The sequence below is a fragment of the Oncorhynchus masou genome, chromosome 2 (assembly GCF_036934945.1).
Source record: "Oncorhynchus masou masou isolate Uvic2021 chromosome 2, UVic_Omas_1.1, whole genome shotgun sequence".
Lineage (NCBI taxonomy): Eukaryota > Metazoa > Chordata > Actinopteri > Salmoniformes > Salmonidae > Oncorhynchus > Oncorhynchus masou.
The window spans coordinates 48,600,743-48,744,921 of record NC_088213.1 but is presented as its reverse complement, the minus strand read 5'-3'; the positions used below and the strand labels follow the sequence as shown (position 1 = coordinate 48,744,921).

The 144,179-nt window shown below is 43.1% G+C and overlaps 2 protein-coding genes across 2 annotated transcripts in view; one reads left to right on the top strand and one right to left on the bottom strand.

The window, feature by feature from the left end:
* Window positions 1-19,332, bottom strand: part of daam2 (dishevelled associated activator of morphogenesis 2) — a 223,168-nt gene extending 203,836 nt beyond the window's left edge. The window contains 1 exon segment of the mRNA XM_064925631.1: window positions 19,141-19,332. The gene's annotated coding sequence lies outside the window, so the exon portion shown is untranslated.
* Window positions 19,333-49,068: 29,736 nt separating this feature from the next.
* LOC135553159 (kinesin-like protein KIF6) lies at window positions 49,069-138,081 on the top strand. Its single transcript, XM_064985322.1, has 12 exons — window positions 49,069-49,239; window positions 55,350-55,459; window positions 59,500-59,574; window positions 77,084-77,231; window positions 78,231-78,340; window positions 84,151-84,280; window positions 101,245-101,451; window positions 101,825-101,968; window positions 104,812-104,898; window positions 133,868-133,971; window positions 137,737-137,842; window positions 138,055-138,081. The coding sequence occupies exons 1-12, from the start codon at window positions 49,141-49,143 to the stop codon at window positions 138,079-138,081; spliced, it is 1,347 nt and encodes a 448-aa protein (XP_064841394.1). The 5' UTR covers window positions 49,069-49,140.
* The last annotated feature ends 6,098 nt before the right edge of the window (window positions 138,082-144,179 follow it).

Sequence of the window (144,179 nt, the reverse complement as noted above, 5' to 3'; positions counted from 1 at the left end):
GAAGAGGTGGGGGGGGGTTAAGAATAAGAAATCTTCTTCCACTTTTGTTTAATAGATCCCATTAGGCAAGGAGACTTCCTCCTCGTAGGAACTTATACAGACCATAGTCTAAATGGGTGGCTTTAGGGCTTAGTAGGACAGACAGGGATGTAAGTCGCTCTGGATAAGAGTGTCTGCTCAATGACTAAAATGTAAAATGGAGTAGATTCATTACAAGTTGCTTAACTGCATATGATATATCATGCAACAGTTCCCATGCTATGTAAGTACAGATATTTTAAGATATGGACCTCAAGTTAAAGAAATGCATAAGAAATTAAGATGAAGTAGAAAGGGGTAGAGAGAGACCAAGAGGCAACAATGGAGCAACAGAGAGACAGACACACGCTGTGGAAAGTAAGTGTGGGCGCCAGCCCACATGCATTCAGTGCCTGTTAATATCGTAGCGTCGCTCCATGGTTGGACAAGCCCCGTCCCCTTCTGATGCCAGTTGTGGTTGGCACAAGGGGGCATTCCTGCCACGCTGCCGTTCCTATCCGACTCAGGTGTTTCACAGCCCCACTACTGTGTGAGGGAAACAGACCAGACTATTCAAACCCTAGCACCACCGCCCACCAACCCACCGTGAACACTAGGCCCCCAAAGCTAGACACAAATACTGTATATTAGGCCAGACAACTGCCTGAAGTAAAAAGACATTAAACTCTCCCAACACAATCCTCCACTGACAAACTAGACAGGAAACCAAGACGTATAGAGAGAGTTAGTCCAACATGAAACATGGACTTTACATTTTTTTTTAAAGGGACCACTGGTCAATTTCTCTACCTCAGGAGTAACACCCAACCCATGACAAAGTAATAGTCTCTTACTCATTTCATCTAACAAGAGTCAAGTTGCAAATGCAATGACTTAAATATATTAATTGGTGGTGTTACATTTACTGAGGCTCACATACAATGCCTTCGGAAAGTATTCAGACCCCTTGAATTTTTCCACATTGTTACGTTAGAGCATTATTTAAAATTGATTACACACAATACCACAATGACAATGTGAAAACAAGTTCAGATTTTTGCAAATGTAAAAACAAAAAAACAGAAATACCTTAAGTACTCAGACCATTTGCTATGAGACTCGAAATTGAGCTAAAGTGCATCCTGTTTCCATTGATCAACCTTCAGATGTTCGACAACTTTGAATCCACCAGTGTTAAATTCAATTGATTGGACATGATTTGGAAAGGCACACAGTTGACAGTGCATGTCAGATCAAAAACCAAGCCATGAGTTTGAAGGAATTGTCCATAGAGCTCAGAGAGAGGATTGTGTCGAGGCACAGATTTCTGCAGCATTGAAGATCCAAGAACAGTGGCCTCCATCATTCTTAAATGGAACTGGTTTGGAACTACCAAGACTCTTCCTAGAGCTGGCCGCCCAGCCAAACTGAGCAATCAAGGGAGAAGGGCCTTGGTCAGGGATGTGACCATGAACCTGATGGTCACTCTTTTCAGCAGCAGGGACTGGGAGACTAGTCAGAATCGAAGCAAAGATGAACAGTGAAAAGTAGAGCGAGATCTTTGATAAAAGCCTGCTCCAGAGCACTCAGACTGGGGTGAAGGTTCACCTTCCAAAAAGGACAACGACCCTAAGCACACAGTCAAGACAATGCAGGAGTGGCTTCGGTACAAGTCTGACAGTCCTCGAGTGGCCCAGCCAGAGCCCGGACTTGAACCTGATCGAACATCTCTGAAGAGACCTAAAAATAGCTGTGCAGCAATGCTCCCCATCCAACCGGACAGAGCTTGAGAGGATCTGCAGAGAGGAATGCGAGAAAATCCCCAAATACTGGTGTGCCAGTCTTGTTGCGTCATACCCAAGAAGAAGAGGCTGTAAATAGCTGCCAAAGGTGCTTCAACAAAGTACTGAGTATAGGGTCTCAATACTTATGTAAATGTGATTTCAGTTAATACATTTGCAAAAATTTCTAAAAAACAGTTTTTGCTTTGTCATTATGGGGTATTGTGTATAGATTGATGATACATTTTAGAATAAGGCTGTAACATAACAAAATGTGGAAATTGTATGAATACTTCCCGAAGGCAAAATAGGTATTTTTCAAACCCAAAACTAGTGTGCGTTTACCATGCTTGCTTTATCCCCACTGGAATGTCAATCTCTGAGATTCAAGCAGATCAGCCTGAGTCCTCAAATACACCCGCTGTAACACTGAGTTAGTGTGTCCTCTCAAAACCTCGGACTCTTCCGGGGCCCTGATGGGTAGAGATGGATGATTAAAATTGAAATGAGGAGGGGAGACAGTGTATGTCCAATACCCTAGCATACAGCAAAGTATAAAGTCATGTTTCAGCCAAGCAAAACATTTGTAGGCCTATTTTAAAACAATGAAAAAGCTTTGTTTAAGATGCAATTTACATTATCTTTGTGACATTGTTACCTCTGAATTTCTTTTTTACATTTGAATATAGTTTATATATAAAAATATTTTTAAAAAGGTGCATTCAGCAACTGCTGCACATTTCTCTTCATTCTGCCCCGACATCGGTATGCTATTTTCCCCACTTCATTTCTATTTGGAGTTTCTACAAGATCTGACACAGATCAATGCAATACTCACCAGAAAACCTTTGTATCAGAATCAGTTCTATCCTGGCAAAAATCTGACTTCTCTTCCACGGTTAGACAAAACTCCAATGTTATTTGTCACATGCTTCATAAAACAACAGTTGGAGACTAGCAGTGAAACGCTTACGAGCCCTTCCCAACAATGCAGGGAGACATTTTTGAAAATTGAGTAGCATTAACTTTCAATGTGCAGAGGTACATTATATATACACACACAAATTATGTGGATTCGGCTATGTCAGCCACACCTTTGCTGACGTGTATAAAAATCGAGAACACAGCTATGCAATCTCCATTGGCCTTACTGAAAAGCTCACCAACTTTCAATGTGGCACCATCATAGGATGCCACCTTTCCAACAAGTCAGTTTGTCAAATTTCTGGAAACGTCTAGCAGCAACAACGGCTCAGCTGCGAAGTGGTAGGCAACAAACTCACAGAATGGGTCCTCGGTTGCAACACTAATTAGAGTTCCAAACTGCCTCTGGAAACAACCTCAGCACAAGAACTGTTCGTCGGGAGCTTCATGACATGGCTCCAATAGCCTCGTGTGTGGCTGCTCGGCCAAGATCACCATGTGCAATGCCAAGGGTTGGCTGGAGTGGTGTAAAGCTCACCGCCATTGGACTCTGGAGCAATCGAAACACGCTCTCTGGATTGATGAATCACGTGTCACCGTATGGTAGTCCGATGGACGAATCTGGGATTGGCAGATGCCAGGAAAATGCTTCCTGCCCCAATGCAAAGTAAAAATTGTCAAGTTTGGTGGAGGCGGAATAATGGTCTGGGAGTCATTCATGGCTCGGCAAGGGAAAATGTTTACACTACAGCATACAATAACACTCAAGATGATTCTGTGCTTCCAACATTGTGACAATAGTTTGGGGAAGGCCCTTTCCTGTTTTAGCATGACAATGCCCCCGTGCACAAAGCGAGGCCCATACAGAAATGGTTTTTCGAGAATGGTGTGGACGAACTTGACTGACCTGCACAGAGCCCTGACCTCAACCCCATACGAACACCTTTGAGATTAATTGGAACTCCAACTATCAGTCAGTCCTAATCGCCCAACCTCACTAATGCTCATAGGCTGAATGAAAGCAAGCTAGCCCCGCAGCAATGTTCCAACATCTAGTGGAAAGACTTCAGAAGCGTGGAGGCTGTTATAGCTGCAAAGGCGGGGACCAACTCCATTATAAAATGTCCATGATTTTGGAATGAAAAACGAGCAGGTGCCCACATACATTTGGTAATGTAGTGTAGATATGTACATATAGGTACGGGTAAAGTCTCGGCAACAGAATAGATAATAAAACAGCAGCAGCATATGTGATGAGACGAGTTAGTGCAAAAATAGTCAACGCAATTCAGGATCCTGTTGGTAGCAGAGAGAACAGTCTGACTTGAGTGGCTAGAGCCTGACAATTATTAGGGCCTTTCTCTGACACTGCCTGGTATAGATGTCTTCTATGGCAGTGAGCTCGGCCCCAGTGATGTACTGGCTGTATACACCACCTTCTGTGGCGCAGCCAGTCAAGGTGCTCTCAATGGCGCAGCTGGAGTACATTGAGTATCTGAATGCCCATGCCAAATCTTTTCAGCCTCCTGATGGAGAAGATATATTGTCATGCCCTATTCACAACAGTGTTGGTGTGTGTGGACCATGTTAATTCCTTACTGGACACAGAAACTTGAAGCTCTTGACCCACACCACCATAGACCCATCAATGTGGATGGGTGCAGGTTCAGCCCTCTGTTTCCTGAAGTCCATGATCAGCGCCACTTCCGTATTGAGCTCTTCACTGGTACTTCCTGTATGAATTTTTGCTTGTAAGCAGAAAATCGGGAGGATAGCTCTGGTCAACTCCCGGAGAAGACTCTTGACCAATCAAAACAGGAAACAGTCATTTTTTGCATTTCGACTAAAGGGACATACAAAAAAAAACCTCATTATTCAAAGAGTAAAATCATTTAAAATGCCCGACCCCCCCCCCAAAAAAAGTGCCCCTGAACAACTAAGTTTCACACAGTAGTGAGTTGAGCTAAGGGGTCAGGGACGGTTGAGCTAACGCAGGCTAATGTGATTAGCATGAGTCAAGTAAAAAAAAGAAGAAAAAAATCCCAGAACATAGACATATGATATGGGCAGAAAGCTTAAATTCTTGTTAATATAACTGCACTGTCTAATTTACAGTAGCTATTAGTGAAATAATACCATGCTATTGTTTGAGGAGAGTTCAGTTATGAACTTGAAAATGTATTAATAAACCAATTTGGCACATTTGGGCAATCTTGATAACATTTTGAACAGATCTGCAATGGTTCATTGGATCAGTCTAAAACGTTGCACATACACTGCTGCCATCTAGTGGCCAAAATCTAAATTGTGCATGGGCTGGACTAATACATTATGGCCTGTCTCTTGCATTTTAAAGATGGCACAAAACATTTTTTTTTTCACTTTTTATTATCTTTTACTAGATCTAATGTGTTCTATTTTCCTACATTAATTTCACATCTCTACAAACTTCAAAGTGTTTCCCTTCAAATGGTATCAAGAATATGCATATCCTTGCTTCAGGTCCTGAGCTACATGCAGTTAGATTTGGGTATGTCATTTTAGGTGAAAATTGAAAAGGGTCAGATCCTTAAGAGGTTTTAAGAGGCCCAAAGAACATAAGCATAAGGGAAAGTGAAAGTTTGACTTAAAACATCTGGTAGTAATGCTAGCCAGCTAGGTACGAGGGTACTATATACAGTAAAGTACTGTACCACAGCTAATTAATCCCAAACTCCTAGGTTGTCCCAAATGTCACCCTATTAGCGACATCGGGGCTCTCCAACCCTGTTCCTCGAGAGCTACCCTCCTGTAGGTTTTCAATCCAACCCCAGTTCTCACTAAACTGATTCAGCTTATCAACCAGCTAATTATGTCAGGTACGCTAGATTAGCATTGGAGCAAAAACCTACAGGGCAGTAGCTCTCCAGGAACAGGGTTCAAGAGCCTTGCCCTATATAGTGCACTACTAACGGGCCCTGGTCAAAAGTAGTGCACTTCATTAGGGAATAATGTGCCACTTGGGATGCAACCCTTCGCTCCATGCAAGACAGAGGCTGCTGCTGCTTTCCATACAGTAACCCAGCATGCTGCCTGCCTGCTGCACAATGAAAGAGTTGGTTGGAAAAACCCACACTAACAGAGACTGGTGAGAGGTCTTGTGTATGCTGTGTGCTAGCGGAGAATAAATAAGGAAACCCAGCTGCTGCGAACTTGTGCTTCATTTCATTACCGTAACTGATATAAGAATCTTCACTGACATTTTCAACCTCTCCCTGATCCATGTTTCAAGCAGACCATAGTAGTCCCTGTGTCCAAGAATGCCCAGGTATCCTGTCTAAATTACAAACGCACCACAGCACTCACATCTGTAGCCATGAAATGCTTTGAAAAGCTGGTCACAGATCACATCAACACCATTGTGTCCTCAAAGCTCATCACTAAGCTAAGAACCCTGGGATTGAGCACCTCTGCAACTGGATCCTGGACTTCCTAACGGGCCATCCCCAGGTGGTGAGGATAGACAACATCTGCCACGCTGACCCTCAACACTGGTGTCCCTCAGGGGTGCGTGCTTAGTCCCCTGCTGAACTCTGTTTACCCACAACTGTGGACATGCAGAGCCAGGACACCCATTTAACATCCCATCTGACAGATGGCACCCTACAAAATAGCAATATCACCAATCACTGCCCTAGGTCATTGGGATATTTTGTTGACCAGAGGAAAGAGTGCCTCCTACAGAACCTCCAACAACTCTTCCAGCAGAACCTGCTTAGCTTCAGAGGCAAGCCATCAGTGGGATGCAGGGTTGTATACTGCTGGGTAGGCAACACCACATCTGCCATGCAGATCCTCCAGTACTCCATGTTCACCCATGACAGTGTGGGCGTGCACGACTCCAACACCATCATTAAGTTTGCTGACGATACAACGGTGGTAGGCCTGATCACCGACGATGAGATCGCCTATAGGGAGGTCTTCAGACACCTGGCAGTGTGGTGCCAGGACAACATCCTCTCCCTCAAAGTCAGCAAGACAAAAGGAGATGATCGTGGACAATAGGAAATGGAGGGCCGAGCGAGCCCCTATTCACATCGACGGGAGAGTAGTGGAGCGGATCGAGAGCTTCAAGTTCCTCAGTATCCAACATCACTAAGGATCTATCATGGTCCACACACACCAACAGCAATGAAGAAGGCATGACAATGCCTCTACCCCCTCAGGAGGCTGAAAGGTTTTGGCATGGGCCCTCAGATCCTTAAAAAGTTCTACAGCTACACCAATGAGAGCATCTTGACTGGCTGCATCACCGCTTGGTATGGCAATTGCTTGGCATCTGACTGCAAGGCATTACAGAGGGTAGCACGTACAGCTCAGCACTTCCCTTGGGGCAAGCTCCCTACCATCCAGGTCTGCTATTCCAGGCGCTTTCCAAGAAAGCTCAAAAAAAAGGGTCAGGCTCCAGCCACCCAAGTCATAGACTATACTCTCCGCTACCACACGGCAAGTGGTACCGATGCACCAAGTCTGAAACCAATAGGAGGCTGAAAAAAAAAACTTAGACCCCCAAGCTATAAGACTGCCAAATAGTTCAACTGTAGTTACCCTGTAGCTATTTGGTTAAGTCGGAAGAGTCAATGTATTTGGCTAAGGTGTATGTAAACTCATTTTCACAATTCCTGACATTTAATAAGAGTAAAAATTCCTCTTCTTTGGTCAGTTAGGATCACCACTTTAATTTAAAAGGAAGTGAACTGTCAAGAGAAAAAATAATTTCAGCTTTAATTTATTTCATCACATTCCCAGTGGGTCAGAAGTTTACATACACTATATTAATACTTGGTAACATTGACCCATGTTTAAATTGTTTAAGACAAACGTTTCAGGTAGCCTTCCACAAGCTTCCCACAATAAGTTGGGTAAATTTTGACCCATTCCTTCAAACATAGCTGGTGTAACTGAGTCAGTCTGTAGGGCTCCTTGCTCACACGCTTTCTCTGTTCTCCCCACAAATTTTCTATAGGATGGAGGTCAGGGCTTTGTGGTGGCCACTCCATTACATTGACATTGTTGTCTTTAAGCCATTTTGCCACAACTTTGGAAGTATACTTGGGGTCATTGTCCATTTGGAAGACCCATTTGCGACCAAGCTTTAACTTCCTGACTGATGTCTTGAGATGTTGCTTCAATATATCCACAATATATCCACATACTTTTCCTACCTCATGAGGTCATCTATTTTGTGAAGGGCACCAGTCCCTCCTGCAGCAAAGCACCCCCACCACATGATGCTGCCATCCCTGTGAATCACGGTTGGAATGGAGTTCTTTGGCTTGCAAGACTCCCACTTTTTCCTTCAAACATAAACAATGGTCATTATGCCCAAACAGTTCTATTTTTGTTTCATCAGACAAGAGGACACTTCTCCAAAAAGTACAATCTTTGTCTCCATGTGCAATTGCAATCCATAGTCTGTCTTTTTAATGCTGGTGTTGGAGCAGTGGCTTCTTTCTTGCTGAGCGGCCTTTCAGGTTGTGTCGTTTAAGGACTCGTTTTACTGTGTATATAGATACTTTTGTACCCGTTTCCGCCAGCATCTTCACAAGGTCCTTTGCTGTTGTTTCCACTTCCCACAAAAGTAAGTTGCTCTCTAGGAGACAGAACTCATCTCCTTCCTGAGCGGTATGAAGGCTGCGTGGTCCCATGGTGTTTATACTTGCGTACTATTGTTTGTACAGATGAACGTGGTACCTTCAGGCATTTGGAAATTGCTCCCAAGGATGAACCAGACTTGGAGGTCTACAATTTTTTCTGAGGTCTTGGCTGATTGATTTTGATTTCCCCATGAGTTTCAATGTAGGCCTTGAAATACATCCACAGGTACACCTCCAATTGACTCAAGTTATGTAAATTAGCCTATGAGAAGCTTCTAAAGCCATGACATAATTGTCTGGAATTTTCCAAGCTGTTTAAAGGCACAGTCAACTTAGTGAATGTAAACTTCTGACCCACTGGAATTGTGATACAGTGGATAAAAGTGAAATAATCTGTCTGTAAACAATTGTTGGAAAAACTTGTGTCATGCAAAGTCGATGTCTTAACCGACTTGCCAAAACTATAGCTTGTTAACAAGAAACGTGTGGAGTGGTTGAAAAACAAGTTTTAATGACTCCAACCTAAGTGTATGTAAACCTCCGACTTCAACTGTAACTGCATTGACCCTTTTAGCACTAACTCTTGTCTCACATACTCTACTGCTACCATTTATCTATCCTGTTGCCAAGTCACTTTATTCATAGTTATATGTACATCAATTACCTCATACCCCTGCACATCACTCTGTAATTGTACCTAGTGTATATAGCCAAGTTATTGTTACTTATTATGCATTTATTACTTTACGATTATTTAAATTCTCTCTCTGCATTTTTGTGAAGGGTAAGCATTTCAATGGTAGTCTACACCTGTTGTTTACAAAGCATGTGACAAATATACAATTTGATTTGTAAGACCATGTGTTTTCACAGTAGGAATGCAAGGACTGAGTGATAATGCTAACAAATGCTAACAATGTGTCAGTGTTGTTTTGATAAGCCTTCCTTGTGTGGGTGCACATTTGAGGTGTATCCCTTTGGCCCATTCTAGAGCACATGTGTAGTTGTGATCATGCGTGTACTGTATTGATAGCAGTGGGTGTGTGCATAGGAGTCTACACAGCAGCTGCTAGAACTCACTCCTCTAAGTACCCTCTGCTTGTCCGCCCATACAGCTAGCCCAGCTTCTCACCTTACCCCGCGACTGGCAGGAGCCCTTGTCAACCACAACATCTGGCCCGGTAGAGCAAGCAAACCCCACGCCATCCAGGGAACAATGAAGTGGTTTCTGCACACAGCCCTTGATTTCCATTCATCACGCACACACACCTCTGCCCCATTGCCAAAAAGCCCCTTGCAGTCTGCACTACTCTGGGACATGGCCAAGATGAGAAGACCTTAGCCCAGCCAGTCATATCCTGCTATTCTTGGATGCCAGACATGTTTTTCATCCACTCTATCCAACACATACAGTTAGCCGAACGAGCATGTGTCATCAAAAGAGGACACAAATATTAAACACACAAATGTGCTTGAAGAGGCTTGAATTCAACTCAAAAACAAATCAAGAGTGACTTTGTGCTAAACGTAACTCACTGAAAAGCTGTAATTGAAGAAATTTTCTGTGTATTAAAATCTTGCCGAATTTGACCATAAATACAGTCCTTCAAATGCACACACTGTTGCATTCAGGCCTGTGACTTTCCTACTAATTCATTCATTGTTGACTCAAACATGGTGAGCTCTGGTTTCAATGCTGGCCTCTTGATGCTTGTAAAAGTATGTGCATTTCACATTTACACAAATTCCTTCAACAGCATTACATTTCCAAATCTCTCAAAACACCTACACCCAAAGGGTTAGTCTGATTAAAAATGTGATAACCCGCACCAATCCTTTCATCCATAAGGCCCCAACTACTAGCAAAGAAATCCCAGCGAACAGGTGAGGTAAGATTACATTGCCAGATATTGAGTTTGATTAAATAGTTTATCACGTCTATCAAGCACTAACGACCTGGAATGGATAAAGGTATGCCAAGTACCCAATCAAATTGGTCTATTAAACTGTAATAAAAAAATTGTCATGTTTGAAATATTAGCATTCTCCAATTGGCACTTGAAATTACCTCATTTTCAACAGTGACACTCCAATCACAGAGAAAGATTAGAAACACTTCCTTCCGTTTGAATATTCAAGAAAGGTGTTGATGTAACTCAAAACAATATTTTACAACTAATTCGATACATGGGGGCCAACAGGCTAATATATCATTTTTGTTGTAGAAAACGAAAAAGACGGCCAAAATTAAGATGACAAACTATAGTCTCAGTCAAAGTGAGAAATACAGCATGTCCTCATATCAGCCAATATGCTGTAAGTAATTTGAAGAAAGCAGAGTTGGACAGACTTGCACTCTTGAGCCATTTTTTTATAGCCTACCTTTTAGGAGTCAGATTTTTCAACTGGAGAAATATGGGTGATCAATATTTATTTCTAGGCAATGTAGTAAACTATAGTCTAATCTATTTAAGAAGTACATTTCCTTGGAAAGATATCCGCCCCGTGCTTCTCCGCCCAGTCGTAGGCTATAGCCTACTCTATTTAATTGAGACCACAAGTGCACCCGATCTCGCAGGTATGGCTACTGAACTTAAAGCAGAAAAAAAACAGCGAGACTTGCATAGGCCTATAGGATATAGCCTAACTTTTAGGAGGACGACTTGCAGGCAGAGACTAAATGGGTCATCTAAACACTTGCTCACCATAGCCTAACCTGTGCGCGTTGTGCCTTTTCAATCATATTTACATTTTTTAATTGCACTTCGGCTCACGTTGGTTGAGCGCCCTCCACTTCTTTCCATTATCAACATATATTTACAGACACTGTAGTAAAACTACAGTCTAATCATATTAAAAGTTAATGTCATTCAAATGAACTGCCACGTGATTCTCCACCCATGGAGGCAGCCTACTCTATTTCAATGAAACTACACATACAGGATCATTTGAACTATGAACTAGAGACTGAAAAACAGCTTCCATCAACACCATCAGACTGCTTGACAGCAGTCACTAACTCAGAGGCTGCTGCCTACATTGAGAGCCAATCACTGGCCACTTTAATAAATAGATCACTAGTCACTTTACACAATGCACTCTAAATAATGGCACTTTAATAATGTTTACATATCTTACATTACTCATATGAAAAAAAAAATTGATGCCACTGAAGTTGAAGCATCTAATTCTGTGTGAATAATGCGAAAAATGTGCTTTCAAAACAATAGGTAGGCTAACGCATACAAAAGCAGAAAGAGGATGAACTGTGGGACAACAAAAATATTTTAATCTTAAAGACGTCTGCCTGAACACCTGCTCCTGCCCCCACATAATGAAAAATGCTGACTGCGCAGTAATGATCTCCGTTGGGACCTGTAGTTCCCGGAGGCATCTTGCGGGAATGCAGCCCTCTTGTGTACTGACTGTGCACTACACTACACTCATGTCTTAGCAATATCAGATGGTGACAGGGGTCCCAGTAGATTCAGACAGCCAGGGAAGACCATTCTACAGAGCTCAGGTGAATTTATAAGTATATGAACAATATCAGTGAACGATACAAAGTTCCATCTTGAAATGGGTTGAACAACAGTAGCTACAGGACAGCATGTTAAGCATAAAGTTAGTCTGGGAATAATGGGCATTTCAATTATTGAACCATATATTATACAAGAATAAAATCAAAAATGTATAAATTAACATCATTCCAGAGGTGAGACCAAGTCATTGTTTTACAACTACCTAGCCAGTTGTAGCTCAATCTTGACTGCAATAATCACGTTCCCACACTGACTGTGGAGGCTCATTTATTTAATGTTACGTTAGCCTACATGCTACACTAGTAACGTTATAAATTATATATAGCTGTCGGCTACATTAGCTATGACTTACCGTTCTTTGTGCAGCCTTCTAATTTTCGCCCCGCATCGGTATTTTTGGGCGCAGATTTTTTATACCTATATTTAACTCGGCAAGTCAGTTAAGAACACATTCCTATTTTCAATGACGGCCTAGGAACGGTGGGTTAACTGCCTTGTCCAGGGGCAGAACGACAAATGTTCACCTTGTCAGCTCTGGGGATTCAATCTTGCAACCTTACAGTTAACTAGTTCAACGCTATAATCACCTGCCTCTCGTTGTACTCCACAAGAAGACTGCCTGTTACGCGAATGCAGTAGAAGCAAAAGGTAAGTTGCTAGCTAGAATTAAACTTCTTATAAAAAAACAATCATAATCACTAGTTATAACTACACATGGTTGATGATATTACTAGTTTAACTAGCGTGTCCTGCGTTGCCTATAATCGATGCAACGCTGGGGGATGATTTAACAAAAGCGCATTTGCGAAAAAAGCACAATCGTTGGACGACTGTACCTAACCATAAACACCAATGCCCTTCTTAAAATCAATACACAGAAGTATATATTTTTAAACCTGCATATTTAGCTTAAAGAAATCCAGGTTAGCAGGCAATATTAACCAGGTGAAATTGTGTCACTTTTCTTGCGTTCATTGCACGCAGAGTCAAGGTATATGCAACAGTTTGTCAGTCAGTTTGTCAGTCAGCCTTGCTCATTGCGAACTAACTTGCCATAATTATGACATAACATTGAAGGTTGTGCAATGTAACAAGAATATTTAGACTTTGGGATGCGACCCGTTAGATAAATACGGAACCGTTCGGTATTTTACTGAAATAAAACATTTTGTTTTCGAAATGATAGTTTCCGGATTCGACCATATTAATGACCAAAGGCTCATATTTCTGTGTGTTATTATGTTATAACTAAGTCTATGATTGATAGAGCAGTCTGACTGAGCGATGGTAGGCAGCAGCAGGCTCGTAAGCATTCATTCAAACAGCACTTTTGTGCGTTTTGCCAGCAGCTCTTCGCAAGCACAGCGCTGTTTATGACTTCAAGCCTATTAGCCTAATGGCTGGTGTAACCGATTTGAAATGGCTAGCTAGTTAGCGGGGTGTGCGCTAATAGCATTTCAAACATCACTCGCTCTGAGACTTGGAGTACCTTAAACCTCTTACCTTGGAATATTGAAGTCTCATGTTAAAAGGAACCACCAACTTTCATATGTTATCATGTACTGAGCAAGGAACTTAAACATTAGCTTTTTTACATGGCACATGATACACTTAGCTGAATTGATTTTTATTGATGTATTATATTAAGTTAAAATAAGTGTTCATTCAGTACTGTTGCAATTGTTCTTATTACAAATAAATGTATTTTCATTTATGTGTAAAAAAAATGTTTTTACAAATTATGAAAAAAATTGTTGATTAATCGGTATCGGCTTTTTTTGGTCCTCCAATAATCGGTATCGGCGTTGAAAAATCATAATCAGTCGACCTCTAGTGTGGATGCCTTATATGGAACACAGTACGGCTAAAGGAACCTGTATTAAAAACATGCCCATTTAGGCAATCCCTAGCTGCTGGGCTATTCAGTCCTGGGCCTGGGGGTTTGTCGTCCTGTGGGTTGTCACTCTGGCCTTGACCTAACACCCAAAACCAATAATCTTTAACTAAGATTCTAAAGCTGAGTGGGGTGTGTTGGGTTGAGGGGCAGGACGGGGCTACCCAAATATTGTGTGCAAGTAAAGAGCTCCACAGTACTATTAGGCCTCTGAGTTGAATTATATGGAGGATTTGCAGTTTGTGTGTTAATGTATATTTTCAGTGTAGGTGTATTGGTTCCCAAACCTTTCCCTTGTGAATACAACTGTTTTAAGGTGGAAACTGGGAAAGAAGTTGTGTTGGGAGAGAGTTGAGTTTTGAATGGACTGTTCGGGGGGGGGGGGGATGTCTTGATGAAGAAAAGAAATACAAAGACCTGATTGTCAAGAGTTGTTCATTTGTTAGGCTATTGGTTACAGGTGCAACACAATATTATTGAATTACCTTTGATCGAGATCTGTCTTACCACTTAAACATATTCAATAATGACATCTTACCTAGCTTGATGTCTGTAGGCATTTTTCCTTACTTTTTGTTCTAAATAGAGACAGCATATTAGATGGTGTAAAAACGCAGGAAATAAGCTTTAGATGGTAACGTAAACGTGTTTAAAGTAAGACATCACATTGCATCCATTTACACATTATGGGGAGGTTTTCTTGGACTAAAAAGCAAGAGGACTGGAAAATCTCCAGCCAAAATTAATTATAGTCCTTGAAACCATTCCTTAACCCTACTTTTGAAGCTATACATGGTTTATGTTCCTATTATAAACAATGGAGTAATGCAACCTTATATTTTAGGTTATGGCAGTGCAAGATAGGTGCGCTATACTCCAGACAATAAGTTACAGTATTTAAAAAGAGTCAATATAACAAGTCTCATGAGCTTAGTTCAATTGCCTTAATAATAAACGTGTATGCAGTCTAAATGTGAATACAATTGTGTGCCTTGTTGGTTAAGCCACAGAAAGACAGCGACCTTCCCACTAGCCATGATTGGCTGAGACGAGTGGGCTGGACATGCTGAGAGAGGAGTTCGGATTGGTCTGCCATAGAGGGCTTCTGTCCATTTGAGTTGGTCTGTCTGTTGGTAATCCTTTCGAACGTAGCTTTTTTTAAACGCATTGTGTAGTGGAGCTGCGTAAGTGTTGCTCTCCATTTTCTGGAGGATCAAGTTTTGAAATAAGTGGAATTAGAGTATGATAGCTAAAGAGAGGGACATGTCTCCGGATTACATCTTCAAATTAAGGGCAAGTATGCAATCAGTGACAGGGAGACGCATCCAACATGCATGATGATGTATACAGGTAAGATAATGTAGCTAGCTAATGCTAGACTTTCCGATATTACATGTTTCTAATTTTGACAAAGTGGTTTCATTTCAAGCTAAAGTGTACTTTTGCGAGCTAGCTAAAGTAAACTGGCTGGCTCCCGAGCTGATATTATTCGTATCCCAGAACCATTTGTTTTTCTAATTAGAGCCTAATGTTAGCTAGCTAACATTGAACCTGGTTAGTTAGCTTCCAGAATATGACTGCAGGGTAGTAATGACATGATTTGGCACTGTGTTCATTGTTGTTTAACTAGCTGGCTCGTTAGCTAACGGTACGTGTGTGATCTTACACGTTGTTTGCCTAGCTAGGTTCATTGTTTACCTAGCTAGCTACATGTCTTAAGCTAAAGTGTACAACACCCATTGAATATGGCCAGTGTCAGTAAACGCCTGCAAAAAAGCGTAATGAAATTGTTGCCAGCAGAGCTGGTTAGGCTGTTTTCCTGTTATCCATAGGTAACAAATCAGCCATAGAGGCAGAATTACTTTAACATTATTCCTAAGAAATGCAGTGCATGATATACCATTTTGTAGCTGAGCCTCTACTTTTATCCAATGTAAAAAAACACAATTCCACATTTTACTACATAAGGCCCGAATCCAGGTGGTGAGTCACATATATCAAGATTAGGAACATTGAACAGCTTCCCAGATTGCATGCGTCCTACCTGAAAACATGTTTTTACATTACCAAGTACTTAAACTTTTGATATAGGGGGCGCTCTTTTAATTTTTGGATAAAAAAAAAAACGTTCCCGTTTTAAACAAGATATTTTGTCACGAAACGATGCTCGACAATGCATATAAATTGACAGCTTTGGAAAGAAAACACTGATGTTTCCAAAACTGAAAAGATATTGTCTGTGAGTGCCACAGAACTAATGCTACAGGCGAAACCAAGATGAAATTTCATACAGGAAGTGCCCCAGATTTTGAATGCGCTGTGTTCCAATGTCTCCTTATACGGCTGTGAATGCGCCAGGAATGAGCCTACACTTTCTGTCGTTTCCCCAAGGTGTCTGCAGCATTGTGACGTATTTGTAGGCATATCATTGGAAGATTGACCATAAGAGACTACATTTACCAGGTGCCCGCTTGGTGTCCTCCGTCGAAATTATTGCGTAATCTCCAGCTGCGTGCATGTTTCCATTTTCTTCAGAGGAGAAACACAACTGCCACGAATGATTTATCATCGAATAGATATGTGAAAAACACCTTGAGGATTGATTCTAAACAACGTTGGCCATGTTTGTCGATATTATGGAGTTAATGTGGAAAAAAGTTTGGCGTTGTAATGACTGAATTTTCGGGGGGGGTTTCTTAGCCAAACGTGAACAAAACGGAGCGATTTCTCCTACACAAATAATCTTTTTTGAAAAACTGAACATTTGCTATCTAACAGAGTCTCCTCATTGAAAACATCTGAAGTTCTTCAAAGGTAAATGATTTTATTTGAATGCTTTTCTTGTTTTTGTGAAAATGTTGCCTGCTGAATGCTAAGCTTAATGCTATGCTAGCTATCAATACTCTTACACAAATGCTTGTGTAGCTATGGTTGAAAAGCATATTTTGAAAATCTGAGATGACAGTGTTGTTAACAAAAGGCTAAGCGTGTGAGCCAATATATTTATTTAATTTGCGATTTATTGAATAGTTAACGTTGCGTTATGCTAATGAGCTTGAGGCTATGATTACGCTCCCGGATACGGGATTGCTCGACGCAAGAAGTTAATGGGGTAAACCTACTCTAAGAGTATGTATTATGCTCTTAGAAGGTTTGGATCATAATAATCAACCCATCCAATGTGAGTACATCTGTTGTTGAAGTACAGTACATCAATAAAAGCTACAGTACTTAGTTTTTGGATTTATGGTATTTTTCAGCTTCAGACAAAAGCTAATCTTTAACTTAAAATGTATACTAAACCAAAATACAAAGCAACATGTCAAGTGTTGGTTTCATGAGCTGAAATAAAAGATCCCATAAATTTGCCATACGCACAAAGCTAATTTCTTTCAAATTGTTGCACAAATTTGTTTACATCTGTTACATGCTGACCAGACCGGACACATTGGTGCGCGAGCCTCACAAAATAAATGTAGAAATCCATGTTATTCAATTATTGCACCCACACTGCTTGCGAGCGTCTAGGACACCAAGGGCTAAAATAGAAGCCATTCCTATTTCTGACGCAGATCGCACTGAAAGTCCTGCCTCTCCCATCTCCTCATTGGTTTATAAAAGCAGGTACCCACGTGCCATCTCCTCATTGGTTAAACCCACGTGGGTGATTGAAAGACTAAAATGTTTTGCCGGTTGTCGTGGTAAGTGTAGATGCCAATCACCATATAAGTTCAAAGATGAAAAAGCCTGGAATGAGGAGAGATGACTAGAAATGATTTGGTTGGCCATTTTATGTGTGGATTAATTGTCCGAGTAGAAGACCTTGTGCATTTCAGGTAAAACAACTCAATGTTTATATCCCAGGACAAATTAGCTAGCAACAGCAAGCTAGCTAAATAGATCAAATTAGCTATCAAGTGCAAGCTAAGTAGCTAAATTGCCATACAAGTTTAATGCTTTTCGACCTCTCCCCAAATTAATGTCATTGGTTCAGAGTTTGTTTTGACATTTTAACCTGCGTGTCATGATCGCGTTTGGTGTGGGGGTGACAAAATAATGTATGCACGATAGCGCACGCGTGCAGCCGGTTTGGGTTCCGTGTTAGTAAGCATTTCTCCTTTGCCAAGACAATCTCCCTGCTAGGTGTGGCATATCAAGAAACTGATTAAACAGCATGATCATTACACAGGTGAACTGTGTGCTGGGGCCAATAAACTGTGCAGTCGTCACAACACAATGCAACAGATGTTTCAAGTTGAGGAAGTGTGTAATTGCCATGCTGACTGCAGGAATGTCCACCAGAGCAGTTGCCAGAGAATGTAATGTTAATTTCTCTATCATAAGCCGCTGCACGACAAAAGCATGCCTTTAGATTCGAAGCTGGAGCACAGTTTTATTCTTTACAAGGGAGACATTTTGACAAATTGGTTGTGTAAAACACACCCGAAATGTTTCACAAGCCTAATTGTACAGCAAGATTTAAGAAAAGGTATGGATAGACCGCTGACCAGATTATGATACTGTATTTTCCACAGAAATGTTGAGGTCAGACAGTGCCCTCCATCTGTAGCGACGGGAATGACAAAAGTCATCGCAGTTTAGCCCACTGAACATACACAGCAATATAATTGTAGTCAAAAAACAGAAAACATACGCCGATTAAATTAAACTGGCCTGCACAATCACAATGTATAGTAGCCCAACAATGGACATGGACAGATAAAGCCTGATGTCATTTTTAGCAAAAATTGTCTTCCAAAACCATTTGCTAAACCATCCCAGCTGAAGCACATAACGCCAGCTATGCATGTTCGTGAGCAAAACGACATTAAGCATTTAACGATTTACCTTCCAGCTGGTGTTCCCATACAGTATTTTGGTAGGTAATGGTGGTGCTTTTCGATTAGGCTAAATACATAGCCTACGAATTGCCCTTTGATGTGTGTTATCGTGAAACAAATGTTTTACACTGCAGATAAACTGCTCCACAGAAAGCAATGATCTCTCATAATATTTTTATTGGCCAAATTTGCATATCTAGGTTTCATAGTAGCCATCATGAGTGGAAGTATTTAATAGATTAGATACCTGAAACCGCATATACTATAGCCACATACAATTAAATTATGCAACTTACATTTGGATACACGCACAAAACATTGATCTACAAAGTATCAGTGCCATGACATGTCCAATAGACCTCCACTTCGCTATTTAGTAAAATTGTGGTAGATGTGCCAGATCTTCTCTGGCACTGGCCATTGAATCTATGAAAACCAAAAGGGGAGAGCGCTCCAAATTATCCTTACCATTATCAGCAAATAAAACATACATTTGTGACTTACCGACTGGTTTCATTTCAGGGAAACGTGTCGTTCGATAATAATCCCTTGAAGTTGTAACCATCAAAAGATACAAGCACACAGACAGGTTAAAGCCAATGAAGAACGATGCCTACTTGGTAGGTTTAAGTCGCCTCCCTCGCTCTCCCGCAGACCGTTCATCCGCACGCTACACTCACAGCGAATGTGACCGGTTTGTGTAAACGAGCAGAGAAGTAGAAATCAGTCCAAACATGACCATCATCCCTCCTACTCACACCCTCTTAAAGGTACCGCTCTTGTATACTATTATTACACAGCTGATGCCCTGTAAACAGTGTTACTGTTTGGGTGGGATACTACCACTGACCGCGTGTGTGTGTGGTAGTAGTCAAACGTAATTGGGTTGGGCTGCATATAACCGATAACAGTTTGTTGATAGTTGTTCAAATGTCCATCTATTATGTATTGATAAAGTGTAACATTTTGTCTATCCCTGTCTATATGTTGGTGTGACCTGCAGTTACAGTTACATTCAAATATCATCCTGTGGTCGTCTATAAGGCTATGATTAAATTATAGGCCTATGCGCATTCACCAAGCGTTCACCAATTATTGTCCGTTTTTGTTTGTCAACAGTTCAACTCAAGTCAACTATTTTCGAATTGGCTGCATACAGCACAAAGGCAGACATAGTGTGCGTTTTTTCATGCAGTCATCTCTGTTAAAAACCATGTGGCAAAATCTCTATCCGTTGCCACACTGAACATTACAGGGCATTGCAGAGTCACAGTGAATAAGGATTTGTTAAACACTATTAAGACAAGGTACCATGCCCAGGCTGCTGCTTAGCAACATCCTGAGAATATAATCCTCTGAAATATGAAGAAATGCTATGGCCACTGCGTTTTGATCTTCTTGCGGCCTCGTGGCTCATAATCCGTCATTAATTGTGAATTCTGTGCACATGTTGACCCAGCTCCCCTAACATAAATTTCATCTTGAAATTGAAATGATAATATTCTCTTCGATAGAGAGACTGGCTGGGTATGGGGTGAGGGTGGTGGTGGTGGGAGGGGTAAAGAAATGTGTGCAAAAGGTCTATTCATTAATGGGAAATGGAAGAATTTACAGTGGATAGCGATGAGTGGAATGGGAGGTATTGCAAACTCATGAGCTGAATGGCAAAAAAAATATGAATGGACACTTTTTTTTACATGATTCTGTGGTGAAAATATAGGTATGTTTTAACTATGATGTCATCTGGACAAGACAAATACCTAGGAGGTGACTCACGACTGACAGAGATACTGTAGCATATATATTGACAAGATGGTCTTGTCTCCACCATAACTATGGGAGTCCTCCCAAAGGTGAGGAGGCAGGCGGTCTGCTTATCGGTCTGCTTATTGTGGACACATTTTGATGGGCGTGGACCCTCTTGTTTATCCCCTTCTTCTCTGATACTGATAAAGATGGGAGAGAGCAAAGCTATACACAGAATATAGAGAGTTAGGGCAATAACAAGCGGCTGCCATGTTAGTGCCCATATAGAACTTTATTCTTGAAATGTTGTTGATGTAACAATACAAGACCGCCTCCAACAGTTTCCTATGAAAAGACCCACTGAAAACAAGCAAAATAGAGCGGCATATTTAACAAATGTTTTTATTGATTAGCGTTTGGGAAAACGTGGATCCAAGTCTTTACTGTGTTGTAGAGTCAACAAATTGCATATCTGCTTTCACTGGACATCTACATAGGTTTAGAAAACTATCAGAAATTAACAGCCGAACGCAGAAGTGTTAATTATCACATAGCAACGGCTATGGAGTAAAAAGGGTAGCTCTCGGAATGTTCAACTGCATTGGCTCTGGGAGAGACGATGGTGACTTTTCTGACCTGCATCCCATCGGCAACCTGACTTAAGCGACCTCGTCAAGATGTTCGGATCTCTTGGCATAACCGCTACAGCACTGAGTTGATCATCGCTGGACCTGGGTTTGAGTACGATAGCAAATTTCAAATTACAAAAAAAACCCAGACGTTTTCGTCTTTTGAGCTTCTAGTCATGAAATCTATGCGGCCTACCCAATCACTTCTTATAGCTACTGTTTACAGGCCTCCTGGGCCATATACAGCATTCCTCACTGAGTTCCCTGAATTCCTATTGGACCTTGTAGTCATAGCAGATAATATTCAAATTTTTGGTGACTTTAATATTCACATGGAAAAGTCCACAGACCCACTCCAAAAGGCTTTCGGAGCCATCATCAACTCTGTGGGTTTTGTCCAACATGTCTCTGGACCTACTCACTGCCACAGTCATACTCTGGACCTAGTTTTGTCCCATGGAATAAATGTTGTGGATCTTAATGTTTTTCCTCATAACCCTGGACTATCGGACCACCATTTTATTACGTTTGCAATCGCAACAAATAATCTGCTCAGACCCCAACCAAGGAGCATCAAAAGTTGTGCTATAACTTCTCAGACAACCCAAAGATTCCTTGATGCCCTTCCAGACTCCATCTGCCTACTCATGGACGTCAGAGGACAAAAATCAGTTTGATCACCTAACTGAGTAACTCAATTTAACCTTGCGCAATACCCTAGATGCAGTTGCACCCCTGAAAACTAAAAACATTTGTCATAAGAAACTAGCTCCATGGTATGCAGAAAATACCCGAGCTCTGAAGCAATCTTCCAGAAAATTGGAACGGAAATGGTGCCACACCAAAATAGCAGTCTTCCGACGAGCTTGGAAAGACAGTACCGTGCATTATCGAAGAGCCCTCACTGCTACTCGATTATCCTATTTTTCCAACTTAATTGAGGAAAATAAGAACAATCTGAAATGTATTTTTGATACTGTCGCAAAGCTAACTAAAAAGCAGCATTCCCCAAGAGAGGATGGCTTTCATGATCATTTGAAAGAAAATTACGGACTCCTCTTTAAATCTGCGTATTCCTCCAAAGTTCAGTTGTCCTGACTCTGCACAACTCTGCCAGGACCTAGGATCAAGGGAGGCACTCAAGTGTTTTAGTACTATATCTCTCAACACAATGATGAAAATAATCATGGCCGAAAACCTTCAAGCTGAATACTGGACCCTATTCCACCTAAACTACTGAAAGAGCTGCTTCCTGTGCTTGGCCCTCCTATGTTGAACATAATAAACGGCTCTCTATCCACCGGATGTCTACCAAACTCACTAAAAGTGGCAGTAATAAAGCCTCTCTTGAAAAAGCCAAACCTTGACCCAGAAAATATAAAAAACTATCGGCCAAAATCAAATCTTCCATTCCTCTCTAAAATTTTTGAAAAAACTGTTCCGCAGCAACTCACTGCCTTCCTGAAGACAAACAATGTATACTAAATGCTTCAGTCTGGTTTTAGACCACATCATAGCACTGAGACTGCACTTGTGAAGGTGGTAAAGGACCTTTTAATGGCGTCAGACTGAGGCTCTGCATCTGTCCTCGTCCTCCTAGACCTTAGTGCTGCTTTTGATACCATCGATCACCACATTCTTTTGGAGAGATTGGTATACACGGACAAGTTCTGGCCTGGTTTAGATCTTATCTGTCTGAAAGATAGCAATTTGTCTCTGTGAATGGTTTTTCCTCTGACAAGTCAACTGTAAATTCCGGTGTTCCTCAAGGTTCCATTTTAGGACCACTATTGTTTTCACTATATATTTTACCTCTTGGGGATGTCATTCGAAAACATAATGTTAACTTTCACTGCTATGCGGATGACACACAGCTGTACATTTCAATGAAACATCGTGAAGCCCCAGAACTGCCCTCGCTGGAAGCCTGTGTTTCAGACATAAGGAAGTGGATGGCTGCAAACATTTTACTTTTAAACTCGGACAAAAAAGAGATGCTTATTCTAGGTCCCAAGAAACAAAGAGATCTGTTGAATCTGACAATTAATATCTTGATGGTTGTACAGTCGTCTCAAATAAAACTGTGAAGGACCTCGGCATTACTCTGGACCCTGATCTCTCTTTTGACATCTACGTAACATTGCAAAAATCAGAAACTTTCTGTCCAAATATGATGCAGAAAAATTAATCCATGCTTTTGTTACTTCTAGGTTTGACTACTGCAATGCTCTACTTTCCTGCTACCCGGATAAAGCACTAAATAAACTTCAGTTAGTGCTAAATAAGGCTGCTAGAATCCTGACTAGAACAAAAAATTTGATCATATTACTCCAATGCTAGCCTCCCGACACAAGGGCTGATTTCAAGGTTTTACTGCTAACCTACAAGGCATTACATGGGCTTGCTCCTACCTATCTTTCCGATTTGGTCCTGCCGTACATACCTACACGTATGCTACAGTCACAAGACGCAGCCTCCTAATTGTCCCTAGAATTTCTAAGCAAACAGCTGGAGGCAGGACTTTCTCCTATAGAGCACCATTTTTATGGAATGGTCTGACTACTCATGTGAGAGACGCAGACTCTGTCTCAACCTTTAAGTCTATAATGGAGATCTCTTCAGTAGGTCATATGATTGAGTGTAGTCTAGTCCAGGAGTGTGAAGGTGAACGGAAAGGCTCTGGAGCAACGAACCGCCCGTGCTGTCTCTGCCTGGCCGGTTCCCCTCTCTCCACTGGGATTCTCTGCCTCTAACCCTATTACAGGGGCTGAGTCACTGGCTTACTGATGCTCTTGCATGCCGCCCCTAGGAGGGGTGCGTCACTTGAGTGGGTTGAGTCGCTGACGTGGTCTTCCTGTCTGGGTTGGTGCCCCCCCTTGGGTTGTATCGTGGCAGAGATCTTTGTGGGCTATACTCGGCCTTGTCTCAGGATGGTAAGTTGGTGGTTGAATATATCCCTCACGTGGTGTGGGAGCTGTGCTTTTGCAAAGTGGGTGGGGTTATATCCTGCCTGTTTGGCCCTGTCTGGGGGTATCATCAGATGAGGCCACAGTGTCTCCTGACACCTCCTGTCTCAGCCTCCGGTATTTATGCTGCAGTAGTTTATGTGTCGGGGGGCTAGGGTCAGTCTATTATATCTGGAGTGTTTCTCCTGTCTTATCCGGTGTCCTGTGTGAATTTAAGTATGCTCTCTCTAATTCTCTCTTTCTTTCTCTCTCTCTCGGAAGACCTGAGTCCTAGGACCATGCCTCAGGACTACCTGGCATGATGACTCCTTGCTGTCCCCATTCCACCTGGCCGTGCTGCTGCTCCAGTTTAAACTGTTCTGCTTGCGGCTATGGAACCCTGACCTGTTCACTGGACGTGCTACCTGTCCCAGACCTGCTGTTTTCAACTCTCTCGAGACAGCAGGAGTGGTAGAGATACTCTGAATGATCAGCTATGAAAAGCCAACTGACATTTACTCCTGAGGTGCTGACTTGTTGCACCCTAGACAACTACTTTGATTATTATTATTTGACCATGCTGGTCATTTATGAACATTTGAACATCTTGGCCATGTTCTGTTATAATCTCCACCCGGCACAGCCAGAAAAGGACTGGCCACCCTTCATAACCTGGTTCCTCTCTAGGTTTCTTCCTAGGTTTTGGTCTTTCTCGGGAGTTTTTCCTAGCCACCGTGCTTCTGCACCTGTGTTGCTTGCTGTTTGGGGTTTTAGGCTGGGTTTCTGTACAGCACTTTGACATATCAGTTGATGTAAGAAGGGCTATATAAATACATTTGATTTGAGTCACGTCCCCTGAATTTGTCCCGATAAAAACATTTCTACTCGGTCACTGTTTATTATCAACAACAACAAGTTTCTATTTTTATTATACTCCTTTTTCTCCCCAATTTCATGGTATCCAATTGGTAGTTACAGACTTGTCTCATCGATGCAACTCTCGTATGGACTCGGGAGAGGCAAAGGTCGAGAGCCTTGTGTCCTCCGAAACACAACCCAGCCAAGCTGCGTTGCCTCTTGACACAATGCCCACTTAACCCAGATGCCAGACGCACCAATGTGTCAGAGGAAACACCGTACACCTGTTGACCGTGTCAGCGTGCACTGCACCAGGCCCTACATAGGAGTCACTAGTGCACGATGTGACATGAACATCCCTGCCCACCAAACCCTCCCCTAACCTGGCCCGCTCAATGTGTCTCCCAGTTGCTGCCGGCTGCGACAGAGCCTGGACTCGAACCAGGATCTCTAGTGGCACAGCTAGCACTGTGATTCAGTGCCTTTACACCACTGCCCCACATGGGAGGCAATACCAAGTTTCTTGCCAAAAGATGATGACTGTGAGATACTATTTGTAATTGTAAAAGGGACATTGCTCTGTACCAAAACAAACTCTCTTTAGGAATTATATGGGCCTTTTTTCACCACTCTAATGGTTTTGCTGTAACAGAGGCAATGTGCCATCTTTGAGTTGTTGACACTAAATGATTACCCCTATCTGACTTGTTTTTTTGTTGTTGACAACTTTCAATACAAACCTCTCACCTCTCACATTTTGAGGATATGATTTTGTGCTGATGTTACCGAACAGCAATAGCATTAGAGTGGTGAAAAATCACACAGAGAGCTACAGTAGTGGCAACGGACATCTTAATAACACTAAAAAGGCTGGAAAGAATGAAGCGTAGAAAGAGTGAGGGACGGTCCAACATAGCTTGGCCTGTCAGAGCTCAGTTAACGTTATCCAGTGGAACCAAACGATTTCGCTCCAGGGAGAAACTCTTGTCTTAGAACTCTATAAATCTTCCCAATTTTCAAGACTGGGGGAGGTCAGATTTATAATCCAGAGGGCATACTATATCATCCAAGAATTAGGATGACATCAAAGACTGACACTTAGGCAATAACATTAGCCTCAGTCCTTCACCCTTACCCTGACACCCAGTCATTCACATACACACACACACCTACACACAAAAACATACGCACAGACACATGCCCACGCGCACACACAACATCCCAAGCCTATCCTGTGCACCACCAGTAGTCAACCCAGAATGTTTTTTTGGTGCTATTGTTTTGAGTAAAGTATACATGACATATAATTAACACCACCACAGCACAACGTGCAGGGGGAGAATTAAGTACTTTTCCAGCTTTTCCCAATAAGTTGGGATATCCATCCAAGGCGAAAGGGGGACCAGGCTTATTCCAGGTTTATGCAGTCCCAGGTGAGGGAATGCCAGGGTAAATCGTTTGAGTTACTCTGGCTATTTTCAGACACTCTTAGAAAAAGGGTTCCAAAATGGTTCTTTGGTAGAACCCTTTTTGGTTCCAGGTACAATTCTTTGGGTTCCTTGTAGAACCCTCTGTGTAATGTGGTTCTACATGGAACTCAAAACGGTTATTCCTGGAACCAAAAGGGTTCTCCTATGGGGACTGCCGAAGAACCCTTTTAGGTTTTAGATAGCACCTTCCTTTCGAAGACATTTACATTTGAGTCATTTAGCAGACACTCTTATCCAGAGCGACTTACAGGAGCAATTAGGGTTAAGTGCCTTGCTCAATGGCACATCAACAGATTTTTCACCTAGTCGGCTTGGTGATTCAAACCAGTGACCTTTCGGTTACTGGCCCAACTCTCCAAACCGCTAGGCTACCTGCCGCCCTAAGAGTGTTGGGTTCCTCCCTAAGGGGTTTTCTCTCTGGACGGAATAAATGGTGGTGGGGAAAGTGTATAGCACACACAAACAAATATATGCACACATATATGTGCATGCACACATACCACATACACACACCGGCCTGTATTTATCAAGTTACTAACATGTAGCCCAGTGCTGCATTCAATGGCCTGTTCATAAGGGAACCTAGATGGAACTAACTGCATACAGAGTTGTTGTGAACAGATATGGGCTAATTTGCTTGTAGTGGTTATCAAAAGCACCATTGCACTATTGTGTCACAACGATAAGCTTGTTTTCATTTGCAACAAACGTGCTTATGTGTTTCCAGATAATATTAGATACTGTAAGCAGGTTACTAAGCTTTGGGTCAGCTTCCTTAGTGTCTGATAAGCTGAAACCCAAGTAAGGGCTTTCAGGAACACAGCATTGACACACACACACATGCACACACACACAAACAATATGCGGCAGGTCACAAGTACACAATATAGTGCCACTAAAGGACCCTATTCAAGAACATTTAATTCAGGCATATTCACAGTGTACTGTAGCACTGTGATGCCCTGTAAGATAAACTAAAGATGTGTAAGGATGGCTGGTCTACGTTTTCTACTGGAAGGATAAAATTCTCCAATTCCCTTGACCAGGGCACTTATCTGAAATTGCCTGAGTATCAACCTCGCTGAATAAATGGCTGAAATGTTCAAACGTGAGCAGGAAAATTACTCCAGTAATGTGTGATCATGCTCTCCAAGACCTTTAAACAGGTCAACGTTCACAAGGCCGCAGGGCCAGATGGATTACGAGGACGTGTACTCAGAGCATGCGCTGACCAACTTGCAAGTGTCTTCACTGACATTTTCAATCTCTCCATGTCTGAGTCTGTAATACTAACATGTTTCAAGCAGACAACCACAGTCCATGTGCCCAATAACACTAAGGTAACCACCCTAAATGACTCATAGCACTCACGTCTGTAGCCATGCAGTGCCATGAAAGGCTGGTCATGGCTCACATTAACATCATTATCTCAGAAACGCTAGACCAATAGATGATGCACTCCCCACTGCCCTTTCACACCTGAACATAAGGAAGACCTATTTGAGAATGCTATTCATTGACTACAGCTCAGCATTCAACCCCATAGTGCCTTCAAAGCTCATCACTAAGCTAAGGACCCTGGGACTTAACACCTCCCTCTGCAACTGGATCCTGGACTTCCTGACGGGCCGCCCCCAGGTGGTAAGGGTAGGTGACAACACATCCGCCGTGCTGATCCTCAACACGGTGACACCTCAGGGGTGTGTGCTCAAGTCCCCTCCTGTACTCCCTGTTCACTCATGACTGCATGGCCAGGCAAGACTCCAAAACCATTATTAAGTTTGGCGACCACACAACAGTGGTAGGCCTGATCACCGACAACGATGAGACAGCCTAAAGGGAGCAGGTCAGAGACCTGGCCGTGTGGTGCCAGGACAACAACCTCTCCCTCAACGGGATCAAGACAAAGGAGATGATTGTCACAGGAAAAGGAGGACCGAGCACACCCCATTCTCATCCACGGGGCTGTAGTGGAGCAGGTTGAGAGCTTCAAGTTCCTTGGTGTCCACATCACCAACAAACTAACATGTTCCAAGCACACCAAGACAGCCGTGAAGAGGGCACGACAACACCTATTCAGGAGACTGAAAAGATTTGGTATGGGTCCTCAGATCCTCAAAAGGTTCTACAGCTGTATCTTTCGAGAGTATCCTGACTGGTTGCATCACTGCCTGGTATGGTAACTGCTTGGCCTCCAAACGCAAGGCACTACAGAGGGTAGAGCATACGGCCCAGTACATCACTCGGGCCAAGCATCCTGCCACCCCAAACCTCTAATACCAGGCAGTGTCAGAAGAAGGCCCTAAAAATTGTCAAAGACTCCAGCCACCCTAGTCATAGAATGTTCTCTCTGCTACCACACGGCAAGTGGTACTGCAGCACCAAGTCCAGGTTCAAGAGGCTTCTAAACAGCTTCTTACCCACAAGCCATAAGACTCCTGAACATCAAATCAAATGGCTACCCAGACTATTTGCATCCCCCCCCCTTTTACGCTGCTACTACTGTCTGTTTATTATCAATGCGTAGTCACTTTAATAACTCTGCCTACATATACATATTACCTCTACTAACTGGTGCCCCCACACATTGACTCTGTACCGGTACCCCTGTATTTAGCCTCGATATTGTTATTTTACTGCTGCTCTTTAATTATTTGTTACTTTTATTTATTTATTTTTTGTATTTTTCTGAAAACTGCATTGTTGGTTAAGGGCTTGTAATGTAAGCATTTCACTGTAAGTTTGTATTCGGCACATGTGACAAATAAAATGAGATTTGATTTGAATATTACTCCAGTAAGTGTGTCCATTCAGCAAATTGAGTGATGCTGAAAATTATTAGGATCTCTCTAAGAAGAGATCAGTATCCACAAGAGTTGGCGATAGGTTTACACTGTGATGCTTTATGGAGAGGGACACAATAATATAAAATTCAAAAACAAAGAATTCATTTGCTGTCTATTCTGTTGCTGAGCCCAGGACTCATAACAGTCCAGTACTGGGAGGAAACTTTCTTATAAACTAACTGTTGTCTCCAAAATATCAACTTCATATCAAACTTGCCCTTACGCAAGTGTAGGGGAGTTAAAATGGTTATTCCATCATACTTCAAATGATTAGAATAGTACACAACACAGAACAGAACAACCAGGTTAAGGGTCCGTGGCCCAAGCCCGCAAACAGGAATATTCCAAGTTCAGACAGAAGGGGGGAGTCAGATCGCTATGATCGCCAGGAACTTTACTTTTGGTGTCTATTTTTAGTTGTTGCACTACTACTGCTGCCTGTTGATGTTAAGTAGGCAGAAACAGTAGCTGAATGATATTAACATCTTTGGGTTTTATTTCATGAAAATTATTTTATTTTATCTGGGTGCTTACATCACCTACTAACACCCTGGTACTACCTGTAGCTCCGTTCTCCTCAGTCCGAGAAAACACAGAAAGAAAGAACTTTTCAGATGGTGCATTGGAGACTGATGTGTTCCTGTCCTGTCTTTTCATAATATTTTTGCAGATCGACATAAAAGCCAAAACGACAGCCGTGGTGTCGCTCTTCATTTCTTGGTTCTCCTGTGGGACATATAAAGACTGCTACACAAGCCTATACTCCGCCTCAGTAGCCTGGCATCCATCCCATGTTCGGTGCGTTGTTCGGCTAGTTTCCTCCAGACCGGGGTTCAAAGACTATTTCAAATCATTTCAAATACTGAGTGGCACACTGGAACCAATAGAATAGCAACAAAACAGAAACCCAACCCATCTGGCACTCCATACAGGCTAATATAGATAACCGCTAAAAGTATTTGAAATATTTCAAATAGTATTTGAACTCTCTGGTCAGGTTCCCTCAATTACCTAACATGTTCTCCAACCTATGACCTGGCCGTGTTGTGCCATTTGCTTTGATAGCCCTATACAAGTTGAACACAAGAGCCTACAGTTATCCTCCACCGCACCATGCTGGTCCTCGCTCTCTCCAACACTCAACTTTCTCTATTTCCTTCAGTCTTTCCCTGCCTCTCTATTCTTACAACAACTCTCCTATTGTTTCTCATTCTCTGTTACTCTTTCTCATTGTTTCCCTCGGTTGGTTCTCTCTCTGCTCGGTAGAGTGTCTGATGGCGTGGGGTGTGTTGGGGACAAGGGAGAATACAAAAGACGGTGCTGCTCATTTTCCCAAGGTAAAGTGCCTGCTCATGCCATTTTCTGCCACACTTCACTTCAAGGTCATTCTTGCTTTTCTTCTGTCTGCCCATCTCTCTCTCTCAACGCAATTCAAAAGAGGCTTTATTGGCATGGGAAACATATGTTTACATTGCCAAAGCAAGTGAAATGGATAATAAACAAAAGTAAAATAAATAATCAAAATGAACAGTAAACAATACACTCACAAAGGTTTCAGAGGTGTCACAATCTTTATAATGATTGGACCAATGCGCAGCATGCGTAGAGTTCCACATATTTTAATAAATGGAAACTCACCAAACAAAACAATAAAGCACAAATGAAAGTGAAGCTACAGGTGCACACAGGCAACTAACTAACTGTAGACAATATCCCACGAAGCACAATGAGGAAATGGCTACCTAAATATGATCTCCAATCAGTGACAACGATAAACAGCTGTCTCTGATTGGGAACCATCCCAGGCCAACATAAACCATTAATCACGAGTCACTATCATTCCCCAACCAACATAGAGAGTAAACAGCTCTCTATGGTCAGGGCGTGACAGTACCCCCCACCTCCCACCCCCACCCCCCAGAGGTACAGACTCCGACCGCAAAACCTGACTCAATAGGGGAGGATCCGGGTGGGCATCTACGATGGGTGACACAAAGGCGTCAGGGGAGGCTCCGGTGCGGGGCGAAGAACCCACTCCGCCTGCAGATACGTCATCCTCCATGGTGGCTCTGGTGCAAGGATCGTCGCCGGAAGGCTCTGGTGCGGGAATTGTCGCCGGAAGCTCCGGACCATGGGTCGTCGCTGGAGGCACTGGACCATGGATCGTCGCCGGAGGCTCTGGACTGAGAACCCCTGCTGAAGGCTCTGGACTGCCGACCGTCGCTGGAGGCTCCGGATTGCCGACCGTCGCTGGAGCCTCCGGATAGTGGACCGTCGTTGGAGGTTCCGGACCGTGGACCGTCGTTGGAAGCTCCGGAACTAGGGCCGTCGCCGGAGGCACTGGACCGTAGATTGTCACAGGAGGCTCTGGACTGAGAACCCCTGCTGAAGGCTCTGGATTGCCGACCGTCGCTGGAGGCTCCGGACCGTGGACCGTCGTTGGAGGTTCCGGACCGTGGACCATCGTTGGAGGTCCCGGACTGTGGACCGTCATTGGAGGTTCCGGACTGTGGACCGTCGTTGGAGGTTCCGGACTGTGAAACGTCGCCGGAAGCTCTGGATTGTGAACCGCCACCGGAAGCTCTGGACTGGGAACCGTCGCCGGAAGCTCTGGACTGGGAACCGTCGCCAGAAGCTCTGGACTGGGAACCGTCACCAGAAGCTCTGGACTGGGAACCGTCGCCGGAAGCTCTGGACTGGGAACCGTCGCCGGAAGCTCTGGACTGGGAAACGTCGCCGGAAGCTCTGGCTCTGTTATGTGGGACATGGAGGAACAGGGCATCTCCGCAGCTTTCAGGGGGGTTGCGGTTGGGATGTGAGTGGCTCAAGATTCGTGTGGTGTACTCTTAGAAAAAAAACATTTTTGGTTCCAGGTAGAACCATTTTTGATTCCATGTAGAACCCTCTGTTATACCTGGAACCAAAAAGGGTTCTTCAAAGGGATATCCTATGGGGATAGCCAAAGAACCCTTTTAGGTTCTCTATAGCCCCCTTTTGGTTTCTAAGAGTGTGTATCTGGGCTCAGAGGAGTGGGTTAGGAAGAACTTGGAAGGAGTGTCACAGGCATCATGCAGGGACGTTCAATTTCAAGAGGCATCAAGAGACTGACTGATGGGGGTGAGGGTTGGAAAATCCCCCAAGAGTTGGCACAGCAGAAGGACCTAGCGTCTCTTAAGCTGCTGGAGAGAGACATGGGGAAGGAGGTGTTACCTAAACCAATGACGAGGGTGCTTGAGCAGTCTAGGGAGGAGAGCCCACCACCGTTTCCATCACTGCAAGTGACAGCAGAGACTGGGGACTGGCAGGAGGTTCTGGAGAACATACTGACTTTTAACACTCTGGGAAGTTTGCGTAAGTGGGGGCTAAGGCACTGTCCTTATCAGCGCTGTCACGCCATCAATACATCAATCCCCAAACCCGTTGCTATAAGAACAGCCCACGTGGGACTACCTCTCCCTTTCATTAGGCGTAGTGATTCTTTGTCACAACAGAAACACATCGGTCAGCCTGACTGGATTGCTGTTTTTAGATGGAACATGAGGGGGTTACGACATAACACATGGACTACTGTGAGGAATGGCATGCGACAACAGTAGCTCCGCAGTGCATTCCCCAATAGGAGGTCAATGTTATGAAAGTGCAATAACGTGAGGTATTTCATTGTCGCATGGAGCGGAGGTATTTCACAGACACATTGATATCAATGCAGGATTTACGTGAAATTCTGAGGTACAAACCCAGATCTCGAGTTACAGTTTGGTCAAGAAGTGAACAGACCTCATTCCAATCTCAAAGTTAGCTTTTCTTTCTTATTTTCCTCCCCCCTCCTTTTTTCTTTATCTTCCATTCCTCCATCTGTTACATTTATTTCTCACCACTCTTTATATCGATGATTTCCTGTCTCTTTACACTAATTTCACTCTCAAACTTTTATTTTGCTCCCAATGGCCCGTGTTCATAAGCTTCTGAGAGTAGGAGTGCTTATGTAGGATCAGTGTTGCCTTTTAAATCAAAATGAAAGGCAGAGGTGACCTGATCCAAGATCAGCACTCCTACTCTGAGACACTTTATGAAAATGGGACAATCTTCCTCTAGTGCATCTGCCGGTCTCTCATTTTCGCTTCTGTCTTTGTTGCAGTTTTAGGATTTGGAGTCTTAGTGCTCTCTCTCCCTATCTCTTTCTAGAGAGAGTTGGGAGTCTTCTTGTGGCCTTCTATTTATACTTGTGCGCTTAGTTCTTGGTTTGCTCCATGCAGGCACAGGGATGTGGCCTGTGCTCCAAAGACTTCCCGCTGCCAAACACCATGGAGCAGGGACAGGCAGCCCAATCCCTGGCCTGGAGCTGCCCACCGTCACCTAACCACAGCAAACTGCAGCAGGGCAGAGTTGCATGGGTTGATCTAGAGAATGGGATATGAAATCCAAACCAATCCGATAAAATATCAGAATACGCAGGAAAAACACAAATGCATTCAAAACAATATGAAAGAAAACTTAAAGATTAAAAGATAAACTGTAAATCTGTACAAAAACGTTAAACTTCATAACAAAATGTTATAACACCTCATTGGTGTCTGCCCCTCTTACCTGACAGGGCAAGCTGTTCCATAACTGTGGAGCTGTGATGCTGCTTCACAGGCATGGCCTTGGTTCTAACCCTTGGTATTGGAGGAGATGGATGAAGTAGCAACTGTACCCTGCCTGCAGTGCCAGATTGGCGAGGTTTGCACTTTTGGGACTATGTCATGGACTCTCATAGGCTGTCTGAAAAGTATCTCTTTACTGGACACACCAAATTGACACATAGCAATTTGTATTGGAAATACAAATCACAGAGAAAATAAATCAGTAAGAGAGAGAGAGAGAGAGAGAGAGCTATTTACACAGATGGTTTAGATTGCATACCATGGAGGAAACATGAGAAAAAGACTGGGTGATCTCGTACATGAGAGAGCTTGATCTAATGTCCATTATGCAATGACAGACTCATATCTTCCCCAGTGCCAAAATGCTACACGTTAGCATTGCTATAAAAGGAAATGGTATGCATCTCAATTTCCTGGCAGAAGCTTTGTTGCACATGTCACAGAGAGTTTGGGCCGGATTTTGGTAGGCTGTTATGAAAATTGTATCGAACAGCTATCAAAAGGCCATCAACCAATTACGGCTACAGAAAGATGTGGCGAAACAATGTTCATTTACAATAAAAGGCAAATCGTAGTAATCACAGCATGGAGTGATTCGATCTGGTTGGTCTGGTTGCAATGCAAAACAAAACTTGTTGAAAATGAATGAAATTTGGCGCTGATTGCTGGATTAATCGATGTGCTTTCATGTAAGATTTTGAGAGTTTTTGGGGGGGATAGGGCTAATTGAGCATAGTATTTTATGATAACAACTGGAATGATTTAATGACTGGCCATGGAATTCTGTGCTGTAAAGTTTAATCAAATTCATGTTCTGATTTTACATACTGTTGTTATTATTTTACTTTGTCACACCCTGACCATAGTTTGCTTTGTATGTTTCTATGTTTTGTTTGGTCAGGGTGTGATATGAGTGGGCATTCTATGTTTCATGTCTAGTTTGTCTAGTTCTACGTTTGGCCTGATATGGTTCTCAATCAGAGGCAGGTGTGAGTCATTGTCTCTGATTGGGAACCATATTTAGGTAGCCTGTTTGGTGTTGGGTTTTGGTGGGTGATTGTTCCTGTTCCTGTCTTGTGTTAGTTTGCACCAGTTTAGGCTGTTTCGGTTTTCACGTTACGTTTATTGTTTTGTATTGATTCGTGTTTCCTTTGTTTTTCATTAAACATGAATCTCAATAAGCCACGCCGCATTTTGGTCCGACTCTCTTTCACATAAAGAAAACCGTTACAGGTGGTTTATATTTGCATGATGTATTCAGATATGCTTGTGCTAATACTGCATGCTACCTTTTGGGGCACTGACTGTCTGTTGCTCAAACAAATCAACCTATATGTTTTATTTCTCTTCCATCAATGTCCAAATCAATTCCATTACAGGGGCATATTTCCTAGTAACATCTACAATATCCATGTTTTAGTGACTGAGCGTAAAGCAAGCAAAGGGAGAAGGCAATAAGAGTTTATATTGTCTCTCTGTGACTGCTTGTTCATCCCGGAATATGCTTTCTGTCTCCGAGACACAGATACAGTATTTAAGGAATGCAGACTCCATTGTGCCTGAATAGCAGTTGTTTTGGCAACCTCACCCGGGCCATCTAGCATAACAGAGGGCAGAGCCGCCCTCAGAGCAAATCACGTAACCAAAGCCCCAAAGAATTCCCTTGGATTCAGCTTTGACCCAAAGCTGTGTGTTAAAAAAGAAAGGGAGCAAAGTTGCTGACACCCGGGATCATAAATAAATCCACTCTACCACTGGTGATTTCCTGAGATAAGCATTTTCTGTTTTTCCCTCTTACTTGACTGGGAGAGCAGAGGCCAGTGGAACGTAGTTGTCACGTGTGCTCCCTCTCCGGCCTATAATCGTTACGGGCATCAGCGCATTATGACACTCACCTGGACTCCATCACCTCCTTGATTGCCTGCCCTATATATGTCACTCCCTTTGGTTCCTTCCCGAGGCATCATTGTTTCTCTGCGTTGTTTGTGTGTCTTATTTTGTGTTATGTTGTTTATATATTAACCTGTTGAAACTCCCCATCCCGGATCCGGATCCACCTACAACGTCAAACTTTTTCCGAATTAACTCCATAATATCGACCGAAACATGGCAAACGTTGTTTGGAATCAATCCTCAAGGTGTTTTTTCACATATCTCTTCATTGATATATCATTCGTGGAAGCCTGCATTCTCCTCTGAATTCTGTGGAAAAATACCTGCAGCTGACTTTTGCGCACCAATTTCGGCGCAGGACACCAGGCGGACACCTGGTAAATGTGGTCTCTTATGGTCAATCTTCCAATGATATGCCTACAAATACGTCACAATGCTGCAGACACCTTGGGGAAACGACAGAAAGGGCAGACTTACTCCTCTTGCATTCACAGCCATATAAGGAGACAATGGAAAACAGAGCCTCAAAAATCCTGCTCATTTCCTGGATGCCGTCTCATCTTGGTTTTGCCTGAAGCTCACGTTCTAGGGCTCGCACAGAAAATATCTTTGCAGTTCTGGACACGTCAGAGTGTTTTCTTTCGAAAGCTATCAATTATATGCATAGTCGAGCATCTTTTTGTGACAAAATATCTTGTTTAAAACGGGAACGTTTTTCATCCAAAAATGAAATTGCGCCCCTAGAGTTTCAACACTCACTCCCTGAACTTGCTTCCCGACTCACAGTGCACATCGTTACAAAATGACGCCTCACCAAAGCGAAGCATCAGGGAGTGATTTTTTAAAACGTTTTTTTTTTTGTAGGATCCGGGTGTCAGAACCAGAGCTACCTGGGAGGCCTCAGCATGTTTGTCGGATTCCCATGCCTCAGCTGGCTCAATAGGTTTCTATACCTCAGTGGGATCGATAGGCTCCCATGCTTCAGCTGGCTCGACAGGCAGCCGTGCCTCAGTGGGTTCGATAGACTCCTATGCCTCAGCTGGGTGAACAGGTTCCTCAACCGAGGCAACCAGAGATCTCAGCCAGATCATCAGGTTCTCACGCCTCAGCCGGTTCGGCAGGTTTCTGCACCTCAGCAGAGGCGACCGGTCCGCTCCTGAGCCCCAGTGGTTGGCGTCCTGCACCTGGAGCCGTACGTGCCGGGGAGGGGGTACTGTCACGTATGCTCTCTCTCCGGCGCTCTAGGTCGCCATGCTCCCACGCCTCAGCTGGATTGACAGGTTCCCGCGCCTTAGCAGAGATGACCGGTCCGCTCCTGATCCCCAGGATCATCATCTTGGTCGGCATCCTGCGGCTGAAACCGCTTGTCCGGGAGGGGGTACAGTCACGTGTGCTCCTTCGCCGGCCTCTAGGTCTTCAGGCTGCTCATTATGACGCCTGTCACCATCGTTACACGCATCAGCGCATTGACACTCACCTGGACTCATCACTTCCTTGATTACCTGCCCTATACATGTCATTCCCTTTGGTTCCTTCCCGAGGCGTCATTGTCTGTGCGTTGATGTTTCTTATTTTGTATTGTTTTATTTAATAACACTCACTCCCTGAACTTGCTTCCCGACACTCAGCGCACATTGTTACAGTAGTGGAGCCATGTGATGTTAAAGTATACTAATTATGATAATTTATAATCATAGAAGTAATCATCTTCGTCATCAGTGTTATCATCATCATACTTGTTATCACCATCACAATCATCATTATTTACAGAATTTCTATTTTAGCTTTTTATGCATTTGCTTCACAAAACATGAGCCAATATTTGTATTAAGAAGGTAACTTTATAGTTTTTAAATGTACACTTGTGTGCAATTGAATTTGGCTGGGTTTAAACTGAAAATTCAGAGCTGGTGGCAGAGCTATGATTTTTTTTTAAACAAATTGCTAAATATTAATCTGTAGCCACACTCAGTTCTAAACCAAAATGGGACTTTCTAGACTCACTCACCAAGATAAAGTGAAATATTATTTTGTTCTCTTTAACACACTGAACCCGTAAACCACACTGTTCTTGCATGCAGATGCTCATACGACACAAATGACACTCAAGCAGAGTCTCCCAACAGTACAACTCAAGCCATACCGGGTTAGGGTAGTGGGGAATGTGCTGATGAGACAACCTTGTTAAAAACACAACATAAGCTTCTCATTTGAGCCAGTCCTTTTCATGTAACCACCCCACAATGACAAATCTGCCCTTACAACTTAAGTAACCACAAAAGTCTATGGGGCCTGTTTCCTGTTTCCTGGGTACAGATAAGTCTAGTCCAGGACTAAAGAACATGCTAGGCTTAATTTGTGTCTGGGAAACTGCCCAGACACAAATAGACTGAACTACAGTCTTTCTCTTACTGAATGTACTGGTCTTATTTTGCAGGAACTATACAATTCAAGGATATGTTGATTGTACATATTGTTCTGCCCTATGTATAATGAACAGAAATAAAAACGCAACTATTTCAAGGATTTTATGAGTTAAAGTTTACATAAGGAATTCAGTCAATTTAAATAAATTCATTAGGTCCTAATCTATGTACTTCACATGACTGGGTAGGGGTCAGCCATGGGTGGGCCTGGGAGGACATAGGCCCACCCACTTGGCAGCCAGGCCCACCCACTGGGGACAGGCCCAGCCAATCAGAATGAGTTTTCCCACAAAGGGGCTTTCTTACAGACAGAAATACACCTCGGCATTGTGTTGCGTGACAAAACTGCACATTTGAATGTCCTTTTATTGTCCCCAGTACCTGTGTAATGATCGTGCTTCTTGATATACCACACCTGTCAGGTGTATGAATTATCTTGGCAAAGAGAAATGCTCACTAACAGGGATATAAACAAATTTGTGCAAAAACATTTGGAGAAATAAGCTTTTTGTGCATATGGAAAATCTGGGATTTTTTTGTTTCAGCTCATGAAACATGGGGCCAACAATTGACATGTTGCTTTTACACTTTAGTTCAGTGTAGTTGCAGAGAGAGGGTGACCAAACTGGATGTGGCTGTGTGTGCACTCGTGCATGTTTGTATGTGACGTATGCCTCAAGAAGACAGCCTCTAATGGTCAACCATGAAGACAGATGCTCAGCCTGTCAGTGCATACTGTACATCTCTACATCCCTGTGGCCAACTCCTCATGAGTACCCACATCCGTACTCACCTTGCAAGTAAAACATTTTTAGCGTCCCCCCTCGTAAAAGTGATGAGAAACTTGTTCTGTTTTGCAGTTCATTTCCTGCATTTCTATACATTTTGTCATGGGACGGAGAGAACTCTGCAATTTTATAATGCAATTCTACTCATTTTTCCACGGGGTGGAGGAAAATGTTTGCAGTTTTTAATATTTTAACTGATGATCAATGGGCCTCACCCCAGTCGGTAATTTGCCATGCTTGCTACAAGTCTAGATAGCTGGTCGCTAGAATAACTTACCAATCAAAAAATGTTAAACTGACATGGACTAATTAAGTGACTGCTGATGCATAGCCATATTGCGAAATTGCACCTTGTGTATTCTATTATTCTAACTCTCAACAGTAAGTTGAGACCCCCCCCAAAAAAAAAAAAAAATTGGTCCGCGGGCCTACAAAAGGGGGGCAGTGAGCCGCATGAGCAAAATATAGAGAAACATGGAGAGTAGCATAGGAGTCAATTCACATTAAGAAACATCATGGATGATAATGATAAAGTAATAATCCTGACTGGCACCATGAACAAATATACTGTTCAAAGCAACATGGGACATATACTGTAAGTCAAATCAAGCTGTATTGAGCTGCCCTGGTCAATACACCATAGTTGCTGGAATCAAGCATTAGAACAAGGAAGGACAAAGTGAAATTAAAATATGCAAGCCAGCACAGTTTGGTTTCGTGTCAACACGACAGTGTGAAAAGGTTCAGAGTTGGTTGTAACAATATAACCTTATTCTTTGAAATCAGAAGAAAGCTCATAAGTATCATGATGAGGATCGCCGATGGCAAGGCCCGCAGTATGTTTGTGCGCATATGTATTTGTTTGTGCGTATTAAAAGCACCTTGATAATTACATGCGTCTGCTCAGTGGGTTCTTTTAATCAGAGCCAGAGCAGAGTGCCAGTCTCCATGTCACATGACTTATTTATGAACAAAAGTACCAATCATATGAAAATTGACACTGGGTCATGTTTGTACTGGGGAAAGTGTTGCCTAAAGTGTCAGTAATAACGAGTAGCGCACTTGCCAAGGGGAAGAATGCAGTCTGCAGTACAACTAGGCATGCAAACTTTACCTGCATCCCAAAAAGCACCCTATTCCCTATATAGTGCACTACATTTGACCAAGACCCATAGAGCTTTGGTCAAAAGTAGTACACTACAAAGGGGATAGGGTGCCATTTGGGTTGCACCCTTATGGTGCTCCAACAAAGAAAAGGCTGACAGACTGTTTACCATTCATTGTTCTGGATGAATGTTTCATCCTAGTTTGAAATCTACTGATCGTTTCATTGACGGTTGATGTTGCCTGCCTGCCTCCTTTGGTTGAAACCACAGCTATGTCAATGCTTAGCTAAAGACAACATTGAGGCCAGAAAAGGATATAAAAAATGTTAGGGCTTCAAAACAAGCCTTGCGAAGCTGGAATGAAGTTAACCGGTCTTGGGTGAGTTTCACAAAAACATAAAGATCAACTTTAGCACTAAGATCATCTTAAGTGAATGGTGCCGGAGGGAATGTTGGCGGTTTTTCGGGCTCCTGAACAATAGATCTTAACATAATGTTTCCGCCATCATTTCCTATGACTGAAAAGAGCTTCTGGACATCTGAACAGCTATCACTAACTTCGATTTGTAGGATTTCTACTTTAATGTGTAGGAAGCGAAAGACATATTGATTATCCTGGACCAGGTCCTAATCCCAGACATTCGTAGAAGCTGAAGACTGCGTGGGAACCCTGGTGAGACTACGGTGGCAAATTAATAGCTCGCCTCTTCCTTCTGTTCTATTGGCGAATGTGCAATCGCTAGAGAATAAACTGGATGAGCTCCGTTCAAGACTATCCTATCAACGGGACATTAAGAACTGTAATATACGTACTATGCTTCTTGGAGTCATGGCTGAACAAGGACATGAATAATATCAATCTAGTTCGTTTTTCTATACATTGGCAGGACAGAACAGCAGACTCTGGTAAGATCAGGGGTGGTGGTGTGTGTGCCTTTATTAACAACAGCTGGTGCGCAATCTTTAATATTCATAAGGAAGTCTCAAGGTTCTGCACGCCTGTGTTATAATACCTCATGATAAGATGCAGACCATACTATTTACCATACTATACCAGACCATACTATTTATTTTTCGTAGCTGTCTATTTACCACCACAAACCAATGCTGGCACTAAGACCGCACTCAATGAGCTGTCTAGGGCCATAAGCAAACAAGGAAATGCTAATCCATAGGCTGCACTCCTAGTGGTCAGTGATTTTAATGCATGATAACAAATCCGTTTTACCTCATTTCTACCAGGATGTTACCTGTGCCACTAGAGCAAGAGGGGGGGAAAGTACCGCCTGCCGCGCACTTCAATCCGCCCCGCGAGACATTTACAAAAAATCCCTTTTTCTCCCCAATATCATGGTATCCAATTGGTAGTTATAGTCTTGTCCCATCGCTGCAACTCCGTACGGACTCGAGAGAGGCGAAGGTCGAGAGCCGTGCGTCCTCCAAAACACGACCCAGCCAAGCAGCACTGCTTCTTGACATAATGCCCTCTTAACCCGAAAGCCAGCCGCACCAATGTGTCGGAAGAAACACTGTACACCTGTGTCAGCGTTCATGAGCCTAACCCGCCACAGGAGTTGCTAGAGCTCGATGGGACAAGGAAATCTTGGCCTGTCAAACCCTCTCCTAACCCGATGCTGGGCCAATTGTGCGCCACCTCATGAGTCTCCCAGTCACTGCCAGCTGTGACACAGCCTGGGATCTAACCCGGGTCTGTAGTGACGCCTCAAGCACTGCGATGCAGTGCCTTAGACTGCTGAACCACTCGGGAGGCCCCTGCAAATGGATTTTAACAAACCATTGGTCACCCCAAAAATACGGACCCTCCGTTGAATTTAAAAATTCCGATGTTGCCCTCAAGTTTGCCCACTCCTGCACTAGAGGGATAAAAACTATAGTTCACCTTTACTCCACATACAGAGATGCATACAAAGCTCTCACCCATCCTCCATTTGGCAAATCCAACCAAACCTCTATCCTCCTGAATCCTGCTTACAATCAAAACTCAAACAGGAAGTTCAAATTACGCACTCAAAACGGAAGTGGTCCGATGAAGTGGATGTTAAGCTACAGGAGTGTTTCGCTGGCTCAGACTGGAATATATTCCAGGATTCATCCGATGGCTTTGAGGAGTTTACCACATCAGTCACCAGCTTCATTAATAAGTGCATCGACAATGTTGTCCCCACAGTGACCATATGTAAATATCCCGACCAGAGGCCATGGATTACAAGCAACATTCGCACTGAGCTAAAGGCTAGAGTTGCTCTGATGCTCATCGGATGTGGCAGGGCTTGCAAACTATCATGGATTATAAAGGGAAATCCAGCTGAGAGCTGCCCAGTGACACAAGTCATCCAGATGAGCTAAATGCCTTCTATACTCAATTCGAGGCAAGCAACACTTAACCATGCGTGAGATCAACAGCTGTTCCAAGTGACTGTATGATCACACTCTCCATAGTCGATGTGAGTAAGACCTTTAAACAAGTTAACATTCACAAGGCCGCAGGGCCAGACGGATTACCAGGACACATACAAAGAGCATGCGCTGACATTTTCAACTTGTCTTTGACCCAGTCTGTAATACCTACATGTTTCAAGCAAACCACCCTAGTCCATGTGTGTTTTAGGGCTCCCGAGTGGCGTAGCGGTCTAAGACTCTGCATCTTAGTGCTAGAGTTGTTAATACAGACCCTGGTTCGATCCTGCGCTGTATCACAACCGGCAGTGATTGGGAGTCCCATAGGGTGGCGCACAATTGGCCCAGTGTCGTCCGGGAGGGTTTGGCCGAGGTATACCGTCAAAAAATATGCCAAGTTAACCTATCTAGATGACTCCTGCCCCATTGCACTCACATCTTTAGCCATGAAATGGTTATGGCTCACATCAAAACTATCATCCCAGAAACACTTGGCCCACTCAAATTTCGCATACCGCTCCAACAGATCCACAAATGACACAATCTCTGTTGCGCTCCACACTGCCCTCTCCCACCTGGACCAAAGGAACACCTACATGAGAATGCTGTTCATTGACTTACAGCTCAGCGTTCAACACCATAGTGCCCTCCAAGCTCATCACTAAGCTAAGGACATTGGGATTGAACACCTCCCTATGCAACTGGATCCTGGACTTCCTGACAGGCCGCCCCCAGGTGGTGAGGGTAGGCAACAACACATCCGCTAAGATGACCCTCAACACGGGGGCCTCTCAGCAGTGTGTGCTCAGTCCCCTCACCCATGACTGTGTGGCCACACACAACTCCAACACCATCATTATGTTTGCTGGCAACACAATGGTGGTAGGCCTGATCACCAATGATGACGAGACAGCCTATAGGGACGAGGTTCAGAGACCTGTGGTGCCAGGACAACAACCTTTCCCTCAACCTGCGCAAGACAAAGAAGCTTATCGTGGACTACAGTAAACAGAGGGCCGAACACCCCCCCCCCCCCATTCACATCGACGGGGCTGTAGTAGAGCAGGAAGTTCCACATCACTAAGGACCATTTCATGGTCCAATCACATCAACACAGGCGTGAAGAGGGCACAACAATGCTTTTTCCAGCTCAGGAGGCTGAAAATATTTGGCATGGGACCTCAGATACTCAAAAAGTTACACAGCTGCACCATTGAGTGCATCTTTACTGGCTGCATCACCTGCTTCTGCTGTTCAGGAACAGCTTCTGCTGTAAGTCTGCTGAACAGTTAATCAAATGACTTCCCGGATAATTTACATTGACCCCCTTTATTATTAATTTCTTTATCATAATTGTTTTGCATTGAATTTCTTGCACTGGCTCTATGCACATTCTGTAGATGCTGCCCACACACTCTCACATACAACACTGACACTCCATCACACACATGCTCACACACGCTCACACACACATACATGCATATTGACGCCACACACACACACAGACACACTTTCCATAAACAGCCGCTATTATATACTGTATCCTGAATGCCAAGAATGTGCAAAGTTGTCATCAAGGCAAAGGGTAGCTACTTTGAAGAATGTCAAATATAAAATATATTTGAATTTGTTTAACACTTTTTTTGGTTACAACATGATTCCATATCTGGTATTTCGTAGTGTTGATGTCTTCACTATTATTCAACAATGTAGAAAATAGTAAAAATATAGAAAAACCCTGGAATGAGTAGGTGTGTCCAAACTTTTGACTGGTACTGTAGGTGTGTGGTTCTAAGGAAAGGCAAACAATGGATTAGGATCCATTATAAGATTTTAATACATACGAATTGTCACACCCTGACCATAGTTTGCTTTGCATGTTTCTATGTTTTAGTTGGTCAGGGTGTGATCTGAGTGGGCATTCTATGTTGGATGTCTTGTTTGTCTATTTCTATGTCTGGCCTGATATGGTTCTCAATCAGAGGCAGGTGTTAGTCATTGTCTCTGATTGGGAACCATATTTAGGTAGCCTGGGTTTCACTGTGTGTTTGTGGGTGATTGTTCCTGTCTCTACACCAGATAGGACTGTTTAGGTTTTCGTTCATTCATTATTTCGTTTCCAAAACTGCAAAGATATTATCTGTGAGTGCCACAGAACTTATGCTACAGGCAAAACCAAGATTAAATTTCAAACAGGAAATGGCCCAGATTCTGAAGGCGCTGTGTTCCAATGTCTCCTTATATGGCTGTGAATGCGCCAGGAATGAGCCTACACTTTCTGTCGTTTCCCCAAGGTGTCTGAAGCATTGTGACGTATTTGTAGGCATATCATTGGAAGATTGACCATAAGAGACTACATTTACCAGGTGCCCGCTTGGTGTCCTCCGTCGAAATTATTGCGTAATCTCCAGCTGCGTGCATGTTTCCATTTTCTTCAGAGGAGAAACACAACTGCCACGAATGATTTATCATCAAATAGATATGTGAAAAACACCTTGAGGATTGATTCTAAACAACATTTGCCATGTTTCTGTCGATATTATGGAGTTAATTTGGAAAAAAGTTTGGCGTTGTAATGACTGAATTGTCGTCTTTTTTTTCTTAGCCAAACGTGATGAACAAAACGGAGCGATTTCTCCTACACAAATAATCTTTTTGGAAAAACTGAACATTTGCTATCTAACTGAGAGTCTCCTCATTAAAAATATCCGAAGTTCTTCAAAGGTAAATGATTTTATTTGAATGCTTTTCTTGTTTTTGTGAAAATGTTGCCTGCTGAATGCTAGGCTAATGCTATGCTAGCTATCAATACCTCTTACACAAATGCTTGTGTAGCTATGGTTGAAAAGCATATTTTGAAAATCTGAGATGACAGTGTTGTTAACAAAAGGCTAAGCTTGTGAGTGAATATCTTTATTTCATTTCATTTGCGATTTTCATGAATAGTTAACGTTGCGTTATGCTAATGAGCTTGAGGCTATGATTACGCTCCCGGATACGGGAATGTTCGACGCTAGAGGTTAATGTCTAAACCGCTGGCCACAAAAGTGAGTACACCCCGAAGTGAAAATGTCTAAATTGGGCCCAATTAGCAATTTTCCCTTCCCGGTGTCATGTGACTCGTTAGTCTACAAGGTCTCAGGTGTGAATGGGGAGCAGGTGTGTTAAATTTGGTTTCATTGCTCTCACACGCCCTCATACTGACTGGTCACTGGTAGTTCAACATGGCACCTCATGGCAAAGAACTCTCTGAGGATCTGAAAAAAATAATTGTTGCACTACATAAAGATGGCCTGGGCTATAAGAAGATTGCCAAGACCCTGAAACTGAGCTGCAGCACGGTGGCCAAGATCATACAGCGGTTTAACTGGACAGGTTCCACTCAGAACAAGCCTCGCCATGGTCGACCAAAGAAGCTGAGTGCACGTGTTCAGCATCATATCCAGAGGTTGTCTTTGGGAAATAGACGTATGAGTGCTGCCAGCATTGCTGCAGAGGTTGAAGGGGTGGGGGGTCAGCCTGTCAGTGCTCAGACCATACGCCATACACTGCATCAAATTGGTCTGCATGTCTGTCGTTCCAGAAGGAAGCCTCTTCTAAAGATGATGCACAAGAAAGCCCGCAAACAGTTTGCTGAAGACAAGCAGACAAAGGACATGGATTACTGGAACCATGTCCTGTGGTCTGATGAGACCAAGATAAACTTATTAGGTTCAGATGGTGTCAAGCGTGTGTGGCGGCAACCAGGTGAGGAGTACAAAGACAAGTGTGTCTTGCCTACAGTCAAGCATGGTGGTGGGAGTGTCATGGTCTGGCGCTGCATGAGTGCTGCCGGCACTGGGGAGCTGCAGTTCATTGAGGGAACCATGAATGCCAACATGTACTGTGACATACTGAAGCAGAGCATGATCCCCTCCCTTCGGAGACTGGGCCGCAGGGCAGTATTCCAACATGATAATGACCTCAAACACACCTCCAAGACAACCACTGCCTTGCTAAAGAAGCTGAGGGTAAAGATGATGGACTGGCCAAGCATGTCTCCAGAACTAAACCCTATGGAGCATCTGTGGGGCATCCTCAAACGAAAGGTGGAGGAGTGCAAGGTCTCTAACATCCACTAGCTCCGTGATGTCGTCATGGAGGAGTGGAAGAGGACTCCAGTGGCAACCTGTGAAGCTCTGGTGAACTCCATGCCCAAGAGGGTTAAGGCAGTGCTGGAAAATGATGGTGGCCACACAAAATATTGACAATTTGAGCCAAATTCCAGATCCGCTAGTCAGCCAGGATCTGCCAGAACCGCCAGTCAGCCAGACTCTTCCAGATCCGCCAGCCAGCCAGGATCTGCCAGAGCCTTCCTCCTCTCCTGTGCTGCCTGAGTCTGAAGAGCCCCTCTGTCCCGAGCTGCCCCTCTGTCCCGAGCTGCCCCTTTGTCCCGAGCTGCCCCTCTGTCCCGAGCTGCCCCTCTGTCCCGAGCTGCCCCTCTGTCCCGAGCTGCCCCTCTGTCCCGAGCTGCCCCTCTGTCCCGAGCTGCCCCTCAGTCCAGTGTCATTAAGTAGGGTCGCCGTGGCTAGGAGGTCACGGAAGAGGACAAGGTGGGGGACTAAGACTACGGTGAAGTGGGGGCCACGTCCAGCACCAGAGCCGCCACCGTGGACAGATGCCCACCCAGACCCTCCCCGATAGGTTCAGGTTTTGCGGCCGGAGTCCGCACCTGGGGGGGGGGGGGGGGTACTGTCACACCCTGACCATAGTTTGCTTTGTATGTTTCTATGTTTCAGTTGGTCAGGGTGTGATCTGACTGGGCATTCTATGTTGGATGTCTTGTTTGTCTATTTCTATGGCTGGCCTGATATGGTTCTCAATCAGAGGCAGGTGTTAGTCATTGTCTCTCATTGGGAACCATATTTAGGTAGCCTGGGTTTCACTGTGTGTTTGTGGGTGATTGTTCCTGTCTCTGTGTCTACACCAGATAGGACTGTTTAGGTTTTTGTTCATTCAGTATTTTGTTAGTTATTTCATGTCTAGTTCCTTTTTATTAAAGAACATGAATAACCACCATGCCGCATTTTGGTCCGCTTCTCCTTCACCAGACGAATGCCGTTACACTAATACATCAACTATAGTAAAGAGATTACAAGCAACATGTGGCATGCTGTTCTTACAATGGATGCTATAGTATAACATGCAAACACTCAGATATTCACACAGCAGGAATATGTTTACAAAACATTAGGAACTGCTTTTTCCATGACATACAGTATACTGACCAGGTGAATCCAGGTGCAAGCTTTGATTCCTTATGAATGTCACTTTTTTAAGCCTTGAGACAATTGAGACATGGATTGTGCATGTGTACCATTCAGAGGGTGAATGGGAAAGACAAAATATTTAAGTACCTTTGAACGGGGTACGATAGTACGTGCCAGATGCACCAGTTTGTGTCAAGATCTGCAACGCTGCTGTTTTTTTTACACTCAACATTTTCCTGTGTGTATCAAGAATGGTCCACCACCCAAAGGACATCCAGCCAACTTAACACAACTATGGAGAGCATTGGAGTCAACAGGGTCCAGCATCCCATTCAACAGTAGAGTTCCAAAGGCTGGGCCTAATATAGTGTGTAAGAGGTCATACAATAAGTTTATTGAATAATTTTGCACGCCCAATTTTTCAGTTTTTGATTTGTTAAAAAAGTTTGAAATATCCAATAAATGTCATCCACTTCATGATTGTGTCCCACTTGTTGTTGATTCTTCACAAAAAAATACAGTTTTATATCTTTATGTTTGAAGCTTGAAATGTGGCAAAAGGTCGCAAAGTTCAAGGGGGCCAAATACTTTCGCAAGGCACTGTATAAAAGTTAGGTTTGATGAGATATCCTGTAAGAGCTTTTGTGCACAAGCCCCTTCAGTGTCATAAATGTAAAATATTTGGTCATGTGTCAAGTGTGTGCAGAAGGGAAGAGTATTTTATGGCAGATTAAGTGAAATGCTGCAATTGTGGAGGTGAAGATGTGCCTGAATTCCTGGAGTGCCATGTTAGGGTGAAAGAGACAGAGTTGGCAAGGGGTGGGGTGTCCAGCATGTCTCCTATCTGGAGGTGTGAGAAGATTGGATGTAAGGAGTGGCGGGGAATTAACGGTAGAAGAGCCACCACGACTAGTGAAGGTTTCTCATCAACCAGGGGAAAGTGAAACGCTACATGTTAAAAAGGTGGACTTTGTATTATTTATTGCAATTGTCATAAACTGTACAGTACAAGCGGAGAAGTATAAGAAAATTGTAATTATTGTGAACACAGCTGGACATTTTTTGGCGTCTTCGTGATTTCAGTCGAATGTTCTGCCATCACAGGAGCCTGAGGCTGTATAGGGATCTATTTTGGAATGGACTGTATTGAAGATGTGGGATGTTTTTTGTTAGTTGATTTGTCTAATTTCGTATGATGTCGTTTTCCCCAATACAATGGTTTTTATTTTCACATTTAATACCCCGTCCAGCTGAAGGCGGTAATGCACCATTAACGTTTGATACCATCCGCCGTTAAACCCGATTGAAGAAGATACAGATGACCAATCACATTCCCTGTGTATTGCCACTCGACATCACGTGACTCCTCACCTGGCAACTACCGCTACAACAAATGTGGAGCATTGGAGCAGTCATCATAAAAGTTTGTTTACTCAGACGTTATCCAAATGTGAATGCGTTTGCATGAAAACATATGATTCCCAGATCCCAGTTGAAGAGAAAATGGTAAAACAGAGCATCCAGATCTTTGCCCGCGTAAAACCCACAAAGAAACCGGCCTCGGTAAGTGCATTTTATTTTGTGCAAGGTTAATTTGGGTCACAGCATAGGCTCATTTGTGAAGTAACGCGTTACATCGTGGAGTTGAGTTTAACAGTAATTGACTATGCATAGGTCAGTTTGCTTTATCCCTCTGCGGTATTCACATGGTTACTTAGCCAAGCCAGCTACTTAGCTCGCAAACAGGTTTACCAGTCAGTCAGAATTGCCTGTTTCTGCTCAACTTCGACTAACATGGATAAAGGCAGGCTAACGTTATAGTTAGTTAGCTCATTAATTTGCTAGCTATCATACAGTAGGGGTATGTTGATAATGATATATTTAATATAAGTAGACATGCACTCATAATTGACTGAGGAGCGCAAATAAAGAAACCACAAGCTACCGGGGGCTGAAAACACAATCATCGTGGGATGAACAAGTCACGAATTTCCGGCCACAAGGGTGGTCCATTTAAAAATCATTCCTCGCCCCTTGCCCTGCACGTGTTTATTTTTATTTTTTAATATTAACACCAATCAATACAGGAAGTACATGTGGGAACAGGAGTGTGTATACTCGCCAGACATGAAATGTCATCAGAAGTGTTCACTTAATTTGAGGGGATTGGGTGTTGGGATGGGCATTCCGGCTCTTTTCAGTGAACCGGTTCGTTCAACTCAGCTCACCAAAACTCGGCTCTTTTGGCTCCCAAACGGCTCTTTAAAAAAATAGGTTTTGTATTTTTTCAAGTCAAACAGTTTGCGATAGGTTGACTATGATTGGTGTTAAAACAATTCTCATTAAAATATTACATTAAATCATACTCTACCTTAACCACAATGTATTTAAAAATGCATTGGTTTGTTATGAAAAATAATGCTATTAAACCTTTGCATTTAAAGTATAACTTTTTAATGTTTTTAAACAAAATGCATATAAATCCAACCATTCAAAGCGATTACAATCTGAACAGCATAATAGAATATTGCACCATATCAAAGAAAAATAAATAACAATGTGCAAAACTGCAGCATCCCACTTAAAACATTAAACTGGCCCCTCTTTTCTCTCTTCTTTATTGCCATGTTATAACCAGCAGCACACAGCAATGCTGACCATATTTTGCTTTTATGAGAGATTTTACAAGCTGCCTCACTTTCGAGGGGATGTTGCAGTTTATTCTCTCAGTGATTATTTGTCCTCTCAGAGGGAATGGATGTGGACACTGCAGTCTCCCTTTCATGACTTTAGTAAGCCGTGAGTAGACAGAGGCCTTGTTCTTCCACCAGCTCAGAGGATTTGCAGATCTTTGGAGGAGGGGCTCCTCCAAATAGGATCAGACCTCCATTATGGCATCTGCTGAGGGATTCCTTTGTGCTGCATCCCCAGTTGCTCTCTCGTCAATCAGCATCCAAACAGCAGACATTTGTGGCACTACTGCTGGTGCTTCTGCTCCATCTGCTCCCTCTTCTTCCTGTTGCCCTAGTGCCTGAGCCAGCTGACTGCTGGGGCTGTCCTTCCCTGCTGCTGAGGTTATTCTTTGAAGAGCCTCATCAATCGCTCTGGTATCACTGAAGGCTCACTTCTTAAACCTGTGGTGAAGTGCAGCAGTTTCTGATAGCATGTGATTATATTCCATTCTGTGAAACTTTCTGTCCATTGATGAACGTAGGGTGTCCGTCAACACTGTCACATGTCCTGTGGTTACATCTGCTTCTCTCTGGTGGCTGGCTGTGATTCGCTGCAGACCCTTACACAGGAGTATCATTTTTGAGGCTGTCACATAGCTGAAAAGAGAGAACAGTAACTTATTAGTTCAAGTTCATGTTTTGTCTACTGATACTACATTCTCATCTACTGCTCATATACATATATAATACTGGATTAAATAATGATGTAGTAATAACTGCTTACTACTCTCCACTGATCTCCACAGTGACCTGCTCAAAGGGTTCCAGGACTCTGTACACCTCCTCCACCACCTCCCATTCCTCTTGGGTCAGAGCATCAACAGGTGCATTGACAATGGCCAGGGTAGATATGATGGCATCCTTTGACTCAAGAAACAGCTTCAACATATAAAATGTTGAATTCCACCTCGTAGTGCAGTCTTGTTTAGTCCTCAGCTCAGGCATCCCCATCTGGCGTTGTGTACACTTTAGTTTTTCAGCACCTACTGTGCTGTGGAAGTATTCCACAGCTGCTTTCACTTTGTCCACAGTGGGCTTCATCACCTTCAGACCATCTCTTACAATCAAGTTGATTGTGTGGGGAAGACATGGATGATGGGTCCAGTTGAACATTTTCATGGCTTTGGTTATGTTAGCTGCATTGTCGCTAACACAACAGACCACTTTTTAACCTACTTACCATTCTCTGGCCATTCTCAGTAGTTCCTCTGCCAAGTTCTCTGAGGTGTGTCTGTCGCTGAACTCAAAGCAGTCCAGAAGACAGCTAGACATCGAAAAATCTTCAATGAAGTGACATGTAACTGACATGTAAGAAGAAGTTACCCTTGATGTCCAGCAGTCAGTGGTTAGGCAATCTGCAGTAGCTTTTTGGACTCCCGCACTGAAGCCTGTGCGCTCTCGTACAGTTGTGGAATAAGTGCAGTTGTGGAATAAGTGAAAACCCCAGGGAAGGATACCTTCCTTCCTCACTCGGCCTTAGCCCTGCAAGTGTAAACTCATCAGATGTCATGATAGGTCATCAGAAGTGTCCACTTAGTTTGAGGGGAGAGGGTGTGTTTGTTAAGTTTTTGGAATGCAGCCCTTGTCTCATACAACAATTCTGCCCCCTTTTTAGCTATGACCACACTATCCTGTTCTATAGTATAGTACGGTATGGGTGTAGCCTAAAAGGTAGGCATTCAGCTCAGGGTTAGGCTAATCTCTCTAAAAGTCTAGAGACTGTAGACCTAGGCCTGTAGCTAATACCATTTAGCCTATTATTGCAACTACGGTATTGTGTGCTGCTCGTTGAGTAGGTCATCAAACCTCAACCACACAACAAACCTTGCCCTGGATTTGAGTATTCAATGGTCTTCCCCATCAGTGTTCTCCCCTAATCACAAGAGTGCCTTTTATGTCCTTTAGACGTTGTGTGTGTGTGTATATTTTGATAAAAATACTTCAAATAGAAGTGTGTTTTCATTCCAATAAGTTAGCTAGGCCTATTCGTTTTCTCTTTACATCCCAACTCTGGCATGTCCCATGTTTGTGTCTAATTTCTAGGAAGATTTTAACTCAATTAACCCTACATTTTCACCATCATTGTAATGGACTAGTTAGCTAGCCCATTTAGTTGATTAGTGATTCATTTACATTTGTCTCTCAGAGAAAAAGGGCAAGCCTGTAATGAGAACTGACATCTGGTTTTAATTTGGTAATCTATACAATTATTTTCAAAATAATCATTGAACATCTGTCGTCAAATCATAAAAGCAGGTGAGCTGGTTCTACTCTGGCTATTTTCTGGTGTTTTTGTGGTGGAAAACTGAGCGCGTCAAGCATTACACGCCAACCCTGTTACCCATAGATAGGCTAGAAATGGATAACAAGTTCAATTTTGGTATTTTGTTAAGCTTGCATTCAATTATCTTTCCATGTTCCACACAACAAGCTTCCATTCATCCTGTCACAAGAGGAGTTATGGCTGATTTAAAGAATAAGTCGTCAACCCTTTCACTTTAATTGTCCCCTTTTAACCTCTTGAGATGGGAAAACATGTTTATGACAGAAGGTGACATACAGTGTCTTCGGAAAGTATTCAGACCCCTTGAGTTTTTCCATATTTGTTGCATTACAGCCTTATTCTAAAATTGATTAAATAAAACAATCTACACACAAAACAGGTTTTTAGAAATGTTACCAAATTTATAAAAAAATAGAAGACCGATATACCTTATTTACATAAGTATTCAGACCATTGCTATGAGACTCGAAATTGAGCTCCGGTGTATCCTGTTTCCATTGATCATCCTTGAGATGTTTCTACCTGTGGTAAATTAATTTGATTGGACATGATTTAGAAAGGCACACAACTGTCTGTAAAAGGTCCCACAGTTGACAGTGCATGTCATAGCAAAAACCATACCATGAGGTCAAAGGAATTGTCTGTAGAGCTCAGAGACAGGATTGTGTCAAGGCACAGATCTGGGGAAGGCTACTAATACATTTTGCAGCATTGAAGGTCCCCAAGAACACAGTGCCCTCCATCATTCTTAAATGGAAGAAGTTTGGAACCACCAAGACTTCTTAGAGTTGGCCTCCCGGCTAAACTGAACAATCGGGGGAAAAAGGCCTTGGTGAGGGAGGTGACCAAGAACCCAATGGTCACTCTGACGGAGCTCCAGAGTTTCTCTGTGTTGATGGTTGTCCTTCTGGAAAGTTCCCCCATCTCTGCGGCACTCCACCTATCAGGCCTTTATGGTAGATTGGCCAGGTGTAAGACACTCCTCAGTAAAAGGCACATGACAGCCGGTTTGGAGTTTGACAAAAGTTACCTGAAGACTCTCAGACCATGAGAAACAAGACTCTCTGGTCTGATGAAACCAATATTGAACTCTTTGGCCTGAATGCCAAGAGTCACATCTGGAGGAAACCTGGCACCATCCCTACGGTGAAACGTGGTGGTGGCAGCATCATGCTGTCGGGATGTTTTTCAGCAGCATGAACTGGGAGAATAGTCAAGCTCAAGGGAAAGATGAATGGAGCAAAGTACAGAGAGATCCTTGAAGAAAACCTGCTCAAGGCCTCAGACTGGGGCGAAGGTTCACCTTCCAACAGGACAATGACCCAAAGCACGCAGCCAAGACAACGCAGTAGTGGGTTCGGTACAAGTCTCTGGTGAGCAAAAAGTTAATTATTTTGCCAGATTTTTTACAGTATTACTTTAGTGCCTTGTTGCAATCAGAATGCATGCTTTGGAATATTTTCATTCTATACTCGCTTTCTTATTTTCACACTGTCAATTAGGTTAGTGTTGTGGAGTAACTATAACAGAGATGACATAGTCATAAAAAAACAATATTAAACGCTATTATTGTACAGAGAGTGAGTCAATGCAACTTATGTGAATTGTTAAGCACATTTTTACTCCTGTACTTATTTAGTCTTGCCATAAGGGGGTTGAATAATTATTGACTCAAGACATTTCAGGTTTTCATTTTTTATTAATTTGTAAACATATTGAAAAACATAATTCCACTTTGACATTATGGGGTATTAGGTGTAGGCCAATTAAAAAAAAATCTATATTTAATCCATTTCAAATTCTGTCTCTAACTCAACAAAATGTGGAAAAATACAAGAAGTGTGAATACTTTCTGAAGGCGCTGTATATGATTTAGGCCTAGGCAGTCTCAATAATAAATCTTTCCTGACCCAGCAGTCTCAATAAATGTGATTATATTTCCGATTGTTGGATATCTTCACTCTGGCTGGATTCCAATATGAATTACATATGCTACCAAAATGTGATTTGCAGGCTTGATGTGGCCTGTAAACCAGGAGTTTCAGACCATTGCATTAGGGTGTAACTAAGCCTTAAAATAATTGCCTAATGGTAATGTAGAGACTCACTTGGTGAAGGCTACAGGACTGAAAAGCCAATGAATACAACAACCACGTCTCTGTTGCTAACAATACAGTTATGGATGGTAATAATTCACTCGAAAGGCAAGGCACACTGGGAAATATACAAACAAGGTCCAAGAAATTCTCAAATTGAATTGTATGTTCACTCAACCTAAAATTCAAAGTTGAGTGAACATATAATTTAACTTAAGAATGAGGCCTGTGTTGGTTCAGCTATATAAACTCACTATATAAACTCACAATAGACTCACAATTGTACATTGAATCAACCCACCCACGTAATGTATAAATGCCTCATGAGTTTAGTACAACCGCTTTAACCTAAACTTTTCCATTGTTTGTTTTTGTCATCATTTGAGTCTACACTGCATGTGGGGCCAAGCACTGTGTGACCACAATGCATTTCTATTCTCTGAAATAGCCCTATGTCTATTGTTAACAAGCTAGCCTTGCAACAACTGTTTAGGCCTCGCTACAATACGTAATGATGTCTGACAACGCAAGAATAACAAGCTAACACTGTTCTTCCTTCAGGTATACTGTGTGGACAATGGGGAGCCGGCGGGTTCCATACTGGAGTTCCTGGTACCCAAGGACCTGGCTGACGGCTTCATAAACAACAAGAAGGAGACCTACAAGTTCAGGTGAGCATCGGGCAAACACACATCACATGCATCATGGATCATGGTTTTTCTATTGTCATTAGGCTTAGAACCTAAAGGCTCAGGTGTAGGGGCTTAGGTTATGACTTTCAACACGTTTTCTACCACAGCGACATGCTCTTAAGTTGAATGAAAATGAATTTTAGCCGACACTGGTATATGGTTGTCACTCTATGGTAATGCTGGGAAGGATTTAACCACTAGCTCTAACCCTACCCCTGCGTTTAAGCCTCACTCTAAATAGTTGCTCATCAATTCCTTCTGGTTGTTAGCGGGATATCCACAGAGCTACATAAGGGCAGAGTGTCTGTGCAAAAGCATTTGCCCGGCTACCAAGACTCCTTGGTCTAGCCAAATGCTACGCCACGAACACGGATGTTAGTTTCTTCTTCGTAATGAGTCTGGATCTGAGTACCTCCCACGACCCTTCACCGAATGCAAAAATATATATACTATATATATATATATATATATATATATATAGTCCGTCAGATTGGTCCAGAAAACAATGGTTTGGCTTTGATACTCTGATTGGGTCGTCTTTACCAATTGCAAATTACTCTGTTTTGTAAAACGCCCCTCGTCACCACAAACAACTTCAATGATGACAGTCTCAGACTAAAGTATGTAGTGAACGACGGAGCAGTGGAATAATTTAGTGTGTGTAACAGGCAACAAAAGCATAGACATACTTCTCTTTTCACATAGGCCTACCTAATGGCAAAGATGTCTGATTCACTGTGGCGGTGAAGCCTGCTGTCCTTATAATACAGGGCAGAGCCCTTCATGCCACGCTTCCAAGCCCTCAATTCACATTTCTGTAGTCAGCCGTGGCTATTGAGAGGCCTCTTAACCACAACAGCCTTTTAATAGATTGCGGAAGTTCCCTTGCGCCTGTTGGAATAAAATCCCTCATGGAAGAGCATTAGGGGCGGACTGCTCCCGATAGATCTTTCCCATCTTCCCAGGGACATTATTTGGGGTGTGGCTGGCTTTGAAGATGACTTAGCCTAACTATGCCCACAGTTTGGAAAGTAATTTAAAGGGGTAAATGAGATTGCTACAATGATTTTGTGACTTTTATATAAGTAATATGTTTATTCTTGAATAATATAACTTAGAAATACACTGTATAAAGAAAAGTATGCGGACACCCCTTCAAATTAGTGGATTCGGCTATTTCAGCCAGACCTGTTGCTGACAGGTGTATACAATTTTGCACACAGCCATGCAATCTCCATAGACAAACATTGGCAAGTAGAATGGCCTTACAGTGACTTTCAATGTGGCACAGTCATAGGATGCCACCTTTCCAACAAGTCAGTTGGTCAAATTTCGGACCTGCTAGAGCTGCTCTGCTAAACTGTAAGTGCTGTTTTTGTGAAGTGGAAACATCTAGGAACAACAACAGCTCAGTTGTGAAGTGGTAGCCCCACACAAGTTCACAGAACGCTACTTGCACACTCATCTTCTACACATCTATCACCCCAGTGTTGACTTTGCCATACTGTAAAATTTTTGCCACTATGGCCTATTTATTGCCTCACCCCCCCTTATCCTACCTCATTTGCACACACTGTATATAGACTTTTCTATTGTATTTATTGACTGTATGTTTGTTTATTCCATGTGTCGTTGTATGTGTTGAACTGCTTTGCTTTATCTTGGCCAGGTCGCAGTTGTAAGTGAGAACTTGTTCTCAACTAGCCTACCTGGTTAAATTAAGGTGAAATAAAATAAAAAATAAAATGGGACCGCCGAGTGTTGAAGCGTAGTGTGTAAAAATTGTTGTACTTAGTTGTAACACTCACTACCGAGTTCCAAACTGCCTCTGGAAGCAACATGAGCACAAGAACTGTTTGTCGGGAGCTTCATGAAATGGGTTTCCAAGTCCGAGGAGACCCTCACAAGCCTAAGATCACCATGCTCAATGCCAAGCGTCGGCTGGAGTGGTGTAAAGCTTGCCGCCATTGGACTCTGGAGCAGTGGAAATGCGTTCTCTGGAGTGATGAATCACACTTCACAGTCTGACAGAGGAATCTGGGTATGGCAGATGCCAGGAAAACGCTACCTGCCCGACTGCATAGTGCCAGCTGTAAAGTTTGGTGGATGAGGAACAATGGTCTGGGGTTGTTTTTCATGGTTCGGGCTAGGCTCCTTAGTTCCAGTGAAGGGAAATCTTAATGCTTCAGCATACAATGATATTCTGTGCTTCCAACTTTGTGGTAACAGTTTGGGGAAGGCCCTTTCCTGTATCAGCATGACAATGCCCCCATGCACAAAGCGAGGTCCATACAGAAATTGTTTGTTGAGATCTGTGTGGAAGAACTTGACTGGCCTGCACAGAGCCCTGACCTTAACCCCATCGAACACCTTTGGGATGAATTGGAACACCGACTGCGAGCCAGGTCTAACATCAGTGCCTGACCTCACTAATGCTCTTGTGGTTGAATGGAAGCAAGTCCCAACAGAAATTTTCCAACATCTCATGGACAGCCTTCCCGGACAAGTAGAGGCTGTTATAGCAGCAACAGGGGCATAGCTCTGTCTATGAATTTTAGAGTGGTTACATTTCTCTATCCCCATCCCTCAGCTGTTTACCAAATCAGCGGCTGGTGACCGATTGCCCCTTTTAAGGAGTACGTTCTTCAGTTTACGTTTTTGGTTTATTTAATAAGATATTTGTCTCAAATATTCGTCTCAAAATCCTTTTTTTGCTTGTCCTTTGTATTGGCCTACTGGAGATCATGGGCTGGTTTCCTGGACTTCGATTGAGCCTACATTTGGACTAAAAAGCATGCTTAGAGGAGAATCTTACCGAACAGTATTTTCAGTCCAGGCTGTAACCCCGGTCCAAAGTGTTAATTTACTGCTCTGCATAGAAGTAATGATTTACATTACATTTACATTTAAGTCATTTAGCAGACGCTCTTATCCAGAGCGACTTACAAATTGGTGAATTCACCTTCTGACATCCAGTGGAACAGCCACTTTACAATAGTGCATCTAAATCATTAAGGGGGGGGGTGGTGAGAAGGATTACTTTATCCTATCCTAGGTATTCCTTGAAGAGGTGGGGTTTCAGGTGTCTCCGGAAGGTGGTGATTGACTCCGCTGTCCTGGCGTCGTGAGGGAGTTTGTTCCACCATTGGGGGCCAGAGCAGCGAACAGTTTTGACTGGGCTGAGCGGGAACTGTACTTCCTCAATGGTAGGGAGGCGAGCAGGCCAGAGGTGGATGAACGCAGTGCCCTTGCTTGGGTGTAGGGCCTGATCAGAGCCTGGAGGTACTGCGGTGCCGTTCCCCTCACAGCTCCGTAGGCAAGCACCATGGTCTTGTAGCGGATGCGAGCTTCAACTGGAAGCCAGTGGAGAGAGCGGAGGAGCGGGGTGACGTGAGAGAACTTGGGAAGGTTGAACACCAGACGGGCTGCGGCGTTCTGGATGAGTTGTAGGGGTTTAATGGCACAGGCAGGGAGCCCAGCCAACAGCGAGTTGCAGTAATCCAGACGGGAGATGACAAGTGCCTGGATTAGGACCTGCGCCGCTTCCTGTGTGAGGCAGGGTCGTACTCTGCGGATGTTGTAGAGCATGAACCTACAGGAACGGGCCACCGCCATGATGTTGGTAGAGAACGACAGGGTGTTGTCCAGGATCACGCCAAGGTTCTTAGCGCTCTGGGAGGAGGACACAATGGAGTTGTCAACCGTGATGGCGAGATCATGGAACGGGCAGTCCTTCCCCGGGAGGAAGAGCAGCTCCGTCTTGCCGAGGTTCAGCTTGAGGTGGTGATCCGTCATCCACACTGATATGTCTGCCAGACATGCAGAGATGCGATTCGCCACCTGGTCATCAGAAGGGGGAAAGGAGAAGATTAATTGTGTGTCGTCTGCATAGCAATGATAGGAGAGACCATGTGAGGTTATGACAGAGCCAAGTGACTTGGTGTATAGCGAGAATAGGATTTCTCCTCTATTTAAAGTACAGTGTGTGGAAACTCATTTATTTTCCCACTTCCCTTCAGGTTCCAAGAGGTGTTTGATCAAACAGTCAAGCAAGAGGATATATTTGAAGCCATCGCCAAGCCAGTGGCAGACAGGTGATACACCCTTTAACTTGTTTTGAACTTCAAGTTTAGAGTGAATCTTTGAAATGTTTTGTTCTAATTTCATGCTAACCATTTTAACAAGCTACTGTGTTGGATATCTGACATTCTTGAAGGTAGACCTAATAACTGGATGACCAAAAGAAAACTACCAACAATTGTAGGCAGGCACTGTTTTGGCAGTGTGAATCCCTATTGGGGTGTTTCAACACAAGTACAGTTGCTTTCTCCATTGTCTGTGGTCCATTCTATTCTAAACTGTGCTTCCCAGTCAAGATTACTACTTAGACTTATAGATACAGATGAAATGTTTAAGGTGGGCCTAACTTCTCCACCAAAAAGAGGTTGAAAACCGATAGCCACTAATGACAGATCTAGGATCAGCTTCTTTTACCTCAAACCCTAAAAAATTAAAGGAAAACTGATCTTGAGACAGTGCTCAGGAACAATGATCACCTACACACTATTTGTTCACCGCTAGGGCCCCTGTTCAGTGTTAAAGCAAAGCCCGGACCACACAGACTTCACCAGGCATGTTGACGGGTAGCACGTTGCTCTGACAGTAAGCTGAGCTAGTGTGGGGATGGAAATGAAGGGAGGCTGTGATTTTTGGTCCAAACCACAAAGTGGTGAGCAAGCAGATGGGGTCGCACACTCTGCTATCCTGTGCATGCGAGAAGCCTTACGCCGCAATGCAGCGGGTATCCTTCGCCGAAGCTCATCATCATTTTTGCGCTGCTATATATAGATTTCCCAGTTTTTGGGCTTCCCCTCCCCAATTTCTAGTGCTCTTCAGTAATAGTTGTGACTAGGGTTGCAAAGGGAGGATATATTACAGGAAATGTTTGAAGTTTACCAGTAAACCACCATTTCTGTGCGATTTTTCACATTGTTTGTAACTTATTATTTTACTTATTTTGTACATAATGTTGCTGCTTCCTCAATTTATGACCGAAAATAACTTTTGTGATTACTCACCTCGACTTGGACAAAGATTTTTTCTTTAGCGAGTCCGACGTGAAGGAGATACTGCTTTCTCGGGAACGGGTCCAAATCTCCATCATTTGCGTGAAGAAAAGACGGAGAAAAGGGGTCGGAGGTTGGGCTGCCTTCTGAGAATTTGTAGGCGAGTGCGTAAACCCCCTCTATCATCAGTCCTATTAGCCAACGTGCAATCATTGGATAACAAAATGGATGAGCTCTGATCAAGGATATCTTACCAACGGGAAATTAAAAACTGTAATATATTATGTTCACAGAGTTGTGCCAGAATGACGACATGGATAACATACAGTTGGCAGGGTTTTCGTTCCTTCGGCAAGATAGAACAGCTGCGCCTGTTAAGACAAGGGGTTACAGTCTGTCTATTTGTTAAAAGCAGCTGGTGCACAAAATCTAACATTAAGGTTTTGCTCGACCTGAGGTAGAGTATCTCCTGATTGCTGTAGACCACACTATTTACCAAGACTTTTCATTTATATTTTTCAACAATCCGATGCTGGCACTAAGACGGCACTCAACAAGCTGTATAGGGCCATAAGCTTACAAGAAATGCTCATCCAGAGGCGGCGCTTCCAGTGGCCGGGACTTTAATGCATGGAAACTTAAATCCGTTTTAACTCATTTCTACCAACATGTTAAATGTGCAACCTGAGGGAAAAAAAACCTCTAGACCACCTTAAATCCACACACAGAGACTTGTACAAAGCCCGCCCCCCATTTGGCAAATCTGACCGAAACTCTATCCTCCTGCTTTCTTTTTACAAGCAAAAACTAAAGCAGGAAGTACCATTTGACTCGCTCAATAAGGAAGTGGTCAGAGGATGCAGATGCTAAGTTACAGGACCGTTTTGCTAACACAGACAGGAATATGTTCCGGGATACTTCCGATGGCATTGAGGAGTATAGTTGCTGGCTTCATCAATAAGTACATCGATGATGTCGTCCCCCTAGTGAACGTACATACCCCAACCAGAAGCCATGGATTACAGGCATCATCTGCACTGAGCTAAAGGGTAGAGCTGCCGCTTTCAAGGAGCGGGACTCTAACCCGGACGCTCATAAGAAATCCTGCTAAGCCCTCTGAGGAACCATCAAACTGGCAAAGCGTCAATACAGGGTTATTGAAATGTACTACACCGGCTCCGATGCATGTGGAATGTGGCATGGCTTGCAAACTGTTACGGACGACAAATGGAAGTACAGCCGCAAGCTGCCCAGTGACACAAGCCTACCAGACGACTTATAAATTACTTATATTCTCACTTTGAGGCAAGCAACTCTGAAGCATGCAGGAGAACATCAGCTGTTCCGGACGACAGTGTTATCACGCTCTCTGTAGCCGATGTGAATAAGACCTTTTAAACAGGTCAACATTCACAAGGCTTCAGGGCCAGACAAATTACCAGGATGTGTTCTCTGAGCATGCACTGACCAACTGGCAAGTGTCTTCACTGACATTTTCAACCTCTCCCTGACCGAGTCTGGAATACCAACATGTTTCAAGCAGAGCACCCTGTGCCGAAGGTAACCTGCCTAAATGATTACCGCCCCGTAGCACTCACGTTGGTAGCCATGAAGTGCTTTGAAATGCTGGTCATGGCTCACATCAACACCATCATCCCAGAAACCCGAGACTCACTCCAATTCTCATACCGCCCCAACAGATCCACAGACGACACAATCTGAATCGCACTCCACACTGCCCTTTCCCACCTGGACAAAAGGAACAACAATGTGAGAATGCTGTTCATTGACTGCATTTCAGCGTTCAACACCATAGTGCCCACAAAGCTCATCACTAAGTTAAGAACCCTGGGACTAAACACCTCCCTCTGCAAATGCATCCTGGACTACCTGACGGGCCTCCCCCATGTGGTGAGGGTAGGCAACATATCATCTGCCACGCTGATCCTCTGCACTGGAGCCCCTCAGGGGTGTGTGCTTAGTTCCCTCCTGTACTCTCTGTTCATCCACGACTACGTGGCCAAACACGACTCCAACATTAAGTTTGCCGACGACACAGTGGTAAGCCTGATCACCCACAGCGATGAGAGCTTATAGGGAGGAGGTCAGAGACCTGGCAGTGTAGTGCCAGGACAACAACCTTTCCCTCAATGTGAGCTGATTGTGAACTACAGGAAAAGGCAGGCAGAACAGGTCCAAATTAACATCGATGGGGCTGTAGTGGAGCGGGTTGAGAGTTTCAAGTTCCTTGGTGTCCACATCACCAACAAACTATAATGGTCTAAATACACCAAGACAATCGTGAAAGGGCGAGACACACCTTTTCCCCCTCGAGACTGAAAAGATTTGTCATGGGTCTCCAGATCCTCAAAGTTCTACAGCGGCACCATCGAGAGCATTCTGACCACCGCCTGTTATGGTAACTGCTCGGCATCTAACCACAAGGCGCTACAGAGGGTAGTGCGTATGGCCCAGTACATCACTGGGGCCAAGCTTCCTGCCATCCAGGACCTATATACTAGGCTGTATCAGAGAAAATGTTTTTGTCAAAGCTTCCAGTCATAGACCGTTCTTTATGCTACTGCACGGCAAGCAGTACCGGAGTGCCAAGTGTAGGACCAAAGGGCTCCTTAACAGCTTCTACCCCCAAGCTATAAGACTGCTAAACAATTAATCAAATGGCCACCGGACTATTTACATTGACACCGCCCAACCTTTACCCATACCTGCATGTACAAATTATTACCTCGACTGTACCCTATATAGGCTGTCTCGTCGGTGATCAGGCCTACCACTGTTGTGTCGTCTGCAATCTTAATGATGGTGTTGGAGTCATGCCTGCCAAGCAGTCATTGGTGAACAGGGAGTACAGTAGGGGACTAAGCATGCACGCCTGGGGAGTTGCAGTGTTGAGGATCAGCGTGGCAGATGTGTTGCTACCTACCCTCACCACCTGGGGGCGGCCCGTCAGGAAGTCCAGGATCCAGTTGCAGAGGGAGGTGTTTAGTCCCAGGTTCCTTAGCTTAGTGATGAGCTTTGAGGGTACTATGGTGTTAAACGCTGAGCTGTAGTCTATGAATAGCATTCTCAGGTGTTCCTTTTCTCCAGGTGGGAAAGGGCAGTGTGGAGTGCAATAGAGATTGCATCATTTGTGGACCTGTTTGGGTGGTATGCAAATTAGAACGGGTCTATGGTTTCTGGGATGATGGTGTTGATGTGAGCCATTACCAGCCTTTCAAAGCACTTAATGGCTAAGGACGTGAGTGCTTCGAGTCTGTAGTCATTTAGGCAGGTTGCCTTTGTGTTTTTGGGCACAGGGACTATGGTGGTCTGTTTGAAACATGTTGGTATTACAAACTCATTCAGGGACATGTTGAAAATGTCAGTGAAGACACCTGCCAGTTGGCCAGCACATGCCTGGAGCACGTCTGACCCCGCAGCCTTTTGTATGTTGACTTGTTTAAAGGTCTTACTCACGTCGGCTATGGAGAGCGTGATCACACAGTCGTCCGGAACAGCTGAAGCTCTCATGCATGCCTCAGTGTTGCTTGCCTCGAATCGAGCATAGAAGTGATTTTGCTCGCTATGGAGAGCGTGATCACACAGTCGTCCGGAACAGCTGAAGCTCTCATGCATGCCTCAGTGTTGCTTGCCTCGAATCGAGCATAGAAGTGATTTTGCTCGTCTGGCAAGTACGTGTCACTAGGCAGCTCGTGGCTGTGCTTCCCTTTGTAGTCTGTAATAGTTTGCAAGTCCTGCCACATCGGAGCCGGTGTAGTATGATTCAATCTTAGCCCTTTATTGACGCTTTGCCTGTTTGATGGTTCGTTGCAGGGCATAGCGGGATTTCTTGTAAGTTTCCGGGTTAGAGTCCCGCACCTTGAAAGCGGCAGCTCTACCCTTTAGCTCAGTGCGAATGTTGCCTGTAATCCATGGCTTCTGGTTGGGGTATGTACATACAGTCACTGTGGGGACGACGTCCTCGATGCACTTATTGATAAAGCCAGTGACTGATGTGGTGTATTCCTCAATGTCATTGGAAGAATCCCGGAACATGTTCCAGTCTGTGATAGCAAAACAGTCCTGTAGTTTAGCATCTACTTCATCTGACAAGTCACTGGTGCTTTCTGCTTAAATTTTTTCTTGTAAGCAGGAATCAGGAGGATAGAGTTGTGGTTGGATTTACCAAATGGAGGGCGAGGGAGAGCTTTGTACGCGTCTCTGTATGTGGAGTACAGGTGATCTTGAATTATTTTCACCTCTGGTTGCACATTTAACATGTTGATAGAGATTTGGTAGAACTGATTTAAGTTTCCCTTAAGTTACCACTTCTTCTTATTGGTGTCCTTTAGTAGTGGTTTCATTGCAGCAATTCGACCATGATGGCCTGATTCACGCAGTCTCCTCTGAACGGTTGATGTTTCTGTTACTTGAACTCTGAAGCATTAATTTGGGCTGCAATTTCTGAGGCTGGTAACTATTATCCTCTGCAGCATAGGTAACTCTGGGTCTTCCTTTCCTGTTGTGGTCCTCATGAACGCCAGTTTAATCATAGCGCTTGATGGTTTTTGCGACTGCACTTGAAACAACTTTCAAAGTTCTTGAAATTTTCCATATTGACTGACCTTCATGTCTTACAGTAATGATGGACTGTCATTTCTCTTTGCTTATTTGAGCCGTTCTTGCCATAATATGGACATGGTCTTTTACTAAATAGGGTAAAACCTTGTCACAACACAACTGATTGGCTGAAACGCATTAAGAAGTAGGAAATAAATTCCACAAATTAACTTTTAACAAGGCACACCCATTAATTGAAATGCATTCCAGGTGACTACGTCATGAAGCTGGTTGAGAGAATGCCATGAGTGTGCAAAGCTGTCATCAAGGCACAGGGTGGCTACTTTGAAGAATCTCAAATATAAAATATAAGTAGTTGACTTGAACTCTTTTTTTTTGCCTACTACATGATTCCATGTGTGTTATTTCATAGTTTTGATGTTTTCATAACAATGTAGAAAATAGTTAAAACATAGATGAATAGGTATGTCCAAACTTTTGACTGGTACTGTATATATAATCTCAAAGTGGTCTGAGAAGAACAACATTGGCAGGGCAATTCAGGTGTAGCCAAGAAATATATTGGGCCTGGTTAGCCTAGTGCACAAACCTCAACATTAGCCAATTAACCAGTTTTTAGTTGGTTAGTATTGCTTATGCTTTTTAAGTCATGTTTTTAAAATTCAATTCGGAGCTTTCATTTGGACTTAAAGTGATCTTGACTCAGAAAAGGTTGGTAACCACAGATGTAGGCAAGCCTATTAGATAACTGGCTTGTTTTCATACGATATATGTTACAATTTGGGAATTGTACAATTTAGAGTATTATCTATGACTCACATAAACTCAGCAAAAAAGAAACGTCCTCTCACTGTCAACTGTGTTTATTTTCAGCAAACTTAACATGTGTAAATATTTGTATGAACATAACAAGATTCAACAACTGAGACATAAACTGAACAAGTTCCATGGACATGTGACTCACAGAAATGGAATAATGTGTCTCTGAACAAAGGGGGGGATCAAAATCAAAAGTAACAGTCTGGTGTGGCCACCAGCTGCATTAAGTACTGCAGTGCATCTTCTCTTCATGGACTGCACCAGATTTGCCAATTCTTGCTGTGAGATGTTACCCCACTCTTCCACCAAGGCCCCTGCAAGTCCCCGGACATTTCTGGGGGGAATGGCCCTTGCCCTCACCCTCCAATCCAATAGGTCCCAGACGTGTTCAATGGGATTGAGATCCGGGCTCTTCACTGGCCATGGCAGATCACTGACATTCCTGTCTTGCAGGAAATCATGCACATAATGAGCAGTATGGATTGGGGGCATTGTCATGCTGGAGGGTCATGTCAGGGAGAGCCTGCAGGAAGGGTACCACATGAGGGAGGAGGATGTCTTCCCTGTAAAGCACAGCATTGAGATTGTTTACATTGCAGGCAATCTCAGTCCGATGATGCTGTGACACACAGCCCCAGGCCATGACAGACCCTCCACCTCCAAATCAATCCCGCTCCAGAGTACAGGCCTCAGTGTAACGCTCATTCCTTCGACGATAAATGTGAATCCTACCATTACCCCATGTGAGACAAAACCGTGACTCGTCAGTGAAGAGCACTTTTTGCCAGTCCTGTCTGATCCAGCAATGGTGGGTTTGTGCCCATAGGCGATGTTGTTGCCCGTGATGTCTGGTGAGGACCTGCTTTACAACATGCCTACAACCCCTCAGTCCAGCCTCTCTCAGCCTATTGTGGACAGTCTGAGCCCTGATGGAGCGATTCTGCGTTCCTGGTGTAACTCGGGCAGTTGTTGTTGCCATCCTGTGCCTGTCGCGCAGGTGTAACGTTCGGATGTACCGATCCTTTGCTGGTGTTGTTACACCTGGTCTGCCACTGCGAGGACGATCAGCTGTCTGTCCTGTCTCCCTGTAGCGCTGTCTTAGGCGTCTTACAGAAAGGACATTGCAAATTCTTGCCCTGTCCACATCTGCAGTCCTCATGCCTCCTTGCAACATGTCTAAGGCACGTTCACGCAGATGAGCAGGGACCCTGGGCATCTTTCTTTTGGTGTTTTTCAGAGTCTGTACAAATGCTTCTTTAGTGTCCTAAGTTTTAATAACTGTCACCTTTATTGCCTACCATCTGTAAGCTGTTAGTGTCTTAACGACCGTTCCACTGGTGCATGTTCCTTAATTGTTTATGGTTCATTGAACAAGCATGGGAAACAGTGTTTATTAAACCCATTATAATGAAGATCTGTGAAGTTAATTCGTAAAAATCCAAGTATCTTTGAAAGACAGGGTCCTGAAAAAGGGACTTTTCTTTTTTTGCTGAGTTTATATCAGCTCGATGCAGGGAAGAGTGCGCAAGGCAGTATTGAATGTCATTGTCTGCATGTGTCTCTGTCTGTCACCTCAAAAATGTCTCTCTGCCTGTGTGCACCTTCAATGTAAACTTTCATTCATAGGCTAGGGTGTAGCAACCTCATTATTGATATATGGAACATTTGAGTATCATGTAATAGCCAAAACCTATCGCTGTTACATTGACCTGAGTGAATGGAATATGAATGACAGTATTTTCAAACTTGGCAGAGTTTGGCTACTCTTCTTACATAGTGTCTGAGAGTTTTCCCCTTGTCCTAAGGTTAGGCTAAATCAGGGTTTGTTCCCCAAGGGAGAAAGGCAAAGACTTGAGCATTTACTTGGAATTTCCTGCAATCAAATGTAGGTCTTGATGTTGTTATCTGAATGATGTTTCTCTCTCTCTCTCTTCCTTTCTCCTCCCCTGCCCTGCTCAATTTCTCTCTCTGCGCTCTAGTCCTAATTCCACCTCTTACTCATAATAGGGGTATTTATGGAATATGCAAGTGCTTTTAATTATCGTCAGTATTAGGAGATCTAAACAACATGTGAGATGTCTGTGTTGACTCAGGGCTCAAATATCTTTGACCTGACTCAGACCATAGCCTTCTGTCTTCGGTTACTCTTAAAGTTACCAGCATATAGATTCCGGCTCCGGGGCCAGGATGTAGCCCCATGTCATTCTGGGGCACTGATTCAAACCATGGGTTGTCTTTCTCCAATGTGAAACATTTCTTCTTCAGCTGTTGAATTCCGATTTTTGATTCACATTTACGGCGATCTAATGGAATGTTCTAGATTCCTGAAGGTCTTAACCTTTTTAAATCCAGTCTCACCTGTGGTTAAATCAGAGGTGTGAGTAGCCCTGTTGATGTACCCCCCCCCACCATTGGTGATGAATGGAGATGGAATGTATAAGAAAATGATGACAATGTTATGGACACATTGAAGTGGTCAGCAAATTCATTAAGTGTTGAAGAGCCATGGATGACACAACATACTCATTTTCTTACTTCACACCTACATTTGAATGCATTTTTACTTCTCATTTCCAGAATTTGTAAACTAGGCTATTGCTGAGAAGAGTGTTTCTCTCAAGATTATTCTCTTACATGTAGCCCCCAAAAACATTTTTTTTTAACATTAGTATTGAGGTGGAGTGGTAACGTTCGCCACTAGAGTAGGTCCCCGGGTTTCAATCCCCAAATCCACCATTCCTACTGTTCTCCCACTTGCCTGTCTTCCCCTCTGTTTCCAACTGTCTACATAAAGTATTCGGCCCCCTTGAACTTTGCGACCTTTTGCCACATTTCAGGCTCCAAACATAAAGATATAAAACTGTATTTTTTTGTGAAGAATCAACAACAAGTGGGACACAATCATGAAGTGGAACGACATTTATTGGATATTTCAAACTTTTTTAACAAATCAAAAACTGAAAAATTGGGCGTGCAAAATTATTCAGCCCCTTTACTTTCAGTGCAGCAAACTCTCTCCAGACGTTCAGTGAGGATCTCTGAATGATCCAATGTTGACCTAAATGACTAATGATGATAAATACAATCCACCTGTGTGTAATCAAGTCTCCGTATAAATGCACCTGCACTGTGATAGTCTCAGAGGTCCGTTAAAAGCGCAGAGAGCATCATGAAGAACAAGGAACACACCAGGCAGGTCCGAGATACTGTTGTGAAGAAATTTAAAGCCGGATTTGGATACAAAAAGATTTCCCAAGCTTTAAACATCCCAAGGAGCACTGTGCAAGCGATAATATTGAAATGGAAGGAGTATCAGACCACTGCAAATCCACCAAGACCTGGCTGTCCCTCTAAACTTTCAGTTCATACAAGGAGAAGACTGATCAGAGATGCAGCCAAGAGGCCCATGATCACTCTGGATGAACTGCAGAGATCTACAGCTGAGGTGGGAGACTCTGTCCATAGGACAACAATCAGTCGTATATTGCACAAATCTGGCCTTTATGGAAGAGTGGCAAGAAGAAAGCCATTTCTTAAAGATATCCATAAAAAGTGTTGTTTAAAGTTTGCCACAAGCCACCTGGGAGACACACCAAACATGTGGAAGAAGGTGCTCTGGTCAGATGAAACCAAAATCGAACTTTATGGCAACAATGCAAAACATCATGTTTGGCGTAAAAGCAACACACCATCCCCACTGTCAAACATGGTGGTGGCAGCGTCATGGTTTGGGCCTGCTTTTCTTCAGCAGGGACAGGGAAGATGGTTAAAATTGATGGGAAGATGGATGGAGCCAAATACAGGACCATTCTGGAAGAAAGCCTGATGGAGTCTGCAAAAGACCTGAGACTGGGATGGAGATTTGTCTTCCAACAAGACAATGATCCAAAACATAAAGCAAAATCTACAGTGGAATGGTTCAAAAATAAACATATCCAGGTGTTAGAATGGCCAAGTCAAAGTCTGAATCCTGAATCCAATCGAGAATCTGTGGAAAGATCTGAAAACTGCTGTTCACAAATGCTCTCTATCCAACCTCACTGAGCTCGAGCTGTTTTGCAAGGAGGAATGGGAAAATATTTCAGTCTTTCGATGTGCAAAACTGATAGACATACCCCAAGCGACTTACAGCTGTAATCGCAGCAAAAGGTGGCGCTACAAAGTATTAACTTAAGGGGGCTGAATAATTTTGCACGCCCAATTTTTCAGTTTTTGATTTGTTAAAAAAGTTTGAAATATCCAATAAATGTCGTTCCACTTCATGATTGTGTCCCACTTGTTGTTGATTCTTCACAAAAAAATACAGTTTTATATCTTTATGTTTGAATCCTGAAATGTGGCAAAAGGTCGCAAAGTTCAAGGGGGCCGAATACTTTCGCAAGGCACTGTACCTAGAAATAGTAAAACCAGAGAAACTGATAATTTTGCGGTGGTCTCTTAATTTTCTCCAGAGCTATATACAGTTGAAGTTGGAAGTTTAAATGTATTTGGCTAAGGTGTATGTAAACTCAGGTTTAGACAATTCCTGATATTTAATCCTAGAAAAAAGTCCCTGTCTTAGTTCAAATAAAAGACCACCACTTAAGTTTAAGAATGTGAAATGTCAGAATTAATTATTTATTTCAGCTTTTATCACATTCCCAGTGGGTAAGAAGTTTACATACACACAATTAGTATTTGGTAGCTTAGCCTTTAAATAGTTTAACCTGGGTCAAACATTTTAGGTAGCCTTCCACAAGCTTCCCACAATAAGTTAGGTGAATTTTGGCCCATTCCTCCTGACAGAGATGATATAACTGAGTCAGGTTTGTAGACCTCTTTGCTCGCACACACTTTTTCAGTTCTACCCACACATTTTCTATGGGATTGAGGTCAGGGCTTTGTGATGGCCACTCCAATACCTTGACATTGTTGTCCTTAAGCCATTTTGCCATAACTTTGGAAGTATGCTTGGGGTCATTGTGCATTTATAAGACCCATTTGCGACCATGCTTTAACTTCCAGACTGATGTCTTGAGATGTTGCTTCAATATATCCACATACTTTTCCTTCCTCATGATGCCATCTATTTTGGGAAGTGCACCAGTCCCTCTTGCAGCAAAGCACCCTCACAACATGATGCTGCCACCCCCGTGCTTCACGGTTGGGATGGTGTTATTCTGCTTGCAAGCCTCCCACTTTTTCCTCCAAACGCATCATGATGTCTGCCGAGTTTACACTTGCAAGGCAAGGGGCTAGGGAGGAAGGAATTCATTTTAAATGGATCGCCCTTGTCCGGAAATTCGTCACTCGTTCATCATGACGATAGTGTTTTCAGTCACCAGTAGCTTGTGGGTGCTTTATATGCGCTACAGCCGATTATGATTGCATTTCTACTTATAATAATAATAATTTAACTCTATAATTATTAATATACACCCTATGTATGATAGCTAGCAAATTAAGTAGCTAACTAACGTTAGCCTGCCTAGCTACTTCTGAAGAAGGAAAATATTGATGTTGAGGTTTTACGTTTTGGCAGACTTTTTTTGCCCCGAAGTGACCATAATTGTACACTTACAAACTCCATTAAATACGAGTGCTGAAGGGCTTACTTTGCAAACTTCCCTTGCTTGGCTAATCATTTGGACCGCTGAAAAATATGATCGCTGGGATTCCCCCAAGGGCATAAGGCGAGGGTAAGTGGACAAGGGTGTGTCTTCTATGAGTTTGGATCAAAGCCCCTGTTAGTGATTTATTTAGAATTCAAGGCACACTTAACCATCATGACTCCCACAGCATATTGCAGCGATACGACATCACATCTGGTTTGCGCATGGTGGGACTATCATTTGTTTTTCAACAGGACAATGACCCGACACACCTCCAGGCTCTGTAAGGGCTATTTGACCAAGAAGGAGAGTGATAGAGTGCTGCATCAGATGAACTGGCCTCCACAATCACCTGACCTGAACCCAATTGAGATGGTTTGTGATGAGATGGACCGCAGAGTGAAGGAGAATCATTCAACAAGTGCTCAGCATTTGTGGGAACTCCTTCAAGACTTTTGGAAAACTAATCCAGGTGAAGCTGGTTGAGAGATTGCAAGGATGCCATCAAGGCAAAGTGTGACTACTTTCAAAAATCTCAAATATATTTGGATTTGTTTAACACCTTTTTGGTTACCACATGATTCCATATGTGTTATTTCATGTTTTTGATGTATTCACTATTATTCTACAATGTAGAAAATAGTAAAAATAAAGAAAAACCCTTGAACGAGTATGTGTGTCCAAACTTAGAATTATTCAGACCCCTTGACTTCTTCCACATTTTGTTAGGTTACAGCCTTCTTCTAAAATGTATAAAATAAAAACAATTCCTCAGCAATCTACACACAATACCCCATAATGACAAAAGAAAAATGGATTTTTTGAAATGTTTGCAAATGTATTAAATATTAAACCCAGAAATACCTTATTTACATAAGTATTCAGACCCTTTGATATGAGACTCGAAATTGAGCTCATTCATGTGCATCCTGTTTCCATTGATCATCCTCAATGTTTCTTCAACTTGGAGTCAACCTGTGGTAAATTCAATTGATCGGACATGATTTGGAAAGGCACACGTGTCTATATAAGATCCTACAGTTGACAGTGCATGTTAGAGCATAAACCAAGCCATGAGGTCAAAGGAATTATCCGTAGAGCTCCGAGAATAGATTGTTTCGAGACATAGATCTTGGGAAGGCTACCAACAAATGTCTGCAGCATTGAGGTCCCCAAGAACACAGTGGCCTCCATTATTCTTAAATGGAAGTTTGGACCAGGCAGTCCTGAGGCATGGTCCCAGGGCTCAGATCCTCCGGGAGGGGAGAGAGGGCGAGATGGGAGAATTAGAGGGAGCATATCTAAGATCTCACAGGAGAATTACACCAGATTTGACAGACTGACCCTCGTCGCTCAGCAAATAGACTATTGCAGCTTAGATACAGGAGACAGATGGGGGGGCTAGGTTACATCAACAGTTAGCCCCGCACAGGGACAACTAGGCAGGAAACCTCAAACACCTTGACAAAGCACAGCCCCCCACACCAACAGGCCACTAACTTACTACCCTGCGACAAGGCCGAGTATAGCCCACAAAGATCTCCCCGCTGCATGAGCCGAGGACAGGAAGAATGGAAGAGCGAAGAGCAAGCCAGTGAGTCAGCCACCAGAATGGGCTCAGAGGTAGAGAATCCCAGTGGACATAGTTGGCCAGGCAGAGACCGCAAGGGTATTTCGTCATTCCACAAGGCATTTCACAACGACTGACGTTAATGCCACATGACGATAGTCATTCAGCTCCGCTGGATTGTTTATTTTTTAGAACGGGTCGGATCTCAGATGTCTTCAAGAGTGAGGGAACTGTGTGTTCTGATAGGGAGTTGTTTAAGAGAGTACAAAAGATGTCTGCCAGCTCATCTGAGCATTCCTTCAGTAGACTTTGTTGGATTTGATTCTCTTGAAGACCTGTCTCCCCTCCTCCTCCTCAATGGTTGGCACCTCCACTCTATCCAGGGACTGGAGCTCCAGTTTTTCTGTCAGGCTTTCTGTTACAGTGGAGAATAATATAATCCATTATAAAACTGTCCCAATTTGTACAGGACAAACAGCTTTGCAGACTTTCTATAGCTTTCTCTTACCATATCTTGACTGCCCTTTCCTTAATATTTTCCTGTTTCACTTTCTTTGAATGTTAGCAGTAATTGAATTGCATAGTGGTCAGATGTGCTCACTGGGGGCTTCAGTAACTTATATGCCCCTTTTCATTATTGCCGTAACACAAATCCAATTTACTATCTCCCCATGGGCTACAAGTGACATTGTTCATAGTTCGGTAGGACAGTATGAAGTGAGAAGGAGGTAAAATACAGTTTAAATAAAGAGGTGTGGAGGAAAATAGAGAGAGTAGAGAGGAGCAGGTCTAAGGGATGGTGAAGTGCCCTAAGAAGGGCTTTGTCCGTCTCCAGGAAGACCGGGGTGTAAACAGGAAGAAGTGTTTGGAAACACCCAGGCTTAAGTGGTTGAGCCCAGGCCGCATCATTAGGCCTGTCGTTATGACACAGAACCAGTGTCCGTCTTTCTTCTTTTCCCCATAGCAGGCATGAGTCACTCTTGTTAGGGATAAGCTGTTTCCAAAAGGGCCTCTATTTCCTATTTCGTGCTCTACTTTTGACCAGGGCCCATAGGGTTCTCTTCAAATGTAGTGCACTTTATAGGGAATAGGGGGACACTTGGAACTCACCCCATAGTGTCTGCCCAACAACGTTCATCCCAGCCAGAGCAACCCACCCTTCTAATGAATGAATGGATGTATTTTTTTGTATAGACTGATGAATGAGACAATTTTTTTCCTTTTTTGTAGATGGTACAGCAGGTTTTCATAGAAGGCGTACAGGAGCGGATGAGCTAATGCTCACCACTCTAAAATAAGAGTTTGAATGTCCCAAACAAAACTAGCTTGAGGCTGAAATCTTTGGAAAGATTTCAATTCAATGATTCAGAGTGTAATACTAATACTATTGCTATAGGCCTATAAAGTGTATTAACTGATATATGGTTCCTTAAATTTGACATCATGGAGAGGACAGAATGTATGCCTTTGCAGTCATTTGTAATTTCGCAATGAAGAGCCCGGTTTTCTGCCAACCAACCCCAGACCTTTCTTTCCTTCCCACGGACCTTCCTTAGCAATCCATTTGGAATTACATTTCATTCAATTACAGGTTCCCATTCCATGTCGCTCTTCTGCACATGTGGTGTCTTGTTGAATGCCAAACCAAAATATAGTCTCACCAAGACACCAACCAGGCACAAAACCCTGCTGACTGGGTTTGGGCCCTCCTTCACTCAACCAAGACATTCCTGCTCACCGGCAGATCAGTCTGTCTGTGGCCATCGCTGTGTGTCTTTCGCTACAATATTTTCCTGTAGATTTATAGTGTCAGCTTCAATTCAATCAAGTGTCGGGGAGTTTTAGGTTGGTTTCCTCTTAATGGTGGGATAACGTTGGCTTGACAGGGGTGGTCCCTCCCTATCCGCCACTTAAACCAACGTGTCTTGAGTGCCTGAGGCTGGTCTAGCGGGTAATGCCACCGCCTGCAGCACATACAGATTTATGATCTTAATTTGAGCCAATTTGCTACAGCGGGAAAATAATCCTGCAGCAACAGTGAATTATTATGTGGATTATAATTAATGGACATTTTTGTAGGGGTTGACATATCCACGTGGAAATTACAAACATCAGAAGCCTTTTTAAACCTCAAATGTACTAAGTTTTACACTACTGTTCATAAGATTGGGGTCACTTAGAAATGTCCTTCTTTTTGAAAGAAAAGCACATTTTTGTCCATTAAAGTAACATCAAATTGATCAGAAATACAGTGTAGACATTGTTAATGCTGTAAATGACTATTGTAGCTGGAAACGGCAGATTTTTAATGGAATATCTACATAGGCGTAAAAGGCCCATTATCAGCAACCGTCACTCCTGTGTTCCAATGGCATGTTGTGTTAGCTAATCCAAGTTGATCATTTTAAACGGCTAATTGATCATTAGAAAAGCCTTTTGCAATTATAGTAGCACAGCTGAAAACTACTGTGCTGATTAAAGAAGCAATAAAACTGTCCTTCTTTAGGCTAGTCAGTATCTGGACTAGTATCTGGAGTATCAGCATTTGTGGGTTCGATTACAGGCTCAAAATGGTCAGAAACAAAAACTTTCTTCTGAAACTATTCTATTCTTGTTCTGAGAAATGAAGGCTATTCCATGCGAGAAATTGACAAGAAACGGAAGATCTCGTAGAAGACTGTGTACTACTCCCTTCACAGAACAGAGCAAACTGGCTCTAACCAGAACAGAAAGAGGAGTGGGAGGCCCCGGTGCACAACGAGTGTCTAGTTTGTGAAGCAGATGCCTCACAAGTCCTCAACTGGCAGCTTAATTAAATAGTACCCACAAAACACCAGTCTCAACGTCAACAGTGAAGAGGCAACTCCTGGATGCTGGCCTTCTAGGCAGAGTTCTTCTTTCCAGTGTCTGTGTTCTTTTGCCCATCTGAATCTTATTTTAATTGGCCAGTCTGAGATATGGCATTTTCTTTGCAACTCAGCCTTGAAGGCCAGCATCCCGGAGTCGCCCTTCACTGTTGACGTTGAGACTGATGTTTTGTGGGTACTATTTAATGAAGCTGCCAGTTGAGGACTGTTGAGGCATCTCTTTCTCTGTACTTTATAGAATAGTTACACCATTGTATTTGCATCTCATAATGGTGGACAAATGTTTATTTGGGTTCTGTCTTACCTGCTATTTAAAAGAACATTACACTTTCGATCCAAATTTGTGAGATGTTTTCAGATCTCCAAAGTTGACGAATGTCAAGTTGAAACCACGTCCCATCACATTGGTTGTGTAGATCCATCTAGCCTATATGTTTCAATCCCAAATGAATGGAAAAAATAAGGACCACATTAAACTAGGAAATTAGAGAGTACTCATATTTTCAATTTAGTGGTTAAGTGAGGCATATAGCTAGATCTACTCAATGTCATTAGATGTGGTTTCAGCTTGACATTAGTCTACTTTTGAGGTCTGAATACATCTGACAAACTTTCATTTTTTAGTGAAATACCTCTTTAAGTTCTCTCTCCAGAAGCCACATTGAGCTTGATGTTGTTTTTTGTTTGTCTGTGCAGTATGTGGGCTGGATACAACAGTATCAAATCAAATCAAATTTGATTGGTCACATACACATGGTTAGCAGATGTTAATGCGAGTGTAGCAAAATGCTTATGCTTCTAGTACCGACAATGCAGTAATATCTAACAGGTAATCAAACAAAATCACAACAACTACCATATGCACACAAATGTAGGGATGAATAAGAATATGTATATATAAATATATCAGTGCGGCATAGGCAAGATGCAGTAGATGGTCTAGAATATAGTATATACATATGAGATGAGCAATGTTGTACCACAGTATAACAACATCTTGCTCTTTCCACTCTTATGATTTAAAGTCACCAGAATAGTATTTTGTATACGATTACCTGTATAGTTACTGTGAAATGTGTTTGCACCTTGTTTCTGATCTTTCTGGACAGTGTATTGTCGGGATACAATGGTACCATCTTTGCCTATGGCCAGACTGGTAGCGGGAAGACCTTCACCATCACAGGAGGCGCTGAGCGCTACAGTGACCGGGGCATCATCCCTCGCACGCTCTCTTACCTTTACCAGCACTTCAGCCAGGTCAGCCGTGTGATGTGCCTAATGCTGTATAATTTTGGATTATACTGATTTACTCCTTTAGGGGAGAAGTTTTCCTTCTACTTACATTTTCACTTTGGACAACACTTTCCCCACACAAAAACAGCTGTGCTGTGAGCTAACAAACTGAAAAATTCTAAGTAGCGGGTGTTTCGATACTGTACCTCGCGATTTGCATTGTGTGTGGTGCATCTATCATGCTGTAATCTCTTGTGGACAGAGGTAGGTAACATAAATTATATCTAATGTGGAACTTTTATTCAGGTGTAGTGATTTTTTTTTACACTGATCATTTAGACAAATCACGATTTCGCCAGTGCTTGCACTTTCAAATTTTGCAAGGAGAGAGGACATGTGACCCATAGACTTGCCCAAAACTTGCAGAGAGAGGGGGTGGAGCTACCACCCTACTTCTGCTCCTTGTTCTAGTATCATGTCTCCCCCAGAAAATAAATTGAGCTTCTGACGCAATTATGCAAGACTTTAGTTGTGGGTTGCCAATATTAATCAGTCTGTAACTCCAGTTGAGACTGCTTTTATCATATAACTGCTTTGGGTGCCTGTAAATAAAATACACCCATTTTCAGTCAAGTTTAGGCTATTGCACACATTCACTAGTGTGTAGGCCAGCTTTCAGCCAGAGGATGTGAGTGACATAAATGCAGAAAATGGCATGATATCCAATTTAATCATACCAGAAGAAGCCAAGAATGAACTTGTTAATTGGCTTTTGATATATCGCCTCTGTAGCTAGATAAGAGAGATAAAAATCTAACAATCATTACTGACTTATATTTGCAACTAAATGAGTTTGGATATCCCATACACTACAACTATTTTATTAGCAGTGGATAATACATTTTTTAAAATTGATTGATTACGTACCTGTATGGCTTATGAATGCGTTATGTCCTTATGAAGATACCTTCAAATGTGTTACCATAACCACCATAATGGGTCATTGTATTGTCTTGTCTACAGGACAGCAGTATGGTGTACACCACCCACATCTCTTACCTGGAGATCTACAACGAGGTTGGCTATGACCTGCTGGACCCCCGGCACGAGGCCTCTCGCCTGGAGGACCTACCGTCAGTACCTCCTTCTTTCCTTTCCTTTACTCTAATTAGGCTTGTACACTTAAAGAAGTCCTCCAGTGATTTTTGAACTTTTCCTGTTGATAAGTATAAATACAGTACACACACGAAAGGGTAAAAACGTTTTTTGAGCAAAATAGTGTTTTTTTTAGACACAACTTCATGGAGTAGGGCATTCAAGGAGTTGGGCTGATGGGAAGACGTGATGTCATTGAACTCCCCACTTGCTTAACAAACAATAGAAGAGCAATGAAGAACAAAAGAGGGAAGGCCCAACCTCCCCACTTGTGTTATGTCATGACTTACCTAGACCACCTATTGAGATGTCCCCTTTGTTAAGTCAATCAGGTGTTAAAAAATGTGAAAAGAGACTGGAGTGCCATTCAATACAGGCTTGGTACATCCATGACCTTTACATTTATATTTAACCATTGAGTCTTGAAGAATTTATAAATGCCTCATGAGCTTTGTTCAACTGTCATATCCCATCAGATCTCAAAATGTACACCTGTTTTAGTACATTGTTTGTAAACAATGCAATTGTAAACAAACACTGTAGGCTAAAACAATACTTTTCATCTCATGGACGGTCAGTCCTTGTATCCATAGCTCTGTCTCTGAATTTGAGTGGTTACATTTCTCCAGCCCTCTTGCTCGTCTGTTTAACAAAACAGTGGCAGTGGACCGCTTTGTTGTTTTTCCCAATTCCAGAATGCCCCTTTAATACAAACTATACATCTCTATCAGGTTATTGTGTGTGTTATGTATATATTATATTATATTATATATATATATATACACACACACACACTGCCGTTCAAAAGTTTGGGGTCACTAAGAAATGTCCTTGTTTTCCATGAAAACATACAAGAAAGTTGTTGCAAAATGAATAGAAAGTATAGTCAAGATGAAGACATGATTTTTAAGTGAAATAATAATTGTGTCCTTCAAACTTTGCTTTCGCCGAAGAATCTTCCATTTGCAGCAACTACAGCCTTGCAGACCTTTTGACATTCTAGTTGTCAAATTGTTGAGGTAATCTGAAGAGATTTCACTTCTTACGTACCATACGGTCAAGCTGCTCCCACAACAGCTTAATAGGGTTGAGATCCGGTGACTGTGCTGGCCACTCCATTATAGACAGAATACCAGCTGACTGCTTCTTCCCGAAATAGTTATTGCATAGTTTGTAGCTGAGCTTTGGGTCATTGTCCTGTTGTAGGAGGACATTGGCTGCAATTAAGCACCGTCCGCAGGGTATGGCATGGCGTTGCAAAATGGAGTGATAGCCTTCCTTCTTCAAGATCCCTTTTAAACTATACAAATACCCCACTTTACCACCACCAAAGCACCCGCAGACCATCACATTGCCTTCACCATGCTTGACAAATGCCGTCAAGCACACCTCCAGCATCTTTTCATTTTTATGCGTCTCATGGATGTTCTTCTTTGTCATCCGAACACCTCAAACTTAGAATAGAGAAAACTGTTATGGACAGACCAATCTTCCTCTGCCCAGTGTCTATGCTCTTTTGCTCATCTGGCGTTTTGCAGGTACTATTTAATAAAGCTGCCAGTTGAGGACTTGTGAGATGTCTGTTTCTCAAACTAGAAACTCTGATGTACTTGTCCTTTTACTCAGTTGTGCACCGGGGCCTCCCACTGCTCATTATATTCTGGTTAGATCCCGTTTGCGCTTTTTGTGACGGGAGTAATACACAGCGTTGCATGATATCTTCAGTTTCTTGGCAATTTCTCGCATGGAATAGCCTTCATTTCTCAGAACAAGAATAGACTGATGAGTTTCAGAAGAAAGTTATTTGTTTCTGGCCATTTTGAGCCTGTAATCGAACCCACAAATGCTGATGCTCCAGATACTCAACTAGTCTAAATAAGGCCAGTTTTATTGCTTCTTTAATCAGAACAACAGTTTTCAGCTGTGCTAACATAATTGCAAAAGGGTTTTCTAAAATTATAAACTTGCATTAGCTAACACAACGTGCCATTGGAATACAGGAGTGATGGTTGCTGATAATGGGCCTGTGTACGCCTATGAATATATTCCATTACAAATCTGCCTTTTCCAGCTACAATAGTCATTTACAATATCTGCGCTGTATTTCTGATCAATTTGATGTTTCCTTTCAAAAACAAGGACATTTCTACCTTCAAACTCAGTGCCTCTTTTCTTGACATCATGGGAAATTCCAAAGAAATCAGCCAAGACTTCACCTCCACAAATCTGGTTCATCATTGGGAGAAATTTCCAAATGCCTGAAGGTACCATGTTCATCTGTACAAACAATAGTACACAAGTATAAACACCATGGGACCATGCAGCCGTCATACCGCTCAGGAAGGAGACTCATTCTGTCTCCTAGAGATGAACATACTTTGGTGCGAAAATTGCAAATCAATCCCAGAACAACAGTAAAGGACCTTGTGAAGATGCTGGAGGAAACAGGTACAAAAGTATCTATATCCACAGTAAAACGAGTCCTATATCCACTTAACCTGAAAGGCTACTCAGCAAGGAAGAAGCCACTGCTCCAAAAAAGCTATACAAAAGTCAGCCTACGGTTTGCAACTGCACATGGGGACAAAGATTGTACTTTTTGGAGAAATGTCCTCTGGTTTGATGAAACAAAAATAGAACTGTTTGGCCATAACGACAATCGTTATGTTTGGAGGAAAGAGTGTGAGGCTTGCATGCCGAATAACACCATCCCAAACATGAAGCACGGGGGTGGCAGCATCGTGTTGTGGGGGTGCTTTGCTGCAGGAGGGACTGGTGCACTTTACAAATTAGATGGCATCATGAGGGTGGAAATTATGCGTATATATTGAAGCAACATCTCAAAACGTCAGTCAGGAAGTTAATGCTTGGTTGCAAATGGGTCTTCCAAATGGACATACATTTTCTACCGGATTGAGGTAAGGGGCGTTGTGATGGCCACTTCAATACCTTGACTTTGTTAGCCGTTTTGCTACAACTTTGGAAGTATGCCTGCCAGAGCCGCTGTCTGTCCGGAGCTGCCAGAGCCGCCCGTCAGTCCGGAGCTGCCAGAGCCGCCCGTCTTTCCGGAGCTGCCGGAGCCGCCCGTCTGTCCGGAGCTGCCGGAGCCGCCCGTCAGGCCGGAGGTGCTGGATCCGCCCGTCAGTCCGGAGGCGCCGGAGCCGCCCTTCAGTCCGGAGGCGCCAGAGCCGCCCGTCATTCCGGAGCCGCCAGAGTCGCCCTTCACTCCGGAGCCGCCAGAATCGCAGACCCTCAGTCCAGAGGCTTCCCTCAGTCCAGAGGCGCCCTTCAGTCCAGTGGCGCCCTCTACGAGGGTCTTCAGTCCAGGGCCCGCTGTCAGGGTCCCCGCTTCAGAGGCGCCACCTAAGTGGGCCAAGACTGAGGTGGAGTCCCGCACCCGAGCCGCCGCCGTAAAGAAGGGACCCCCACCCGGACCCTCCCCTTTAGAGTCAGGTTTTGCGGCCGGAGTACGCACCTTTGCGGCCGGAGTCACGCCCTGGCATTAGAGAGGCTTTTTATTCTCTATTTTGGTTGGGCCAGGATGTGACAATGTTTTTGTATTTATTTGTTTTTGGCCGGGTATGGTTCTCAATCAGGGACAGTTGTCTATCGTTGTCTCTGATTGAGAACCATACTTAGGTAGCTCTTGCTCACATTGGTTTTGTGGGTAGTGGTTTCCTGTTTTTGTGTTTTTTCACCTTACAGGACTGTTTCGTGAACACTTACCATGCTGCGTGTTGGTCCGATGATTCCTATTCCTCATCATCAGACGAAGATCAGAGTCGTTATAGCATGTTTCTAACAGAAACAGCATTATATTGTCAGCTCATATCTGCATGAAGCTGGATTCAATGCTCTCGTCTGCATTAAAATCAAATATCTACGTAGGTTGGATGTGACCGCAGAGATGAGGTGCGCACTGTCGACCACACCCCCTGACTTTGAGAAGCTCCTACGAGACATGCATCAAGCACACCCATCTCATTAGTGGAGGTGAGAAGATACATTATGTTAGACTAATTTGCAATTGACTGTCATAGCCCCACATTAGAAATATGTGATAGTGAGTTGAGAAGACAATCAGAAATACTGTTAGATTTCAATTGACTACCATAGCCCCAAATAAAATAGTTAACATGGGCTTTTAATTACAATTTTTTTTCACGTGGTTGGGGTTGTGTTAATTTTCAGATACTATATCAAAATGGGGTCGTGGGCCAAAAACCCCTGTCCTATAGTGTTCGCTGTCATTGCATTCTGAATCAGTATTCATGTCCATTTTGACATTTGAAACAAGATCCCGCAATGATAACCCGTTTCCAACAATTTCCAAGGTACGATCATTGATTGGTGTCAGCAAGCATTGGATGGAGGTACTATCCACTATTGTTTAATACATAATTTTTAAAAATACAAGTGAATCGGGACACAGTAATATCCAGTGGGAGCTAAGAAGGATAGCACCCCAGTAAAGTCATCATGACCGTTGATGACCGAACATTAGCAAGGAAGGTCAAGAACTATCCTACATTACCTACCTCATCCCCATACTGTATTTATTTATTTATCTTGCTCCTTTGCACCCCAGTATCTCTACTTGCACATTCATCTTCTGCACATCTACCATTCCAGTGTTTAATTGCTATATTGTAATTACTTCTCAACCATGGCATATTTATTGCCTTAACTCACCTAATCTTACCTCATTTGCACTCACTGTATATAGACTTTTTGGTTTATTTTGTTCTACTGTATTATTGACTGTATGTTTTGTTTATTCCATGTGTAACTGTGTTGTTGTATGTGTCGAATTGCTATGCTTTATTTTGGCCTGGTCGCAGTTGCAAATGAGAACTTGTTCTCAACTAGCCTACCTGGTTAAATAAAGGTGATTTTTTTTTTTTTGTAAAATGTGTATTAACAACATGTCAATCACCCATTTGCATGATTTCAAACTTTCACTCAGCCCTCTCATCCTCTTCGACCCTGTCAGTCAATCAATCCTGTGGGATGTTTTTGCTGGTTGTGGCCTAGGATGTGACACCCAGCATCTGTACAAGCCATCTCTATTTGATGTCACATGATGTGGGCAATAACTCATCCACTGTTTGTTTCTCAGAGACTGCATCCTAAATGGCACCCTATTCCCTACATAGTGCACCCATAGAGCTCTGGTCAAAAGTAGTGCACTATACAGTAAAGGGAATATGGTACCATTTGGAACGCATACAGATTGTGTCTGTCTATCACATAGAATCTGGGAATGGGGTAGATACAGCATGTGTACAGCAGGCTAGGGCGCTGGGCTGTAGCCCAGTGACTTGGACTGTGTTCCAATTGGCACCCTGTTTCCTATGTAGCACATTACTTTTGAACCAATAGTGCACTATATAGGGAAAAGTAGTGTACTATATAGGGAGTAGGGTGCCATTTGGGACATAGCCTTGCAGATGCAGTTTGTTTGGATTGAAGGCTGGCCTCTGGGAGGGGGGAATGATGTAACCTTATTAAATAGCCTCAATGTGGAGTTAGTGTCATTAGGCCAATTTTTATGATGTATAAATCACAGATATTTAAGATATCACAAATTCAAATAAAGCTAAAATTACAGTAAGCAAAAAGGAATACGTTATATACTCACATTACTCACTATGGATCCCTTTTGGAGTTTGAGTTTTGAACAGATATTATGAACAAGCCCTCTTGTTGATTGGAGGCACTTTTTTCGTATAAACATTATCTCAGGCTGGTGAAATTTGTGTGTGTGCTTGCCATCTTGACTCTACAGGAAAGTTAACATCATGGAAGACCCGGACCAGAACATACACCTGAGAAACCTGTCACTCCATCAATCAGCCAATGAGGAGGAGGCTCTCAACTTGCTCTTCCTGGGAGACACCAATCGCATGATTGCAGAGGTAAGGAGTTGGAAGCAAAAACCCTAAAAAGGCCTTTTCACAATGCTAGCTAGTCTGTGGTCACACAAGCATTTATTAACCCTGGGCTAAGGATTCACACTTGTATTCCAAAGCCCTGGACACAATGTTATAAGTAATGAGACTTTTATTAGCACCTTATTTCCTTTTGCTTCTAGCCTAGCATTTGATTTCCAACAGTGATAGTTTGTGTAAATCTTGCTGTCTGACCTACAAAACAATGTTTCACTTTTGAAATTCGATCTTGCCACAATACAGAGAATGTTGACCACAAATGAGACATCAATACAACTTTTCTGATCCAGGTGAAATCATGCAAAAATATTTAATGGATTTATCCAATTAAATGTAAATAGAAAAGTTATAAAAACAGACAAATGGAGTGTTTGCCCCCCCTTCCAGAGAGTTTGTAGCTTTAGTTGGATAAATTAGAAGACGTTAGCCAGCCTGCACAGCAACCATTTTTGTTAGGCATTGCAACCAATATTTTTGCACGGATGAAGTAGTATGAATTTACTTAACAAAATAACTTGCAGAATGCATTACAGGCATCACAAATATATGTAAATTAGGTGACAGTGCAGCATTTTTGATTGGACAGTGTGCTTTCTGGGCATTGTTCTTAACCCTGTTTCACACTGGCTATTTTGGCACTGTGTTTCTGGGGCTAGCCCTGAAAATCCGGTGCTAACCCTGCTCTGGAGCAGAGCTGGCTAGCCCTGGGCTAAGGTTGGCGCAAGCCCATTTTAGAATGTGAAAATGTGAACACTCGCTTAGTTGCGGCCTAAAATCTCCCTAAGCCCAGGGCTACGGAGGTTCTTAGACCTGGGATAAGGTTCAGTGTGAATATGCCTAAAGGGACCTAATAGTAACGTTGCCTAATGTCTTTAGGACCATGGAATGACATTTGTGACTTAAAATCAAGCAAACCTTTTTAATTTGAGAACAAAATTCTTATTGCAATCCAAAATACTGATATTGAAAGCAAAACATTAACCCAAAAGTATTGATAGCAAAATAAATAATGTTGCAAGGAAATAATTTTGAAAGGCAAGAACAAATGAATTATAAATTAATGCAAAAATATATATCTTTGAAAACTTTTAAATGATAATGCAATTGCGATGAAAAGCTTCCATCGTTGCTTTTTTTTGGGTTATGTTACCCTGCCCTTTGCTTTCGCTGCCTTTTCTTTGCAAAGTTTTGACACATTCATTGACGCCCCTCTATTGGTCAACCGGTTTTGCAATGACAGTTCATCCTCATTTTTAAAATCCGAGCTAGCGGCTTAAAATAATTGGCCAGTACACCTAAACTCAGCAAAAAACGAAACGTTTCTCTCACTGTTAACTGCGTTTATTTTCAGCAAACTTAACATGTGTAAATATTTGTATGAACATAACAAGATTCAACAACTGAGACATAAACTGAAAAAATTCCACAGACATGTGACTAACAGAAATTGAATTATGTGTCCCTGAACAAAGGGGGGATCAAAATCAAAACTAACAGTCAGTATCTGGTTTGGCCGCCAGCTGCATTAAGTACTACAGTGCATCTCCTCCTCATGGACTGCACCAGATTTGCCAGTTCTTGCTGTGAGATGTTACCCCACTCTTCCACCAAGGCACCTGCAAGTCCCCGGACATTTCTGGGGGGAATGGCCCTAGCCCTCACCCTCCGATCAAACAAGGAGTCATCAGGCCAGGTAGTCCTGAGGCATGGTCCTAGGACTCAGGTCCTCCGAGAGAGAGAAAGAAAGAGAGAAAAAGAGAGAGAGAATTAGAGAGAGCATACTTAAATTCACATAGCACACCGGATAAGACAGGAGAAATACTCCAGATACATTGTTTGAACTGAAGACAAATGAAAGTTAACATAAGCCCTAGATGCCTTTAATTGCAGAATTTATAGGCATGCCCAATTTAGGCATATTTTTGGACAACGTGATATTTCGCTTCAAAGTGAGAACTTGAAATATAATGTAGGTCATTAAATAATCGAAAGAAAAACATGTTTATTTATTAGCGTAGTGGTTATAACTATTTGTGCAATTCATGTGAAATAAGCATAATGTGAAATCATTGTCAAATGCACAAGAGTTACTGTTGCATGTAGGTCTAGATTATTTATTGATCAACTCTAAACCAATTGCAAGTGGCGTAGAAACCACTGACTCCACTGACATTTTTCTATTATCGCCACACCTGCCGGTAACTCTTAACTGGTTAATAAAGCTTCATGAGGTGTCATAAATATCTGTCGACTAGGTGAGACTCACGACTAAAGAGGCTTCATGCATAGTTTTTTTTTTACCCATAGGAGTAGGAGTAAAATGTCTCTATTCTCAGTATTTTCAACCAATTTTCTACTCTGAGACACTTTGTGGATTCTGGCCTTGGATTGTGCAACATTTGCCCACTATTTTGCACACCATGTCATGCCCTGACCTTAGAGATCCTTATTATTCTCTATGTTTGGTTAGGTCAGGGTGTGACTCTATGTCACACCCTGACCTATGTCTTCTGTTTCTTTGTTTTTGGCCGAGTGTGGTTCCCAATCAGAGGCAGCTGTCTATCGTTGTCTTGTTCTCCGCCTTGGTCTCCTTCTACCAACGAGAGCCGCTACACACCAGTTCTGTCAAAATTGTTGTTAATCATTGCTAGACAACCATTTTCAGGTCTTGCCATTGATTTTTCAAGCAGGTTTAAGTCAAAACTGTAACTCTGCCACTCGCGGACATCCACTGTCTTCTTGGTAAGCAGTGCTTGAAAATATGGAGAGTTGTATTCAGTAATGTTTTGTATTGGATTTGCCCTAAACATAACACTTTGTATTCAGGACAAAAGGTTAATTGCTTTGCGTTGTTGCATACAGGTTGCATGTTTTGGAATATTTTTATTCTGTGCAGGATTCCTTCTTTTCACTCAATTAGATTAGTATTGTAGAGTAACTACAATGTTGTTGATCCATCCTCAGTCTTCTCCTATCACAGGCATTAAACTCTGTAACTGTTTTAAAGTCACCATTGGCCTCATGGTGCAATCCCTGATCGGTTTCCATCCTCTCCTGGCAACTGAGTTAGGAAGGACGCCTCTATCTTTGTATTGACTGGGTGTATTGATACACCATCCAAATTGTAATTAATGACTCAAAGAGATATTCAACGTCTGCTTTTAAAAGTTTCACCCATCTACCAATAGGTGCCCCTCTTTGCGGGGCATTGGAAAACATCCCTGGTCTTTGTGTGTGTGTGTGTGTGTGTGTGTGTGTGTGTGTGTGTGTATAATGTGTCTGTGCCTATGTTTGTGTTGCCTCAGAGTCCCCGCTGCTCCATGAGGTGTATTTTTATCAGTTTTTTTTTTCAATCTAATTTTAAGGTTTGCATGAGTTACTTGATGTGGAATAGAGACTACATTCCATGTAGTCATGGCTCTATGTAGTACTGTGTGCCTCCCATAGTCTGTTCTGGACTTAGGGATTGTGAAGGGACCTCTTGTGGCATGTCTTGTGGGGTATGCATGGGTGCCAGTAGTTCAAACAAACAGTGCATTCAACATGTCAATACCTCACATATAAGTAGTGATGAAGTCAATCTCTCTTCTACTTTGAGCCCGGAGAGATTGACATGCATATTAATGTTAGTGCAAGTACCTCTTTGTGGCACCTGACCACACGACTGAACAGTAGTCCAGGTACAATGAAACTAGAGCTTGTAGGACCTGCCTTGGTTGATAGTGTTAAGAATGCAGAACAGCACTTTATTATGGTCAGACTTCTCCCCGTCCGAGCTACTGTTGTATCAAAATGTTTTGACCATGACAGTTGACAATCCAGGGTTACTCCAAGCAGTTTAGTCACCTCAACTTGCTCAATTTCCACATTCATTACAAGATTTAGTTGGGGTTTAGTGAATGATTTGTCCCAAATACAATGCTTTTTGTTTTTGAAACATTTAGGATGAACTTATTCCTTGCCACCCACTCTGAAACAAACTGCAGATATGTGTTGCAGTTATTTCAGTCACTGTAGTAGCTGACGTGTATAGTGTTGAGTCATCCGCATACATAGACACACTTTTTTTTACTCAAAGCCAGTGACATGTCATTAGTAAAGTTTGAAAAAAGTAAGGGGCCTAGACAGCTGCCATGGGACATTTTTATTGTACCTGGATTTTGTTTGAAAGGCTTAAATTGAAGATATGGGAAATAGGAGTGGCAACATAGAAAAAATTGACAAGAAACTAAAGATCGCGTACAACTCTGTGTTATGGTCAGACTTCTCCCCGTCCGAGCTACTGTTGTATCAAAAAGAACAGCGCAAACTGGCCCAAACCAGAATAGAAAGAGGAGTGGGAGTTCCCGGTGCACAACTGAGCAAGAGGGCAAGGAAATTAGTGTCTAGTTTGAGAAACAAAGGCCTCACAAGGCCTCACAAGTCCTCACCTGGCAGTTTCATTAAATAATACCCGAAAAACACCAGTCTCAACGTCAACAGTGAAGAGGCGACTCCGGGATTCTGGCCTTCTGGGCAGATTTGCTTCAGAAAAGGCCATATCTCAGACTGGCCAATAAAAAAAGATTAAGATGGGCAAAAGAACACAGGCACTGGACAGAGGAACTCTGCCTAGAAGGAATATGAATGTCACCTGTTATTAGCAAGTTATTGATTTCATCAACCTTGTTTCTTAAGCTACATATCTTAACGTGGGCTATTCTTAAAACTTCTGGGATGCTTGATTGTTTTTATTGCTTTATTGGAAAGCTTAGCAGAGGCATGCTCAGGTTATTTATGTTAGTGCAGGGTAAGCTGCACACAGGGGACTTCCTGTTAGTGCACACCACCTCAGTACTAACAGTATTACTGTGGTTCATAGTTATATGATCAATTAGGTTACTTACATTGTCTTCAAACACCCCTGGGATAATGAACATTTGCTGAAACATTATGACAACTCAGTGACACAATGGTAGGGATTAAATGATCTGTACTTGGGTCACTGATAAGTCATTGTCTCAACGCATCCTTAAAATGCTGTGAAAGGATCCAGGAACCCAAATTATTTGGGTGGATCCCATCCCCCTTGAAATGCGAGCTTTGTTTCCAGAAGGTATCAAAATTGTAAATAAATGTTATACCCACAGAGCTGCAATGGTCTCTTATGGAGGGCTGAAAGTCTGCTGAACCGTTCAATGACAAGATTTAGTGTGGGCAGAGGTCCAGATATTATGGGGCATTTGTTGGTGTCAAGTAGTGACCCAATCAGTTCTTTAAAATCCATCTCCAGCTATTCTCAGCTGTCCTTCATAATGTAATTTGACCCCACATCAACCATGACAGTATCAGCCCCCAGTGACTGACGCACAGCCCCAAGTACAGATACAGTGGGGAGAACAAGTATTTGATACACTGCCGATTTTTGCAAGTTTTCCTACTTACAAAGCATGTAGGGCTCTGTAATTTTTTATCAAGGGACACTTCAACTGTGAGAGACGGAATATAAAACAAAAATCCAGAAAATCACATTGTACGATTTTTAAGTAATTAATTAGCATTTTATTGCATGACATAAGTATTTGATACGTCAAAAAGCAGAACTTAATATTTGGTACAGAAACATTTGTTTGCAATTATGGAGATCATACGTTTCCTGTAGTTCTTGACCAGGTTTGCACACACTGCAGCAGGGATTTTGGCCCACTCCTCCATACAGACCTTGTCCAGATCCTTCAGGTTTCGGGGCTGTCGCTTTGTAATACGGACTTTCAGCTCCCTCCAAAGATGTTCTATTGGGTTCAGGTCTGGAGACTGGCTAGGCCACTCCAGGACCTTGAGATGCTTCTTACAGAGCCACTCCTTAGTTGCCCTGGCTGTGTGTTTCGGGTCGTTGTCATGCTGGAAGACCCAGCCAAGACCCATCTTCAATGCTCTTACTGAGGGAAGGAGGTTGTTAGTCAAGATCTCGCGATACATGGCCCCATCCATCCTCCTCTAAATACGGTGCAGTCATCCTGTCGCCTTTGCAGAAAAGCATCCCCAAAGAATGATGTTTCCACCTCCATGCTTCATGGTTGAGATGGTGTTCTTGGGGTTGTACTCATCCTTTTTCTTCCTCCAAACACGCCGAGTGGAGTTTAGACCAAAAAGCTCTATTTTTGTCTCATCAGACCACATGACCTTCTCGCATTCCTCCTCTGGATCATCCAGATGGTCATTGGCAAACTTCAGACGGGCCTGGACATGCGCTGGCTTGAGGGGGGACCTTGCGTGCGCTGCAGGATTTTAATCCATGAGACTCTGGTCCCAGCTCTCTTCAGGTCATTGACCAAGTCCTGCCGTGTAGTTCTGGGCTGATCCCTCACCTTCCTCATGATCATTGATGCCCCACGAGGTGAGATCTTGCATGGGGCCCCAGACCGATGGTGATTGACTGTAATCTTGAACTTCTTCCATTTTCTAATAATTGCTCCAACAGTTGTTGCCTTCTCACCAAGCTCCTTGCCTATTGTCCTGTAGCCCATCCCAGCCTTGTGCAGGTCTACAGTTTAACCCTGATGGCCTTACACAGCTCTCTAGTCTTGGCCATTGTCGAGAGGTTGGAGTCTGTTTGATTGAGTGTGTGGACAGGTGTCTTTTATACAGGTAACGAGTTCAAACAGGTGCAGTTAATACAGGTAATGAGTGGAAAACAGTAGGGCTTCTTAAAGAAAAACTAACAGGTCTGTGAGAGCCGGAATTCTTACTGGTTGGTAGGTGATCAAATACTTATGTCATGCAATAAAATGCAAATGAATTACTTAAAAATCATACATTGTGATTTTCTGGATTTTTGTTTTAGATTCCGTCTCTCACAGTTGAAGTGTTCCTATGGTAAAAATTACAGATCTCTACATGCTTTGTAAGTAGGAAACACTGCACTAGTTAAGTGCTGAAGATAATAGTTCAGGAGATACAATTGACACATTTAACTTCTGAAATTAGCAATCAAGCTAGTTTATACAGTAACAAACAAGTTGCTAGCAAGTTATGCAGCCCACTCTGGGTCTTCCATTCCTGTGGTGGTCCTCGTGAGAGACAGTTTCATCATAGCGGTTGATGGTTTTTGCGACTGCACTTGAAGATACTTTCAAAGTTCTTGAAATTTTCCGTATTGACTGACCTTCATGTCTTAAAGTAATGATAGACATTTTTCTTTGCTTATTTGAGCTATTCTTGCCATAATATGGACTTGGTCTTTTACCAAATAGGGCTATCTTCTGAAAACCCCTCCTAACTTGTCACAACACAACTGATTAACTCAAACACATTAAGAATGAAAGAAATTCCACAAATTAACTTTTAACAAGGCACACCTGTTAATTGAAACGCATTCCAGGTGACTACCTCATGAAGCTGGTTGAGAATGCCGAGAGTGTGCAAAGCTGTCATCAAGGCACAGGGTGGCGATTTGAAGAATCTCAAATATAAAATATCTTTTGATTTGTTTAACACTTTTTTGGTGTTATTTCATAGTTTTGATGTCTTCACTATTATTCTACAATGTAGAAAATAGGAAAACTAAAGAAAAACCCTTGAATGAGTAGGTGTTATACATGTTTGACCGGTAGTGTAACCAAATAAAAAATTATAGGCAAAGAGGGAAGCGTTTCATCGCAATCATTGCAATGGTTTCACTTTTTTTTTTTTCATTCATTTGCAATTAATTTGTTTTTGCCTTTCAAAAGTATTTATTTGCAATATTTAGCTCTCAATACTTTTGGGTGAATGTTTTTCTGTTTTGCATTATTTTCGCCCGCTGTCTACACAACCTATCCCACAATTTCAAAGTGTATACTACATCGCTAGTGAATAGAATTTGCTAGGGAATTTCTGAAATAAATGTCTGTAAGCAGTGTAACTCAACCTCTGAGCAAAACCCCTGAGCAAGCCTCTTCTGTATCCCAAATCAAAATAACATTTTAATTCATCACATGCGCCAAATACAACAGGCGTAGGCTTTACAGTGAAATGCTTACTTACGATCCCTTTCCCAATTATGCAGAGTTAAAAAGTATAAAAATTAGAGGAATAAAAACATATATTTTTTTAAATGATCACATAGAGTATATGGGTGCCATTTGGGACGCAATCTCTGACAATCATTATGAATCGTCTGTATTATTGACAAATGCACTATGTATACGTTATGACAGTGTCGTATAGTCTAATTGTAGATGCTCTGTAGTCTCTGGAATCACTTTTTCCTTTGCAAAAGCCCTGAGGTCCCACTGTCCTTATGTTCACAACCTGTTGGACCTGGGTTTCGAACCGGAAACCTTCTGGTTGCTGGTCTGCTTCTCTAACCTCAACAAACTGGCTATGGGGGAGTACTATATTGGGGAACTCATATTGGGCACAAGGATACTCTTTCAGTGTTCCTAGCTCGACAACCTAGAGTCACTGTCTTAAGTTGTAAAATTCATTGTTTCTTGTTTTAGTCCTCTGACGATCAAGCACAGCTGGGGAACACTGTGTATAACCCATGTGTCCATTCATAACAGTCCACCCACACAAATAACCTTTTGTTAAAGGTTCCTCTTTGGGGCTTGATCCTTCATTAGAAGCCCCTCATGCTTCAAGGAACCCAAATAATCGCTGACATCAATTTATCCACATCAGACCACTGTGTTCCAGTTCCTCATATTCTTTCTTTCATTCTTTATTTTCATTCCCTTGTTCTCTCACTCTTGAGTACTCGCGCCAACACTCAGAAGACCATGATCTCATTGGCTCTGAGATTTGGTAGCTCAATTTTTTTATTTTTTACATCGGATATGAAATACACATTTTAACCACCCTCCACCCCACCAGGAAGTCTTTCCTTTCATCTGTTCTCTGTCCCTCCCTCTATCCCTTCGTCCCTCACCTCTGGTCAGCCCACATGCGGGCCTCGCCCCTTTAACGCCATAATCACTCCCCCTCACTGCTAGTGGGATTTACTGTTCAGTACTCTTCTCCTGATGGTCCTCACAAGCTGCATGCTGTCAGGGGGTCCTGCTCTTGTTTTTTTAAATATATTTTTTTACCCAAGCCCAAAGGCCCTCATTCACAGCTTGCCGACTCATAGACCCATGCGCTCCATGTGTGGTCGACGTGTGGTCAGTGTTTGGTCAATGTGCGGTCAGAGGCACACAGAGGTGGTGCAGGGTCAGCTCGCTAGTGTACAAACAGACATTGGTCTGGTGGGTTTGAGTCATCCCTTCGTGTTGCTGTTTTCCACGAGAGGAGATATTTTTGGGTAAAATAGGAGGTATAGAGAGGGGGAAATAGGGGAGAGAGGGTGGAAGAGGGAGGGAGTGATGAGTTAGTTATGTGACATTGGAAGAGGGAGATTGGTGAGGGAGTGGAAGAGAGACTGAAGATGATGAGATCGAAATGACCTTCCAGCTAGAGGATATGGCAATGGATTGGGCAAAGAGACAGAGAGGCAGTCCCTATCCTGTCCTATTTTCTATAGTGGAGAGAGAGTGTGATAATGCAGTCAAACCAATGTTTGCAGTGGAATAATCTAGCGGTCGACCGATTTATGATTTTTCAACACCGATGCCGATTATTGGAGGACCAAAAAATGCCAATACCGATTAATCGGGCGATTTTATATATATATATATATATTTGTAATAATGACAATTACAACAATGAATGAACAATGAACACTTATTTTAAAGTAATATAATACTTACAGTTGAAGTCAGAAGTTTACATACACTTAGGTTGGAGTGACTAAAACTCATTTTTCAACCACTCCACAAATTAAATTTCTTGTTAACAAACTATAGTTTTGGCAAGTCGGTTAGGACATCTACTTTGTGCATGACACAAGTAATTTTTCCAACAATTGTTTACAGACAGATTATTTCACTTCACTTTCACTGTCACAATTCCAGTGGGTTAGAAGTTTACATAGACTATGTTGACTGTGCCCTTAAACAGCTTGAAAATTCCAGAAAATGATGTCATGGCTTTAGAAGCTTCTGCTGGGCTAATTGACATAACTTGAGTCAATTGGAGGTACCTGTGGATGTATCTTAAGGCCTTCCTTCAAACTCAGTGCCTCTTTGCCTTCCTTCAAACTCAGTGCCTCTTTGCTTGACATCATGGGATCATCAGTAAGAATATTGTAGACCTCCACAAGTCTGGTTCATCCTTGGGAGCAATTTTCAAACGCCTGAAGGTGCCACGTTCATCTGTACAAACAATAGTATGCAAGTATAAACACCATGGGACCACGCAGCCGTCAAACAGTTCAGGAAGGAGACGCGTTCTGTCTCCTAGAGATTAACATACTTTGGTGCGATAAGTGCAAATCAATCCCAGAACAACAGCAAAGGACCTTGTGAAGATGCTGGAGGAAACAAGTACAAAAGTATCTATATCCACTGTAAAACGAGTCCTATACCGTCATAACCTGAATAGCCACTCAGCAAGTTAGAAGTCACTGCTCCAAAACCGCCATAAAAAAGCCAGACTACAGTTTGCAACTGCACATGGGGACAAAGATAGTACTTTTTGGAGAAATGTCTTCAGGTCTGATAAAACGAAAATAGAACTGTTTGGCCATAATGACCCACGTTATGTTTGGAGGAATAAGGGGGAGGCTTGCAAGCCGAAGAACACCATCCCAACCTTGAAGCATGGGGGTGGCAGCATCATGTTGTGGGGGTGCTTTGCTGCAGGAGGGACTGGTGCACTTTAAATTAGATGGCATCATGAGGAAGGAAAATTATGTGGATATATTGAAGCAACATCTCAAGACATCAGTCAGGAAGTTAGGGGCGGCAGTGTAGCCTAGTGGTTAGAGCGTTGGACTAGTAACTGCAAGGTTGAGAGTTCAAACCCCCGAGCTGACAAGGTACAATATCTGTCGTTCTGCCCCTGAACAGGCAGTTAACCCACTGTTCCCAGGCCGTCATTGAAAATAAGAATTTGTTCTTAACTGACTTGCCTGGTTAAATAAAGGTAAAAAAAAAAAAAAGCTTGGTTGCAAATAGGTCTTCCAAATGGACAATGACCCCAAGCATACTTCCAAAGTTGTGTCAAAATGGCTTAAGGACAACAAAGTCAAGGTATTGGAGTGGCCATCACAAAGCCCTGACCTCAATCCTATATAAAATGTGTGGGCAGAAATGAAAAAGCATGTGCAAGCAAGAAGGTCTACAAACCTGACTCAGTTACACCAGCTCTGTCAGGAGGAATGGGCCAAAATTCACCCAACTTATTGTGGGAAGCTTGTGGAAGGCTACCCAAAATGTTTGACCCAAGTGAATTAATTTAAAGGCAATGCTACCAAATATTAATTGAGTGTATGTAAACTTCTGACCCACTGGGAATGTGATGAAAGAAATAAAAGCTGAAATAAATCATTCTCTCTACTATTATTCTGACCTTTCACATTCATAAATTAAAGTGGTGATCCTAACTGACCTAAGACAGGGAATTTTTACTAGGATTAAATGTCAGGAATTGTGAAAGTTCCTTGCTCAGAACATATGAAAGCTGGTGGTTCAATATTCCCAGTTCTTCAATATTCCCAGTTAAGAAGTTTTAGGTTGTAGTTGTTATAGGAATTATGACTCGTCGACTATTTCTCTCTGTGCCATTTGTATTTCATATACCTTTGGCTATTGGATGTTCTAATAGTCACTTTAGTATTGCCAGCCTAATCTCAGGAGTTGATCGGCTTGATGTCATAAACAGTGCTGTGAATCAAGCATTGCTAAGAGCTGCTGTCAAACGCAGTAAAGTTAGAATGAATGTTTAGTGACACAAGAAGAGAAGTGAAGAGAAGTGACACAATTTCCCTAGTTAATATTGCCTGCTAACATGAATTTCTTTTAACTATGCAGGTTTAAATATGCAGGTTTAAAAAAATATATACACTGCTCAAAAAAATAAAGGGAACACTAAAATAACACATCCTAGATCTGAATGAATGAAATATTCTTATTAAATACTTTTTTCTTTACATAGTTGAATGTGCTGACAACAAAATCACACAAAAATTATCAATGGAAATCAAATTTATCAACACATGGAGGTCTGGATTTGGAGTCACACTCAAAATTAAAGTGGAAAACCACACTACAGGCTGATCCAACTTTGATGTAATGTCCTTAAAACAAGTCAAAATTAGGCTCAGTAGTGTGTGTGGCCTCCACGTGCCTGTAAGACCTCCCTACAACGCCTGGGCATGCTCCTGATGAGGTGGCGGATGGTCTCCTGAGGGATCTCCTCCCAGACCTGGACTAAAGCATCTGCCAACTCCTGGACAGTATGTGGTGCAACGTGGCGTTGGTGGATGGAGCGAGACATAATGTCCCAGATGTGCTCAATTGGATTCAGGTCTGGTGAATGGGCGGGCCAGTCCATAGCATCAATGCCTTCCTCTTGTAGGAACTGCTGACACACTCCAGCCACATGAGGTCTAGCATTGTCTTGCATTAGGAGGAACCCAGGGCCAACCGCACCAGCATATGGTCTCACAAGGGGTCTGAGGACTCATCTCGGTACCTAATGGCAGTCAGGCTAACTCTGGCGAGCACATTGAGGGCTGTGCGGCCCCCCCAAAGAAATTCCACCCCACACCATGACTGGCCCACTGCCAAACCGGTTATGCTGGAGGATGTTGCAGGCAGCAGAACATTCTCCACGGCGTCTCTGGACTCTGTCACGTCTGTCACGTGCTCAGTGTGAACCTGCTTTCATCTGTGAAGAGCACAGGGTGCCAGTGGCGAATTTGCCAAACTTGGTGTTCCCTGGCAAATGCCAAACATCCTGCACGGTGTTGGGCTGTAAGCACAACCCCCACCTGTGGACGTCGGGCCCTCATGCCACCCTCATGGAGTCTGTTTCTGACCGTTTGAGCAGACACATGCACATTTGTGGAATGCTGGAGGTCATTTTGCAGGGCTCTGACAGTGCTCCTCCTGCTCCTCCTTGCACAAAGGCGGAGGTAGCAGTCCTGCTGCTGGGTTGTTGCCCTCCTACGGCCTCCTCCACGTCTCCTGATTTACTGGCCTGTCTCCTGGTAGCGCCTCCATGCTCTGGACACTACGCTGACAGACACAGCAAACCTTCTTGCCACAGATCGTATTGATGTGCCATCCTGGATGAGCTGCACTACCTGAGCCACTTCTGTGGGTTGTAGACTCTGTCCCATGCTACCACTAGAGTGAATGCACTGCCAGCATTCAAACGTGACCAAAACATCAGCCAGGAAGCATAGGAACTGAGAAGTGGTCTGTGGTTACCACCTGCAGAACCACTCCTTTATTGGAGGTGTCTTGCTAATTTCCTATAATTTCCACCTGTTGTCTATTCCATTTGCACAACAGCATGTGAAATTGATTGTCAATCAGTGTTGCTTCCTAAGTGGACAGTTTGATTTCACAGAAGTGTGATTGACTTGGAGTTACATTGTGTTGTTTAAGTGTTCCCTTTATTTTTTTGAGCAGTGTATGTTTTTCCCCTGTCATGTTTTTGTATGTTTATGGGGTTGGTCTGGTCTAGATGTTTTTATGTTTATGGTTGCCTAGATTGGTTCTCAATCAGAGGCAGCTGTTTATCGTTGTCTCTGACTGGGGACCATATTTGGGTAGCCATATTCCTTGGGTATTTCGTGTGTTATTGTCTATGTGTTGTTGCCTGTGTCAGCACTCAGTTTATATAGCTTCACGTTTGTTTTGTTATTTTGTAAGTTTGTTTAGTGTTTCTTTGTTTTATTAAAAGAAGAATGTATTCAAATCACGCTGCGCCTTGGTCTCCTCCTTACAACGAACATGACACGGAGATTGTTTGTGTGTAATGTGCATTTATTATGTTGGTGTGCGACGGGTTTTGTGCCCACTTTTGTATATTTTTGGTTTTGGAGTTTTATCAGCATTTATTAAACAACTCAGTTTTTACCAAGTTCATTCTCCTGTGCCTGACTTCCCTGCCACCAACACGCGACCATTACATATATGCAACACAGGACATGATAGTGCCCCCTAGCTTCAAGAGGTTTTAACTATTTTTATGTTTGGAAAAATAACGTTCCCAAAGTAAACGGCCTATTTCTCAGGACCAGATGCTAGAATATGCATATAATTGACAGATTAGGATAGAAAACACTCTAAAGTTTCCAAAACTGTAAAAATATTGTCTGAGTATAACAGAACTGATATTGCAGGCGAAACCCTGAGAAAAATCAAACCAGGAAGTGGCTTCTATTTTGAAAACTCCATGTTCCATAGCCTCCCATTGCTCCATTTAAAGGGATATCAACCATATTCCTTTTCCTATCACTTCCTCAAGGTGTCAACAGCCTTTAGACATAGTTTCAGGCTTTTATTTTGAAGAATGAGCGAGAACGACCACATTGCGTAAGTGGATAGGTGGCTGCTCTCAGAGTGAATTGTGTGCAAAAGAGAAAGGCGGCCATAGTTTGTCCCGGTCCTAGTGAAAAGCCAACTGTCCCGGTTGATATATTATCGTATAGATATTTGAAAAACACCCTGAGGATTGATTATAAAAAGCGTCTCGCATGTTTCTGTGGACATTATGGATATAATTTGGAATTTTTGTCTGCGTTGTCGTGACCGCTCTTTCCGGTGGATTCCTGGGCATAACGCACCAAACTAATGGAGGTATTTGGATATAAAAAACATCTTTATGGAACAAAAGGAACATTAGAGAACAAACTGGGAGTCTCTAGTGAAAACATCCGAAGATCATCAAAGGTAAACGATTAATTTGATTGCTTTTCTGATTTTCGTGACCAAGTTACCTGATGCTAAGTGTACTTATTGTTTTGTCGAGCGATCGATAAACTTACACAAATGCTTGTAAGTATAATTTCAAAATCTGAGACGACAGGTATTGCACTTGGGATTTCATGAATATGAATATTTTCTAGTAATATTATTTGACTGTGGCGCTATGCTATTCAGCGTTGCTGATGACAATTATCCCGGATCCGGTATGGGTGGTTCAGAGGGGTAGTAATATCATCAATCATGTGTAGTTAACTAGTAATTATGTGAAGATTAATATTTTTTTTATGTGGTAAGTTTAATGCTAGCTAGCACCTTACCTTGGCGCCTTGCTGCATTCGCGTATTAGGTGATCAGCCTGCCACGCAGTTTCCTCGTAAATGCAATGTAATCGGCGTCCATAAATGCTGATTACCGATTGTTATGAATACTTGAAGTTGGCCATAAGCAGCGGCTTAGACCGCTGGAACACCCCTGGTGACATGAGGAATATTTTAACTGGTGTGCTGGTTTTTGCATCACTGATTATTTGGACTAATCACGATTTTGTGGTGGTGTACACCTTTTGACTTTCGGAAAGGGGAGGGCTTAATTCGGCCCATAGACTTGGCTGAGATGATATCAGAGTGGGTGTGGGTGTGGACTCCAAAGAGGATGGTTCCACCACTTGCACTAGGCCAAACTGTGTCTGTCTGTCCTGTCCTGTTCCCTGACTCTCTCTGGGCCCACCGCTATTTTTAACCCTCAGAAAATCACCCTCAGCATTTTTGTACATCCCCAACCAGATGTTTATTGCTCGTCATTCACACATGTCAGGGCTTTGATGTTGTCCTTCCCACTGAGGGGAAAGGAGGGATAGGGAGAGAGAGCATGCCCTTGTGGTGATGATGTACTAGCTGGTGTATACACTGAGTATACAAAACATTAGGAACATCTTCCTAATATTGAGTTGCACCCCCTTTTGCCCTCAGAACAGCCTCAATTTGTTGGGACATGGACTCTAGAAGGTGTTGAAAGCGCTCCACAGGTCAACAATTCCTTCGACCCCACAGGTCAACTGCTTCCCGCAATTGTGTCAAGTTTGCTGGATGTCCTTTGGGTGGTTGACTATTCTTGATACACACGGTAAACTGTTGAGTGTGAAAAACCCAGCAGCGTTGCAGTTCTTGACACAAACCTGTGTGCCTGGCACCTACTACCATACCCCGTTCAAAGGCACTTCCATGTTTTGTCTTTCTCGACCAGAACCCTGGTCCCTTGATATAGACGGGGAAATACACCGTCCCCTGTCTTTTGATCTGGTATAAGCAGAAGTCGTCTTTGTAATGTCAAACTGATTTGCTTTCATGGAGGACTGGCCTGAATTGTGAGGATGACCATGGGTGGCTTTTGACAAACAAAAAAATATTCCTCATATCGTACTCCGGTGGAAGAAGTTTGATCCAAATTGGATGTTGGTACTTTACTGTATTTTTTGAATATTAAATTAATCCTATAAATTTAAATTGCCAATTTTGGTGCAATCAATTATCTTAATTTCTCCAAGATAAAATTACATTTCAGCAAAATAATGTTTCAGGAATGCAAATCTTACCAATTTCATAGCAATCTGAGATGGTGAGTGTCGTGGCTTGCTGAAATGACATGGGAATGCCTGTAGTAAGATGGTAAGATGCCTCTTTCTCAATTCGTCTTTCTGCGATTCCTCGCTCTTATCTCCTTGCCTCCTGTTTAACCATTTTGGAGAAGGTCCAATGTCCCTCTACGCAGAACTTCTCATCAAATGCCTTTTGTAAAGGAGGTTAGGAGAGAGGATGCAAAGAATTTAGGAAAGATGAATTTAGAAAGAGCTTGTGTCAATGTCTGGACAGTCATTTCAGGCATTTCGTGTTGTGGGGGTGTTTTTCGACAGTACCTACTAGAGAGCGCATTGCAGAATTGATTGGTGATTAGGCCTAGATGCAAAGTGTGGGTACCATCACTATGCCTGCCTCTCTCTTTCTCCCTTCCCTCTATCTCCTCTCTCTCGCCTCTTCTTTCTCTGTGTCAGTTTTGCATACCTTTTATTTTGAAGAGGAGTAAATACTTATATTGGGTATATAACCTCTCTACCTCCCCCTCTCTGCCCCTTTTCTCTACTTCTTCCCTCCCCAGACCCCTATGAACCAGGCATCCACGCGTTCTCACTGCATCTTCACCATGCACGTGTGTGGCCGTGAGCCCGGCTCGGTCACCGTGCGGCGTTCCAAGCTACATCTGGTAGACCTGGCGGGCTCGGAGCGGGTGGGCAAGACAGGCGTGTGTGGGCAGCTGCTCACAGAGGCCAAGTACATCAACCTGTCACTGCACTATCTGGAGCAGGTCAGAGTTCAGAGGTCTCATGGGGTTTAAATAGGGAGGGGAACAAGGTCATACAAGGGGGAGAGCAGAGAGGAGGAGGGTTGTTGTGGGTTTTACGCATACTCCCTCACAGACATAGAAGATGTGTCCAGGTGTGGTAAAAAAGTTCCTAGCCATTCTACTATGTTTGATGTCATCCTTCTGAATGCACCTTAAATCTCTGAACAATTCATAGTTGGACTATTTCTGTCCATCAGTTGAAATGCTTTTGTTTTTGCACTTGTTGCCTCTTAATGAATAAAATAGCATAAAAGAATGAGGAACCTGTATACGTCTGATCTAGTACTCAAATTCCTCTTCGTCTTCCCCTTTCTTCCCTCTCTCTCTGAGTCAGGTCATCATTGCTCTCTCAGAGAAGAACCGCTTGCACATTCCCTACCGAAATTCCATGATGACGTCGGTGCTGCGGGACAGCCTGGGAGGGAACTGCATGACCACCATGATCGCCACTGTGTCTGTGGACAAGAGAAATGTTGATGTAAGTGTTCACCATTGGCCAAATCCTATAGTTTGTAACCAGCGAACATTTGGTGCAAATTTCCCATTGACATTAAAGACCCAATTCTTTATTCTGAAAAGCGTCTGCACCTTTAATGCATGATTTATAGAAGTCGAACTTTTGGATTTCAAGTTAGGTTGTGGAAAAAACATGGAAACAATTGGGTAAACGAGGGACAACAAAATGACAATGCCTTGCAACATTTACCTGGAGCTAACTTTGCAGATAGCACTACTGGGTGATTTGAAAAGTCATAGTCAATCAATCAATAATATAATAATACTTTTAGCAAAAATGTTAATAAATAATTTACAATCTGTAGAAACTCTGAAAATAGAAAGGTTATTTTGTGAAACATCATTTGAAAAATATATGGCTAATAGAAATCCAATATGGATGGTGTTAAGAGATATACAGTGCCTTGCGAAAGTATTCGGCCCCCTTGAACTTTGCGACCTTTTGCTACATTTCAGGCTTCAAACATAAAGATATAAAACTGTATTTTTTTGTGAAGAATCAACAACAAGTGGGACACAATCATGAAGTGGAACGACATTTCTTGGATATTTCAAACTTTTTTAACAAATCAAAAACTGAAAAATTGGGCGTGCAACATTATTCAGCCCCTTTATTTTCAGTGCAGCAAACTCTCTCCAGAAGTTCAGTGAGGATCTCTGAATGATCCAATGTTGACCTAAATGACTAATGATGATAAATACAATCCACCTGTGTGTAATCAAGTCTCCGTATAAATGCACCTGCACTGTGATAGTCTCAGAGGTCCGTTAAAAGCGCAGAGAGCATCATGAAGAACAAGGAACACACCAGGCAGGTCTGAGATACTGTTGTGAAGAAGTTTAAAGCCGGATTTGGATACAAAAAGATTTCCCAAGCTTTAAACATCCCAAGGAGCACTGTGCAAGCGATAATATTGAAATGGAAGGAGTATCAGACCACTGCAAATCTACCAAGACCTGGCCGTCCCTCTAAACTTTCAGCTCATACAAGGAGAATACTGATCAGAGATGCAGCCAAGAGGCCCATGATCACTCTGGATGAACTGCAGAGATCTACAGCTGAGGTGGGAGACTCTGTCCATAGGACAACAATCAGTCGTATATTACACAAATCTGGCCTTTATGGAAGAGTGGCAAGAAGAAAGCCATTTCTTAAAGATATCCATAACAAGAAGGTGCTCTGGTCAGATGAAACCAAAATTGAACTTTTTGGCAACAATGCAAAACGTTATGTTTGGCGTAAAAGCAACACAGCGCATCACCCTGAACACACCATACCCACTGTCAAACATGGTGGTGGCAGCATCATGGTTTGGGCCTGTTTTTCTTCAGCAGGGACAGAGAAGATGGTTAAAATTGATGGGAAGTTAGATTGAGCCAAATACAGGACCATTCTGGAAGAAAACCTGATGGAGTCTGCAAAAGACCTGAGACTGGGACGGAGATTTGTCTTCCAACAAGACAATGATCCAAAACATAAAGCAAAATCTACAATGGAATGGTTCAAAAATAAACATATCCAGGTGTTGGAATGGCCAAGTCAAAGTCCAGACCTGAATCCAATCGAGAATCTGTGGAAAGAACTGAAAACTGCTGTTCACAAATGCTCTCCATCCAACCTCACTGAGCTCGAGCTTTTTTGCAAGGAGGAATGGGAAAAGAATTCAGTCTCTCGATGTGCAAAACTGATAGAGACATACCCCAAGCGACTTACAGCTGTAATCGCAGCAAAAGGTGGCTCTACAAAGTATTAACTTAAGGGGGCTGAATAATTTTGCACGCCCAATTTTTCAGTTTTTGATTTGTTAAAAAAATTTGAAATATCCAATAAATGTCGTTCCACTTCATGATTGTGTCCCACTTGTTGTTGATTCTTCACAAAAAAATACAGTTTTATATCTTTATGTTTGAAGCCTGAAATGTGGCAAAAGGTCGCAAAGTTCAAGAGGGCCGAATACTTTCGCAAGGCACTGTAGATGGGAGGGGTTGAATGGAGCTGAAGGGCAGTACTAATAACAACAAGATATCTAATGTAAAATGTATATTGGTTCAGAACATTTGTGAAACAGCACAGTTAAAAATATATGGCAACTTGAAATCAACTGGATAGTCTTCAGAAATAGATTGGAGGGGTTGAAGGTAGCGGAAGGACAGGAGTAAAAACAAACAAAATATAACAATTGTAAAATACATTGTGTCCTTTAAATGTATACAGTATGCATAAGCTGGAAGTAAGTGTTGTTGTTCATTAGTTTACTCCAATTAGGGGAGGGGTGTTAGGGTGTGTGGAAAATTGTAAAGGAAAATATATTTACATTTATAAAAACCTGTTTTCGCTTGGACATTATTGGTTATTATGTGTAGATTGCTGAAAAAAATTATAATTATAATCTTATTTTAAATAAGGCTGTAACGTAACAAAATGTGGACAAAGTCAAGGGATCTGAATATATTTACTATTTTTATGGGGGTTTGTAAATGATGCAGACCATTACGATGAATGAAGTTACAATCTATCTACAATATTAAAGCTGATCTACCCCCACAAAAAAAATATATGACAATGCCTCCATCTACAGAGCATAGTATTTATGACCTTAAATGCTGTCGCAGGGACAGTTTTTGTCTTTATTTGGATGGGGTTAAGATCAAGTCTGTGTTAGGGAAAGCTGATCTTGAATTATTTGTTTAGTTCATTAAGGAACTGTAATTGGAAATGAGGAAATTATAGCCATCCAGATTCAACTATCTCACTGTCTCTCTCTTTCCCTCCTCTCTTCCTCTCCTCTTTCCTCCGTCTATCAGGAATCCATCTCCACATGTCGCTTTGCCCAGCGGGTTGCTCTGATCAGGAACGAGGCTCTGCTGAATGAAGAGATGGACCCTGCCCTGGTCTGTCTGTTCATCCGTCTGTCTCTCAGTATTTGTCTGGCTTTCTGTCTGTCTGTTCACCCATTCGTTAGCCTGTCTGTCACTGTTGGCCTGTCCGTCCATCCATTATTACATTTGTCCATCCTTACATTTGTCCTTCCTTATGTTTGTCCATCTGGTGTGTCCTCTCCTGGCCTCCGTCACCCAGGATGAGTCTCCCCCCCCCTTCCTCGTCTGTGTTATTTAGACTGTTGCACAGGGCTGTTTGTGTTCTAGTGCTGTGTGTATGCTAGAACGCATTTTTCAGCCCAATACCTCAAGTCACAGCCTTTTCTTTGGATATAGCCAGTTGGCGAAGGAACATACTACAGCGCGTGTACACATGCACACACACACGCACGCACGCACGCACGCACGCACACACACACACACACACACACACACACACACACACACACAGGCTTGCCGCTTGATGAAGATTAATTAGAGGCCATATTTTCTGGTGGTGCTGTTTCAATGACAAACAGATGTATGAAAAGAGACAATGTGCGCTCATTGATTGCTTTTCGAAAAACCTTGAGGGGATATTTTGGTGCTCCAAGTAGAAAAAAAAGGTACAGAATTATATAGCAATTCAAGTCTTCTTTCTGTGGAAACAGTAGGTCAATTGGGGTACTGTGGATGATCTGTGCTCCCCCCACAACCTTGAAACTATAAGTATATTTTCAACCCTCTCTTTCTCTCATTTCCCTCTCTTCCCCCTCCTTCCCTGTTTCTCGCTCTTTGTGTTGCCCCTGTGCTTAAAACAATGACGTTAATTATGCATCTTTAAATAGGCATATCTGTTGGCAGACCCGGTTGTCTCTTCATAGGCGTCTGCACCTTGCCCAAAGGACAAACCTGGAGGAAACACTGACCATGATATCCCCTCCTGTATGCTATGAGGATATAGCTGTGTATTATTGTACAGGGCTTTGGCATTACCAAACCCTGCAGAGGTATTTTTAAGAGAGTCTGCGGCTGTCCGTTAATTGAGCTGGTGTCTGGGCTGGCTGGTTTAAGTTGAGTAGTTGCTGCCCTTTCAGCTCTGGGTAGTAGTGTGCTACTCTGCAGGTCTTTTCTCCAGAGAAAACTCACTCACTCACTCACTCACTCACTGGAAACACTCACTCACTGGACACACTCACTCACTGGACACATTCACTCAATAGACACACTCACTCACTGGACTCACTCACTCACTGGACTCACTCACTCAATGGACTCACTCACTCAATGGACACACTCACTCAATGGACACACTCACTCACTGGACATACTCACTCACTGGACTCAATCACTCAATGGACTAACTCATTCACCGGGCACTCACTCACTCACTCACTGGACACACTCACTCACTCACTCACTCACTCACTCACTCACTCACTCACTCACTCACTGGACTCACTCACTCACTGGACTCACTCACTCACTGGACACACTCACTCACTGGACTCACTCACTCACTGGACTCACTCAATGGACTCACTCACTCATTCACTCACTGGACACACTCACTCACTGGACTCACTCACTCAATGGACTCACTCACTCAATGGACTCACTCACTCAATGGACTCACTCACTGGACTCACTCACTAAATGGACTCACTCACTCACTGGACACACTCACTGGACTCACTCACTCACTGGACTCACTCACTCAATGGACTCACTCACTCACTGGACTCACTCACTCAATGGACTCACTCACTCAATGGACTCACTCACTAAATGGACTCACTCACTCACTGGACACACTCACTGGACTCACTCACTCACTGGACTCACTCACTCAATGGACTCACTCACTCACTGGACTCACTCACTCAATGGACTCACTCACTCAATGGACTCACTCAATGGACTCACTCACTCAATGGACTCACTCACTCAATGGACACATTCACTCAATGGACACACTCACTCACTGGACACACTCACTCACTGGACTCACTCACTCAATGGACTCACTCACTCAATGGACACACTCACTCAATGGACACACTCACTCAATGGACACACTCACTCACTGGACTCACTCACTCACTGGACTCACTCACTCAATGGACTCACTCACTCACTGGACACTCAGTCACTCACTGGACACACTCACTCACTGGACTCACTCACTCAATGGCCACACTCATTCACTGGACACACTCACTCACTGGACTCACTCACTGGACACACTCACTCACTGGACTCACTCACTCACTGGACTCACTCACTCACTGGACTCACTCACTCACTGGACTCACTCACTCAATGGACACATTCACTCAATGGACACACTCACTCACTGGACTCACTCACTCAATGGACACACTCACTCAATGTACACACTCACTCACTGGACTCACTCACTCACTGGACTCACTCACTCACTGGACTCACTCACTAAATGGACTCACTCACTCACTGGACTCACTCACTAAATGGACTCACTCACTCACTGGACACACTCACTGGACTCACTCACTCACTGGACTCACTCACTCAATGGACTCATTCACTCAATGGACACATTCACTCACTGGACTCACTCACTCACTGGACTCACTCAATGGACTCACTCACTCATTCACTCACTGGACACACTCACTCACTGGACACACTCACTCACTGGACTCACTCACTCAATGGACTCACTCACTCAATGGACTCACTCACTCAATGGACTCACTCACTGGACTCACTCACTAAATGGACTCACTCACTCACTGGACACACTCACTGGACTCACTCACTCACTGGACTCACTCACTCAATGGACTCACTCACTCAATGGACTCACTCAATGGACTCACTCACTCAATGGACTCACTCACTCAATGGACACATTCACTCAATGGACACACTCACTCACTGGACACACTCACTCACTGGACTCACTAACTCAATGGACTCACTCACTCAATGGACACACTCACTCACTGGACTCACTCACTCACTGGACTCACTCACTCAATGGACTCACTCACTCAATGGACACATTCACTCAATGGACACACTCACTCACTGGACTCACTCACTCAATGGACACACTCACTCACTGGACACACTCACTCACTGGACTCACTCACTCACTGGACTCACTCACTCAATGGACTCACTCACTCACTGGACTCACTCACAGACACTCACTCACTGGACACACTCACTCACTGGACTCACTCACTCAATGGCCACACTCATTCACTGGACACACTCACTCACTGGACTCACTCACTGGACACACTCACTCACTGGACTCACTCACTCACTGGACTCACTCACTCACTGGACTCACTCACTCACTGGACTCACTCACTCAATGGACACATTCACTCAATGGACACACTCACTCACTGGACTCACTCACTCAATGGACACACTCACTCAATGTACACACTCACTCACTGGACTCACTCACTCACTGGACTCACTCACTAAATGGACTCACTCACTCACTGGACTCACTCACTAAATGGACTCATTCACTCACTGGACACACTCACTGGACTCACTCACTCACTGGACTCACTCACTGGACTCACTCACTCAATGGACTCACTCACTCAATGGACACACTCACTCAATGGACACACTCACTCACTGGACTCACTCACTCACTGGACTCACTCACTAAATGGACTCACTCACTCACTGGACTCACTCACTAAATGGACTCACTCACTCACTGGACTCACTCACTCACTGGACTCACTCACTCACTGGACTCACTCACTCAATGGACACATTCACTCACTGGACTCACTCACTCAATGGACTCACTCACTAAATGGACTCACTCACTCACTGGACTCACTCACTCACTGGACTCACTCACTCACTGGACTCACTCAATGGACACATTCACTCAATGGACACACTCACTCACTGGACTCACTCACTCAATGGACACACTCACTCAATGGACACACTCACTCACTGGACTCACTCACTCACTGGACTCACTCACTCACTGGACTCACTCACTCACTGGACTCACTCACTCACTGGACTCACTCATGGACTCACTCACTAAATGGACTCACTCACTCACTGGACTCACTCACTAAATGGACTCACTCACTCACTGGACACACTCACTGGACTCACTCACTCACTGGACTCACTCACTCAATGGACACATTCACTCAATGGACACACTCACTCAATGGACACACTCACTCACTGGACTCACTCACTCACTGGACTCACTCACTCAATGGACACACTCACTCACTGGACTCACTCAATGGACACACTCACTCAATGGACTCACTCAATGGACACACTCACTCAATGGACTCACTCACTCAATGGGCTCACTCACTCAATGGACTCACTCACTCAATGGACACACTCACTCAATGGACACACTCACTCAATGGACACACTCACTCACTGGACTCACTCTCTCACTGGACTCACTCACTCAATGGACTCACTCACTCACTGGACTCACTCACTCACTCACTGGACTCACTCACTCACTCAATGGACTCACTCACTCACTGGACTCACTCACTCACTGGACTCACTCACTCACTGGACTCACTCACTCACTGGACTCACTCACTAAATGGACTCACTCACTCACTGGACACACTCACTGGACTCACTCACTCACTGTTCTCACTCACTCACTGGACTCACTCACTCACTCACTGGACTCACTCACTCAATGGACTCACTCACTCAATGGACTCACTCACTCAATGGACTCACTCACTCACTCACTGGACTCACTCACTCACTCAATGGACTCACTCACTCACTGGACTCACTCACTCACTGGACTCACTCACTCAATGGACTCACTCACTCAATGGACACATTCACTCAATGGACACATTCAATGGACACACTCACTCACTGGACTCACTCACTCAATGGACTCACTCACTCAATGGACACACTCACTCAATGGACACACTCACTCACTGGACTCACTCACTCACTGGACTCACTCACTCACTGGACTCACTCACTCAATGGACTCACTCAATGGACACATTCACTCAATGGACACACTCACTCGCTGGACTCACTCACTCGCTGGACTCACTCACTCAATGGACACACTCACTCAATGGACACACTCACTCACTGGACTCACTCACTCACTGGACTCACTCACTCAATGGACACACTCACTCAATGGACACACTCACTCACTGGACTCACTCACTCACTGGACTCACTCACTCACTGGACTCACTCACTCAATGGACTCACTCAATGGACACATTCACTCAATGGACACACTCACTCGCTGGACTCACTCACTCAATGGACACACTCACTCAATGGACACACTCACTCACTGGACTCACTCACTCACTGGACTCACTCACTCACTGGACTCACTCACTAAATGGACTCACTCACTCACTGGACTCACTCACTCACTAAATGGACTCACTCACTCACTGGACTCACTCACTCACTGGACTCACTCACTCACTGGACTCACTCACTCAATGGACACATTCACTCAATGGACACACTCACTCAATGGACACACTCACTCACTGGACTCACTCACTCACTGGACTCACTCACTCAATGGACACATTCACTCAATGGACACACTCACTCAATGGACACACTCACTCAATGGACTCACTCACTCAATGGACACACTCACTCAATGGACACACTCACTCAATGGACACACTCACTCACTGGACTCACTCACTCACTGGACTCACTCACTGGACTCACTCACTCAATGGACTCACTAACTCACTGGACACACTCACTGGACTCACTCACTCACTGTACTCACTCACTCACTGGACTCACTCACTCACTCACTGGACTCACTCACTCACTCAATGGACTCACTCACTCAATGGACTCACTCACTCAATGGATTCACTCACTCAATGGACACACTCACTCAATGGACACACTCACTCACTCAATGGACACACTCACTCACTGGACTCACTCACTCACTGGACTCACTCACTCACTGGACTCACTCACTCACTGGACTCACTCACTCAATGGACTCACTCACTCAATGGACACACTCACTCACTGGACTCACTCACTCACTGGACTCACTCACTCACTGGACTCACTCACTCACTGGACTCACTCACTCACTGGACTCACTCACTCATTCACTCACTGGACACTCAGTCACTCACTGGACACACTCACTCACTGGACTCACTCACTCAATGGACACACTCATTCACTGGACACAATCACTCACTGGACTCACTCAATGGACACACTCACTCAATGGACACACTCACTCAATGGTCACACTCACTCAATGGACACACTCACTCACTGGACTCACTCACTCATTCACTCACTGGACACTCAGTCACTCACTGGACACACTCACTCACTGGACTCACTCACTCAATGGACTCACTCACTCATTCACTCACTGGACACTCAGTCACTCACTGGACACACTCACTCACTGGACTCACTCACTCAATGGACACACTCATTCACTGGACACAATCACTCACTGGACTCACTCACTGGACATACTCACTCACTGGACTCACTCACTCACTGTACTCACTCACTCACTACTCACTCACTCACTTGACTCACTCACTGGACTCACTCACTCACTGGACTCACTCACTCAATGGACTCACTCACTCAATGGACTAACTCACTCACTAGACTCACTCACTCACTGGACTCACTCACTCACTGGACTCACTCACTCACTGGACTCACTCACTCACTGGACACATTCACTGGACTCACTCACTCACTGGACTCACTCACTCACTGGACTCACTCACTCAATGGACACATTCACTCAATGGACACACTCACTCACTGGACTCACTCACTCACTGGACTCACTCACTCAATGGACTCACTCACTCACTGGACTCACTCACTCACTGGACACACTCACTCACTGGACTCACTCACTCACTGGACTCACTCACTCACTGGACTCACTCACTCAATGGACACATTCACTCAATGGACACACTCACTCACTGGACTCACTCACTCACTGGACACACTCACTCAATGGACACACTCACTCAATGGACACACTCACTCAATGGACACACTCACTCACTGGACTCACTCAATCACTGGACTCACTCACTCAATGGACTCACTCACTCTCACTCACTCACTGGACACTCAGTCACTCACTGGACACACTCACTCACTGGGCTCACTCACTCAATGGACACACTCATTCACTGGACTCACTCACTGGACACACTCACTCACTGGACTCACTCACTCAATGGACACACTCACTCAATGGACTCACTCAATGGACACACTCACTCACTGGACTCACTCACTCACTGGACTCACTCACTCACTGGACTCACTCACTCACTGGACTCACTCACTCAATGGATTCACTCACTCAATGGACACATTCACTCAATGGACACACTCACTCACTGGACTCACTCACTGAATGGACACACTCACTCAATGGACACACTCACTCAATGGACACAGCCACTCAATGGACACACTCACTCACTGGACTCACTCACTCACTGGACTCACTCACTCAATGGACTCACTCACTCAATGGACTCACTCACCCATTCACTCACTGGACACTCAGTCACTCACTGGACACACTCACTCACTGGACTCACTCACTCAATGGACACACTCACTCACTGGATTCACTCACTCACTGGACTCACTCACTCACTACTCACTCACTCACTGGACTCACTCACTCACTACTCACTCACTCACTGGACTTACTCACTCACTGGACACTCTCACTCAATGGACCCACTCACTCAATGGACTCACTCACTCAATGGACTCACTCACTCAATGGACACACTCACTCAATGGACACCCTCACTCACTGGACTCACTCACTCACTGGACACACTCACTCAATGGACTCACTCACTCAATGGACACACTCAGTCAATGAACACACTCACTGACTGGACTCACTCACTCACTGGTCTCACTCACTGGACTCACTCACTGACTCACTGGACTCACTCACTGGACTCACTCACTCACTCACTGGACTCACTCACTCACTGGACACACTCATTCACTGGACACACTCACTCACTGGACACACTCACTCACTGGACACACTCACTCAATGGACACACTCACTCACTGGACTCACTCACTCACTGGACTCACTCACTCACTGGACTCACTCACTCACTCAATGGACTCACTCACTCAATGGACTCACTCACACACTGGACTCACTCACTCAATGGACTCACTCACTCATTCACTCACTGGACATTCAGTCACTCAATGTATTCACTCACTCAATGGACACACTCACTCAATGGACACACTCACTCACTGGATCACTCACTCACTGGATCACTCATTCACTGGACTCACTCACTCACTCACTCACTGGACTCACTCACTGACTGGACTCACTCACTCACTGGACACCCTCACTCAATGGACTCACTCACTCACTTACTTACTCACTCAATGGACTCACTCACTCAATCGACTCACTCACTCAATCACTCGACTCACTCACTCAATGGAGTCACTCACTCAATGGACTCACTCACTCAATGGACTCACTCACTCAATGACTCACTCACTCACTCACTGGACTCACTCACTCACTCACTGGACTCCCTCACTCAATGGACTCACTCACTCACTCACTCAATAGACTCACTCAATGGACTCACTCACTCACTCACTCACTCACTCACTCAATCACTCGACTCACTCACTCAATGGAGTCACTCACTCAATGGACTCACTCACTCACTGGACTCACTCACTCATTCACTGGACTCACTCACTCACTGACTGGACTCACTCACTGGACACACTCACTCACTGGACACACTCACTCACTCACTGGACTAACTCACTCACTCTTACTGGACTCCCTCACTCAATGGACTCACTCACTCACTCAATGGACTCACTCACTCACTCAATCGACTCACTCACTCAATGGAGTCACTCACTCAATGGACTCACTCACTCACTGGACTCACTCACTCATTCACTGGACTCACTCACTCACTGACTGGACTCACTCACTGACTGGACTCACTCACTGGACACACTCACTCACTGGACACACTCACTCACTCACTGGACTAACTCACTCACTCTTACTGGACTCCCTCACTCAATGGACTCACTCACTCACTCAATGGACTCACTCACTCACTCAATCGACTCACTCACTCAATCACTCGACTCACTCACTCAATGGAGTCACTCACTCAATGGACACACTCACTCAATGGACTCACTCACTGGACTCACTCACTCACTGGACTCCCTCATTCAATGGACTCACTCACTCACTCACTCACTCACTGGACAAACTCATTCACTGGACACACTCACTCACTCACTGGACACACTCACTCACTCACTGGACTCACTCACTCACTGGACTCATTCATTCACTGGACTCACTCACTGGACAGACTCACTCACTCACTCACTGGACACACTCACTCACTGGACACACTCACTCACTGGACACGCTCACTCACTCACTGGACACACTCACTCACTGGACACGCTCACTCACTCACTGGAGTCACTCACTCACTTACTGGACTCACTCACATACTTTAAGGGAACATTTCAACATTTTCTGTATGGTTAGTGAGAAAGTCCATATTGCAAATGTACCGTCCCTTACTAGACGTCCGAAAACATTTGTTAAAATCGGGGACGGGGTCGGGCCGAGCGGCAGGGCCAGACCTACCGGGAAGTCATCAAATGAACTTTGTCGGACATTCGGTTTTCGTTTTATAAAATAATCAAATTTTGGTCATTTTTCTGCTATCCCGGAAAATCCCACAAGAGGGCATAAGCAATCATACTGCAATTTGACAAAACATCATGAATCACGACGGGCCTTATCTCGAAAACTGAAAATATTTCGAAGCCAAAACTTGGTGAGCATAGGTTTGGCATAATGGGCAGTTGGCCCCGAACAAGATGGTGTCTAGGCCTCAACGGTTTTTGAGTTATGGCCATTTTTCTGTGATTAAAGGTCCAAAATGAAAATAGAGAAATTATTTTTTCACTTCACGTCAAAGTCAATGAGCCTCCGGTGTCAATAACAAATAATAATAAATCGTCATTTAAGAGAAATCGTACAATGACAGATTTGTGATTTTCAAATATAGGTGTTTTTTTTCAACAGTTACAGATCCAGTTGCAGGGTGTTCATACGAATATTTTTAAAGTGTGCTGCGGAGCTCTGCGAGATTTCTGTGATTTTCTATGATTTTCTGAAATAACACACTCACTAAACCCTCCGTAAATAACTCAGTTCTTAACGTAAAGACTTAAAACTCAGCATTCTGTAAAGGCATACCCCAATGAGGATATGAGTTTATTTATAGCTTCCTGTGCCAACAGGAAGTGCCTTAAGTGGTGTCATAGTGGCTGTATCCAAGGGTTAAAAAGGTCAGATCTTTTCAAAACTTCATGTGTGATTAGGCAACCCTCCTGAACTGTAAAATCAGTCATTTCTCCCAACAGATGTCAAAGAAAAGCTCTCACACAGCACACAGCAAGGATGGAGTGACAAAGCGCGGTGTTTAAAGACACAGAGAGCAGGCAATGGCATAAACATAATCCCAAGGCCGTGCCGAGTTCAACGAGATATCCCGCTTGACCGTAGCTCGCTCGGTCTAAGCGCAGCGACCATTAGAAAAGTAGGTTGATTTTGGGTGACAGCAGCGGAACCGTTAGGTTTAGAAGGACAATTCAAACACAGGAATGTTCCTAAGGTCCTCCCGATCTGTGCAAGCCTAACCTTGACCGTGTGGCATTAACCCTTCACAGTTAAAAGAAGGTGTTTACATCAAACAGTTTGCATTGACTTCTCTCCCCATAGGAATACATTGCCTGCTCCTCTAAATTCAACCTGAGGCCTATGTGGGTTATGAATGCCTTATGAACCTGTCTTTGATGACAGTCAATCAGGACACTATGAGGTCTACCTGTGTCGATTCTAAGCTTCCTGGACCAACCGGAAGTGCTTAAAATCACCCTAAAAGTGTATATCCATACCCTGCCTGCAATTTGATAGACATAGTGCATTGAACCCTGTGTAAATCAGTCAATTCTTAACGTAAAGACTTAAAACTCAGGATTCTGTAAAAGCATACCCCAATGAGGATATGTGTTGACTTATAGCTTCCTGTGCCAACCGGAAGTGCCATAATTGGTGTCTCAGGGGCTGTTTGGAAGGGTTAAAAAAATCAGATCTGTCCAAAACTTCATATGTGTGATTAGGCAACCCCCATGAACTGTAAATCAGTCATTTTCCCCATAAAAATTCAAAGGAAAACTAAATCACACAGATACACAACTTGGAAGGAGGGACGTATTGGGGTGCGTAGAGACAGTGCCTCCAATAGTTAGCATTGTTTGAGCTAAAAAAGAACCGTCAGACCTAGAGTTCCGAAACTTTAGAATCCTGTTCTAGACCTCAGGTCGATAGTGTGTGGTGAGTTAGGTGGCTCTAGAAGGTTCTCGGACCGAGAAACAGCCTCGTACATTTGCAATGACTTCAATTCATTTTGACCATTACGAAAATGTCGACATTTAGAAATGTCCCAGAGTCACAAGACTAGGTGCATTGTGACCGTCTGGGCCCATAGAGACAGAACCCAACGTTTCTGTCCGATAGCTCGTTCAAGGACCCCGTAGCAAGTAATTGAAAAAAGTGGATTTTCAGCACCAATTAGGGTTTTACTCGGACACCAAATGACCTATCGAGGCAAAACTTGGGATTCGGGGTCGCCTCAGTTAGGCCTACACATAACACAAGAAATGGACCCGCAGCTAGAACCTAACTACGTGTTTTATGGTTTGAACCGAAGGTGTTGTGAATTTTGGGCCAGCTCTGAAGTATGTGATACTTGGCTCCTAAACGAGTTGGGAAAAGTGGGTTTGGTGTCAGTTTGTATCAGTTTGGTGTCAGAATGATATCAAATTGACTGATGGACGGTGACTTGCTGGTGACTCTTGTCCGTTTGCAATATGTTTAAACGATGTGGTACCATCACCAAAAGTGACATTCTGAAATCAACCCTAACGAGCGATGGAGAGGTACCAGAATCACTGCCCAGCCATCCCGAGTTCACCGGGTCAGTCAATTTGGCATTCCTGAACGATTTTTATAGCATGACAAATTCGTGATGGTGAATGCCCAGTTAACCATATTGCAAATGCACAGTGACTTTGCAAAAGTGAGAAAACATTTGCAATATGTTTTAACAGTGAGGTACCATCACCAAAAGTGACATTCTGAAATCAACCCTAACGAGCGATGGAGAGGTACCAGAATCACTGCCCAGCCATCCCGAGTTCATCGGGCCAGTCAATTTGGCATTCCTGCACGATTTTTATAGCATGACAAATTCGTGATGGTGAATGCCCAGTTAACCATATTGCAAATGCACAGTGACTTTGCAAAAGTGAGAAAACATAAACAAATGGACATGATGAAATCAACACCACGAGTGATGGAAAGGAACAACAATCACTGCCCGGCCATCCCGAGTTCATCAGGCCAGTCAATTTTGCATTTCTGCAGGATTTTTGAGCATGTCAAATTTCTTATGACATTTGGCCCCCACAAAACATGTGCCTTATGCACAAGTAAAAAAAAAATAAAAATATGAAAATAAAATATGACTAAAGTTTGTTGAAACAGTTCTTATATGTGTGTAATTGACATAACATTCGAAAGAATTTCAAAAAACGGTCCAGAAAGCGTGTGTGAAGGGTGTGTGAAGTTTTTTATAAAATTTGGCTATTTTTGACTTTTGACTTCCTATGAAATCATATTCCAAATGGAGAAAACATATGCCTAATGCACAAGTAAAAAAAAAAAAAATTATGATGATAAAATATGACTAAAGTATGTTGATACAGTTCTTATACGTGTGTAATTGACACAAAATTCTAAAGAATTTTTGACTTTTGACTTTTGACTTCCTATGAAATCATATTGCAAATGGACAAAACATGTGCCTTATGCGCAAGTAATTAAAAAAAAAATATGATAGTAAAATTGGACAAAAGTATATTCATACAGTTCTTACACATGTGTAAGAATTTCGAAAAACGGTCCAGAAAGCGCTTTTTTTAAGGGGTGATAAGTTTTTGACAAAAAAATTCATTTTTTCAAAATTTGGCTTTTGGATGTTGACTTGGGATCCATTTCCTATATGAAAAACGAGCGCACACGCCACCTGTTGGATTTTTGAAGTGTTACAACTGGCAATTGCCATATGGCATTTGCAAAACATTTTGCATGAATCAACGCCGATTTGGGTGGTATTGTCCATCGTGTACATGGTTTGTATTATGCCAATGGTTTCCCATTCATTTTTGTCCATTTCAGGGGGGGGTATTGCCTTACTCACTCACTGGTCTCCCTCAATCACTGGACTCACTCACTCAATGCACTCACTCACTCAATGGACTCACTCACTCAATCACTCGACTCACTCACTCAATGGACTCACTCACTCAATGGACTCACTCACTCAATGGACTCACTCACTCAAGGGACTCACTCACTCACTCACTGGATACATTCACTCACTCACTCACTCACTCACTCACTCACTCACTACACTCACTCACTCACTCACTCACTCACTCACTCACTCACTCACTCACTCACTGACTCACGCACTGGACACACTCACTCACGCACTCACTGGATACACTCACTCATTCACTGGACACACTCACTCACTCATTCACTGGACACACTCACTCAGTCATTCACTGGACACACTCACTCACTGGACACACTCACTCACTGGACACACTCACTCACTCACTCACTCACTGGACTCACTCACTCACTCACTCACTCACTCACTCACTGGATACACTCACTCACTCGCGGGACTCACTCACTCACTCACTCACTCACTCACGGGACACACTCACTGGACACACTCACTTACTCACTCACTGGACTCACTCACTCATGAACACACTCACTGGACTCACTCACTGGACACACTCACTCATTCACTGGACATTCACTCACTGGACATACACACACACACACACACATACACACACACACACACACACACACACACACACACACACACACACACACACACACACACACACACACACACACACACACACACACACACACAGTGGTGAAATAAAATAAAGGTTGTAGTGGACTTTGCCTCGCAGATGATCAGAATGTTGTAATTTGTGTTGGTTTAGAGCTACCTTTTTGGCCCTACTCTGTCCCTTCAGACACGTTGCAAGTTGGACTCTCCTATCTGTTAAGTGCAGTTATACATTGTGGGGAACAGCCTGCTTTTGTACAGTTGACAGTTTTGTACAGTTCAATGTATTTTAGTGAAGGGGTGGAACCCAGGATTTACTAGGGGATAATTGAAAGGCACACATTTTGGTGTTGGAAATGGTGGGCTGCGAGTTGGAGAAAGCAGGACAGTTTAGACAGTAACTTTGGCAACCCAAAACCAAATCTTACGTAAGTGATATTTGAACTAATGCAAGTGGTGGATCCTCTTTGGTTGCAGATAAGTCCATTCCCCCATCGTGCTGACTGGTGAGAGCCAAGAATAGTCTGGTCCACATTGAGAATTAAGTTAAGGTTAAGTTAATGCCTTCAGAAATTATTCATACCCCTTGACTTATTCCACATTTAGTTGTGTTATAGCATGAATTCAAAATGGATACAAAATGTTTTTATACATCTCACCCATCAACACAAAATACCCCATCATGACATGTTTATATAATCTTTTTGCCAATGTATTGAAAATAAAATACAGAAATTTACTGTAATTTACATAAGTATTCACACACCTTAGTCAATACATGTTAGAATCACCTTTTGGCTTCGATTACAGCTGTGACTCTTTCTGGATAAGAGCTTTCCATACCTGGATTGTGCAATATTTGCCCATTATTACGTTCAAAATTCCTCAAGTTCTGTCATATTGGTTGTTGATCATTGCTAGAAAACCATTTTCAGGTCTTGCCATAGATTTTCAAGACAATTTAGGTCTAAACTATAACTAGGCCACTCAGAAACATTCAATATCATCTTGGTAAGCAACTGCAGTGTATAATTTGGCCTTGTGTTTTAGGTTAAGGTGAATTAATCTCCCAATGTCTGTTGGAAAACAGACTGAACCAGGTTTTCCTCTAGGATTTTGCCTGTGCATAGCTCAATTCCATTTCTTTTTCATCCTGAAAACTCTCCAGTTAACGATTACAAGCATAACATGATACAGCCACCACTATGCTTGAAAATATGGAGAGTTGCAGTCAGTAATGTGTTGTTTTGGATTTGCTCCAAACATGACAATTTCTATTAAGGAGAAAAATGCTCTGCCATATTTTTTGCCCTCTGTAATGGGACTTTTTTTTAAGTCACCATTGGCCTCATGGTGAAATCCCTGAGCGGTGTCCTTCCTCTCCGGCAACTGAGTTAGCAAGGACGCCTGTATCTTTGTTGTGACTGGGTGTTGTCATACACCATCCAAGTATAATTAATAACTTGCTCACAGGGATATGATAGGTCGTCTGTTTTTTTTCTCCCATCTACCAATAGGTGCCCATCTTTGCGAGGCATTGGAAAACCTCCCTGGTCTTGCTGATTTAATCTGTGTTTGAAATTCACTGCTCGACTGGTGGACCTAACAGTATGTGTGGGATACAAAGATAGGTAGTCATTCAAAAATCATGTCAAACACTATTATTGCACACCGAGTGAGTCCATGCAACTTAGTATGTGACTTAAATACATTTTTACTCCTGAACTTATTTAGGCTTGCCATAACCAAAGGGTTGAATACTTATTGACTCAAAACATTATATTTTTTATTGATTTGTAAACATTTCAAAAAACTTAATTCCACTTTGACATTATAGGATACTGTGTGTAGATCAGTGACACAAAATCTCAATTTAATCCATTTTAAATTCAAGTTTGTGACGCATCAACATTTGACAAAAGTCACGGTGCGTACTGTCATTGTGGTCATGACGTCGTCGATGCACTTATTAATGAAGCTGGTGACTGATGTGGTTAACTCCTCAATGCCATCGTATGAATCCCAGAACATATTTCAGTCTCTCTAATTCAGAAATAGTCCTGTAGCTTAGCATCTGCTTCATCTGACCACTTCCGTATTGAGCACATCACTGGTACTTCCTCTTGGAATTGTTGCTTGTACGGCCTCCCGAATGGTGCAGTGATCTAAGGCACTGCATCGCAGTTGCTAGCTGTGCCACTAGAAATCCTGGTTCAAGTCCAGGCCCTGTCACAGCCGGCCGTGACCGGGAGACCGATGGGGCGGCGCACAATTGGCCCAGCATCGTCCGGGTTAGGGGAGGGTTTGGCCGGCTTGGATGTCCTTGTCCCATCGCGCTCTAGAGACTCCTGTTGCGGCCCGGGTGCATGCACACTGACACGGTTGCCAGGTTCCCGGTGTTTCCTCTGAAACATTGGTGAGGCTGGCTTCCAGGATTAAGCGGGCATTGTGATTGGGTCGTGCTTCGGAGGACGCATGACTCTCGACCTTCTCCTCTCCCGAGTCCTTACAGGAGTGGTGCGATGAAACACGACTGTAAATACCAATTTGACATCTCGAAATTGTGAAGAAAAAGGGGTAAAAGATGAAAATAATTGTTGCTTGTTAGCAGGAAAATAATTGTTGCTTGTTAGCAGGATAGATAGAGTTATGGTCAGATTTGCCAAATGGAGGGCTATGGATTGTAAGATGTGATATATGGTTAAACCACATTTTAAGATCGTAGATATTTTACACATGAATATATGTGGCATGTTAAATATTATTAGACTACATTTGTACAATCATTGAAGAGCTATTGCACATATGAACATAATTCTATCCACTGATGCTGCAGACATACATTTCCGTTCAAAAGTTTGGGGTCACTTAGAAATGTCCTTGTTTTCGAAAGAAAAGCAATTTTTTGGTCCATTAAAATAACATCAAATTGATCAGAAATACAGTGTAGACATTGTTAATGTTGTAAATGACTATTGTAGCTATTGTAGCTGGAAACGACAGATTGTTTTCATGGAATATCTACATACATTATCAGCAACCATCACTAGTAATCAGAAGGTTGCAAGTTCAAACCCCCGAGCTGACAAGGTACAAATCTGTCGTTCTGCCCACTGTTCCTAGGCCATCATTGAAAATAAGAATTTGTTCTTAACTGACTTGCCTAGTTAAATAAAGGTAAAAAAAAAAAAAAAAAAAATCCAAGATTATAATTTCAAAAGGTTTTAAATTTAAAAAAGCCTTTTGCAATTATGTTAGCACAGCTGAAAACTGTTGTTCTGATTAAAGAACCAATAAAAGTGGCCTTCTTTATACTAGCTGAGTATCTGGAGAATCAGCATTTGTGGGTTGGATTACAGGCTCAAAATGGCCAAAAACAAAGAACTTTCTTCTGAAACTCGTCAATCTATTCTTGTTCTGAGAAATTAAGGCTATTCCATGCGAGAAATTGCCAAGATACTGAAAATCTCGTACCACCCTGTGTACTACTCCCTTCACAGAACAGAGCAAACTGGCTATAACTAGAATAGAAAGAGGAGTGGGAGGCCCCGGTGCTCAACTGAGCATGAGGACAAGTATATTAGAGTGTCTAGTGTCTAGGACTCACAAGTCCTCAACTGGCAGCTTCATTAAATAGTACCCAGGCTCAACAGTGACGATAAGATTGTCGTTTTTCTTTGCTTATTTGAGTTGTTCTTGCCATAATGAAAACTTGGGCTCTCAAGTGGCGCAGCGGTCTAAGGCATCACTGGGTTGAATCTGACACCCTGGTTCGAATCCAGGCTGTATCACAACTGGCTGTGATTGGGAGTCCCATAGGACGGCGCACAATTGGCCCAGCATCGTCTGGGTTTGATCCGTGTAGGCTGTCATTGTAAATAATAATGTCTTCTTAACTAACTTGCCTAGTTAAATAAAGGTGAAATAAAATAAAATATGGACTTGGTCTTTTACCAAATAGGGCTATCTTCTGTATACCCCCCCACCTTTCCTTAAGAATAAAAGAAAGTCCACAAATTAATTTTTAAGAAAGCACACCTGTTAACCTCTAGCGTCGAGCAATCCTGTATCCGGGAGCGTAATCATAGCTTCAAGCTCATTACCATAACGCAACGTTTCCTATTCATGAAAATCGCAAATGAAATGAAATAAATATATTCAAACACAAGCTTAGCCTTTTGTTAACAACACTGTCATCTCAGATTTTCAAAATATGCTTTTCAACCAAAGCTACACAAGCATTTGTGTAAGAGTATTGATAGCCTAGCATAGCATTAAGCCTAGCATTCATCAGGCAACATTTTCACAAAAACAAGAAAAGCATTCAAATAAAATCATTTACCTTTGAAGAACTTCAGATGTTTTCAATGACGAGACTCTTAGTTAGATAGTAAATGTTCGTTTTTTCCCCAAAATATTATTTGTGTAGACGAAATAGCTCCGTTTTGTTCATCACGTTTGGCTAAGAAAAGTACCGGAAAATGCAGTCACTTACAATGCCAAACTTTTTTCCAAATTAGCTTCATAATATTGACAGAAACATGGCAAACGTTGTTTAGAATCAACCCTCAAGGTGTTTTTCACATATCTATTCGATAATCTATCAGTGGTGGCAGTTGGCTTCTCATCAGAAGCAATTGAAAAAATACTGCGGCTGAATATTACGTAATAATTGCGACGGAGGACACCAAGCGACCACCTGGTAGATGTAGTCTCTTATGGTCAATCTTCCAATGATATGCCTACAAATATGTCACAATGCTGCAGACACCTTGGGGAAAACGTGGAAAACGTAAGCTGACTCCTAGCTCCTTCACAGCCATATAAGGAGTCATTGGCATGAGGCGGTTTCAAAAAATGCGGCAATTCCTGATTGGATAGTTATCTGGGTTTTTTCTGTACCATCAGTTCTGTGGCACTCACAGACAATATCTTTGCAGTTTTGGAAACGTCAGAGTGTTTTCTTTCCAAAGCTGTCAATTATATGCATAGTCGAGCATCGGGAACATTTTTCATTCAAAAATTAAAATAGCGCCCCCTATATCCAAGAAGTTAATTGAAATGCATTCCCGGTGACTACCTCATGAAGCTGGTTGAGAGAATGCAAAGAGTGTGCAAAGCTGTCATCAAGGCAAAGTGCTACAATGAAGAATCTCAAATATAACATATTTAACACTTTTTTGGTTACTACATGATTCCATATGTGTTATTTCATAGTTTTGATGTTTTCACTATAATTCTACAATATGTAAAATAGTTGAAGTAAAGAAAAATCGAAATCTAAAACTTTCGAACGGTAGTCTACATCATCACATGTAAAATCTTTCACAGTGAAACTGATGTTAGGATCTCCAGTCCTGCCATTGGTCAATTGACAGGTCTTAATCCTACATGGCTCCTTGTTAACCAACAAGTGAATAGACCACTTATCCAAAAAGAACTGGGGGAAAGTTGGAGAGGAATTGGTATAGGGGAGTTGAGGTACTTGTTGGACGGTCATTTCATTACATTTACATCATTTACATTTAAGTCATTTGGCAGACGCTCTTATCCAGAGCCACTTACAAATTGGTGAATTCACCTTATGACATCCAGTGGAACAGCCACTTTACAATAGTGTATCTAAATCATTTAAGGGGTGGGGGTGAGAAGGATTACTTTATCCTATCCTAGGTATTCCTTAAAGAGGTGGGGTTTCAGGTGTCTCCGGAAGGTGGTGATTGACTCCGCTGTCCTGGCGTCGTGAGGGAGTTTGTTCCACCATTGGGGGGCCAGAGTAGCGAACAGTTTTGACTGGGCTGAGCGGGAACTGTACTTCCTCAGTGGTAGGGAGGCGAGCAGGCCAGAGGTGGATGAATGCAGTGCCCTTGTTTGGGTGTAGGGCCTGATCAGAGCCTGGAGGTACTGCGGTGCCGTTCCCCTCACAGCTCCGTAGGCAAGCACCATGGTCTTGTAGCGGATGCGAGCTTCAACTGGAAGCCAGTGGAGAGAGCGGAGGAGCGGGGTGACGTGAGAGAACTTGGGAAGGTTGAACACCAGACGGGCTGCGGCGTTCAGGATGAGTTGTAGGGGTTTAATGGCACAGGCAGGGAGCCCAGCCAACAGCGAGTTGCAGTAATCCAGACGGGAGATGACAAGTGCCTGGATTAGGACCTGCGCCGCTTCCTGTGTGAGGCAGGGTCGTACTCTGCGGATGTTGTAGAGCATGAACCTACAGGAACGGGCCACCGCCTTGATGTTAGTTGAGAACGACAGGGTGTTGTCCAGGATCACGCCAAGGTCCTTAGCGCTCTGGGAGGAGGACACAATGGAGTTGTCAACCGTGATGGCGAGATCATGGAACGGGCAGTCCTTCCCCGGGAGGAAGAGCAGCTCCGTCTTGCCGAGGTTCAGCTTGAGGTGGTGATCCGTCATCCACACTGATATGTCTGCCAGACATGCAGAGATGCGATTCGCCACCTGGTCATCAGAAGGGGGAAAGGAGAAGATTAATTGTGTGTCGTCTGCATAGCAATGATAGGAGAGACCATGTGAGGTTATGACAGAGCCAAGTGACTTGGTGTATAGCGAGAATAGGAGAGGGCCTAGAACAGAGCCCTGGGGGACACCAGTGGTGAGAGCGCGTGGCGAGGAGACAGATTCTCGCCACGCCACCTGGTAGGAGCGACCTGTCAGGTAGGACGCAATCCAAGCGTGGGCCGTGCCGGGAGATGCCCAACTCGGAGAGGGTGGAGAGGAGGATCTGATGGTTCACAGTATCGAAGGCAGCCGATAGGTCTAGAAGGATGAGAGCAGAGGAGAGAGAGTTAGCTTTAGCAGTGCGGAGCGCCTCCGTGATACAGAGAAGAGCAGTCTCAGTTGAATGACTAGTCTTGAAACCTGACTGATTTGGATCAAGAAGGTCATTCTGAGAGAGATAGCGGGAGAGCTGGCCGGCACGTTCAAGGACGGCACATTCAAGAGTTTTGGAGAGAAAAGAAAGAAGGGATACTGGTCTGTAGTTGTTGACATCGGAGGGATCGAGTGTAGGTTTTTTCAGAAGGGGTGCAACTCTCGCTCTCTTGAAGACGGAAGGGACGTAGCCAGCGGTCAGGGATGAGTTGATGAGCGAGGTGAGGTAAGGGAGAAGGTCTCCGGAAATGGTCTGGAGAAGAGAGGAGGGGATAGGGTCAAGCGGGCAGGTTGTTGGGCGGCCGGCCGTCACAAGAAGCGAGATTTCATCTGGAGAGAGAGGGGAGAAAGAGGTCAGAGCACAGGGTAGGGCAGTGTGAGCAGAACCAGCGGTGTCGTTTGACTTAGCAAACGAGGATCGGATGTCGTCGACCTTCTTTTCAAAATGGTTGACGAAGTCATCTGCAGAGAGGGAGGAGGGGGGGAGGGGGAGGAGGATTCAGGAGGGAGGAGAAGGTGGCAAAGAGCTTCCTAGGGTTAGAGGCAGATGCTTGGAATTTAGAGTGGTAGAAAGTGGCTTTAGCAGCAGAGACAGAGGAGGAAAATGTAGAGAGGAGGGAGTGAAAGGATGCCAGGTCCGCAGGGAGGCGAGTTTTCCTCCATTTCCGCTCGGCTGCCCGGAGCCCTGTTCTGTGAGCTCGCAATGAGTCGTCGAGCCACGGAGCGGGAGGGGAGGACCGAGCCGGCCTGGAGGATAGGGGACATAGAGAGTCAAAGGATGCAGAAAGGGAAGATAGGAGGGTTGAGGAGGCAGAATCAGGAGATAGGTTGGAGAAGGTTTGAGCAGAGGGAAGAGATGATAGGATGGAAGAGGAGAGAGTATCGGGGGAGAGAGAGCGAAGGTTGGGACGGCGCGATACCATCCGAGTAGGGGCAGTGTGGGAAGTGTTGGATGAGAGCGAGAGGGAAAAGGATACAAGGTAGTGGTCGGAGGTAGTGGTCGGTTGATTTGCCCTTTATACAGTAGATCACCACCATAAGCCTTTGCAAGTGTTAAATCTGCATAAATATTGTTGATTTGCTGTTACCTTGAGACAAGATTGCCCATCTCTAGACCCTTTGTAAATGGGAGGGGGGGGGGTGTCTGGAATTGTAGCTGTCACATGGTTGTGAGTCTGGGTGGTAGATGTAAATGAGGAGAAAGGGGGTGACATGTTAAAGTGGATATTGTCTGTCAACACCTATTGAAAAGCTGGTATGGTATGTCTTTGGCATACAAATGGGTGTAATTGTCCCACTGAAAAGGAAAACTATCCCTTAGGTATTCTGAAGACTGAGACAGGGTTTCCTCTAACACAACAGATATATTTTATTTTTGGCCTATATTAAAAACTACTTGATTGGGTCAAATCCAATACAGCACGAATACATAGTGAAACCTTCTGTATTTTCAAGTATTCTAGTGGCAGATTCATGCTATGGGTATGCATGTCACTGGCAAGGACTGAGGAGTTTATCAGGATCAAAATAAAATAATGAAATGAGCAAAGCCTAGGCAAAAAGCCGAGGTAAACCCTCCTCAGTCTTCTGAAAATCTAACCCTGGGATAGTTTTATTTTTCAGCGGGACAATTACATAATGTTTTATGTCAAAGACACACCTGAATGGCTTTCCAAGAGGTGTTGAGTATTTCTGAGTGGTCCAGCCTCCGTCCTCACTTACATTTGCTTCGTAATTTTAGACAAAGTTTGAATATTGCTGTCCATCAATGACTCCCTTCCAGATGTACTGAGCTTGAGCAAGTTTGACAAAAACAATAGATACATCTTGTCCTAAGAGTTGTGCAAAGTTAAAACTCACAATTGTCCAAGTGTTTGCCTCTTAGATTTTCACCTTTTCACTTTTCTCTGTTTCCACGTTATTCCCAATTCCATCCCTGGTTATAAAGCTATGTATTTTATTGATATACGTATGAGATGTGCGTTATTGGTTCTTCATGGGAGAGGATTGTGTCCAAGACAGTTTTCCCCTCTGTGGTGGTCACTCAAGTTCCTTTTTATCTTAGTTTACCTATCAGCAGTCAGGCAGGAGCAGCATTCCGTTCCCCTCCCCCTGTCTGACCAGAGAGGGGTGATTTGCACAAACCCATAACTCAAACAACCAGCCCTGCTACCAGACCTGTGTTCAAACACTACTTGAAATAATTTCAACTACTTGAAATGGTTTTGATTGAGCTATTATGTTGCAATGAAATCAATAGAAAACTCACAAAACTGCAAACCCTGCCCATCTGGCACACGAGGGAGGCTAAAATATAATCTACAAGTATTTGAAAGATGCAAAGTACTATTTGAACCCAGGTCTGCCTGCTTACAGTCAGCCAGAGCGAGAGAGAGACATGTTTGGGAAATTGGTGTTAAAAATTCCTGAAGTTCCCCTCGTCTCGCCATCATTAAAGAAGGGAGGGGAAACGGACGATAGTGCTTGTTGGTGATGGATTCCAGGGTCATATTCATTATTGAACACGTAGCAAAAACATTTAGCAACATGTTACAAAAAGTTTGTTTTTGTTTTCCATGTTCAGGAAGTCCTTCTCCGTTTCTGTCCGTTTTTCCATTTTGTGTTTAGTGAACACGATCCAGTACAGGGCAGCGAAGGACATACTCAGCGTCATTGTCTGAAGGGTGGTGTTCAGTAGGCACAAAACTGAGTGAAACATGCCAGTCTGTTTGAAAGTGTTCCCATAATAGCACCTTACAGGGAATTTGGGGGGTGTAGCCCAACATGTAGCCATTATACCAAGAGGCTCGGGCCCCGTTTGAGGTCACTAGTTGTTGTACTAAGGTCACTACAATACTGTGATTTGATCAAATATTATCCCATAGGCCTATCACAAAGAACACATAGATGTGTATGTACAGTCGTGGCCAAAAGTTTTGAGAATGACAAAAATATTAATTTTCACAAAGTCTGCTGCTTCAGTTTGTATGATGGCAATTTGCATATACTCCAGAATGTTATGAAGAGTGATCAGTTGAATTGCAATTAATTGCAAAGTCCCTCTTTGCCATGCAAATGAACTGAATCCCCCCAAAAACATTTCCTATGCATTTCAGCCCTGCCACAAATCAAAATCAAATGTATTTATATAGCCCTTCGTACATCAGCTGATATCTCAAAGTGCTGTACAGAAACCCAGCCTAAAACCCCAAACAGCAAGCAATGCAGGTGTAGAAGCACGGTGGCTAGGAAAAACTCCTTAGAAAGGCCAAAACCTAGGAAGAAACCTAGAGAGGAACCAGGCTATGAGGGGTGGCCAGTCCTCTTCTGGCTGTGCCGGGTGGAGATTATAACAGAACATGGCCAAGATGTTCAAATGTTCATAAATGACCAGCATGGTCAAATAATAATAATCACAGGCAGAACAGTTAAATCTGGAGCAGCAGCACGGCCAGGTGGACTGGGGACAGCAAGGAGTCAACATGCCAGGTAGTCCTGAGTCTTGGTCCTAGGGCTCAGGTCCTCAGAGAGAGAGAAAGAGAGAATTAGAGAGAGCATACTTACCGTAATTTCTGGACTATTAGCCGCTACTTTTTTCCCACGCTTTGAACCTCGCGGTTTATACAATGACGCGGCTAATTTATGGATTTTTCCCGCTTTCACAAGATTCATGCCGCCAAAAAACTGAGCACCGTCACATAATGTGACGTAAATCAAACTACCCATCATTCTGATTACGGTAGTCATTTTGTCACCCTCATCATGGCAAAGACACGGAGAAATGCATATGATGCAGCTTTCAAGTTGAAGGCGATCGATCTGGCTGTTGGAAAAGGAAATAGAGCTGCTGACAGAGTGGAGCATTGTCAAAAAATCCACTATCATCAACGGGTTTTGAAAGGCTGGACTGCTGCGTGAGGGCAGCGGTCCAACATCGGATGAAGCAATTCTGAGGCTATTCAACTCCGACACCGAAGGAGATGACTTCAGTAGTTTCAGTGCACAGGAGGAGGAAGATAGTGACCAATGACTACTGTTTACTGCTTTTTTTTTTACATTTTGTTACAAGCCGTGTTTCGTTTAAAGGCTGTGTAAAGTTAATTTGTTTCAATGTACCGGTAGGTACCTGCGGCTTACAGACGTGTGGCTTATTTATGTACAAAATACATATTTTTAAAAAATTAAGTGGGTGCGGTTTATATTCAGGTGCGCTTAATAGTCCAGAAATTACGGTCAATTCACACAGGATAAGACAGGAAAAGTACTCCAGATATAACAAACTGACCCTAGCCCCCGACACAAACTACTGCAGCATAAATACTGGCGGCTGAGACAGGAGGGGTCAGGAGACACTGTGGCCCCATCCGATGATACCCCCGCACAGGGCCAAACAGGAAGGATATAACCCCACCCACTTTGCCAAAGCACAGCCCCCACACCACGAGAGGAATATCTTCAACCACCAACTTACCATCCTTAGACAAGGAGTATAGCCCACAAAGATCTCCGCCACGGTACAACCTAAGGGGGGGCGCCAACCCAGACAGGAAGATCACATCAGTGACTCAACCCACTCAAGTGACGCACCCCTCCTAGGGACAGCATGAAAGAGCACCAGTAAGCCAGTGACTCAGCCCCTGTAATAGGGTTAGAGGCAGAGAATCCCAGTGGAAAGAGGGGAACTGGCCAGGCAGAGACAGCAAGGGCGGTTCGTTGCTCCAGAGCCTTTCCGTTCACCTTCACACTCCTGGGCCAGACTACACTCAATCATATGACCCACTGAACAGATGAGCCTTCAGTAAAGACTTAAAGGTTGAGACCGAGTTTGCATCTCTCACATGGGTAGGCAGACCATTCCATAAAAATGGAGCTCTATAGGAGAAAGCCCTGCCTCCAGGTGTTTGCTTAGAAATTCTAGGGACAATTAGGAGGCCTGCGTCTTGTGACCCTAGTGTACGTGTAGGTATGTACGGCAGGACCAAATTAGAGAGATAGGAGCAAGCCCATGTAATGCTTTGTAGGTTAGCAGTAAAACCTTGAAATCAGCCCTTGCCTTAACAGGAAGCCAGTGTCGGGAGGCTAGCACAGGAGTAACATGAGGACCAGCTGACATCATGTACAGTGCCCTAAATATTTCACCTAACCTTACACCTGAGTAACTGTCACTGAAGTTACTTTCTGGCCACTTGTGTGCAATTTCTGTATAACACTTTTAGGCTTAGTGCATCAAGTTTCAAAGAGTGTTTGCATGACAATAGCCTTCTGTTGCACCAGCCTGACCTAGTGATCTGTAGCTATGTTCTGACATCATGGATGACATGGCCTCGGCCAGGCTTTATTCTGGGCTTATGGGAGACGATTTTGGCCTTGCGGTAGCAGCGTGGGTTCAGGCTCCGAAATAGAACCAAACCATTCCCAGTGACCAATGACCAGTGGTCAAGCTTTGAGGGCACAGCTGGGAATATCACATAAGCTTAATGGGTAAAAAGAGATTGGGTTCGGCTTTTGGTTCTCTTGTCACTTTGTCTGACCGTCTGGTTTCCTCAGGCTTTTGTAAGATGTCATACTGCTTTATTTAGGTCTGTTCATCTGACTTTTGCCCTTCACTTTCAATGACCCTAGCCTTCTGATAACTGTCGAGAGCAGTTGCAAAATTGACAAATAGTTGTTGTTCTTGATTGTGTTTCTCTACTGCTGCTGGAATAGTTAGTGTCTGAATCTGCCTTGTGATTTGGGTCACACTTTATTTGGATAGCCTGAATTGCTCTACAGATGGTCATACTATCAACAAACTATCTGTTGATAAGCAACTGTTTACTAAGGTTAGGGTCATGTTTAGAATAAGGGTTCGGGTTTATTTATTTATAAATATATTTTTAAATGTAACCTTTATTTAACTAGGCAAGTCAGTTAAAGAACAAATTGTTATTTACAATGACGGCCAAAACCGGCCAATTGCTTAGCATCAAAGTTGAAGTCATGTCTAGCCAGGTCATCCCTGACCCTTAATAACCTCTTAGCCCCTGCAATAGACCAGACACTTTAGGAGATTTATCCCTAATCGCTCAGGTTGCCCTAATGTGGAGGCCTGGGCTGAAGCACAGATGGGAACAGACTGTAGAACGAGAATAGTAATAAATGAGGAATGCCCTCCATGTGTTTCAACAAAATAATGCTGAGCGATTAGTGCTTTTTTTGGTCTGTTTTGGTTTCAGTTTGAAAAAATTATCACGGTTTTTGATTTCTGTTTCCATTATACATTTTTTTACACTAAATGCACATATCGGGGGCAAACGACCTGCCCTCCAGGACACCTACAGCACCCGACGTCACAGGAAGGTCAAAAATATCATCAAGGACAACAACCACCCAAGTCACTTTCTGTTCACCTCGCTACATAACCCTACACCTTAGAGGCTGCTACCCCATATACATAGACTTGAAATCACTGGCCACTTTAATAATGGAACACTAGTCACTTTAATAATGTTTATATATTTTTGCTTTACTCATCTCATATGTATAACATGTTTTCTATTCTACTCTATTTAGTCTATGCCACTCTGACATTGCTCATCCTAATATTTATATATTCCTCAATTCCATTCTTTTACTTTTAGGTTGTGTGTATTGTTGTGAATTGTTAGATATTACTGCACTGTTGTAGCTAGAAACACAAACATTTCACAATAACATCTTCTAAACATGTGTATGTGACAAATACAATTTGATTTGATGCATGATGTAGGTTGAATGCTGTAACAACACAGAATAAAACCACTTATAAAAGTCCCATGATGTTAGTGACTGCCCATTACTGCTTATCACTTATTAACAATTGATTTATTTATTAATTTATTCACATTACTTTAATAAAATATTTCAGTTTTGTACATTTGTTTTATTTGATGACTTTATTTGAATTCCAAGTCATCTCTTCTCTATAAAGCTGCTGCCTATGCTGGGGTTTGCTATTTATTACTGAAATATAGCTGATGTTAGCTTTAACTAATAATAATCAAGCCAAACATGCAGCCTTTGCTATCACAGCTAGTGCAAATTTCAGGAAATTAGGTTATGCAACAGGAAGTAGATTCCACTTGATCCTTTTTGATTTCTGCATTTTGTGACGTCTGAAAAATATTGTGGATACGTTTAATGATTCGAATCAGTGTTTACATTATATTTATCCCATTTTCAGTTGTAACAATTAGACTAGGAAAAGTCCTGTTCTTTTGCAAATGAGAGAAGTCTGGTTCAAAAGGTGGTTTGAGAAGTCATGTCTCTACATAGCGAGAGATTTGGCCTTTTTATATTTAGAGTGTGTCTCAAATGACACCCTATTCCCTATATAGTGCAGTATTTTTTTTACAAAAGCCTTGTGGGTCCTGGTCCAAAGTAGTGCACTATAAAGGGATTAGGATGCCATTTGGGACGCACACGTATAGTACCAGCCCAGTCAGTGTTTCCTGAAGGCAAGAGACACATAAGTGCTGTCCCAAATGGCACCCTATTCCCAACATAGTGCACTACTTTTGATAAGAGTCCTATGGGCCCTGGTCAAAAGTGGTGCACTATATAGGGAACAGGGTGCCATTTGGGTCATAACCATAAGCTCCGCAGGCTTTGACCAAACGCATGCAGACAGAAACAGGAGATTTTATGAGTTGTCTTTCTCCCGTAATAGGTTAATGCTATTTTATGTTTTGGTGAGGTATCAGAGCTTCCTGTGCTTTCTCGCTAGAACTTCCAGTTGTCTGGAACTGGTTAGACTGTCCTTAAATAACATGTCACCACAAGTTCATTTTTAAGTTTGTTCTGTCATCAATTGGCAGTGGCAAAATGTTGTGTGTGTATGGGCCAACGTGGCTCTATTTCTAAGTGGGTGAATGAGCTATCTCCAGCTCTGACAAAAATTGTGTGTGCATGTTCTCCTGCTGACCTGTGTGTGTGTGTTCTTTTGTGTCTTCCAGCTAATTGTGAGTCTGAAGAGGGAGATCCAGTGCCTGAAGGAAGAGCTCTCTATGGTGACCGGGGAGAAAAGAGAGGACCAGCTAACTCAAGAGGAGATTCATAAGTACGCTCCATTCATACTTGCCTAGAGTCAATTATATGTCATTCAAATCCACCGAATGAAAGCCTCATAGACTAAAATCATAGGCTGCCTCCCAAATTGCACCGTATTACCTTTATAGGACCCATAGGGCTCTGGTCAAAAGAAATACACTATATAGGCAGGGCTCTCCCACTCTGTTCCCCAGTTGTAGCTAACCTGATTCAGCTGATCAACCAGCTATTTATTAGAATCAGGTGCGCTATATTAGACTTGGAGTGAAAACTTACAGGACTGTAGCTCCCTAGGAACAGGGTTGGAGAGCCCTGAAATATGGAAAAGGGTGCTATTTTCGATGCGTCCATGATGTTTAGGGGTGTTCATAGCATGTGTCTTCAACTCAGAAAACTATAGCAGGAATTAAATCGAACCCGGCCTACCAAAGTTTACACAGTTTCTTAGTTTACACATTTAGAGTATCATGGAAGAAGAAAAAATGCTCAATGTTGCAAAATACATTTACAAAGTTCCGGAGAATGCAGCAGCAGGCATTTGGCCAGTGACGCATTGGTTGTGTGTCTGTAATGATCTGAGCAGCAGTTAGACCTCACTGAGGCAGTCATCTCAGGACAGTGAGAACAGGAACAGTGCTGTGCTGGCCTCTGTCCTGCTTCCAGGATGTTTACACCACGCACCAGACAGAGAAATTCTTATTTTACACAGCTATTTATTCTAGCGAGTTTTAGCCGCACAGTATATGATGATTTTGACTGTTATTCGGGACTGTGCAATAGTGCCAATGTAGCTAGTAGTTGCCAAGATGTTAAAGTCACATTATCTTCTGCTTACTTTGAACTTCAGGGGTTCCCCCAAAGGACTGTTCTTGGCAATCTGGGCCGGGTTTAATAAAATATATTTATGGGTAAATTGTTTAAGTTAAGGAAACGTTTAAAGTGACCCTAGCGCTCTCAACAGCAGGAAGACCCGGGTAGTGTTCATTAGGACATGCGCAGATTTTATTTTTTATGCTTTGGAATGTAAAATGAAAATGAGTTTCTTAATGGTTGAGTCCGGGTATTTTCGCGATGTGCTCCAGTCCACTTTTTTCCATTTGGTGCCTAATGAACTCGACCGTGGACGGGCCCAGTGTTCAGACCCCAAGGGTTTCACCTAAACTCCTGGCAACACTTCCCTCCTGTTCTGATCTCTTTACCTCTCCCAGCTTCCTCGATCCAATGTTTTTACAATTTCCCCTCTCTCCTCGGCTGATTATCCCTGGTTTCCCCTATCTGTGGTCAAACTCACGCAGGGGGAAACGTAATGATGTCTGCTGTGACCGCACCAACCGATGGCCACCTTTTTATTTACTTGTTTCTTCCCTTGTTTATGCATTAATTAAATTGATCTGCCCAAGTCAAATCATCCTCCAAGCAAACTTTTCCTGGCTTTTTTGTTGTAACATTTCCAGATCTACGAGCATACAGTTGAAGTCGTAAGTTTACATATACTTTAGTCAAATACATTTAAACTCAGTTTTTCACAATTCCTGACATTTAATCCTAGTACAAATCTCTGTCTTAGGTCAGTTAGGATAACCACTTTTTAAGAATGTGAAATGTCAGAATAATAGTAGAGAGAATGATTTATTTCAGCTTTTATTTCTTTCATCACATTCCCAGTGGGTCAGAAGTTTACATACACTCAATTAATATTTGGTAGCATTGCCTTGAAATGATTTAACTTGGGTCAAACATTTCGGATGGCCTTCCACAAGCTTCTCACAATAAGTTGGGTGAAATTCCTCCTGACAGAGTTGGTGTAACTAAATCAGGTTTGTAGGTCTCCTTGCTCGCACACGCTTTTTCAGTTTTGCCCACACATTTTCTATAGGATGAGGTCAGGGCTTTGTGTATGCCACTCCAATACCTTGACTTTGTTGTCCTTAAGCCATTTCACCACAACTTTGGAAGTTTGCTTGGTGTCATTGTCCATTTGGAGACCCATTTGCGACCAAGCTTTAACTTCCTGACTGATGTTTTGAGATGTTGCTTCAATATATCCACATAATTTCCCTCCTCATGAAGCCATCTATTTTGTGAAGTGCACCAGTCCCTCCTGCTGCAAAGCACCCCCACAACATGATGCTGCCACCCACGTGCTTCACGGTTGGGATGGTATTCTTCGGGTTGCAAGCCCAAGTCCAAACATAACGATGGTCATTATAGCCAAACAGTTCTATTTTTGTTTAATCAGACCAGAGGACATTTCTCCAAAAAGTACAATCTTTGTCCCCATGTGCAAACTGTAGTCTGGCTTTTTTATGGTGGTTTTGGAGCTGTGGCTTTTTCCTTGCTGTGCGGCCTTTCAGGTTATGTCGATAAAGGACTCGTTTTACTGTGGATATAGATACTTTTGTACCTGTTTCCTACAGCATCTTCACAAGGGCCTTTACTGTTGTTCTGGGATTGATTTGCAATTTTTTGCAAAAGTATTTGCAAAAGTATGTTCATCTCTAGGAGACAGAACGTGTCTCCTTCCTGAGCGGTATGACGGCTGCATGGTCCCATGGTGTTTATACTTACGTACTATTGTTTGTACAGATGAACGTGGTACCTTCAGGCATTTGGAAATTTCTCCCAAGGATGAACCAGACTTGTGGAGGTCTACAAAAATTTTTCCTGAGGTCTTGGCTGATTTATTTTTTGATTTTCCCATGATGTCAAGCAAAGAGGCTCTGAGTTTGAAGGTAGGCCTTGAAATACATCCACAGGTACACTTCCAATTTACTCAAATTATGTCAATTAGCCTATCAGAAGATTCTAAAGCTATGACATAATTTTCTTGAATTTTTCAAGTTGTTTAAAGGCACAGTAATCTTAGTGTATGTAAACTTCTGACCCACTGGAATTGTTGATACAGTGAATTATATGTGAACTAATCTGTGTCTGTAAATAATTATTGGGAACTTGTGTCATGCACAAATTAGATGTCCTAACCAACTTTCCAAAACTATAGTTTTAAAAGAAATTTGTGGAGTGGTTGAAAAATTAGTTTTTATGACTCCAACCTAAGTGTATGTAAACTTCCCTACTTCAACTGTTTATTGGTCATACTGTATGGTTGCTGGTGGGACACCTTTCGGTTTCTCAATACATAAGCACATGTACATGTCATGCAGTACTAAGTTAGACCAAGGATGATCTTTTGCTCCCTTCAATATTAGCATTTGCATTGAGGAACATTCTGAAAATCCAGTTTGAGTTTAGCACTTAAAATATATGTGATGACTTGCAGGGCCTTCAAATCAGAGCACCTGGTTTGTTTTAGGTCCTTAGACCTATGAACTTTGCAGGTTTTTGCAAAAGCAATGTTTTAGCGGAAATGGAACTGTGTATTGTCTTGAGTACATTGGATCTTTTCCCCGTGTCTTTTCCTGTGGCCAGTTCCAATGCTTGACGAACCAATGTTTGGACTATCATCTAGCGATGGTTTATCCCAGTGGAACTGTTGCACACATTTCAGTAAATAGTTGTCTTTGACTCTACCCAATCTTTAAACATAGCTGTTGAGCTCAAACATAGATTTTAACCCTTTGATTTGCTCAAGTTTTAAAAGAAACTAAGGGAGAACTTGGAGAAAGGTTGTGAAATGCTTTAGGGCTGTAAGCTTTGGTAGTATTGTGGTAGTATTGTGTGTGTTTGCGTCAACATGTATTCTTTGTGCACACGTGCGTGTGTACATTGTGTTTCTTTATGCTGTTCTTCCATGTTTTTTTTTTATTTCTCCCAGGATGGAGGAGCTGGTCAAGGTCTTTCTGGAAGACCCTGATTGTGAGGTCACACTGGCATTGGGACCTGACATGAGAAAAATCCATTACTGTTTCTCTCTGCTAAAGGTACTGTTAACTCGCTCTCTCTCTCACACAATTTCTCACTGCTCAGCATTTCTCGTCACCCACTTCTTTTAGTCTTAAACTCTCTTTTGATATGTTTGTATTACCTCATTACATTTGTTCTCTCCTCCTCCCCCGCCCCCACACAACCACTATCATCATGTATCTCACAGTGTATACCCATCATTATCATTCCCACAGGGGTGTTCCCTCAGGTCTACAGTCGTGCCCAAAAGTTTTGAGAATAACACAAATATTAATTTCCACAAGGTTTGCTGCTTCAGTGTCGTTAGATATTTTGGCAGATGTTACTATGGAATACTGAAGTATAATTACAAGCATTTCATAAGTGTCAAAGGCTTTTATTGACAATTGCGAAGAGTCAATATTTTTAGTGTTGACCCTTCTTTTTCAAGAGCTCTGCAATCCGCCCTGGCCTGCTGTCAATTAACTTCTGGGCCACATCCTGACTGATGGCAGCCCATTCTTGCATAATCAATGCTTGGAGTTTGTCAGAATTTGTGGGCTTTTGTTTGTCCACCCGTCTCTTGAGGATTGACCACAAGTTCTCAATGGGATTAAGGTCTGGGGAGTTTCCTGGCCATGGACCCAAAATATCAATGTTTTGTTTCCCCAAGCCACTTAGTTGTCACTTTTGCCTTATGGCAAGGTGCTCCAAGAGGCATTGTTCATCACCTGGATGGTTGGGAGAAGCTGCTCTCGGAGGATGTGTTGGTACTATTCTTTATTCATGGCTGTGTTCTTAGGCAAAATTGTGAGTGAGCCCACTCCCTTGGCTGAGAAGCAACCACACACATGAATGGTCTCAGGATGCTTTACTGTTTGCATGACACAGGACTGATGGTAGTGCTCACCTTGTCTTGTCACCTCGTCATCAGAGAAAATTACTTTACCCCAGTCCTTAGCAGTCCAATCCCTGTACCTTTTGCAGTGTGTCAGTCTGTCCCTGATGTTTTTCCTGGAGATAAGTGGCTTCTTTGCTGCCCTTCTTGACACCAGGCCATCTTCCAAAAGTCTTCACCTCACTGTATAGGGCCATAAGCGAAGAAGAAAATGCACATCTGCTTCTTGTGGATGGTGATTATAATGCATGGAAACTGAAATCCGTTTTACCTTATTTTTACCAGCATGTCACCTGTGCAACTCTTTACAAAGTTTGATTTATATACCTTTTGATTTTGGAACCCGCAATGTGGTTAGCCTCAGTTGTTGTGACCACTACCATCTGTCCCAGGATCATGCCACACCAAAAAGTTGTTTCTGTAGCCAGCTACTAGCCTACCTGTTAGCTATCAGTATAGCAGGGTTTTCCATGAACAGCTTGAACACAACCCACGACGCGGTTAGCCCTTGTGGCTAGGACCGAGGAGGTGTCCCACACTATTTGTGGCTGTATTCCCTGCAACCTGACCTGGCTGGAACTACATTGTATAGCTACCAACGTTAGCCAATGCTGCTGTCAACAGTACTTGCAGACACTGCTTTCATGCTTATCGCTGTGAGAGGATTTAAAGGAGGACACATTTCTGCTTTTAGAAATTTTCTGCTTTTAGATTTTAGAATTCCCTGTATGAAAGAGAGACACGGAATCCCAGGTAGCCTAGCTGGCCAGCAGTCTCAAATGGAGGTCACTATTGAACGCTTTCAACGCTGCAGGAACTGTGTTTATTTGGCTTTATTCCGAGACAATGTGGACCACCTGGACTTTCAATGTAGTAACTGTTTGCTTGCAGAGGACTACAGGCGAAGTGGCAAATATCCTGTGCTATCCTCGATACAGGACATTACAAGGCTGCTTCCGACCGTTCTACTACAGACGCTGTCGTAGTCCATGTCAGGTAAAACGACATCAGGAGGGCTAGCTCGGAACCTATGCAAATATATTTAAAAGAACTGATTCTAGCACTGAAAGATTCCAAAATGCGACCATTTGCTTCAGGTCCAGTACCATTGTTGTTCCGCGGGTGTGAAATATTCAGCAGGCTACTGGCATTACATACCTGGCTAAAAGATTACTGTACCACTGTTGGAATCACTTTTATAGATAACTTTGACACCTTCTGGAAACAGAGAAAGCTCTACAGGGATGACAGAGTCCATCCAAATCATCTTGGCTCCTGGACTCACATATTTCAAGGCTGCGCTGAGACAATGACTTATGAATGACCCAAGACCAGCTCAGTTAACCTCTAGCGTCGAGCAATCCCGTATCCGGGAGCGTAACCATAGCCTCAAGCTCATTAGCATAACGCAATGTTAACTATTCATGAAAATCGCAAATGAAATGAAAGAAATATATTCACTCACAAGCCTAGCCTTTTGTTAACAACACTGTCATCTCAGATTTTCAAAATATGCTTTTCAACCATCGCTACACAAGCATTTGTGTAAGAGGTATTGATAGCTAGCATAGCATTAGCCTAGCATTCAGCAGGCAACATTTTCACAAAAACAAGAAAAGCATTCAAATAAAATAATTTACCTTTGAAGAACTTCAGATGTTTTTAATGAGAAGACTCCCAGTTAGATAGCAAATGTTCAGTTTTTCCAAAAAGATTATTTGTGTAGGAGAAATCGCTCCGTTTTGTTCATCACGTTTGGCTAAGAAAAAACCCTGAAAATTCAGTCATTACAACGCCAAACTTTTTTCCAAATTAACTCCATAATATCGACAGAAACATGGCAAGCGTTGTTTAGAATCAATCCTCAAGGTGTTTTTCACATATCTATTCGATGATAAATCATTAGTGGCAGTTGTGTTTCTACTCTGAAGAAAATGGAAACATGCACGCAGCTGGAGATTACGCAATAATTTCGACGGAGGACACCAAGCGGGCACCTGGTAAATGTAGTCTCTTATGGTCAATCTTCCAATGATATGCCTACAAAAACGTCACAATGCTGCAGACACCTTGGGGAAATGACAGAAAGTGTAGGCTCATTCCTGGCGCATTCACAGCCATATAAGGAGACATTGGAATCATTCAGAATCTGGGCCATTTCCTGTTTGAAATTTCATCTTGATTTCGCCTGTAGCATAAGTTTTGTGGCACTTACAGATAATATCTTTGCAGTTTTGGAAACGTCAGAGTGTTTTCTTTCCAAAGCTGTCAAGTATATGCATAGTCGAGCATCTTTTCGTGACAAAATATCTTGTTTAAAACGGGAATGTTTTTTTATCCAAAAATTAAAAGAGCGCCCCCTATATCGAAGAAGTTAATCCCTACCATTGTTGCCGAGTTGTCGTAATGCTGCAGGGACTTAATTCATGTCCCCCTACCTGCCCTGCCCTGTTGATCCTACAGCTATTGTATGCAGTAATCATGTACCTATGAACCAGAGATATACTGTTAGCACTGAGGTGGTGTGCCCTAGTAGAAAGTCACCATGCACTTTCAGATCAAATAAAATAACATGAGCATTTCTACTTCTGTGTAGCTTCCAAGTAAAGCAATAAAAACAATCAAGCATCTCAGAAAAGTGCTAGAAATAGCCCACATTAACATACGTAGCCTAAGAAACAAGGTTCATGAAATCAGTAACTTGTTAGTAACAGATAATAACATGCTAGTAACATTCATATTCTCTGAAACTCACTTTGATGATACAGTGGTAGTAATACAAGGTTATAAATGTGTTAAATACTGTTTAAGTAATATGCAGACCTACCAACATGCACACATTTTGCGTACCAACTACGCAATTTTCTGTCCATGTACGCAGGGGCGGCAGGGTAGCCTAGTGGTTAGAGCGTTGGACTAGTAACCGGAACCGAGCTGACAAGGTACAAATCTGTTGTTCTGCCCCTGAACAGGCAGTTAACCCACTGTTCCTAGGCCGTCATTGAAAATAAGAATTTGTTCTTAACTGATCTTGCCTAGTTAAATAAAGGTACAATAAAAAGGTACGGGATCCGAGTTGAAAGTGCACAGTAATGAATAGGGCTTGATTTTTAAATATTTTTTAAACATTTTAATTTTTAAAAATCCACTAAGTAAATCTAACATCCCGATTCTCGAGCTGCAACACAGACATGTTTGGAGTTTGTGTCAACGGACATGGAGATTAATGCATCATTATTCGACGTAGCGACCTCGTCTACCACTTGTTTGTTGTGATGCTGAGTTTGCCGACTGTCAGCTGTACATAAACACATGGGCAAAACCCTTTTCGGCTCTGTGTGTTGTGGAATAAATGGAGTCGGAGGTTTGAAGACTGCATGATGGATGAATGAGTGTCCGGTATTAGCTATAGAGGCCATGCTTCTAACATGCCTTTGCACTTGAGATTTTCTCAATTTCGAAATTCTGAAATGATGTATGCGCTGCAAAGAAATACAATAGGCACCTTTACATAGGCTGAAACACCGGACTCTTCTGGCGAACAGCGTTCAGATTCCCTTTGTGGTAGCCTACTCTAGCGTTGTGTAGACAGTTTGCGGTCTGTGTCGATGCGATCATTTGTTTTTGTTATGTTTTCAAAATGATTTTGCTTTTAGCGTTGATTAGGAACCGTGTCTAAAAAGCCAATACTTGTGAGCTGGCCCTAGTGACTGGCCCTGTTTGAGAGGTGACAAGCGTTCCTCTACTATAGAGACTGAACTTGGGGGCCAAGGCAAGCTGGATCTGAAGACCTTCTATGCAGATGTCAGAAATATATTTTCTTCTGCAGTAGACTACATGTTGCTGAAATTTCCATTTGGAGATGTGCTCCTCCAGAATGCAGTGGTTGCTGACATTGCCAACAGGCAGACTGACAAGTTCTCATCTTTTTCATGGCATGCTTTCCCTGCATTGTTCCTGAGGGAGTGTCTGTTGATCTGGTGGAAGATGAGTTTAGACTCTATCAGGCAACAACCTTTGAGCAGAGTCTGGTCAACATGCACATGGATCAGGCCTGGAGAGAAATCGGCACAATAAAAAGGTGGGGCAGCCTGGTCTATTCCCACCTAGGGCTGTGATGCTGGGGATATTGGTGATATTCCACAGCAATGCAGACTGCGAATGAATTATTCAGTCTCGTTACCAAGAACAAAACCCAGTACAGAGCCTCCCTCAGTACAGACATGCTGAGTGCCCTCGATACCAAGAAGGTTTCAATGATTACCAGAGGAACTGTTTGCCACAGAGAAGTCTACCCTGATGCCCTGCTGCGGTAAATCTGCTAGCTATCAGGCAAATCTGTCTAGGAAATGATTTCTTGAACATTTGAAGGTCTCTAGAAGATTTGTTCTCACCCACTGTTTCCTATCATAACTTTTTTTATTATGGATGACATGTTTATTTGATACTGATACTCTGCTTCAAACATTTGTTCTTATCATATCAGAGTTTTTTTTTTAATAGCGTGGATAAGACGTTTGTACATTTTATACCTAAACAAATAACTTGTTATTATTTTTTAAATAAAATAAAATAAACGTTTGTGTGTTCTTTCTAATTAGATTGTGTTAGTGACTTTTACCATATGTGTAAATAGAATGCTGTCAAGAAAGAAAGTATTCCAACCCCAATTCGGCACGTGCTATGCGAATCTCCAATTTGCTGCGTGCGTCAGGTATTCTAAAAAGTTGGACAGGGTTGGCAGGTCTGAATATGACCATTATTGTGGGAAGCTGCTATAGACAACCAAATGCTAACAGTCAGTATCTGGATAATATGTGTGAAATTCTTGATAATGTATGCGATATCAACAGGGAGGTATATTTTCTGGTTGATTTCAATATTGACTGTCTTTCATAAAGCTGCCCATTCAAGAAAAAGCTTCAAACTGTAACTAATGTCTGCAACCTGGTTCAGGTCAACCTACCGGGGTAGTTACAGACAGCACAGGAATGAAATCATCAACATATATTGATCACATCTTTACCATTGCTGCAGAAATTTGTTTTAAAGCAGTATCCAAATCCATCAGATGTAGCCATATCTAGGAAACCAAAGTCCCAAGGCTGAGCCTAATATAGTTTATAAGAGGTCATATAATACGTTTTGTAGTGATTCTAATGTTGATCATGTAAAGAATATTTGCTGGTCTGTGATAGGGCTAAATGTACAGTTTAGTCATGGTAAATAGGCTTCTCCAAGCTGTGACGCTGCTGATGGTCATTCGTAGCCTACCAAACTTGCTAATTACCTGTTACTCAGCACTCTATTACATTTACATTTAAGTCATTTAGCAGACGCTCTTATCCAGAGCGACTTACAAATTGGTGAATTCACCTTCTGACATCGGTGGAACAGCCACTTTACAATAGTGCATCTAAATCATTTAAGGGGGGGGGGGGTGAGAAGGATTGCTTTATCCTATCCTAGGTATTCCT

Excerpts from the sequence above, each read along its gene's own strand:
- LOC135553159 (XM_064985322.1), top strand. The coding sequence starts at position 49,141 with ATGAAAACATATGATTCCCAGATCCCAGTTGAAGAGAAAATGGTAAAA. Across the intron at positions 84,281-101,244 it reads CCAATCGCATGATTGCAGAG|ACCCCTATGAACCAGGCATC; the intron begins GTAAGGAGTTGG and ends TTCCCTCCCCAG. Across the intron at positions 137,843-138,054 it reads ACTGTTTCTCTCTGCTAAAG|GTCTACAGTCGTGCCCAAAA; the intron begins GTACTGTTAACT and ends GTGTTCCCTCAG.